Genomic DNA, 141349 nt, shown 5'->3' with positions numbered 1-141349 from the left:
GGGCACAAAATTTATATTCAGGAATCAAAAGCCTTCACATATACAAAAAATCCAGTTAGAAGACACAATGGAGGGAGAGGACCCCATTTACAAAAGCGACAATAATAAAGACATATAACATTACTAGGAATAAACTTAAGAAGTAAAGTTCAAGATTTACATAAAGAAAACTTCAAAATGCTCCTGAGAGACACAAAAGAAGACTTAACCAAATGGAAAGGTGGACTCAATAATACAAAGATATCAATTCTCCCCTAAGTTTACCCATAAAAATTATACAATCTCATTTAAAAATATCAACAGTTTTTTAGCTAGACAAGCTGATTAAAATTTTTGTAAGGACATATAACCAAGCAAAAAATAGCCAAAAATATTCAGAAAAGGAAGAGTAATGAGGAGGAACTATACCTATAAAGTGTATAATTAAAAGACTCGAGTACTATCATTTGGAAAAGATGGACTATTTAATATATGACGAGACAACTAGTTTGTGATCTAGGAAAAAGTTAATTTAAGTCTATTCCTGCATATATTACACCAGGATAAATTTCAAATGGGTCAAAGGTTTAAATGTAAAAAAATAAACCATATATATAATATAAGAAATGAAAGAATGTTTATAGGAATGAATAGACTTTCCTAAGTATAACATAAAACACAGAAGTCAAAAAAGAAAAGATTGACAAATCTGACTTTATTAAGAATTTTTGAAAAATCAATATGGTTAATATCACCCCCAAAAAAGTAAATGGACAAATGACAAACTGGGAAAAATATCTGTAACCCATATCTTAAAAGGACAATTTGCCTAATGTCGAAAGAGGTCCTATAAATCAATAAGAAAAAGTATAACAACCATATGAAAAACAATGGGCAAAATATAAGAACATACGAGAATACCCTCATCTTCACCCATAAGGAGATCAATGCAATTTAAAACTACATTAAGATATCATTTCCAGGGGCCAGCCTGGTGGCACAGCAGTTATGTTCACACATTCTGCTTTGGCAGCCCAGGGTTTGCTGGTTCGGATCCTGGGTGCAGACCTACACCCTGCTTGTCAAGCCATGCTGTGGCAGGCATCCCATATATAGAGTAGAGGAAGATGGGTGTGGACATTAGCTCTGGGCTAATCTTCCTCAAAAAGAATAAACATAAAAAATACATAAATTAATTAAAAAGTAAGATATCATTTCCACTTATTAAATTGACAAATATCAAAAAGTTTTATAACACATTGTGGGAAAATAGGCAGCGTAAAGTGAAATAACCTGCATAAGAAGCAATTTCATAATATCTATCAAAGTTACAAATACTTGCACCCTTTGACCGAGCAATTCCTCTCCTAGGAATTATCATTTAGATAATCTGGCACAAGGACATAGCTATGTATTTGATTATTAAATCCATCATTGGTTGTGAAAGCAACAGATCGAAAACAGCTTAAATATTAATCAATGAGGAAACAGCAAAATAAACTGTGGCCCTCCATCTGGAGGTTGTTAATAATCTGGAGTCATTGAAACAAGAAAAGGAAAAAGAGGGATCCCTTATGTGTAGATATGTAATGATCTGCAAGATATTTTTCCAGGTGTAGAACATGTATTTAATATACTGTCATTTGTACAAAAAAGAAAAATGTGTCTGTGTGCATTTGCTTATATATGTTTAAAATACCTCTACAAACATACACTAGAACATTGATAACATTGGTTGCCTTTAGGGGAGGGAAATCAGGTGGTGGGGGGACAGATAGACAGAAAAATGTTTCCAAGCGTTTTTTGAATTTTGAAGCACGTGACTATATCATGCTTTGATGCTTTGATATTTGAGCATGGTTATATCTTCCTCTGATATTTTGGTACTTAAAAAAAAAGGCCTGTATTTGGGATACTCTATAATCATTTTTCTCTAGATACGCTAATTTCTATCAATAGTAAGATCTTACCCATCCAAAATTCAACTATAGGACCCCTCCACTTTTCTAGAATCTGGCTTAGATCAGGAAATAGCAAAATAAGCCATCAAGCAAGCAAAAAGATGTCCCAAAGTCCATGTGTGAAAGAAAAGCTTAGGCCTTCACTCACGGGAAGTCTGTTAGGCATCTTTTAATCTATGTGATTAATTTATTGGAAACTATTATATCTTTACTCACAGAAAGTAGATAGGAAGGGGCAGGGCCTGCTGAAATCACTGAGCAGTATGTTAGCTCACAATCTGAGAGGCATGTTGGGGGAAAAATCTCTACAAGCCAATCCAAGGACTTTAGACCCCGAACCTTCTGAGCGATCGTATCTGAGTGACTGTCATGTCCTAATACTGATCTTGAGAGAGCAAAATCACATTCAGCTACGCTCAGTAGGATGTGTTGAGACTGGTTTTCATTCCCAATGTCTAGATGAAATAGAAAAACTTTTGATGATAAAGAGTATAAAACTTAGGCTCTCTGGGAAATAGAATAATATATTTCAGATAGGTGTTGTTTTAGAGTGTATTTTTTAAAATATTTAGCTGGAGACATCATCAAAATGGCAGACTAATTGGTCAGAGATTCCTTTTCTAAGTCACACAACGAAATTCCAACACAAAGCCACACAAATGAAAACATCAATATCTAAAATTGAGAGTAGGTCATGCAAAAATGAGGCAAGCAAAATATTCTAGCTCAATGAAACAATTTCCTAATACATAAATGCCCAGAAGAAATTTACAACTTCTCTGTAATGGAATGACTCCAAAAATCATGACTAAAATGGAAAGAATGTAAAATATCTATTAGCAAAGATATGAGAAGAATCTTAGCAGTCATTTATCTAGGACAGGTTAGAAAGAAAGAAATAGTAACACAATGATTAACTATAATAGAGCAATTAAGAATAGTGCTGGCATACTCTTTGAACCGGCTATTTCTAGAATTCTTCTAGATATACTTACGTAAGGTGAATAGATATTTACACAAGGATATATATACCCTTGTTGGAAACATGCATATCTTTTGCTTTGAAATAATGAAACTAGAAGCAACTTAAATGTCCACTAAAAAGAGAGTGGTTAAATAAATATGTTATATTTGTTCAATGGAATACTATGTAGTCATTAAGCAGAATGAGGGAATATTATATATATTGATATATAAAAGTGAATCCTTTAAAATAAATAAAAAAGTGAGTTGCAGAACATCATTTAAAGCATTATATATTTTATTTAAATAACTTCTGTGTATGTGTGTACTTGTGCATTTTTGTGTGAGGATGTGAATGGACAAAGGGTTAGAAAGATACACATCACGCTGTTCTATCAGTTGACTGGGTATTTGGGGGATGGGCAACAGGCCAGAAATTTTCACATTTTACTTTACACATAGCTGTATTACTTGATTTAAAAATATCTTTTTAAATGTTTAAAAAGAAGGATATTGTTGTTAACTCTGAAAAATCCAATTGATGGGCTAGAATAGGAAAACAAACACAAAGTATAATTGGATTAAAATAAAGTCATAAAAATGACTGAACTTGAGAATGATGTACAATAATCTCTCTTGGGTTTAAATGAAATTCCTAAATAATTGGTTTCAAATCAGTAAAATTTCTTATGATGAATAAGGATTGTTTTGTCTGCCTAAAACTCCTCCCTCCTTTCTCTGGGCCAGCACCCCTTGCCCTTGGGAAAGAAAGACTACTTTCCCTTTTGTGAACATTTGCTTTGAAGAATATGCAATTTCTTTCCAAGTCTATGCCCCTGAGCACAAGTGATAGGACAAAAGGCAAGCATCTAACCCAAACCGAGCCAACCATATAAATACCACCACGTCACCTCAATTATAATTGATGATGTAGGTACATACCTGACCCAGGCAAGACCAATCACAGCTCTATCTTGGTATTTTTCAAACTGGACATGGAGGAGAAGAAGACTTATTCTTTCTTTGATGGTGAGAATTAAAGAAAGTGCATCTCTGGAGCAGTAAACACCATGTGGAAGAGGCCGGTTTGCAGAGGATAATGAGCCAATATTTGAAAGAAGCTGCGGTGAGAGATGGAGAGCAAAATAGCCCAACTCTGAGCGCTGCCCTGCTTCCTTTCTGTGGTTAGATGAGAAAACAGTTCTCCTTTTTGACTAGTTTAGTTCAGGTTGAGTTTCTGTCCTTCAAAACCAGAAGCATACTGGCTAATAATGAAAAAAAAATGGTGAGCAGGCTAACACATTTATTTGCTTCCACCTTCATTTCAATGGCAGTTAACGATGATACATGAATCTAAAAAGGAAGTGATAATATTCCAAAGATTTAGATTAGAATGACTACAACTTTCAGAACTTAAACCATAAAGTCCTGTAACAGGGCAATATTTGTAAGTTCTTAAGGAAAACCTATTCCTCCAAAGACCATTTTTGTGGTTGAGTGATCAATCATTTGGGAAAAAAAAAGGTAGTATGATTTTTCACAGGTTCAAAGGCCATAGATTTTCTGGCCACATATCTCATCTCTAAATAACATTTAAAAGCTATTTTCGGTAGTTTACTGTGTGGGAAAATAATGTTGAAAAGACTTAATTGAAAACTCTAGCAGTTATTAGGTATCTAGATGTCCTAATCAGTATTATGCTGGATTCAAAACCATATATGAGATCAAAAAAGAGAATGAATGAAACACACATTAAGACATAGAGCAATTAGCACAAAACTTCATGTCGCAGAAAGGAGTCCAAAGTTTCTATTTTCAGTGTTTAACATAGAGATAAGACTGTCTTTGTCAGTTAACCTTGTAGAATTGAGTTTAGTAAAGCTATCTTCAACCTCTTTTAGAAAGTAGTACATGTAAATACAGTTTATGTATCAAAAGGCATAATTGTTAAAGCAAAACAGTAACAAGTATAGAAGGGAAAAAACAATTCAGTAGAGTGGATTTCAGAAACTACTATTTTTCAAAAGGATAAAATTCACCTCTCAAAAAAAAAATCCTATTCTATATTTAAAAGCAAAGCCAATTTATAAAGTTTAAAAATAGAAGATGAGCTAAGACACTACTAAATTATAGGGAAAGTATAAATAATATTCGATATAATAGAAATCAATGCATAAACTATTCATCATAATAGTCGCTATATAAGATAATGAAAAGGCACAATGAGAAAAGAACACTTTAACAATTTTACATTCAGTCAAACAATATAGCATTAAAACATATTAATAAAAACTTGCTTCAAATAGAGGAGAATATGGCAGCCATCAGAACTCTCCTTGCAAACCTCCAAGGACATTGAGAAGAGCTCCAGCTGCTGGGCTGTGAAACCCATCACTGGGGGAGACTATGCCACCCACAGGCTGCTCCCATGGGATCTAAGGCACACCCATTCCTGGAGACAAGGGATTCCTCTGACTGAAACTTCTCCTTGAGGATTCCTCAGTGATTTCCCAAGCCTCCTTAGACTGTGTGGCAGTCTAAAATGCTTCCACCCACCTTCTCTCCCTCTTTCCTTTACTCTGGGTCAGACTTGCATTGTGCTTGATGACTCTCCCAGCCTTCTCTGGCTCCCTGCGCATATTGTTTCCCAGGAATTTCCCTAACAAACACTTGCACAGTTAATCTGGTCTTGGCATCTAGTTCTCTGATAGCTCAGAGAGAGTGACAAAATAATGCATTTGTGGGGAGAGCTGCACAGTAGCAGAATGTGAGCTGTCTCAGCAAGTTCAGGTAGCAGGCATGCTAGAATCTTAACATTTCAGACATGGCATGAGAAGGAAGTCAGAATTAGACTTAATATAGTGACTTCCCAAGGTGGGTAGATCCCAGGGGCAAACATGGATTTCCTTTTGGCAGAATTCAGCACTTTGAGAAGATCCCAAATAGCAGAGGGCCTCAAATGCAGGAAGCATTAGCACCAGGCAGTAACCGGAGTGTGTAATTGTGGTTGGGTCGTCCATTCATCTAGTGCAGAGAGCTCAGGGAGCAGAATCAAGCTTCCCAGGCAAGAGCAATGGTTGGGGTAGAGCTGAAATCCAGTTCTAGTGGAGATTCCAACCAGAAATGGACACAGAAGTTCTATGGCATCAGTCAATGTAGAGGTGCTGGAGGGAAAGCAATGGCCCAAGAGGCCCCTCTTACCACCACAAAGAATCTGTTAGGAGCAACAACACTGATCACAAACTCCTCATACTCATAGTACTAAGACCTATAATGTGATTCTTGTCGGTCAGGATTACCTCAAAAAGAGTTGTGATTCTTAGGGTTGGGAAAGGCAGGGACTGACATCAACATGATAAAATGAACTAATAAAAATACCAAAGACTTGGATAATTCAATTATTCAGGCAATTTAAGAAATTATTGTAAAATTAGATGAGAAAAATGGAAAATGTAACTATGTATGGCTGTCATCAAAAAAAATCATAAATGGGCCATGGTGGTATTTTTAAAATACCAACCACCAACCTCCTAATAACAGGAATTGTGCCCAACACTTTCTCTAACGATAACACATTTGAAGAAGAAATGAATAATTAAAATATTAACAAATTGCTTAATTTCTTGGGATGTTAAGAATACTTTTTATAAGTAAAAATTGGCTTAGGAAAGAAATTAAGAATGCAATAGAAATCTATTTTAAAGTAATAATAAACACAGCTCTGCATATCAAAATGTGTTGGGATGTGGCCAAAACAGTGTTTAGAAGAAAATGTACTCACTTAAACGTCTTTAATAAGAAGAAATTTTAAAAAGAGATATTAATGAAAAAACTATTATATTGTAAATTCTATAATAGAACAAAGTATTAATTTAAAGCAAAACAGGAAAATAATATAAAAATGTAAATTAATAACATTGAAAATAAGTGGTATAAATCATACGTAAAATTAAGAGCTGATTATTTGAAGAGAAGAAGAAAATTGATAAACCTCTCAGAAATACAATTAAAAAGACAGAACAATTCTAGTTCATAAAGATATCTATGTGGATACCCATCCATCTCCATCATATCTCTTAGATTTCTGCAACATCTGTCAATTAAAAAAATCAATGTATACACACACACACACACATACACACATAGATGAAAAATCCTGACATTCCCCAAATTAACCTCTTTTACTGGCTTCTTCTCTTTCTGGCCATCAAATATTGGAGTGACCCATGCTCTGACCTCTTAAATTCATTCCTAGCTGATCTCCTCTGCTCCCTTGACTTTAAAGATAATCTACTTAAATTCAAACATTCAATTTATTGTCTTTAGCTTTGACCTTTCCCTTGAGCCCTAGACATTTACATTTAATTTCCTACTCAACATCTCTACTTCAATGTGTAATAAGATTTGCTTATTTAAACACCTAAAACAGAGCTCTCTGAATGCACCCACTCACAGTTCATTCTTCTCTCAATTTTCTTTCCCTTAGGAAATGGCTGTTCAGGTATCAAACCTAGGCATGATACTTGATACATCTCTCTCATTTCATCTCCCATGGAATCCATCAGCTAATCCTATTGGTGCTATCTTTGAATATACCTAGGTTTTGGCTGCTTCTTACCACCTTCATTGCTATCACTTTAATCCATATCTTCATCATCTCTTCCCTGGATCTTGCGATGATTCTAATAGTTTCCTCACCAGCCTTGCTGCTCCTATTCAACACCACCTCCCCCAGGAGACTGATGATCCTTTAAAAACTGTCCAATGATTTCCCACCAAACATAAAAAGAAAGCTCAAAGACTTCCCTCAGATCACGAGGTTGACTTCTTTACTCTTTCTGCTGAAATGCCATATCATGTTATCAAAAATGGTACTTCATTACCACCACCATCCATCTCTCTCCGCCCCCTTATCCTGTTTTATTTTTCCTCACAGCAGTTATCACTACCTACAATTGCAGTATTTATTTGTGTACTTGTTTACCATCCGCCTATCTCTCTCTCTGGGTGTCAGAACATTGCATACACCCTTGCCATGCCGACCTCTATTACATTAAAAAAAAAAAAAAATCTACGTAGAAATAGAAATTCCTGAAAATACCTAGGCAAGAAGGTGGAGTGGAGGCCTGGAGAAGGTAGTGCACTGTCCAGGCTGTGGGAGGCTCCCCTATGTCATGCTCAGAGCAGGTACAATGAACACAGTAGTTTCAACACATGCTGGGGATTGGAGTTTCCACACAAAGCTGAGAAGCTATGACCTCAGGAGAGAAGAACTGTACTAAGAATACATGCTAGAAATATAGACAAGGCCTGCAAGTGCTACCTGCCATCAGAAATATGAGAATGGGAGTTGATGGTCACTTTTCTTGGACTATCTTTCTAGTTCTGGGGTCGAGCTGGATGGATTTTTAATTTCTCTAAGTGAATCTCAAGGTAAAAACAAAGCACACTAGCTCCAATCCACTTCTAGTCACAGGGGAGAATCTTAAATCAAAGAAAGGATTAAAGGGTTATTTTATGGCTTCTCACTACTCCAGGCACGGCGTGTATGGAAGCGCTGGGAGAGAAGTTGGGGGGTTGTCTCAATAGTCTGTGGACTCTCAAGAAAATTGGCTGTACTCAGGTCAGTTAGTGGAGGAACAGCACTTTTAAGTGGGTTTCGGTAAGCTCAGGAGTCAGCCTGGACAGAGGTGCACATCCTGTAACTTCAGACATCCACAGAGAGACAGCCTCTGGATCGTATCTTTTTTGGAGAACTGCAAAGTGTGGTTTTGACACTTATCAAGAGCAGTTAGGCATTCCAGGCTCAAGTAACCCACCAGTCTTTTAAATATAGATAGTACAAATCCAATAACACTCATGTTTCAAACATAGCATTGGCACCAAAACACTAACTGCTATACTAAAATCAAGTTACATCCGCCAGTTCTATATTTATGGACCACAGGCTTTCGAAAACGGAGAGGACAATCTGGAAAGCAAAGTAGGAAAATTTCTTCTCAAAATAAAATTTGCTTGGGAGACTCCAGTCCTCGAAAGAGAGTTGTCCTGAAGACCCCCCCACCAAGACAGCCACATGGGTAGATTTAGAGCAGGGGTAGAGGCATGACACACATTTTCTTGTTGTCAAATGATAAATCTGGAAATCTTGTCTTAATTAAGAAGTGAAAACAACCTGGGACTGGAATTACGAGACTCTGGTGTTAGGAACTCAAATGATGGGATGAGCATGTAGTTTCTCTGTCTCCATTTTAACTCCTGGTCACGAATACAAGCTCTGCTTCCATACAGGCTTCCAGCAGCTCTGGGGCTAAAGGCTTTCTCTTTTACGCTAGCCAGGCCCGGACGGTGGTGGGGGACGAGAGTGTCTCTTCTAACAAACATGGATCTTGGGCTTCTTTAAAACTGGACCAGCTTAGGTCACTTGCCCGCTCTTGAACTAATCACTGTGGTCAGGAGGATGCCAGGCACTGATTGATTATATCTGAGCTAATCACAGTGAAAGGGAGGTGGGGGTGGGGGTGTGTATGCAATCACTCTGATTGCTTTAGGTCAAGTAGGGCCTGCTCCAAGTATGCTGGTGGAGTCCATCCACCTAAACTGCATTTACAATGGGATACAAGTAGATGGATATTGGGGAGCTCACTGGAGTTTTTACTGGGTCCTAGATTTCAAACGCTTTTTGTTTTCTTTTTTATGCTTTTGTGATTTTAAAATTTGCTATAATGAACCTGTATTTTGTAACAAAAAAGAAAATGGAATACAAAATAAAAGAAAATTAGAAATAAAGAGGATATATAGCACTGGAGAAAATGTTAAAACTAATTAAGAAATGTTAGGCAAAGTTAATAAAATCAAAAAAATAAGTGAAATATATGACTTTTCTATAAAAATAGGATATATCAATATTGAATCAAGAAATCGAGAGTAACAAGAACTGAAGAGGAAAATGGGTAAGTTACCAAAGAGGCGTGCTCCCTTCCTCTACCTACCCTATTTTCCAGGATTTGAAAATTTTCTTTAAATTTTCAAAAAATAAATAATCCCTTTTTTGCAAGACATGGCATTATACCTGTGGTGGGCATTTGTCATGTCTGTGGCTGACAAGCATCTTTTGAACATCTTCCTATGTTTGGGGATTTCCCATGTTATAAATGCTCTTCTCCAGGGTATAAGTCAGGCTATGCTCTCTCGGACTCTCCCTCAGTCAGACACAGGCCATGATCTAGGCTTCACCAATCAGAGAGAGATTCCTGCACCAGGCATCAATTGCAAAGTGAAAAATGAGAGAAAGAGATGTAGCGTGGATCAATTTGCGGCAAATGTAGCTCAAGACTCTGCTGTCTGTTCCCCAGCATCACTGGTGGGGGCCACAGGGTCTGGGCAGCAGTGGCAGCAGGAGGGTACCTCGGCCAGAACACGGTGTGGTTCTAGCATTGTTGCTGCATAGTCTCTGATTCTCTCTCTCTGCCAATCCCAGATATTGTGAACTTCCACATATCATTGAATAGATTTCTTTTCTGACTAAACTATCTAGAATAGATTCTGTTGCTTGCAGTAAAGAATCGGATTGATTCATTAACCAGTTCACTCTGCCAGACAATTATGGAAGCTTCCTTGCAACTTGACAATCACTTGTAAATTAAATTTTTTATTTTGAGATACTTGAAGATTCACAGGCAGTGGTAAGGAATAATATAGAGAGATTCACGTACCCTTTACTCAGTTCCCCACAGTGGTCATGTCTTGTGAAACTATAGTACAATTTCACAACCGGGACATTGATATTTACATGACATGGGTACAGTCAACATATAGAACATTTCCATCACCACAAGGATCCTTCGTGTCCCCATTTTACAGCCATGCCCTCTGCCATCCTACCCCTATTTCTCTTTGACCCCTCAAAACCACTAATTTGTTCTCCACTTCTATTATTTTGGCATGGAAAGTGTATTATATAAATGGAATCATATGCAATCTTTTGGGATTGACCTTTTTTTCACTCAGCATAATTGTTTGGACAGTCATCCAGAGTGTCGTGTGTATTGATAGGTTGTTCTTTTTAAATTGCTGAGTAATATTGCATGGTATGGGTTACCACAGTTTAACTACCCACCCACTGAAGGCCATCTGAGTTGTTTCCAGTTTGTCTTTTATGAATAAAGCTGCTACAATATTCGTGTACAGGTTTTGTGGAAATAGAAGTTTTTATTTCTTTGGGAGTCAGGCAAGAATTGCAGTCTCTGGGTCATACAGCAGTTGAAAATTTAGTTTTTGAGAAACTGCCAAACTGTTTTCTAGAAGGGCTATACCATTTTACATTCCTAGCAGCAATATAGAAGTGATCCAGTTTCTCTACCTATTAGCTCGTATTTGGCTCTCACTACTTATTTTAGACATTCTGATAAGTAATCGTGGTTTCTCATTGCAGCTTTAATTTGCATTAATTTCTCTAATGGCTAATGGTATTGAGCATCTTTCAGTGTACTTATTTGCTATCTTTATATCCTCTTTGGAGAACTGTCTATGTCTACTGCCCATTTTCTAATTGGCGCGCTTATTTTTCTGAACATTGAGTTTTGAGAGGTTTTTAAAAATGTGTACTTTAGATACTAGTTCTTTGTTGGATATTTAGTTTGCAAATAATTTTTCCCAGTCTGTAGTCTGTCTTTTCATCCTGTTAACATGGTTTGTTGCACAGTAAAAATTTTTAATTTTGGTGAAGTCTAATTTATTAATTCTTCCTTTTCTGGATTGTGCTTTTGGTTCAACGGCCTGAGAACCAGGAGCTCCAATGTCCAAGGACATGTTCCACCTCAAGCAAAGGTAGCAGATTTGCTCTTCCTCTGCCTTTTTGTTTCTTTTTGGCACCCAGCCTGTTGGATGATGCCCACCCACATTGGTGAGGGTGATCCTTTTTTTTTCCCCCAACTTCAATGAGATATAATTGATATATAACACTGTGTAAATTAAGGTGTACAATGTGATGATTTGACACACACACACACGCATATATATATGACTTGATACACACATATGTTATATATATATATATATATACACATATATATATATGAATGAAATGATTACCACAATAAGGTTAGCTAGAGCATCCATCACCTAATATAATTAACATTTTTTTTGTAGTGAGAACATTTAAGATCTATTCTCTTGGCAGTTTTCAAGTATATAATATACTATTGTTAACTCTAGTCACAGTGCTGTATATTAGATCCCCCAAATTTATTCATCTTATAACTGGAAGTTTGTACCTTTTGACCAGCATCTCCCCATTTCTCCAAACCCCTGTCCTTGGAAACCACCATTCTACTCACCGTTTCTGTCAATTCATCTTTTTTTCAGAATCCACATATATTGTGATATTATACAGTATTTGTATTTCTCTGTCTGACTTATTTCACTTAGCATAATACCCTCAAGGTTTATCCATGTTCTCACAAATGGCAGAATTTCCTTATTTTTATGGCTGAATAATATTCCTTATATATGATATATACATATATATATACACACACATATAATTTAGAATATGAAAACTAAACATTGGGGTGCAGACATCTCTTCAAGATCCTGATTTCGTTTCCTTCCAATATATATCCAGAAGTGAGATTGCTGGATCATATGGTAGTTCTGTTTTTGATTTTTGGGGGAGCCGCCATACTATTTTCCATAGTGGCTGCACCAATTTACATTCCTGCTAACAATCTACAAGGGTTCCCTTTGGTCCACATCCTCACCAACACTTATCTCTTATCTTTTCGGTAACAGCTATTCTAACAGATGTGAGGTGATATCTCATTGTGGTTTTGATTTGCATTTCCCTGATGATTAGTGATATTGAGTTTCTTTTCATATATCTATTGTCCTTTTGTATGTCTTCTTTGGAAAAATGTCTATTCAGTTCCTTTGCCCATTTTGTTTGTTTGTTCGAGGAAGAGTAGCCCTGAGCTAACATCCGTGCCAATCTTCCTCTACTTTTTGTATGTGGGATGCCTTCACAGCATGGCTGATGAGTGGAGTAGATCCACACCAGGGATCCAAACCCACGAACCCTGGGCCGCGGGAGTGGAGTGCACAGAACTTTAACCATTTGGCCAAGGGGCCAGCCCCTCTTCTGTCCATTTTTTAATCAGGTTATTTATTTATTTATTATTTAGTATTGAGTTATATGAGTTATACAGTTTGGATATTAACTGCCTATCTGATACATGGCTTACAAATATTTTCTCCCATTCTATGTGTTGTATTTTCATTTGGTTGTAAAGTTTCTTTCACTGGTCAGAAGCACTTTAGTTTGATGTAGTCCTACTTGCTTGTTTTTGCTTTTGTTGCCTATGCTTTTGGTGACGTATCCAAGAAATTGTTGCCAAGATCAATATCAGAAAGGTTTCCCCTATGTTTTCTTCTGGGAGTTCCACAGTTTCAGGTCTGACATTTAAGTTTTTAATCCAATTGAGTTGATTTTATTTATTTATTTATTTGTTTGTTTGTTTGTTTTTTGTTTTTGGGAAGATTGGCCCTGAGCTAACATCTGCTCCCAATCCTCCTCTTTTTGCTGAGGAAGACTGGCCCTGAACTAACATCCACGCCCATCTTCCTCCACTTTATATGTGGGATGCCTACCACAGCATGGCCTTCTGAGTGGTGCTGTGTCTGCACCCGGGATCTGAACCAGCGAACCCGGGGCTGCTGAAGTGGAACGTGTGCACTTAACCACTGTACCACCGGGCCCGCCCCTGAGTTGATTTCTATGTATGGTGTAAGATAAGGGTTCAGTTTCGTTCTTTTGCATGTGGATATCCAATTTTCCCAACACCATTTGTTAAACAGACTATCCTGTCCCCATTTTGTATTCTTGGCTCCTTGTCTATGATCAGTAGACTGGGTTTATTTCTGGGCTCTCTCTTCTGTTCCATTGGTCTGTATGTGCGGCTTTATAACAATACCACATTGTTCTTTTTTAAGACTTTGTTTTTTAGGCCAGTTTCAGGTTCACAGTAAAATTAACAGGAAGGTATAGAGATTTCCCATATATTGCCTATCCCCCAACATGTATAACCCCCCTCATTGTCAATATCCCTTACCAGAGTGGTACATTTGTTACAATTGATGAACCTACATTAACATGTCATAATCACCCAAAGTCTGCAGTTTACCTTAGGGTTCACTCTTGTTGTTGTATATTCTATGGGTCTGGACAAATGTCTAGTGACATGTATCCATTATTATGGTATCATACAGAGTAGTTTCACTGCCCTAAACTCCTCTGTGGTCCACCAATTAATCCCTGCCCCTCTCCCCCGACAACCCCTGGCAACCACTGATCTTTTTCAGAGTGGCTTCTTTCACATAGTAATATGCATTTAAGGTTCCTCTATGTCTTTTTATGGCTTCATAGTGCACTTCCTTTTGGCACTGGATAATGTTCCATTGTCTACATGTACCACAATTTATGTATTCATTTTTATACTAAAGGACATCTTGATTGCTTCCAAGTTTTGGTAATTATGAATAAAACTGTTATAAATATCTGTGTGTTTTTGTGTGGCCATAAGTTTCCAGCTCCTTTGGGTAAATACCAAAGAGCATGATTGCTGGATCATGTGGTAAGAGTATATTGTAAGAGACCACCAAACTGTCTTCTAAGGTGGTTGCACCATGTTGCATTCCCACCAGCAATCAATGAGAGTCCCTGTTGCTCCACATCCTCATCAGCATTTGGTGTTGTCAGTGTTCTGGATTTTGGCCATTCTAACAGGTGTGTGGTGGTATCTCATTGTTATTTTAATTTGCATTTCACTAATGACATATGATGTGGAGCATATTTTCATCTACTTATTCTCCATCTGTATATCTTCTTCGGTGAATTGTCTGTTAAGATCTTTGGACCGAGGCCAGCCCTGTGGCACAGCAGTTAAGTTCAAATGTTCTGCTTCAACAGCCCTGGGTTCACTGGTTTGGATGGCAAATGCTGACCTACATACTGCTTGTTAAGCCATGCTGTCACAGGCGTCACACGTATAAAGTAGAGGAAGATGGGCATGGATGTTAGCTCAGGGCTAATCTTCCTCAAAAAAAAAATAATAAAATAAAATAAAAAATATCTTTGGGCCATTTTTTAGTCAGATTGTTTTCTGATTGTTGGGTTTTAAGAGTTTTTGTATATTTTGGATAACATTTCTTTATCAGATAGGTCTTTTGCAAATATTTCTCCTATTCTACGGCTTCTCATTCTCTTTCTATTGTCTTTCATAGTGCAGAATTTTTTAATTTTAATGTTCAGCTTGTCAATTATTTCTTTCATGGATCATGCTTTTGGTGTTTTATCTAAAAAATCATCACCGTACCCAAGGTCATCTAGGTTTTCTCCTATGTTATATTTTAGGAGTTTTATAGTTTTGAGTTTTATATTTAGGTCTGTGGTCCATTTTGGGTTAACTTTTGTGAAGAGTGTAAGAACTCTGTCTAGATTCATTTTTTTGCTTATGAGTATCCAGTTGTTCCAGCAGCCTTTGTTGAAAAGACACTTTGCTCCGTTGTATTGCCTTTGCTCCTTTTTCAAAGATCAATTGCCTATATTTATGTGAATCTATTTCTGGGATCTTTATTCTGTTCCACTGATCTATATGTCCGGTCTTTTGGCAATACCACAGTGTCCTTTTTTTTTTTTTTTTTTTTTTAGTGAGGAAGATTGTCCCTGAGCTAACATCTTTACCAATATTCCACTGTTTTGTATGTGCGATGCTGCCACAGCATGGCTTGAGGAGCAACGTGTAGATACGCACCTGGGGTGCAAACCCACAAACCCTGGACTGCTGAAGCTGAGCATGCAAACTTAACCACTTTGTCACTTGGCCAGCCCCACCACACTGTCTTGATTACTGTAGCTTTATAGTAAGTCAAGTAGGTAACATGAAGTTGAGTAGTGTCAGTCCTCTAACTTTGTTCTTCTCCTTCAATACTGTGTTGCTTATTCTGGGTCTTTTGCCTCTCTACATAAACGTTAAAACCAGTTTGTCAATATCCAAAAGACAACTTGCTGGGATTTTTATTGGAATTGCATTGAATCTACAGATCAATTGGAAACAACTGACATCCTGACAATGTTGAGTTTTTCTATGCACAAATATGTAATATTTTTCAATTTATTTAGTTCTTTGATTTTGTTCATCACAGATTTGCAGTTTTCCTTATATAGCTCTTATACATATTTTTGTTAGATTTATGCCTAAGTATTTCATTTTGGGGGTGCTAACATAAATGTTATTGCATTTTTAATTCCAAATTCTACTTGGTCATTGATGGAGTACTGTTTTGGTTACCACAGCTTCGTAATATATTTTGAAGTCAGGAAGTATGATGCCTCCATCTTAGTTGTTCTTTTTCAAGATTTCTTTAGCTCTTCTGGGTCCTTTGTAGCTCCATATGAATTTTAGAATTGTTTTTTCTATTTATGTAAAAGATATCATTGGGATTTTGATAGGGATTGTAGTGAATCCATGGATGGCAGACTATCGTGAGAATAGCAATGCCAGTTCCAAGTATGCTGTTTCTAGATGATGAAAAACATCTAATTCTCAAGATACTGATGAGTTCTGCACAAGAGAAGATAGAGGTTTGTTTGTTTGTTTGTTTGTGCCCAGCTTTGAGTCACCCTTAATCATCTGGGCCTTGAAGCAGTAGTGCACGTGCCCAGAGCCTTACAAATGAGCCAAGTGCTCTTACAGTCATTTTCGTATTTGCAGATCAATTACCTGACTTCTTCTGCCTTGCTCTGTATCACAAGAAACTAAATTTCCCAAGGCCCCTTCCTCTCTGACTTCTTAGAAGATTCAACCAAGCAGAAGAGTGTGGAAGTAGAGATGAAGCCAGGGTGTTTTTCCTTCTCTTTCGCTGCTTTAGGTGGCACCTCTGGTGGCAGCTGTATCTCCTCTGTGGCTCCAGCTCTCACTGGACAGCTCTTTCTCGTAAGGTTCCAGCTTGCCGAGCAGGTTCAATGCGATTCCATTTTCTGCTGGGTGGCCCCAGGTCCAAGGCTCTGGTAACACTTCCTCCCCTTTGTTTCTCTAGCCTTAAGGGTTGTAGTAGCTTCTTTCTGTTAGTAATTTTGGGGTTGTCTCATTGTGCTCCCATACATAGTGCTTCTCAATTCTTCCATCATCTTTATATCCAGTTACATGTATTAAATTTTCTCTGTTAGAAACACCTAGAGAGGCTGGCCCTGTGGCCAAGTGGTTAAGTTGGTACACTCCGCCTTTGTGGCCTGGGGTTCATTGGTTCAGATACTGGGCTCGGACCTATACACCACTCATCAGGTCATTCTGTGGTGGTGTCCCACGTAGAAGAACTAGAATGACTTACAACTAGGATATACAACTACATACTGGGGCTTTGGGGAGAAAAAAAAATACCTAGAGTGGTTTCTGTTACCTTGGGAGGATTCTAACTGTTAAAGACTCTCACTAAAATAACGCCAAGTTTGAATGAGGACATCCAAGTCTCTGGGCAAACCAGCAAGCATTATAGGAATAACATAGCAGTATGAGATCTGCCTCCTCTTTTTGCATCATGCTAGTTGCTAGGTATAGTGTTGCCATATGGCACAACCAATTTACATGCTAGTTTGTGTAATTGGCAAACCTTAGAGTTGTGCAGTTCCCGTCACAGTCACCTGTATCTAACGAGTTTGGGTGGGTAGACTTTGTCCAAACCTCATTTGTATAGTGGTATCTGTTCATCAGTAAGACTAGAGTCAACTCTGAGAGGTGGGAAAAAACCTACAGCAGCCTAAAGAAAACAGTAATTTTCTCACAGAAAAAAGTCTGTAGGGACAAAATTCAGGGCTGATATGCCGCTCATCTCCACAAGGTCCACAGCCACCCAGACACTGGATTTCTTTCCACGCACCAGTCTGCCATCCCTTGAGTGTGAACTTCATTCTTATAATCCATGGAGCATGTGTCTTCCAGGTAGCAGAATGGCGGAAGGGACCAAAAAACAAAAAAAGGAGAGGCAATGGGAAAATGCGAAATATCTCCTGAGAAAGATTCTAAATAGTTACTGTGTGATACTTTCTGCTTACATCCCTTTGGCCAGAACTTTCAGGAGTGGGGATGAATGGGCTCAGATCATTCCTTCTCTGGTCTATGGTAATCTTTAATGGGGAGAGAGAAGCAGTTCCGACACATTGATGCTGATGCTCTGACTTTAGACCTAAAGGAACTTCTAAGGCCCTCAGAGAAAAAAGAAATTGAAATTAAATCAGAAACCTAGAATCATAAGCTTTGAGAACTAGATTTTACAGATCTCAAAAATTACGTAAAATTCACACCACTAGGTTATGAGAACTGTTGTATGCAAATCAGGTTTTCTGATTCTTAGTCCAGTGATCTCTTCATGACATGTTGCCTCAGAGGGAGGGCTGTCTTTCTCTTTGTGGCATACTAAATGTAGCTGCAAATTCTTTGCAGCTCTTCTCCTTAAGTAGGGGAGTTTACTTTTCTATTTTTCTATATTTTTATATTTCCTGTATTTGTATATATATATGTGTATATATACCATATGCATTATATATTTATATAATATTTTCTAGATGAGGCTCTATGTGTGTGTACATATGTAAATAGAAGTAAGGGAATTAAAGAACTGAATTTTTGGAGCATAAGAAAGGAAGGGAAGAAGGAGTAAAGGGAATAGCATCCCAGGTTGGAGATTCTCAACTTCAATTCACAGTAAGCTTCCTCTGTTGTGTGACAACACCATCAGTCAGTAGCTATTAAATGCTATTGATAGCATATGCTTTAATTAAGAATCAGGGCATGAAGCCAGGCAAAGGTGTAAATCTTTGGACTCCAAAGAGACAAGACATGGCTGATAGCTACCTATGCAAGTTTCTCCATGCTCTAATGTTATATATCTTCTTCCTGAGCCTAGTTTCCGTGTTAACCCTGATAGCTTCGTTCCATATCTAGCTCTTGAACTCTACTCATCTTACTGATGACTTAGGTTCTAAACTCAGCCTTTATTTTTGAGTTTTCTATTCATGGTGCCCAAATGATATCTGCCTTCTCTAATTCCCATTTCTGGTCCACCTGAGGAATTAGCAAGCTAGTGTTGGAGATTGAGAATAAAGGTCTGTGAGTATGGAACTGGATTATAGGACTTTACCCAAGTCTGCCAAAAGTTGAAGATCCAAGGTAAGAGTTAAAGCTAAAGTCCTTAGAGTATGTACAAGCCTAAATCTGTGTAAGCAAGCTCAGGTCTCAACTCTGAAGGATAAGCGCTAGGCCTCAAAGAGGTCCCAGGGCCAAGAATCAGAAGCAGAATCAGAAGAAATTAAGTGGTCAAGGTCAATTAAAATGATCAGAGTTTGCAAATTTTTTCTGCAAAAGTAGGGTTGTATAATGACCATTTGCATGAGTAGAAATGCCAGTTTAAAAGTTCGTAGATGAGGGAATGCCACATTGCCATGTTATCTGAGATGCCCTCCAGTACTTGAGGGTCATCATTTTGTGATGTAAGTATTTGTGGGCATTCCTCACGTAGAAGGCTGACCCAGTTGGGTTCCTGCCATCTTTTTCTGTGTAGATTTCTGCTGGTCTCACATAGGGTGCCAATATTTCTGCTGCCACACAGGTGGACCAAACTCCTGGCTAGAAAGTATGTGAGATTTTCAATAAACTGAGTGTGATGGTTTGGATTTATTATTCAGCAAATATTCACTATCCTTCTCCCACTATGAGCAAAAGATGTCTCCTGGTCCATTGATATTGTGACTTACTTTGGCCAATGGAATATTAGCAAACATGATGAAAACTGAGTCTTAAAATTACTTGTGAGGTTTGGTTTGAATCTTGTACTCTGGTGATCTTAAATGGGAAAACATGACTTGCTTAGCCTCTGCCCCTTTGGCCTGGGCCCCAGAACAATCACACATGTGGCAGAGCTACATGAACCTATGCCCTAGATTTAAGCTGATCCAAATACACCCTGAAGCACAAAAGAACACAGCCTACATCAGAGGAACAGCAGTCAACACACAGATATTTGAACATGAGAATAAATGCTTATTTTTGTAATCATTGAGTTTTGAACAGTTTGTTACAAAGCATTATTATGGTAGTAGCTGACTAAGACAGCAGGCTTAGCAAGATCTTATGCAAATTCTAAGGACACATACATTGAATTGACACCTGTGTCAATTAGAGTTTTCTGTGTTCAGAGTATTGCCCTGGACTCCTGTTGGATTGGGAAGAAGGGAGTGGTGGCATGGAAAAAAATACCAAGAAAAATAAAGGCTAGTAATCCTCCTTTTGAGACACGTCAAACCAGACATACAGAACATTCTGTGCACATTCAAAGTTCAGTCTTTGGAGCATGTTAATGCAAATAATCCATAACAAATCTATAAATCAAAATTGGGGTGAGTTTCTTATGAGCCAGATCTGAGGACTAGCCTGGGGCCTTCCTTCCAGGGCACCAAAGAAGTGTACAGAGTGGTTATATATTGTCAAAAAGCATGCATTACATATGATTGGAATGTCCCTTTTACAATAGTCACAAGATTGCCTAACTGGCACAGTGATTCATACAGAAGGTAGCCTGTCTGTTGTCTCAAGCTGGGTGGTCACAGGGTGAGCGCAGCAATTCCTAGTCTGGGGGGAGATGTTTATCCTTAAGGAAATGGCAATGTGGGGGGAGTTGCATCTTCATTTTAAAGACATTTATTCTTGTCTTTGGGACAAGCAAATGCTTAAAGTAGATATACAATGAGTGCTCAATGGCCACATCAGGCCCTTTTGGAAAAACAAGGTCAGGCAGAATTAGTTTCACACGAAATGGCTTCCTCATATGCTCCAATATATTCTATTGTTTGCCATTTATTTATCATTTTTCCCCTTTGGATCTATAATCTTTTGATTGAAAGCATTGATGATCAAAATATTGCCCCTTGGCTCCAGGGCAGTTGCTGCCTATGCTGGGTTCATCATGTCCCTCCGTGCTAGGCTTTTATCTCATTTATTTGCCCAGTTGTCTACATTGAGGGGAAATGGTCAGACAAGCATAAAGGTATATATATTAACAGAGGAAGCATTTCATAGGTTATACAATTTTCAATTAATTTTAGATTGTTGCACAAACATTATACATGTGCTTTTCTATGACCCCTTGTGTTTACATTGTTCACAATTATAGAACAAGTACAGTAACAGTGATAATAATTCAACATATTTAAAAACTTTAGTTTAAAACGAGTTCTTAGCAGAGTCTTTATCAGAAAAGGAATTTGCCCAGGACTATGAGATCTAATGAGCATCTCAAGTCACCGAGCAACCATTATTCAAGCTTATATGCCAGTTTTACAACACTAAGTAAAGAAAACAGCAATTACTTTGACTATTATGACTAGTACAAGAATTCCAAGAAGTAATAGAAATAGGAATTGCAATCTGGATTAAAGAAGGGAACCGTTACTGGAAGGGAGCCCGTCAAACATATCAAGACTGAGTGTAGGATTGCTTAAGGCATTCACCTGTTTTTTCATGTGCTTTAGCATAGATGACATATTGGAAGATTCATCACATATAAAAGCACAGCATTCAGTTTGATTACTGTATATGTACCACCTTGGGATGTAGTTAAAATACTAAAGCCATTCTATTTTGAAAGACAGCCTTTTTCATTAAAGATATTTAAATATTTAATAAGGCTATTCCTGCTTCACTATCATTAAGGGTTTGTTGAGTATATTTAGTCAGGGTTTCTCTATGTGATGATGACATCTCCTAGCCCCAAAGAAGGAACAAATATAGCTGCTTGGTGGCCATACCAGTGGAACACTGAATGAGCCCATCTGGCCTTAAAGAGAAGGGGATTGGTGACCGGTGTTAACTTGGGGTGAATCCATCCCTGCACCCAAGGGAAACTCAGGGTGCAATGTTTTAGCCATCTAGGCAGTAGCCAAGGCCAGATATTTGTTCCACATAACCATTGAGTTCCATTAGGAGCAACCAGATAAACACCTGGTCTTCAAGACCAGCCTGTTCCAAATCAATCGCTTTCTTTAAGTATGATGGTATTTTGAAACCTTAAACGGAACAATTATAAAATAGATATACTGTTTAAGCATAACAAAGGTTTAAATTAGAGGATATAAGGTTGGGAATACAGGGCTGGTCTGGAATCTTGGGACGGCTGTCTACAACAGATGCCATCTTCTTCTCAGCCTGGTATTGTCCTTTCCGACAGGGCTGCAAAGAGTCTTTTATTTGATGCCTCTTCTGATAAACAAATTCTCCAGGTTATAGTCCATGATCCTTGAGGTCTTGGAGCTCTCTGTGAAAATAATCAGCTACCAACCTTTCATTTCTTTTAAGCACATCCATGAGACCCTGACAACAATGCAATATATTTCCCTTAAGCAAAGCTGATTCATATATTTCCTCATCTAATTGCATAGGATGTCCTATTAGTATTTCAAAAGGAGACAGCAGATGTTTACCAAAAGGTGTAGATCTAAGATTAAGGAGCACTAACAGAAGAGCTTTTGGCCATGAGAGTAAATGCTTTGGAAAGCTTTGTTGATTGAGTTTTGATTGTCCTATTATTTCTTTCCACCAATCCTGAGGACCGGAGATGGTAAGCACCCTGGAAATACTGCATTATTGGCTAAATGTTACAAATAAATTTAATTATTTTTTAATTATTTGTCTGGTGAAATGAGTTCCTTGATCACTGTGTAACTCAGTAAGAATTCCTCAAACAGGAATTACCCTTTTCAATAATAATTTACCTAAAGCTGTTATTCTTCTGAAGGAAAGGTCTCAACCAAATGTCAGAACATACAGATTATTACAAGATACATTTATATCCTTGAGATGGTGGCATTTGGACAAAGTCCAATTCCATACCCCAAAAGGTCCCTTAGGAAGGGGAAAGTGGCCTTGTGATGCATGAAACAGTTCCTCTAGATTATATTTTGGGCATATTGCACAATGAGGATAGGCTGTATGGGCCACTATGGGAGAAAGTTTCCAAAAGTATTGTTTTCCCCCTTTTGTTGTCACTTTATTCCTTTCCTTCCATGGTGATTTCTTTAGCCTATGGAAGGACATCTTTTACTGGGTTAGCAGAGTTAATAAAAAGTAGAAGGCATTCTTGAGGCTGGACAGCATATCCAGCTTGATAACATCCTTGCTCATCTTTTAAATAAGACTCATCTGTAAACCAAGTTAAATAATAGAATGCAGTCCTGTTCATTTCCTTTTATGATGTTGGAAGCAAGGTACCACAGTTAAAATAGTGAATAATATTTACTTACATAATATAACCTAAGCAGATTTATCATCATTTACTTGATAATGCTTCCCATACAATTTAACATAGCAAACAAGCTAATCAGTATCTTCCTCTTTATAGGAAGAGAGAACAAATTTCTTTGAGAAGTCCCAGGGGCGCTCTGAAAATTCTCAAAGAAGAAAGTCAAAAGAAAGACTTTGTTTAGGATATGAATTATGGGGAGCTTGTCAAGAATATCAAAAGATTGTAAAACACTTTTTCAAACAAGATTAATAAAAAACCTTAATTTTTTGAGAAAACTAAGAAGTAAGAAATTATAAGCTTTCTTTTACATTAGCAGTCTGTGGCTTGGCAAATTTATAAATACCTTTCATAATTTCTAAAAACATGTTACTTCACAGTGCAATCTTTTAATAAAATATAAGACATTTACTAATACACCTAAACAACTTTTAGTTTTTCTATAATAAGAAGCCAACGTAAACTTATATATAATAATTAATATTTAATATTTTATCTTATTTAGATATGATCTAGATATTTAATGAATTTTTATCAGTTAAAATAACCTGGCAAAACTTCAAAGGTTCAAGTTATTAAAGAGATTTTGGAAGCTATTTTAAGTACATGCACCATAACACATAATTATTGTTAAAAGTTCACCCAACACTCATCTTTTTCACTTCCAGTTACTTGTTCCCAATAATTATTTAGATTGTCTACAAGACTTCACAAGACATTAGACAAAATTAGCCATCATTTTAAGTTATTATTTATGTTAACCAGTTTTGTAATAGTGATAACATCAGCTTATGTGACCAATAAATGTAGAATAAAGGCTGCATTTATTATCTGCATCACATCCAATGCTGATAATTTTGAGGACATATCTGTTTTAATCAAACCAACAAACTTAAACAAGCTTTTATTTACCAAAGATTATTTCATATCACGTTAACTCAAAAGACATTTGGGTTAGTTGCATTTAGAAAAAAACATTTGTAAGTGCTTACTTTAAGTCAATTGAATAGAGCTCTTTAGTAATTATACCATCTGGAGGTAAAATATCACACATTTATAACATACATATATAGATATACATAAATGACAGACAGATACAACAAAGATTTTCCTTAGATTTTTGGGCAAGGGTGACTTCACAGCAGACTATGTCTGCAAAAACTTCTTTCCCCATTTTTTTTCTTTCTTTCAGTCTGAAGAATCTGGGATGGGAATCTCCCTTTTCATTAAGCACGTGCAAGTCACCAGCATGAAGCCAACCAGGGTGTGGAGGGGAGGCCGCCATTAGGGAACTGACTGAGCTTTTTAACAAGCTCAATTTCCTGCTTTTGTCTTAGTTTTGTCTTGCTATAAAGTCTGAACAATTCATAAAGACACAGTAGTGGGTCAGAAGTGTCCAGCTTGTGACCACTACTCCCTAGAGAAAGGTTGTGAACACTCTCTTACGTGTCTCAGTTTCTCCCGCCAGCAGCCTAAAACCTCCATGAGGGCTTGGAGTGTGGGTGACCAGCTCTCATATGCGATTCCCTGGATGAACCTTTAATTAATTAACGTGAAAGATAGTGGAGTTCCCTATGGGACCACTACTCTTGATGAGGACTGTAACCCTCCAACACTGCCACTAAGGTTCTCAGTCAACTGAGAATGCCTTTTGGCCAAGAGGAGCAATGTCTCATTTCTTCAGAACTGAACCTGTTCAGCCTCTCATTGCTCTATCAAGCAGTTTGTTCAGACTTTATAAAAACAGTTCTTTCGAATTGTAGGGACCTGAAATTGGCCAGCCCAAGATATGTCTCTATGGCATCAGGATTATTTGAGGCTGATTGCTTTTGATAAACTGGGACAGGGAAGGAGGCTCTGAGGAATGGAACTTGCCCTTTGTTAGGACACATTTACGTTTGTAAGGTAAACCTCTATCTGTAAAGGTGCCTCCCTCTCTGTACCAGGAAGAAGAAAGGAGATGACCTTCTCTCTAGAAACTCTTAATCAATACCAAAGGCAGGGACTTAAATCTGCATTTTATTGTGCTTCTCTGGTAACCTCCTGTAACTAACTTCCCTGCCCCTCCCAAACCTGGCACTTCTTTAAGGATTAAGCACCTTTCCTTAGGCTAGGAACTGATTGCTGTGCTCACCTGTGACTGCCCAGCTCCAGACAACTGACTTGCCTCCTGCTACGCCCACCGAGATAGCAGACCCACTACCTGCTGTGTCCATCAAGTGCCAACAGGGCAATCTTGTGACTATTGTGGGAGGGACATTTCAACCATATGTGAAACACCCTCTTTGGGGGTATATAACCACTCTGTGCACCCCACTTCTTTGGTGCCCTTTCTTCCTTCGGGAAGAAAGGCCCTGGGCCATGGTTCCTCATAAAGCTTTGTTTAATTTTCTCTTGCTATTCTGTCTCATGTGAATTTAATTCGTTCTCCGGCCAGACGAACCTACATTTGGGAAGAGGAAATGTCTTCCTCCCCTACACAATTTAAAGCCAAATTTAAAAAGTCAGCCTGCCCCATTTCCTCCTAGGCTCCCCTGGCCTAGGAATTCCCCCTAGGTTCCTCTTTCCTTGGAATTTCCCTCCTATATTCTTCTTACATAGGGTGTGTACTGGTACTTCCCTAAGACACACAGACTTAAGGTTTGAAACAGCTTATATAAACTCTGGAGCATTGACTTAAAATAAGGAGGTCTGAGTTTCAGAAGAACTCACCAGGATCACCTGAAGAAGCAGTGATCTGGGAGAGCTCAATGCCAGTTCAGTGTAGATTCCAGGTGGTCTCTGGTGGGTTTCTCTGAAATCCTGCCATGACTACACCAAGAAATGTTGATGCAAATAATCCATAACCAATCTATAAATCAAAATTAGAGTGCGTTTATTATGAGCCAGATCTGAGGACTAACCAAAGAAGTGGAGTGTACAGAGTGGTTATGTACCATCAAAGAGCATGTATCACATATGATTGCCCCTTTTACAACAGTCACAAGATTGCCTAGCCAGCACAATTCACACGGCAGGTAGCCTGTCTATTGTCTCAAGCTGGGTGGTCACAGGGTGAGCACAGCAATCAATTCCTAGCCTAGGGAGAGATGCTTATCCTTAAGCAAATGCCAATGTGGGGGAAGTTGCGTCTTTATCTTAAGGGCATTTGTTCTTGTCTTTGGGATGTGGTAAACACTTAAAGCAGATATACAATGCTGGCTCAATGGCTGTGTCAGATCTTTTTGGAAAATCAAGGTCAGGCCACATTAGTTTTATACCAAATGGCTTCTTCATATACTCCAATATATCCTATTGCTTGCCATTTATTTATCAGGCATTACCTTCAAGTTTTTACCATATTCAAGCACCAACTCAACTATTATCTCTTTAATATATTTTTTATTGGCTTATTAATTTAATTAAACAGGGATTATGTATTCTAGTGTTGTTCTAGTCATATCTATGTAAGAAAAAATGCATGTGCAAATAAAAATATTAAAAGCAGTCCATCTACTTGTCACTTAAATTGTTTCAAAAACCGTAAATTCTCTTTCCCAAAGTTGATCCCCAACTCTTAATATGGCTTCCTTTGAAAAATCAATTTGAACATCCCCAAATCTACCCCAGTGATATGCTTCTCCCTCCTCGTGTCAAACTTCCCAGCATTACCTGGGACATCAAGGCTTACTCTGGTTCATTCAGAATGGGGTCTATTGTTCCGTAGGAGGTGGCTTCTCAGTTGTTGTCACTGAAATTGAGTGATCTTAGAAGTGAACTGTCAGATGCCACAATATGTAGGTCAATGTCCCATCTCTGATTTTGATACCTTAACCACTGTAGATAGTAGCTGATTATGGGTAGAAAACGAAGGCCACAGCCTTCAAAAGGTAGAATTGGATATTTGAGAGATCGGAGACTACCAGCCCCTAAGGCAGTCAAGCAGTGAAAGATAGTTTAGAGAGTTTAGACAAGAGAAGATTCTGGCTGAGAAGAGACTTCCAAAGACAGAATCACAATGACTGAGAGGCCCAGTGGTGAAGGCTTTTGTTCAATTCCCAGTTCTGATAATTGTTGAGTTTATAACTTTGTGCAAGTTTATTGTACTTCCATGTATCTCAGTTTTCTCATCTGTAAAATGGGGGAAGTAATAGCTCTTATCTCCCTCACAGAGTTACTGTGAAGACTGAAGAGAAAATATATATAAACAAAGCATTCATTCTAGTCCTGGCACATTGGAAGTGCTCAGTAAAAAGCAGATACTATTATTATTTTTTTGATATTCTCATGGTATCACACGAAAGATCCCGGAATTAGAATAGCCTGGACAGAACAATTAAAGCAACCAGAAGGCAGTGTCTGTAAAGATAAATGTGTGCCCGCTCTACAAGCCTGTGGCTGTTAACTGGAGCTCTCTTTGCTGCTAAGAGCTGAGTGATGACTGCTGCCCTGGAGGTGCGTGGTATGACTGGGCATGGCTGCTGTGATGACTCACTGCAGAGTAGGACATGGGAGATAAGGAGAGTTACGCTCCTGAGGCAGCTCCCAGAACAGAGGTTACTTTGCCTGCAGGAGGCAGCAGGGTAGGGAGGGGTGGACTGGCAGTCATGTCGCCATATCTCCATGGTTGGCTCAGCTTCTCCAGTAGGGAGAAAACATCAGCTCAGGCCATAGTGGCTGTTTATAAGGCTAATGTCACACAGCACACTTGTGCCTCAACTTGCTCTTATCTAATCTGAATTGGCCTTATTATCATTTCCCTAGAGAAACGTCAATCCAGAGGATTTGATTAGCAGAAAAGGAGTGGGAAGGGAAACAGATGTGAAGGAAGCTAGAAATTCATGGGTAGAATATCGGACTTTCTGGAAGGGACAGTAGTAGAGAAGGCGCAATCAGTTTCTATCTAAACAGACCCTAAACCTCCAAAATCCTGAATCACCTTTTTGCTCTCAAGGTGATCCCTATTCCAAACCCTTAACCAAAATTCCACTTTTTCTATCACTGGTATCACCATTCTCCTGGTCATCCAGAAATGAAACCTGAAACTCATCTGTGACTGTTATACCCACCTCTGCATCCCATCACTTTCCATGACTTTATTTTCCTCCATAAAATTTTTCTCTCCATGTATTTCCCTCCCCTCTACTGTCATCCTGGGCAAGGCCCTCACTTCGTCATTCCTGTACCCCTAATCTAGCCACTGTGTCTCTTGTCTTTTATCTAATCAATCCAGATGCCCAGGACCACACCAACCTTTTGTAGATATTATTTTCATCATGTCAAATTGTCACAGACTAATTGCCTGGGAGAACTCAGGGGAGATTTCAGAAGCATTTGAGAAAAAAACTGTTTTTCTCTCTTTGTTAGGTTAAGAGATGCAATTGACAACCACCCTGAACCAGACCAAGTCTCACCAAAAGAATGATGCCTTTGACATTTGCCTCATTTTTAATGCTAAGATCTTCCCTCAGGGAGGAGCTTAGGCCTTATTACCATAACATGCAGTTTATAAAGGAGCATGTTTTCCAGCTGAGCTTGTGCAAGCGAATACCCACCTTTCCCTTTTGAATATTCATTCTCCATCTGAAGTAAAATGCCCCTGCTGTCCTGTGCTCAGGGACAGTCACGAAGGTGGAAATGATTCTAGGTGGCCTCCTATTTGCTGCAAATATACTTTACTTTGTGTGACAACTACTACTGGTGGAGAGTCTGATTTTAACTCACCAGGAGACAAACCTACTTTGGTTCTGTAACAAAACCCTTCCTCAAAAGCCTTCAATTCCTTTTTTCCTAATGTGCGAAGTCCTGACTTTTCTTCATGACTTTCACGATACTCTATAATATGGCCCCCATCAACATAGTAGCTTATTCCACTTCTCCAACCATGGAGCCATCCTTACCCCCATCCTGACAATGCACCATAGCCTGGTGCTGATGTAATCAGGAAATATTGCCAAGATATCATTAATGTGACTATCCTAATAAATCCCATTTTGCCTGGGATGGGGAAACAAGGGAGAGAGGTGAAATACCTTCTATCAGGATGGTGTTCCTTGAGACCCCAGGTAAGGGCTCAGTATGACATGGGAAAGAAAGTTTCTGGCTTGGAATGCAACTCATTCCTACATATTAAGAAGCATCTGAGGTGAATGAGAAAGGAAAAAGGACATTATCTCTGCCGCTAAATAATCCACAATCAATAGGGAGATGAAGATGAAAGCCACCTGTGTAACAGAATACAGAATGGAAGAAAGAGAGGCTCAGAATTCCTCATTCCTTTGTAGAAGGTAGGCAAAGGCAAATAGTATTCTCATTTTCTAGGTGACAAAAGTAGCTTACCTGCCTGAGAGTTTAAGTGGCTTATTTACTGTCACAGGGCTAATAATTAGCAGATTAGAATCTCCTACTTTGTGGTCTTTTTCATGCACTGCTCTGCTTGCATCCATTGTGGCTATGACACATCCAGAGAAGTGATCAAGCATGCTGGTGGTAGGGGAGTGGGCACGGAGCTGTGAGACCTCCTGTGTAAGGTGGTATTTGACCTGAGAATAGAAGGACCCAAGAGGTTTCAATCATAGAACAAAGGAGAGAAGAAGGAATATTTCATAAATAAAAAACTCCATGAGCAAAGCCACAGAGCAGGGCAAGAAGAACCACCCAAAGGCAAGATTGTTTGGGGAGTGAAGACTCCCTCTCACCCCTGAGAAGTTGAGATAAAGGAGGAGGGCAGGCCTGGGTGTCTCTTGACTGATAAACAGGCTCCACCCAGAGGCTAATAGTGTGTATATGGGGACGGGGGTGTCTAGTGGCAGAAGTGCCCCTTCTCCAGGAAGAAGGAACTGGGGTTAGGGGTAGGAGGGAGGCCGTTTCCTGAATGCCACTCCTCAGACTCAGCACCTAGTGCAGAACCAGGAAGGATTCTGGGAGCCAGAGAGGACAGACAGAAGGCAAGTTCCCTGGAGAAAACCATTACCTTTTGGAGTCAGATGCCTAGGGTGGGGGTTGGGGGTGGCTGTCGTGTGCAAATGCCCTGCCCCCACCAGAGAGGAGGGAATGTGAGGCTTGGAGAGTAGAAACGGGAATGAAGGGAGTTGATGGGAGAGGAAGGGAAGTCATGATACATCCAGGGGAGAGGTTCATTCTGAAGCCCATCTGGGAACATGCACTGGGATGAAAATATGTGTGTGGTGGGGGGGGGAGGGTAAGGAGGGGGACGCGTCAAAATTACCTGACACAACTCTCTTTAATGGACTCCTGTCCCTGAATCAGCTTCTCTCTCCTCCATCCTCACTCAGTTCAGGAGGGTGGAGAGGCGGACTGAGACTGGTGCATGGAATGGCGACTCTCCGGAGGCAGGAGGTACGTGATCCCCTTGACGTGCATGGGGCAGATTTATGACATCTTTTCCAGCTCTAACATCCTACAGACACTCTCCCCCTCACAGCCTGCTTGATCCTTACCCAAGACAGGCAACAGCCCTGTTTTTTTATCTCCCAGAGTTTTGAAGAGGACTGGGTTTAGGGAGAATGAAGAGAGTTATTTTTGTCCAGAGGTGCCCTAGCACTAACTAATTCTCTCTTCTCTCCCCTTCCTTTTCCCCCACCTCTCCCTCTTCATCCCCTTCCTGTTGTGTTTTCACTTCCTGGTTCCCTTCACAGAGGCCTCCAGGAGAGGAGCCCCCCACTGAAAGGAGCAGAGTGTGGGGCATGGTCAGGAGGATGCTGGTGCTTGTCCTGATTTTGAGTCTGCTCCTTGGTTCTTCTGTGCTCTTGTTCTACATCTTCGGGAGCTGTGGCCCTCGTAAGCAAGATCCTGGAATCCCCCCAACCCTGTCAGCCCTCCCTCCGTCCTGGGCCCTATCCGTCTGTCTGTCTGTCATCCTGAGGCTCCAGGCTCACTGACTTACTCACCATTCGTCCTGACCCTCCTGCTCCCCCTATTCCCTACTTCTTCCTTCCTGAATTTCACCCCTGGCCACCAGTTAGATCTTTTCCCTCTCACCAGGGTCTCTCTCCTTTTTCCTCACCTGGCTTTCCTTTGCCTAGCCCCTTGGGGGAGCCATTGTCTCTCTCTCTTTCCCAGCTCTGAGGTTTCCCCACAGGTCCTTGTGAGACGCGTGTGTGTTGGGATCTCCTGGCTCGTTACCTGGCCTCTGGGAATACCAGTGTGGCTCCCTGTACCGACTTCTTCAGTTTTGCCTGTGGACAGGCCAAAGGGATCAGTAATTCTTTTCAGGCTCTTGCAGAGGAGAACAAGAACCGACTTCGGAGAATACTGGGTAAGGAATGCAGGGTGGAAATTCTCTGTGCCAGTGCGTGACTCTGAGTCTAGAACCCAGTGTGGTTGGGGGACAGCTGATTTGCACCATCCTCAACGGGCTCTCAGGGAACTGCCTCAGTTTGCTTCTCTGTCACTGTAACTTTCATCTTGGCACCAACACTCTTCAATCTCTTCTGGCCCCTCTCTTCATCTTTTCTTTACCTAATCCCTGTCCTTTTTCCTTTGCCGTTTATCCATGATTACTCTGTTCTCTCCAAGTTCTCCTTTTTACAAAGCTCTATCTTCTTTGTTATCTCCCCCAAATCTTCAGTTTCTATCCTATGCTGGTATCTTTCCCTACCAGCATCTCCTCAATACCTATTGCACTTCAGTTCTTGTATTACTCTCATTCTCTAGCATTCATACCCTTCTTGTCTTCTAATGTCACCTTGTCAGTGTAATCCTCTCCCTCCCATTGCTTCTAGCTCTCTTCTCTCACCATTATGTCCTGTTCTCCACTGAAACCTTGGACAATGGCATGTAAGTTGAACTGGAAGAGGTGGGACAATGGGGATGGATGATTGGAGATGATGGTTGGAGGAAAGAAGTGGGTTAGTGGAGTGAGAAGTTATGGAGAGGGCTTTATCTGGTTGCATGTAAGGGAGAGAATACAGATAAGTACAAAGCTATGCTGGAAGAAAAGGAGAGCCAAGTTAAAAACACAAGTTAAGGAAGATTCCTATAGATTGTGACTGTGGAGAAGAGAAAAGAACTGAGAAGAAAACTATGAGGGAGGAACTGAGGCCATCTAGAAGGTTGGAAGTGGGTCCCTAGAAGGTGGTGGATGGTGGTGAGGATATGGGAATACAAATATATATGATAGGCATGCATTTCCAGTGTAGGGGAACCCAGAGAACGTGTTGACAGTATCAGTTGGAATTTGAGAGAAATAAATATATCTCTCTGCCCTCCTTCCAGTGATGGAGAAAGAGTGGAAGTGGGCTCTTCCTTGGTGGAGGGTCATGCTTCCAGTTAAGGCACAGAGATGAAAAGAAAAAATACGTTTAGGACAAATTCTACTAGCCACAATAGAATGAAAAGACTTCAGGGTAACTAAGGGAGAGATGTTCAATATTAGAGTGTGGATGAGTCCAGTGGATACTTGTTTGGGTAATTGTCATGGGTCTGTTTGTTTCCTGGGATCAAAGATGAAGAGTCTGGACTAAGGGAGCCCGCCTTTGTTTCTTCTATGTGCTAAACCTTTCCTTATGAGTTTTCCTCTCTCCAATCCCTCAAACTTCTCTGGTTTCCTGAATCTTTCTAATTTCTTCATTCAGCTCCCTCCTGCCTTCCACTTCTATTCTTTCTCCTTTATCTTTATCTTACTTATTCTCATCTCTTCCTTTTCTTCCCTGTCTTTGCCTCTTTATTTTCTTTCTCATGTTTCCTTTATTTTCCTCATTGTCTTTTCCCCACTCCTTTTCCCTGCTCTTATTCTTACATCAGGTGGATCCAGTCCAATTTCCTATTTTCTCAATTTTCCTCATCCCTCTATTTCTCACCTTCCTCCCATTTCCCAGAGAGTCTTCACTTTCTTTCCTATAAGCTCTCTGTCTTTACCATCCCTGCTTGTCTCTGTGCCAGCCCCACTCATTTAATTCTCCCATATTTCCTTTCTAGAGGCCCCAGGTTCCTGGCACCCGGGCTCTGGGGAAGAGAAAGCCTTCCAATTCTACAGCTTCTGCATGGACACAGATGCCATTGAGGCTGCAGGGGCTGGTCCCCTCAGACAAATTATTGAGGAGGTGAAACCGGGGGCATCAACTTCTCCCACATACATAATGCATAGGACCAATGTATGCTCGAGACTGCCATTTTTTTTTTCCCTAGAGGATGGGTGTCTCTCTTAGGGATCCCCATGTTTCAGAATCTCCAAGTTTTAGGAAATGGCAATGCCTTGTGGAAGTATTAGGACCTCGGGTGGTGGTAGAGAAAAAAGGATAGAGGTGGAACCCTAGAGAAATCAAAAGACTCAAGAGTAGAATTCAATAAGCAGCAGCTATTTCAGGAATGGGGGATGCGTCTCAGAGACTATACCCCTATGCTGAGCCCTGTCTCTCTTCCCAGCTTGGAGGGTGGCGAATTTCTGGTAGTTGGACTTCCTTGGACTTTAACCGAACTCTGAGACTTCTGATGAGTCAGTATGATCACTTCCCATTCTTCAGAGCTGATCTGCAACCTCATCCCACCCCTCCACACTTGCCAGTAATCCAGGTGAGGGATGCACTGGCAAAAATACCGTGAGAACTGGGCCTGCCTTGAATTCTAGATTATCATCTCTTAGAAAGAGGTTGAAAGTTGGGTAAATAGGACAAATACATAATGTAGAGAAGAGATCTACCTTTAGGGAAAATTATTGATGTGAGAGTCAGGGACACTAGGTGAGATTAGGGAAGGGAGCAGGGCCAGTTCTGGGAAGACAGATGTAGTTCTGTTGTTCCATTTTACTGCTTATCTAGATTACCTCAAGAACCTCTTAACTAATCCCTTATCTCCAGTATTGCCCTCCTCTTATTTACTCTTCATTTTTGCCAGAAGGACCTTTCTAAACCAAGAGCTAATTATGTTATCGTCTCTGTTTAAATGCCTTCAGTGCTTCACCAGGTCATCACAATGCAGTTCCTAATTCTTAGCAAAGCCTTGCAAGTCCTTTTGCATTTGACCCCTACACACTTCTCCAGCTTTATCTCCCCCTTCCACCGCAAGCCATGTTCACTCACTGATAGCTCGTACAATATTCCTCAGTTCTTTGCATATATGACTCCCTTTGACTACAGCATTACTCCCCAAACCCCCACACTGAGCCTGGAAAACTTACATATTTTTCAAAGTTTGGCTTTGCTTATAATATCTCCCAGGAAATCTTCACTGACACCCTGGCTATGAGTTACGTAAACTGTTCTGTGCTCCCATTTTTCCACGCTCTCAGTGTTTAACACCATGTTGAAGACTGTGAATCTCTTAAGAACAGGACCACACCTTATTCACCTTTGTTCCTCAGGATCTAGCACAGGGCCAGGCATCCAGAGGCCCACATGAGGTGTTTGTTGAATGAGTAAATAAATAAAAACACAGGAGGCATCAGTATTGCGGTAGGCAATGCAATGCTATAAATTTGGCCCCTACTCTCAAAAATCCCACAAAATTACAAAAGGATGAATATACAAGAAGAACTATAATAAGTATGAGACATTCTAAACTTCAGCTCTAAAGGATGTACACAGGAGTTTAACTGATATGGCCTTTACAGATTGGTTAAGAGCTGAAATGATTAAGGAATGACTCAGAGAGGGGAGGATGTGAGCTGAGCCTTGAAGCATGGTGGTTGTGAATCAACCACCTCTGTGGGGTCAGTGAGGAGGTGGGTCTGTTGAACAGAGGATTTAGGTATAACAGTGTAGTGCAGTGGGAGGTAAAAGTAAAACTGAGGACATGAAGTTGGGCCTGATTATTCCAGGCCTAAAACATCAGACAAAGGTGATAACTTTTAGCATAATAGAAAAAAAAAAGAGCTACCAAGCCCTTGCAAATACGATGGTCATAATTTGAGCTTAAATAGAGTCACTGATTTGGGAGGTCAACCTGGAGATGTTGAGGAATCTAGATGAGCAATTTTGAGGTTCTGAACTAAGATGATTGTGGTAGAAATGGAAAGGAAAGGCCAGGCATGCGCATGTAGGCAACTTCATCCTAGTGGTAGTGGTCCATGGCGAGGACTTGATGACTGATTAAACATAAACAAAGGAGATGGAGGAATTGGAAAATGACGCCTCAGTTTTGATTTGGTGTGAAGAGGAGAAAGGTAGTTTCCATTAATTTGAGACTGGATGGACTCTACGGGGAAGAATAAGTAGAGAGAATGGACTACAGAGAGAGCACCCCAGTGAGGGGTGTGGGAGCAGAGAAGAGTAAGAACAGGTAGGGAGGTGGGAGTCAGACCAGTGCAGGTGACCCACAAAGACAAGGAGGAGCCAATTTAAGGAGGGAGGAGTCATCATTGATTCCAGAGATTTCCAAGCTCAGAAAATAAGGAATGAGAATTCAACATTGGAAACCTTCTAGAAGACAGTATCAAAACAGTTATAAAAATGGGCACAGATTGTACAGAGTTTAGGAGGAAGGTAAGGAAGTTGAAGCAGAGGCATAGATAACTTTCAGTTCTTTAAAGTTTGGACATAAAATGTGACAAAGGAAGCAAGTGAAAGTTTTTTCAAGATAGGGGAAAAGTATACAGCTCAAGGTGGGTGTGGGATATTATAGTTGGAGAAGAAAAAAGAAAAGCGTAAGAGCAAAGATCTTCAGAATAGAATCAAGGACACAACAGTGCCAGAACTAAAGTGAGGAAAGGAAGGTGAGTGAGCTACCTGCCTAGGGTGCAAAATTTAAGAGGGTACCCAAAACTCAGTAATCAAGCTAAATAATGCAAAATAATAAATGCAAATGAATAAATAAATGCAAAAATCCATGATGAACAAAATATCAAGTTTTTATTCATTGTAGATTTTTTGAAAAAATAACGTTTTTTCCAAAATGTATTAAAAATACACTATGCATAAAAAAGAATGAAATCTTGCCATTTGTGAGAACATGGATGAACCTAGAGCGTGTTATGTAAAGTGAAATAAATTGAACAGAGAAAGACAAATACTGTATGATTTCACTTATGTGTGGAACCTAAAAAACAAAGCCAGAAAAACAAAACAAAACAGAAACAAATTCACAGATACAAAGAACAAACTGGGTCCCCAGAGGGGAGAGGATGGGAGATGGGCAAAATGGATGGAGGGGGTTAAGAAGTACAAACTTGCAGTTATAAAATAAATAACGCACGAGGATGTAAGGTAGAGCATGGGGAATATAGTCAATAGTGTAATAACTTTGTACCGTGACAGATAGTTGTTAGATTTGTCAGGGTGCTCATTTCGTAATGTGTATAAATGTCAAATCACTATGTTGCACACCTGAAACTAATACAATACTGGATGTCAACTATACTTCCAGTTAAAAAAATACATTGTGGGTTGTCAGAAGAAAATCCACGATGAGCCAAGTTTTGCTATTTTATTCTACATGGATTTTTAGCATTCATTTTGATTTTAAAAAATATCAAGTAAGGTATTATTTATATTGATTACTGAGTTTTTAGTACCTCTTGAATTTTGCACTTGAGATGGATATCTCACTCCGCTAACCCTAGACCTGGCCCTAGAACAGGGAATGGTTCCCCTCAGGACATGGGCTATTATGCCTCTCTACCACTGAGCACCCCAAAACTGGCTGAAATACCCACCATCTCTCCACATTTCCATGTCTGGACTCTCCCCCACACCCCTTACCCGCCCCCCCCATCCCTCCCTCTCTTTGTACTCTCGCTCCTTCTCTAGTTCCTTTTTATACCTTCTCCTAAGGCCATCTTCCATGGTATACTCTCCATCTCCCTACATCTGCCATCTCCTTCCTCCACACTCCCCACTTCTCTCCAGTCTCTCTTGTGTCCAGATATACCAGCCAGAGTTTGACCTTCCTGTCAAGCAAGAGCAGGAACAGAAGAACTATGCTCAGGTAAGATGGCACTGTGGACAAAGGTCCTGACCTCTGATTCTAGGAGAAAGGTAGGGGCTGCTGGTGGCTGTGACTGACATTGTCCCTCCCCTAGATCGTGCGGGAATACCTGACTTACCTGAATCAGCTGGGAACCTTGCTGGGAGGAGACGCAAGAAAGGTGCAAGAACATGCTGCCATGTCCATCTCCATTACCTCGCAGCTGCTTCAATTCCTGAGACCCCCGGAACAGCGACGGGCACAGGGAAAGCTCTTCCAGATGGTCACTATTGATCAACTGCAGGTGCCTTAAACCAGGGACTGGAGGAGGATGAGCATGGGATTCTCCCTCCCAAACTTTCTTGACCTCCTTGTATTCTTTCTGCTCATTCCCTAATTCCTTGCCATCCATAAGTTTTCTGGCTCCATTCTTTCCCCATCCTCCCTCCTCCCCAGACCTTCTCAAACCCTGAAGGAGGGGAAGCCCGCTCTCCTGCCTCCAGTCCTCCTTCTTGGCTCCCTTCAGCCTTTGTATCTCTTCTCTAAGGAAATGGCCCCTGCCATTGACTGGTTGTCCTGCTTGCAAGCGATATTCACATCGATGTCCCTGAGCCCCTCCCAGCCCCTTGTGGTCCATGACCTGGAGTATTTGAAAAACATGTCATACCTGGTGGAAGAACAGCTGTCAAAGCACAGGTTTGCCCCAGGTGGGATTGGGGAAGTATGAGGGCAATGGAGAGACAATTTGAAGGCCCAGCAGTCTTACGAACAGAGGAGACTTTGGAGAATGCAGACTGGCAAAAGCTATGCAGGAAAATGGGAAGGACCCAGGTATATGTAGGGGCAGAGAAGGGGTTAGTTGGAGGGCCCAAGAGGGAATGGAGGAAACAGGAGGTATGAGAGGCTTGGGGGCATGGGAAATGGAAAACACACACGAAATGAGGGACATAGGTCCCAGTGAGACACGGGGTTTGCTGAGGATAGAACGAAGCCTGTGAAGAGCCTCTGAGCTGTAGGAGATGCTGGAAAGCTAGTCACTGGGGACAACTCCAGCATATATGTCTTGTCAGCAGCTGAGGGATGTAGGAGGGAAGAGGAGGCATATGAGATGGGTGGGTAGAGGAGGTGAAAGCTAGGGGTGCTCTTGGGGGACAAACTGAGGGAAAGCCTATTTCAGGTGTGGTGAGATCATTCTGGGGCCCTTGTGGGAAAGGTCTGGAAGCTGGGGACTGTGGGGGACATTAGAATGAGACTCTGTGTTGGGATCTCTGCCATCCTTGATACCTGTGTGGCCACCCCCTGAAGACGGTGGCTTCCTTCCAGGGGCTTGGGCTCAAGGCACTTTTTCACGGTAACTCAGTGACAGCAACACCTAGAAATTCTTTTTGAGGGAAGCAAACCACCATTCATTCCAGTGTGAGCAGGTTTATGTAAGGGTAAAAATCACACCTGGTGAGAGAGTTACCTTCAGGGCAAAGAAAGTCTTGGATTCCAGCTTTGTTGTGCTTAGAAAACACATTTTAAGATGAGCTGAGATTTCTTGATTGTGAAAGTAGATGAATCTGTTTTGTTTAATCTTTTAAGTCCAGTCTTCATCTAGTTCCTTCTATCATTCTCCAACCCACACCAAGAAAAGCTCTTCTTGACTTGTTCCCATGTCAGACAGTGATTTTCTATAAATACAGAGGAAAAGGTGCTTCCCCTGAGTATCAAGGTGGCTTATACAAGGAGAGGCTTTTCTTGAGGGATCCCCAGAGCCCTGGAGTATATGTGTGGGTCTCTTCTCTCCACAGGGACTTTCTGCAGAGCCACATGATCTTGGGGCTGGTGGGGTCCCTTTCTCCAGTCTTGGACAGTAAATTCCAGGAGGCGCATACTTTGCTGAACCAGAAACTACGGGAGCTGACAGAACGACCACCCTTGGTGAGCAGAGGAGGGGATGAATTCCTGTCTGAATGGGGGCTAGAAGAGTATCTGCCATTTTGAGGAATAAATATTAGCATATGTCTCGCAGGGAGGAAGCATGAAGGCAGATGCCCCTCACTGTGTGGGCTTTCCATGGAAGCAGACAGGTTGGGCATACAATACTTACGTTGAGAATTGAGGTGCCAGGTACTAGACCTTTAGGCTCACATCTGGCTACCTCTGTGGCCTTTTGCTGAGTATTAAAGTTTAAATATAAAACTCTAAAATTATCAAGAACTGCTTTTCTTTTGTCATGACCCCTCAACTATTTGCCTAGTTATCCTAAGCTCTGTGATCTGAGGACCTGGACCTAAAGCTTAGGATTCACTGAGATGAGACACAAGTGTTGCAAGTAATGGCCTGCCCTCTGTCTAGGTGATTCCAATGTTTGATGTCCAAATTTCCTTCACAAAGAGCTCATCTCTGAAAACCAGTGAGATCCGTTGGGCCACACTGTGGGCTTCGTGGTGCAGATCCTGCTATGTCTGAGGACAGGGCTATGTAGCAAATGCACTTAATTCACCAAAGCCTACTGTGTTACAGAAGATGTGGAGACACTCCTTTACTGAGGATTTTGAAATTCTAGGCTGGACACATCCAAATACATGTGGAGGCATCTGGAAGCTAGTTATGACCCAATCTCAATGAAGGCCTCAGTGTAGTCTTGAAAAATCACTGTTTTTTGTTTTGTTTTGTTTTCATAATTTGTGGGCCATTTCTCTGCCTTGGAGAAACTCACTGCTTTGGCAACCTGAAACATCTGTGGAATTCAAAGAGGGGAAATGTATGCACAGGGACTGGAATGTAGTTATTGCTTACTAAGACTTTATAACGTACTAGACATTTTTCTAAGCCCTTTTGATATATGAGCTGACTTAATCCTCACAACAAATTCCATGAGGCAGGCACACCATTTTGTCCTTGTTTAATAGATGGGGAGATCGAGGTAAAAAAGTGAAGGAACTTGCTCAAGGTAGTATAACTAGTGAGTTGATAGAGCTAGGATTAGAACTCCAGCAGTCTGGCTCCAGGGTCTGTGTGCTTAATCCTTGTGGGGTGGGGGCAAAGGGGACGCACTCATCCTTAGGACTTTCACTCAGAGGAGCTAATCCCCAACAAGCTTTTGTCCATCCTTCCTCTTGACTCCAGTGAAGCAGAACAGAGCCCCAAATCCTACTAGTTGGGATTGCGACAAAATTTTCTTGGTTGCTACAAAATCCCCGGCAACAACCAACTTCCTGTAAATCCCAGAACCACGGCGTGATGGTGCTTCTTGAAGACTGTAAGAGCGCTAACGTTAAAACTCACACTTAAAGAACTTAGAAGGCTAAAAATTGCTAGTCACCATGCTTTATATACTTACATATATCCTTTATATATATTATATACATCCTTATATATCTATTAGGATGTATAATTGTCCTTGGGCTTAAAAGCTGAATCAAGCTCTACCAACAAATAGTTGTGTGGCTTTGGGGAAGCCACTTGACCTTTCTGGAACAACAGTACCAAATATGACACATAATAATAATAGCTGTTATACATTGAGTACTCTATGTCAGGCATTGCAGGGAACAGCTAGCATGAAAGATTTTATTTCATCCTCCCAGAAACACTCTGAGGTCCTCGGAAAAGGCAAGTAACTTTTCTAAGACCACACAATTCGTAAGTGAAAGAATAGACTCCAAAACATATCTGTGTGGCTCATGAGGCCATGTTTTTAACCACCTACTGTGCAGGATTGAGAAATAAGTGGGTGGTACAGACAATGAGCTGGCAAATTCTTTCTATAAAGGTCAAGATAATAAATATTTTTATCTTTGTGTTCCATACAGTCTGTGCTGCAACTACTCAACTCTGTCCTTGTAACACAAAAGCAGCTGTACGCTAAGTAAATGAAAGGGTGTAGCTGCGTTCCAAGAGAACTCTGGTTTAGACAATAGATGCTCTTGGAGTTCCTAAGAGGGAGAGATCAGGGTGAGTTTGAATAACCAGTGAGACCTCTGTACGGGAGGTAGGATGGAAGCAAAGTCTAGAGAGTTGAAGGGATTTTCTGGCAAAGAAAGGGATATCATTTCATTGGGAAAAGGCCTAGAGCAGGCTGGGTAAAACTTAGTGCAATATGAAGAATCCGCCTAGTAGCTGAGAAGACATGATTAGGTTTGCATAGAAGGCTGTGTCTGTCGCTTCTGGAGTATGCCCCAGGTGTTAGGAATCAGCAAGAAAGCCAGTGCAACTGGAAGAGAGAAAGCAAATAGGATAACAGTAAGGAAAAAATCAGAGAAAGGAGGAGGGGACCATGCAGGGCCTGGGAGGGCACTGTAAGGACTTTGGCTTTTCTTTCCTTGAAATAGGGGCTCGTAGGACTTATCTATTTTATGTTTTAAAAGAATATATTTTGAAGGTAAGCAATCGGATTTCTGACAGATGTGTGGTGTGAGAGGGAGAGTGGAGTCAAAAACATTACCAAGATTTTGGCCTTGATTAGACCAAAATTTATGGTTCTATCCAATGTGTATCAATTACAGATTTCTAACCATATTCTTCTGGGTGAATTCTACTTTATAGTGCCCTTATTCAGAAAGGCTGCTAGGTCTCATTATCTGACCATATTTTTAAAATTAATTTGAATATATAGTCAATGAAAATAGCTGGTAAGACAGATCTTTCTCTTATTAAACTTGAGAAGCTGAGTTTTAGGCAGTAAAAGCAGGACTTCACATTGTGCTGGTTAGATGTGACATATTTATATGTATTGAGCCCAACATCTCAATTTATTTGGATAATTTTAACGTTTATTTCAATCATCCATTATACTACCTTTCCTTTTCTACCTGGGGTCACTTGGAGTTTTATTTAGTGTATCTTCATCTAGAGCATTGTTAAGATGCTGAAGAAGGAAGAGCATCAGGTCAGGTTATTGAAGACCTAGCTATAGATTCATCCATTCATTTATGCAACACACATTTATTGAGCAACTATTGTATGTCAGACACTTCTCTAGGCTCAGTGAATGAAACAAACAAAAATCTCTGCCCTCAGACTGCTTATGTTCTGTGGAGGAAGAAAGACAATAGACTAAATAAATACAGTATGTTAGGTGGTGATAAGAGTTGTGGAGAAACAAAACAGGAAAGAGAGAGAGCGTGTGCTCGGTGGGGAGGGAGTGTGTTACAATTTTCAGTAAGATGGTCAGGGAAGCTCATACTAACTTGGCGCCTTTAATCTTTGATGTTTCTTTATGCTTCAGTCAGCTGAGAATCTACTCAAATTACTCCATCGCCTGACATAGATTTCCCTATCTAATTCACAAGGACTTAATTTGTGGTTTTATCAAATGCCTTCTTGAAATCAAAATAATGCCAACAGAGTGGGGTAGCACTTTAGAATTTACAGAGTGCTTTCTGTGTATTTCTTCACCTGATCTTCCAAGCAACTGCGTGAGGAAGTTGGAACAGGCCTTAGTCTCGTTTTGTGGCTCATGTAACTGAAGGACAGGTGCTTAAGTTAATAATCCACGTGTCGCAAATGCTGAATTCTCTGTTCAGAGGTAATATTGAGGTGGTCCTTGAGGATGAGTCTGGCCTATGGATGTGTTTTGTTGGTTTTTAAAGCCTTTAGCAACTTTTAATTAGTCACCAACATTCAAGCTTTAGGAGATGGCATGCCGATAGTCAGATGTGAGCCTTGTGCAGCACCGGGCCAGCCTTCTCCAGGGCAGCAATTGACTGGAGCTAAGTGATGCAGCTGGGTTCAGACAGGGTGCATGCTCTCATTTGTCATGGCCTCTTCAGGTCCTGTGGTTCAGATAATGGACTCCTTCTCTCAGTTAGGCTACCTCATGGCCCCCATTGTAGTTTGTGACTCCTGGTCTATGGTATGTCTTAGTGTGGTAAACCATTTAACCAGAGAAATTATTATTTTGGCATTATTTGTGCTCAGTGATCCTACACTGGCCCTTAGCAGTTACACATTATTCTCCAAGTGTTCAAATACAATTGGTTTAATGATTCATTCTAGAATTTTGCTTAGAAATTAGCATTAAGGATTCCCGGCTGGCCTGTAATCTCTAAAATCTGATTTCCTCCTACTGAAAATTGGATAAACTTTTGCTTCTATCCAGACTCTTAGGATTTTCCCTGACTTCTATCATTTCTCATATATTATTCATGGTTCTAAGGTTATATCTTCAACTTTTTTTCTGTGTCCTAAAATTAATGTACTGAGCCTCATTATCTTGGGTTTGAAGCATTTCTTCCATCCTCTATATTTTGGTGATGATTTTTTCCCCTCCCTCTATTTCTCTCTTTCTTTCTCTGTTTTCAGTATGTATGGTATACTCTATTATTCTGTGTCTTGAGAGACAGCACAGATACTCACAACTCCCAGCAGATGAATATATAACCTGTCAACCTCCACCCCTGAGGCCTACATTTATTTATAGATTCTGGAAATTACTTTCCTGCTCACAGCATATGTGACCCAGCACAACTGTGACCAAAAAAATCCCAGAATTGCACAGGGGTGAGTAATGGGTAATCTGAGGTGGCATCTATGCTCTCCAGTAACCAGTTCAGGGCCTGCCACGGACCAGATTATGGGGACAGGCACAGAAAGGCTGTTGGAGAAATGGGCAGGCACCAACAAAAGGAATCAGGAAACAACTCAAGAACCAGGAGGTATGGAAAGGGAAGGCAGATCCATGCTACCAAGCTCAAGGCTGATGCTGTTTGCTGCTGCCCCAGGTACAGCCCCAAAGCCAAGCTCCTCGGGAGGCCTGTGGGGGACAGACACTGAAGACAGTCAGCAGAGCCTGAACTTGACCCAGTCATTGCTATCAGACCCAGGTTTCCTTTCAGTTCATGTTTGCTTTTCACATCTGTGTTTCAGAGCTCCGACTAGTGCACTATAGAAAGTGTCTGAGTCCCTTCTCCTCACAAGAGGAGAAAGCCCTTAACAGGCCTCATGGTGCAGGGACAGGAACACAAAATTGTGGCAAACAAGTCTGGAGCAACCTCCAAAATAATAAATGTCCTTATAGGCAGAACTGGGAGTTTCTTCAGCAATGACAATCGTGGCCTTCCCTTTCTAGTTCCTCTTTTGTGGGAAGTCCCATAAACTCTCTCTCCAATCTTGGGACCAGAGAGCTTAGTGGCAGCCTAACTACCTTCTCTGTGAGGAGATCTGTGAGGAGTAAGTAACTTACAGGAATGTAGTCTTGTGACTTCATTCACTTAACTCAAATTAGCACATGAGCTGGTCTTTCATAAATCCCAGCTCAGCTTTCCCTTAGGCCAGCTCCCTTATTCCTTGCCCCTGAATGTGTTTCTCTGTCTGCCCTGTGTCATCTCTGGGCCGACACTTTGGTCAACTCTTCAAAGCCATCCAAACCCACCCCCAAAACCTCCCCAGCATCCCTCTCTGGTGTTTCTTATTCTTTCCATCCTGCTGTTAAAAAAACGCCCTAGTTGCCAAGGCCTTCTCGAGTTTTTGTCTGTCTCTCTGCCTTTGAGGTGGAAGATATCTATTGTCTCATCCTATTTTTCCTTCCCTGATTTGGCTGAAAGTTTCTTAGCTCTCTGAATTCACAGATTTAGTATTTTGTCCTCTTCTCCTACCAAACAATATGGCATCTAGAACACAATTTCATTCTGATAATTTTCTCCTTTATTAGACAAGATTCTACCATATGATCCACAACCACCATTTAGAGAGTGAGGGAAGCTGGTGGAAGGCAGGGAGGAATTACCTTCTCCAATTTCCATTTTAAGCAAAGAAGCACTGGAGGGTGAGAGTTATTGCTGGGCTCCCAGGGCTGTGTGTGCGGCGGGTGGGGATGGGGTTGGCAACAGACTTGTTAAGGTAAGAGGTTTGGCATCTAGTCCTCTCCTTCCCAGGAGCCTTTCAGTTCTCCAGAAGGATGCTCCCCAGAGGCCTTGCTTTCAAATTCAATTGGCAATAAACAAGGATGATTTGCCCAACCGAGGCACATGAGACTAATCCTGGAGGAGAACGTAAGCCCTATTTTGCTGAGCAGCAATAACCCCATGTGTATCACCAAAGGGGATAATAGAGTCAAGTGAGACAAACTCAGAAAGTCCAGAAAAGAGAGCCTCCTCTGGAGGTGAGATCTAGACAAGACTGGCCTGGGAAAATGGAGGAGGAAGAACCCTTGATGGGAGCCACTCATTCTAGCTTTTATCTCTGTAGCCCACCCACCCTCGATGGATGAAGTGCGTGAAGGAGACAGGAGACTACTTCCAGCCTACCCTGGCAGCCTTGTTTGTTCGTGAGGCCTTCAGCCCGAGCACCCAAAGTGCTGTATGTGAGGGCTCTTCCCAGCCTATGTCCCTCCACCTCCTCCCACTCAACCATCCACTCCTAATTCTGTTGACTTTGTCCTTCTTGATGGTATGTGTGGTCAGGGAATCAGTCACAGAGAGAGGGTTCACTATGAGAGAGAACCCAAAGGAGGACATGCTGCATCTCGAGGGTCTGCACAGTTTAGCTATGGGACACAAAGTGTACACAATATAAACTAACTTGAACAAGTCACCCAACTTTCCTGCTCTGTCTCTTCAACCATAAAATGAGAAAACTGAACTCCATGACCTCTTATCTGTGATTTTTTAACAACACGTGAAACGACGTGAGAAAGGAATGACATAAGCTTAAGAAATGCAGATAAATACTGAACACTTTTTTGAGTGCCTACCATGTGTCCGGTACTCTTGTAAACACTCTGCATGAACTACTTTAATTCCTAGTATCATCCCCACTTTATAGAAGAGAGAACGGAAGCACAAAGAAGTTAAGTAACTTGCCCAAGGTCACAGAGCTACCAAATGCCAGAGTCGGGATTCAAACTCAGGTTCCTGGTATTGTCATCCATTTTTCTCCATCAAGAAAAGATATACACAAGATGGTAGATGTTTGGGAAAGCGGTAACTACACAGTCATCTTATGAAGCCGAGAAGACTTCAGCTTGCTTAAGATCCCAGGAAGATGCAGAGAGGATATGCATGACTTGATAAAGAGAGTGTGAGGACAAGGGCCCTCAAGAGCAGAGAAGGGAATAATGGTTCTCTTCTTCCCTCCACCTTCTGAGCCCATTGCCTGGCCAAGAGTCAGGAGGATGTCTCCCTCCTCTTGGAGGTTGCTATCTCCCCACAGAAAGGAACTGTTTCCCCTATTGACCCACATGCATGACCAGCTCCCACCTTCTCCTTCTGTGCTTGGCACTTCCTTTCTATCTCCACAGATCTTTGTACCCTGGGTTTTTGGTCAACTAGTAAATATTACTTTCCACTTTCTCTTTCTGAAATCTTCCCCCTTCTCTGCCAACTTCTCTGGGCCAAGGCCTCCTCCCAGAGGCCCAGTGGGCAGGACCCAAGACCGAGGCTGGCCTTGATCCTGTTTCTCTATTCCCATCCCCTCATGCCCACAGGCCATGGAATTATTCACTGAGATCAAGGATGCCCTCATCACTCGTCTCAGAAGTCTTCCCTGGATGGATGAGAGGACCCAGAAAGAGGCCCAGGACAAGGTAAGGCCAGGAGAAAGTGACTGTGGGAATGAGCAGGGGGTGGAATTAGGTATCAGATCAAGAGATCGCAGTGACTGGAGGAGAGTTCAACAGGCACAAGGGCACACAGCAAGTATAGATATCACTGTGTGGCACGCATACCCTAGGGACAATATAAAAGGCAGGGACAAGGGCAGTAAGCAGGAGAAATTCTGTCCGACAGACTCAAGGTAGCTAAGTTCCTTCTAACTTTTGTGTCTCTTGCCAGGTCACGCAACTTCAAGTAAAGATGGGGGCCCCAGAATGGGCCCTGGAGCCAGCACTGGCCAGACAGGAATACAACGATGTGAGTCCCTGCCCTTTCCAACTCCTCCTTAGTCCTCAACTTCTCACACCCCTGACCCACCTGAGTAGCAGACAATCCATTTTCCCTGGATGATCCTAACCCACCCCTTCCTTACCCTGGGGCTGGCTGGGCTTTATGGATGAAGATCCACACTGCGGGTCTTCCTGGCAGAAGAATGGAAAGTTTTAGGTCATGATGAGTGTGTGCACACAGGCACACAAGCATTCTTGTGACTTGCCTGAGTGTGTTTATCTGTGTGCTGATATGTGTGAAGCTTGTCTGTACCAATCTGTGGTGGTGTCATTGTGCTGGTCTCCTCTGTACTGGGGATATCTGTGTGTCAGAGTGTATCTGTTTGGGTTCAAATGTACCCCTCAGGGCATGTCAACGTGCATCTCTATCTGTCTCTGTGTGTCCGAGTCACCTCCTGCCTCCTCCAGATACAACTTGGATCCAGCTACCTGCAGTCCCACCTGAGCTGTGTCCGATCCCTCCGAGCTAGAATTATCCAGAGCTTCTTACAGCCTTCTCCTCACCACAGGTATGAGAGCGAGGGAGACACGGACACTGCATTCCACAGATATCCATCGAAAATTCACAGGAAAGCAAGCTGGGGTCTCAGGGAAACAAGAACAGAGATAGTAGGTGGGAGGGACTGCGTATGTCTGGTGAGGAGGGCAAGAAATGATGGAGCTGGTGTTCATTTGCCCTTCCCCCAGGTGGCAGGTGCTTCCCTGGGAGGTCAATGCTTACTACTCAATATCTGACCATGTTGTGGTCTTCCCTGCCGGACTCTTCCAACCCCCGTTCTTTCACCCTGGCTACCCCAGGTACGGGCCATTCTCTGAGGGTGGGGAGGAAGTTTCCCAAAAGTGATGAAAAAATATTATGATGGATGGCACTTGTTGTTGGAGAATTGGAGTCAAAAACTGAAGGATTCTGGAGGTAAGACACACCATTTTCTCTGCAGAGCTGTGAACTTTGGCGCTGCTGGCAGCATTATGGCCCATGAGCTGTTGCATGTCTTCTACAAGCTCTGTGGGTAACAGTGGGCCATTGGGAATGGGGCCATTGGGAATCCAGGTGAAGGCCCCAAAGGAGGCCGAGAGGAGGAGAAAGGGAGGTTATGCAAGGGCTCCAGGTGGGACAGTACTGAAACCTTTGCAATGCTCCTGGGAGCCAGCTCTGTCTGTGGTACCCCTATGCACTTACCCTTGCCACCATACCTCACCATTTCATTCCCCTGCCCCATTTTCAACAGTACTCCCTGGAGGCTGCCCAGCCTGTGACACCCGTGCCCTACAGGGGGCATTGCTGTGCCTGGAGCACCTCTATGCTGCCTTTCCATTACCCAGAGGAGTTTCCTTCAATGGCTCCCGCACACTCCTGGAGAATGCTGCAGACACAGGGGGGCTAGTTATTGCACTAAAGGTAACTCACATCCTAAGGGTTAGGATCTCTTTTTGCCTGCAGAATAAACACTCTGTCTCCAAGTTTTTGTTCTACCACTTCTCATGCAAACAATACAAAGCTTTCTGGCCTTCACATTGCCACTGAACAGATGGCAACTTGGGGATGCCCCTCCTACACAATAGATCCCTCTTTTCTAGGATATCCATAGTTCTTCTGGCAAGTACATTTTCACCAGGCTCACACCAGTGTGTCAGTGCAGAACTTGGGGAAAAGGGCCATGAGCTGGTTTCGGGTGTTGTGTGTAGGGCATCAGACTTGCAAATGGCCATGGGTCTGGAGCCTAAGGACTACTCTCCATTGCACCCCCATATCTAGGCATATAGAAAGAGGCTATTATGGCACCGCGGGGAGACTGTCCTACCCAACCTGAACCTCAGCCCCCAGCAACTCTTCTTCCGAAGCTATGCCCAGGTAGGCAGCTGCCAACTCTCACAGCGTGCTTCGTGTCAGATAAATACCCCATTGTTAATGCTCAAAGAATCTCTCTTCTATGTGACATCTTCTCCTAAATGCCCCCAGCCCTCTGATGCAGATGTGCCCACTGTCAGCCTTTCACACACACCCTCTCGGGACTTTGCTTTCATACTACTACAAATTCATCTACCAAATTCAGCACCTCCAAAAAAAAAATGAAAAAATTACTTCCAAATCCCTCCCTGAGATGAGCCCAACATTTTTCTTCTCTCATTTCTTCTCCTAGAAATCCAGACCCCATAAAAATGACCCTTAATAAACTGTCTATAGACCACATTCCTCCTCAGAGACCTTGCCCCCAGGTGTGGGCCCCACCTGACATAACCCCTTAAGTACCATGTGTCCCTCAACAGACACTGCTCCTAATTCCTCAGTGCACCTAAAGACCCCCTCACAGAGTTCTTTCAACACACCTCACCTCTCAGTTACTTACAAATGGTCTGATTACATGGCCAGGCCCTCCCCCAGACCCTACTGACAGATTAAATGACCTGCAAGTGGCAAATACTCTTCCTCTCTTTGCGAGACCCTTTGTTCCTATCCTTGCTCTCTTCTTTCTCTGATGTCCCTAGTCAGCTCCTAGTCTCCAGGTCTGCTTTGTCCTACTGACCCTGATCTACCCTGCTATTCTCCTTACCTGTGTGGACCTCTCTTCCTCCCCAGGTGATGTGTGGGGATCCCAGCACCCAGGATTCTCAGGACACTCACAGCCCTCCCACCCTTCGAATCCACGGGCCCCTCAGCAACATCCCAGACTTTGCCAGATATTTCCGCTGTCCACGTGGTGCCCTCATGAACCCTTCCAGCCACTGCCCACTCTGGTAACCTGGCTACCAAAGAGACCTCAATACAGATCTAACAGATTTGTCAACATCTCACCGTCCCTCCATGGAATCATGGAAATATCTCCTCTCACCTTTTGTTCCAAAAATAAAAGCTAGCGTTTGGCTTCTGCCTGTCTCTTAATGACTCTTTCCTGCTACATTTTATGCCTAGAAGTCAGAAAAGATAAGGGGAGAAAATGCTATGTAGAGTTTCATAGACACAGGAAAAGGAAAGAACCAATGACTGGTGAACTGGTGGGTCTAAAGGTCAGTGGGCCAAAGGTTGGGCGATTAAACGGACTAGTTGGACACAAAAGGGCTTTGGTGAAGCTCAGAAATCTGCCCCCGATTGTTGTCAAGATTTTATTGCTATTACTTTTACTGTTGTTGCCTCCTCCTCCTAATCTGCTGTTTTGAACAAAGCCAGGAGAAGTGTGGGAGAGAGGGCAGGGGTCTGGTGTCCCTGGCCCTGGGAGACGGAGCTCAGAGTGTGGGGAGGCAATCAGGCAGTGGCGATGGACAATTGAAAGGCCAGCTCCAGGATCTCTCTGATGCTGCATCCTGAGGTAAAGGACCACTGGCAAGGGGCAGTTAGCTGTGTGTAGGTCTCCCTCGGGAGTACTGACCTGGAGCCCAGTTGGGAGAGACGGTCAGTAAGCTATCATGAAGCGGAGGTAGACATCTAGGTCCTCATCCAGGAACCAGGCCACCACCTCAGCCTCAATGTCCCTCATAAAAAAACTATAATGCTGGCCAGATTAAAGCAGAAGGCTAGGTCAAATAGGTGGTCATGAACAGCTGCCGTCTCTGATGTCATGTCCTCCTCTTGCTGGGCCATGTCCACCAACTGCCACATCTCACCCACTGAGGAGGCCACAAAGTGCTCTTCGAACTGCTCTTGAACCTGGTCTGGAACAGGGGAGAGGGGAAAGCACTGAGAGGACTGACCCTACCCTGCCGCTACCCCACCGCTGGCCTGCACCAGAAAGGGAAAGTTGCAGAATATGGCGAGAGTTAGGGCCTGGGGCTTTTAGCTCAACCGCCTGTATCCTTATTCTTGATCAGAGAGGTGATGCTCCATGTGGAGTTCTCTTCTGGTCTGAGTGCAACCACCGCCCCAACTCAAGTGCACGCACACCTCATTTCCAACTCCGACTGCCTCCTCCAAAGTGCTAGACCATCTGGGGAGTGAAGGACCACCTTAGAAAAGGATGAAAACCAAGGACCCTCTTCTCAGAAAAATGCACCTGTGCTCATACACAGGAAAGCCACTTGCAATTTCAACTAGCCCATGGTGTGCCCCTGAATATGGCCATGGCTGACAGCCCCTGCTTTAGACCCCACATGATGCTTTCGTACTACAATAACAGGGGACTGGGATTATTTCCCATAACCCAAATCGATCTTAGATTTCATTCTGACCTGGTAAGTAATCTGGGCCTGACTGCAAAGAGGTCTGATTCCTAGCTCCCCATGTTGCCTCCCTTGTCTCTACCTACCTGTGGATGCTGTTTTCTCTTTCTGACTCCTCTCGTCGGGGCTTGGACTCCCTTTCTGAGGCCTCACCTCCTTCACCCGCAGCAGCAGCAGGATGGCTGCCAGGAATGCTGCCCTGCAGAGCTGGGAGCCCAGGGAAGTCATGGGCCTGCCCATCTGCGGCCTTCAGTCCTCCCTACTCCCTGGTGCACAGTGTGCACAGTGGGCTCCCCCCACCTCCCTCTCTTGTCCCCGTCCTGGCCCTTACCCCTTCCCAGCGCCGATTTCTTCCCTTCCTTTCCATAGGACCTCTGACTTCATGAGCTCTGTGACATCACAGCCATGGGCCTGACCCTTGTTCCAGCTCACTAGAGAGTTCCATGGCCAGGCAGGAGAGTGGAGAGTAGCCAGCTGGGGACAACAGAGGCTTCTAGGATGACCATAGTGGGTCATCTTGTGGAGAACAACAAAAATGACTTGAGTTTGTGAAATACTTTCACATCCATTATATCACTAGATCTTCATAGCAACCAGGACTCAAAGTAACAGTTTTATGATGCCAATTATAAAGATGAGGAAGTTGAGGTTCACAGAAGAAATGACTTTCCTACTCAAGATCACACAGAATATAAGGGGCAGAGCAGGATCCTCGATCAACTCTTGTGATTCTGAATATCACATCTTCCCACTCTTCCATGCAGCCTTCCTCGAAGGAAAGTGGCTTTCACAGGATGAAGCCCAAATCAGATGCAGAAATGAAGATCCTCAAGTCTTGGGCTGTGCATGATCCAAACAGGTGAGAGGGTGGCTGGGGAGTGGTACAGGAGGTCACTTGGCAGTGGGGGAGGAAAGATTCAAGTAAGCAGATGACCTTGCTCACCGCCACCTTGCACTCATTGACCTGTCTGTCGGCCCAGGGAATGATGCTTGGGTGAAAAAAAATCACTAATCTCCCCCGGGCTATTTCAGGGGAGGAGCCTCCTGGCTCCCAGCTAAAAGAGAAGCCATCTCCAGCTCTGGGGGTGTCGACGGGGAGGGTGCCTGGGAGTGGGGAGTGTCTTACAGGGCAGGCTGGTATGGAAAGAACCGGGTTGTACTGAGCACCATTACCTCCATTTCCATGCCTCCCACCTGCCCGACTCCCCTTGCTGAGAAAAGATAAATCCTTGCAGGAAACCAAGAATCCCTTTAAGTTTTTTGCCTCGTACAAAAATATTAAAAAATATATGAAAAACGAAAAAGCTAATAATTCCACCATCCAATGATAATCACTGTTAATGTTTTGAAGTATAGTATTCAAATCCTTTCCCTTTATGGCTCTGGCCATGTGGGGTGGGAGGATATTTCCTGAAAAATAATATGCAGCTACTATGTGTTTTCTTCCTCCTTATCACATCAGAATTAGAGGTCTGGCTGCTTTGGCACCTAGGGGTTCTGGGACCTGACAGCATAGTGAGATGCTCCCGACTGCTCCTCCTGGACACCTGGGAGGCATTACTGACTCATGCTGGACTCTGAGGCATCATTGGGCTGGGAAGCTGCTACCTGACAGAGATTGTAGGTGTCCTTGCCTGCAGAAGGCTGAAGGAGTATGGAGAAGAATGAGAGGAGAAAAGAGAAAAATAGGATGGTGATGTGGAATATGACAAAGGTGAAGGAGTAGTGGGCAGGAAAGCCAGAGGAGAGAAGAGAAGGGAACTCCTCAAAGATTAGGAAGGAGTTTCTAAAGCTCCAGCCACCAGCTGGGATAGGTGGTACAGCTGGGTCCCCCTTGGGCAACTCATACATGCCCCTCCCATTTGAGAGGACAGTGCAGGCAGAGAAGAGCAAGTGAGACGGTGAAGATCCAGAGGTGGGGGCCCACACACTGGGCCCTGCTTTCCTCCTCCCAGATTGGGAACCTTGCCCTTGATGGCGAAGCCCCAGTGCACCTGCTCTGTGCGGCTCTGACCAGGCCAGCCCCTCCCCGCCCCTACCCCCTCCAGGATTAGCTTAATGGGTTGAGTGTTTCCTCTGCCAGCCCCTGCTTATCAGGGCATCTACAACCCCTACCTTAACCTTATCGATCCCTCCATCTCCTTAGACTGGAAGTCGCAAGGCTTCAGAGGTCATTACCACCCCACACTGCCCCAACCCCCAACAATGCGGAAAAATGTCCCACAAGGTGACCCCCTCCGCCTTCCCAGCCAGCATCTCCCCACACCCTGGGTGACAGCATGCTTTCTCCTTGCCTAGGTATCTACTCTTTCTTTCCTTATTTATTTTCCTTTCAATTCTTGTCTTACACTAAAGGTTATTTTGTCCGTCCTTCAGTCTCTAGAGAAGCACTCTCATTCTTCCAGCAAAAGGGGAAGATCCCCTCTCCTGAAGATCCCAAGGGAGAGGGTCCACAGCCCATCTCAACCCATGTCTCTCACGTCTTTATAGGCAGAAGGCTCCCAAGAAGCAAAAAGGTCTGACAGGTGTTTTGAGCTAAGATTCCAACTTTAAACCCAGTCCCCATTTTGCATCTAGCTGTGGGTAATCACCCTCCTGCTCTGTGTTCTGTCTTCTCATTTTTGAAACAGAGACCCCTCAGCGTGTTCCCATGTACCTCATAGGTCTATTGAATGACCACAATTCAATCATATGTGTACAACTCTTTGAAAACAATCAGGAAGAGAAATAGAAACTATTATATCATTAACTAACATAACACTGTCTTGACTGTACTCATTCCTCCTGCTGTCTCGTTCCTGGAGAGTCCCAAACATGGAATCAAGATTTCTTCATCATCCACCTCCACTCAGTCCCTGCTGTTCAACCTCTGTGGAAACACAGGGCCCTCTGGGGGTCTCCTCTAACTGAGGGATCCACAAAGCTGCAGGGGAAGAGGAGTCACTTCTGGGCTTCTCATGGAGGGGGGTGACCTGGAAATTCCTGTGAGGTGAGGCTGCAGGGTTGACGACAGAGGTGACCACAACTCGGAGAAGCAGCCCCTGGGGGATTCTGAGACCATCCCTGAAGGAGAATCAATGGTGGTTGAGCTTGTAGGGAAGGAAGACATTTCCTCTTCCCAAATGGGGGTTCGTCTGGCCGGAGAATGAATTAAATTCACATGAGACAGAATAGCAAGAGAAAATTAAACAAAGCTTTATGAGGAACCATGGCCCAGGGCCTTTCTTCCCAAAGGAAGAAAGGGCACCGAAGAAGTGGGGTGCACAGAGTGGTTATATACCCCCAAACAGGGTGTTTCACATATGATGAAATGTCCCTCCCACAATAGTCACAAGATTGCCCTGTTGGCACAGCGCTTGATGGACACAGCAGGTAGTGGTCTGCTATCTCGGTGGGCGTAGCAGGAGGCAAGTCTATTGTCTGGAGCTGGGCGGTCACAGGTGAGCACAGCAATCAGTTCCTAGCCTAAGGAAAGATGCTTAATCCTTAAAGAAATGCCAACGTTGGGAGGGGGAGGGAAGTTAGTTACAGGAGGTTACCAGAGAAGCACAATAAAATGCAGATTTAAGTCCTTGCCTTTGGCATCGATTAAGAGTTTCTAGAGAGAAGGTCCTCTCCTTTCTTCTTCCTGGTACAGAGAGGGAGGCACCTTTTACAGATAGAGATTTACCTTCAAATGTAAATGTGTCCTAACAAAGGGCAAGTTCCATTCCTCAGAGCCTCCTTCCCTGTCCCAGTTTATCAAAAGCAATCAGCCTCAAATAATCCTGATGCCAAAGAAACATATCTTGGGGTGGCCATTTCCAGCTCCCTACAAGCTCTTACCATCACGCTTTACCAACACTTCCAGGAGAGTATGAGTATTATGCCGATTTTACAGATCAGCAGACAGAGGTGCAGAAAGCTTATTAACTGAGTTGTAATGGCCGACCGTCAGGATTCAAACCAGGACCTGACTGAGTAAGAGCTGGAAGGCTTTACTTCCCTCTCTCATGTGTCCCACTGACCACTCACCTTTCTTGACTCACTTTCAGGGTTCTATCCTTGCTGCCTGTCTGGATTCCTCAGCCCCACCCCTCGGTCTGGCCCCCTCAGACTACTGCCAGGAATTAAGTTCTCTCCCTCTTCCCTCGGGCTCTAGGGCAGGCCCTGTACCCCAGGGCCTTGCTCCAGAAAGAGCTCCTCCCCCTCCAGATGAAACTCCCCTCTGCTGGCAGGGCCTGCAGTCCCCTCAGTGCACACACACACAGCCTCACACTGCACGCTGCACAAGCAAGTCACACAGGAGAAATACTCGCTCTCAGTCCCAGCTCCAAACAGACCCCGCCTCCTCCTCAGTTGCTGCAGAGCCCTAAACCTGCTCCTTTTACCACATTCTCATAACCTGCCAGTACCTGAAAGGAGAAGACATGGGGGCTCCTCCAGCGGAGGCAAGAGGACCCTGGATCCAACTCCAGACATTTCTGACCTCCTGGCTGGTCAGAGAGCAAGACTGGGATCAGCAGGTGGACGAGGCCCATATGCTGCAGCAGAAGAGGTATGTCATGCCACATCCCACCTCTCACTGATCCTCAAACCCTCCAACCCACACGGGTCTGTCTCCCTGGTGGAGCGCCCCAGAATTCAGCACCAGGCACTTGGATATACCCTTCCCCCGCAGCCCACTCATTACAAAAACCCATCTGCCCTTCTCAGTGGTGGTGGGGGCTGTGGTGTCGAGCCACACAGGGGGATCTGGAATGCAGATTCAAAGGCAGGGGCACAGTGATAGCCAAGGCTCTAACCCTCCTGACCGGTGGAAGACTGGGGTGGACGACTGAAGGGGACTAGATGGAAGAAGCCAGGGTGTTGGGTTTGGGAGGACAGGCAGGTGTAGGCTGGTGGGGAGCAGGTTGTTGGGGAAGGGATGAGACCCTGTGGGCTTGAGAAGACTTGTTGGTTGAATAAAAAATGAAAAATTACCGTTAATGTGAATGAAAGTTGATTGTGTGGGAAAAGAGAGAGGAGAATTGTTTTGAAGGACACCTGGAGCTGTACAACTGAGGAGGGAAACCCGAGTGACATTGGAGAGTCCTTAGTTCAGTTCATCTACCTTTTATGAGTCTGCTGTGTGCAGTGGTGTGCTAGGAACTGAGGAATCAGAGACTGAATTCGCCCGTGCCTGCTCCTGGCGCGCTTTCAGTTCAGGCCGGGCTGATCTACCTGGGGGTAGATCATTTCATGGCTGGCCCTGAGATCCAGACCCTGGAAGAGCCGCCAGGGCAGGGACCCATCCTGCAGGGGGGGCTCTGCCTCAGAGTGTTGGGGGGACTTGTCTCCCATCAGAGAGCTGCCTGGGGGATGGGGTGAGCAGGCATTAGCAGATGTGGGGCTCTGCCAGGGCTGGTTTCATGGACAGGCGGCCTCTGCAGTTGCACAGGCCTCTGCACTTCAGAAGAGCTCTGCACTCTGTTCAATGCACTGCTGCCATCATCTTGAAATTCTTAATAATTTTTGAACAAGGGGGCCTGCATTTTCCTTTTGCCCCGGGCCTTGCAAATTGTGGAGGTCCCTGGGTACAGTCTGAGCCCTCATTCAGGAAAGGCTCTCTGCTTGCTCACCAACCCCCATCCCAGGCCCCGCAATGAAACCTTTGGCCTCCCCACCTCCCTCCTTGCTTTAGGGTGGGACTAAGGCAGGCTCAGAAAGAGATCTGGGTCCCAGACCTCTCCTCTGGAGAGCAGCTGACTGGAGGTCCAGAGTGCTGAGGCTGTGTGCAGTGCCCTCGGCACAGGGACGCACTCTGGAATCCTAGCTCTGGCCACCCTGAGCTGGGTGCATGCAGACTGAGCGTCTAGGTGGCATGGACAGGGGGCTGGCCCTCACTCTGCAGGTCCCTCCTGAGAATGCTTCCCTAATGCACAGACCTGAGCTCTGCCTTGAGATAAAAACTTCTTCTTTAAATAATACCTTCTTCCCCTGCTCACGGCTCACGGTGATATTGGAAAAGAGGAATTTGGGGCTGGGGGACATCATGGGAACCACAGTCAGTCTGTTTGTCTGCCTTTCATCTCTCCCACATGATCCTCAACCTGCCAGATCCTGTATTCACCTTCGGAGCCGATGTGTACTTACCCAGCAGGATCCGTTTTAGCTTTATCTCATCTTTGGTTCATCCAGGTAGGGGAGAGAAAAAGATTAACCGACAGAGGTACCATAAGGTAGACATCTCCATAGGGCTTCTCCTGCTCTGGGTTGGAGTCTCCTCAGAGAAGCCCAAGGTTACACTCCTCCTCAGTTATAAACATGGTGTTTAAGGGTGAAACACAGAAGGGATAGATCCTCCATACCCATATCAACCCCCTGCCCCACCTCCAGCCCCTGCCGCAGGGATATGCATCTGAACAGCCTGAAGGGGTAGTCAGAATGTTGATTGGCAACTCCCAAATCTCTAACAACCCGCCCATCCCTCCCTCTCAGCCCAGTTCTGGTCTCTCAAACTCTCCTCGGCTAAAGAGAGCCGGTTCAGCAGGCCTGGGAGCAAGGGTGAAACCCAGGTAGAAATTCCCACTTCTCCACCAGCACCAGCTTCCCAGGTTCCCAAAATATTTGCTCACTCAGGCCTGTTGTCCTCCTCTCAGGGCCACCAGGGTGACCCATTCCACAGCCCAGGCCCTCCTACCTCAGGTACTGCACCCCTCTGTTGAGTCTCCCACTCATCTGAGCTATGAGGCCCCCTACATGGGAAGAGCTAGCATGATGTAACCGCTCTACTTTTGGCCTCTCTGATTCTGTCTCTATCTGACTTATGTTCATCTTCTCCCAGGATTCGAGACTCTCCACTGCTTCAGGCAGCCAAGGAAAATGACCTGTGTGTCCTGAAGGAACTTCTGCTGGACCGAGCCTGTGCTTTTCGACAAAGAGGTGGGGCTGGAGTTTAATGTGATGGAGATGGAGGCAGAAGCACCTGCCCCTCCACCCCAGAACTCTGAGGGTTTCTGCAAAGGGGACTGGAGAGGGGCTCTGGACCCCAGAGCCCCTTCTTCGAGGGGCTCTGGGAAGAGTTTGACGTCTGTCTTCTCTGCTCCAGGAGCTCTGGGGGAGACAGCGCTACACATAGCTGCCCTCTATGACAATCTGGAGGCTGCCATGGTGCTGATGGAGGCTTCCCCGGAGTTGGTCAAGGAGCCTGTCATGTGTGAGCCATTTGTAGGTGAGGAGCCTGAACAGTTTTTCAAAGTGGAAACATGTAGAGGAGAGTCCGATGTCATCTCTTGAAATGGGCCTCCGAAGCTGCGTTGGGAATGGGTGATGTAGGATTCAGGAAGCAAGACTCCCTTAAGCTGGGAGGAATGCAAAGTTCCTGGTCCTGGCTTTCATCTTCCGTGACTTCCTTGAGCCATTTATAATTTCTTTTCAACTCCTCTGGTGTTCCCTGAGGCTAGAACTCCATTTCTTTCACAGCAACACTAAAGTCACTACATTAACACCCCACTCCTAATAGTCAACAGGTAAGTATAATGAAGTGGGCAACCTGAGGGACTAATTGCCCTCAATCTGAGGCCAAGGGCAGAAATTCATGCAAACATCTGTCAGGGACGTCCTGCAAGCTAGGGGTATGTGGTGTCCCTGAGAGAATTGAGGACAACCCCCTGACTGAGGGCTCTCTCTGGGCCAGGTCAGACTGCACTGCACATAGCTGTCATGAACCAGAACGTGAACTTGGTGAGAGCCCTGCTTGCCCACGGGGCCAGCGTTTCTGCCAGAGCTACAGGCACAGCTTTCCACCGCAGCCCCCATAACCTCATCTACTTTGGTGAGAGCCATGGCCAGGGCCGGCATAAATGGGAGGAGGAGAAAGGGGAGGGTGGGCTGAGGAGAATTCAATCCTGGGGAAGCTCAGAGGGGTCAGCCCATTCCCTCTACTGCCCTCTGACCATCCCTTCCTCTGGTTCTTCTGACAAATCTCCCCAAGCCCAGAGGTGAGATGAGGGGAAGGAGGCAGTCACTTAGGGAGACTGCCCCTCCCATCCCACACTCCTGCCATAGAGCCTTCTGTGTCCCCAGGGGAGCACCCTTTGTCCTTTGCTGCTTGTGTGGGCAGTGAAGAGATTGTAAGGCTGCTCATTGAGCACGGAGCCGACATCCGGGCCCAGGACTCCCTAGGTAAGAGCTGGGGTGCCGAGGACAGCTGGGGATGCTAGGGATGTGAGATGAGGGGCTGGGAGAGCCCTCAGGCCTACCCTGGGGGTGGGCACAAAGACCACCATGGACTTTGCTCCAGTGGTCATGTGACACCAGTGTCCTCCCCCAGGAAACACAGTGTTGCACATCCTCATCTTCCAGCCCAACAAAACCTTTGCCTGCCAGATGTACAACCTGCTGCTGTCCTATGATGGGCATGGGGACCACCTGCAGTCCCTGGACCTCGTGCCCAATCACCAAGGTCTCACCCCCTTCAAGCTGGCCGGAGTGGAGGGCAACACTGTGGTGAGGGACACTCCCCAACCCCACTTGTCCTTCTCATGGCCCTTCTTCCCACCTCCCCAAAAGGGTGGTTGTCCTTTGCCTCTGACTCAATCACTGAAATCGTCAGCCTCAGAAATTCCTGGCTCAGAGGATTGGAGAATCTTACTTTAGAATGTCTGCACAGTACCCAAAGCTCTGCTCCCCTTGCCTATTCTCTTCTTTTAGATCTTTATGGGGTTTGTGGGAAGGAAAAATAACTGGAAAGTAAAAAACAAGTTCATATAAACAGAGTCTTGCCAATTCCCAAATGTCTATCAGTCCTAAGGAGTGGTCAGGAGCCCTCTTCAATGGTGTTGCTCTCCTTGACCAGCTTCTCGCACATTAACCATCCAACTCACCACTGTGCTCTCTCAGATGTTCCAGCACCTGATACAGAAGCGGAAGCATATCCAGTGGACATGTGGGCCACTGACTTCCACTCTCTATGACCTCACAGAGATCGACTCCTGGGGAGAGGAGGTGTCCTTTCTAGAGCTTGTGGTCTCCTCCAAGAAGCGGGAGGTATGAATGCCATGGAGGATCAGGGACTGTCCTGTAGCCATGCAGAGCCCGTCCATTTACTAAGATCCTGGGCTCCAGACACTTCCCTGCCTTACAATAGGTGGAGATGAGACTCTTGGGACCTTTGGGAGAAGAGTCAAATCGATGCCCCTTTCCTGACTGCACTGTCCCTCTGCTTAGCTCTAGGCCCTTCTGCTTACCTTTCTCATACTGATATTTCAGATGAGGAGCTCTTCAAATGGAAATTGCTTCCTATCATTCATTCATTTATTCATTCAGCATATTAAGCACCTTTTCTTCCTCAGATGTTGTGCAAGGAAGTGAGAATGTGGAAATAAATAAAACACAGTTCCTATCAGTCAATGTCCTCAATTTCCAGTCCTTGTCTTCAATAACTGCAGTACAGTACAACAAGTACCATCATAGAGGTCTGTACTATGCACAGTCGTGGCAAAATTGATGTTGGGTTAACTTGGCTTGGATGGGCCAGGGAAAGTGTCACAGAGGAAGTGCTTGAGTAGGTCTTCAAAGAGGAGTTGTGAATCATCAGGAAGATGAGGAAAAAGAGAGCTTTCTAGAGAGGGGAAAACACATAGATAATTCCGACAGTACTGAATTGAGTGATATGAAGGAAAGGAAAACTTGTGGAAGGCTGGTAGGAGAAAATACCTTAAGCTTCTAGGAACCTCCAAGATATTGGCAAGATATAGTTTTCATTGTTTATCTGCCACTTGACAATTTCCTGGGAAGCCTTCCAGAGCCATAAAACTTGGAGGATTCTTAGTACCGATAAATAGGAGAAAACTTGAGTGGCCAGGTGGTGTGAACTTTCTCAGAGAATATGCCTGGAAATAGGTAAGCTTCGAACAGCATTTCTTAGGAATTAGAACCCTTATCCCTTCGGTGGATTGTGCCACTACAAATCCTTGGTCTCTGATTTCAGCTAGCTCTCAATGTTCTCCTCAGGTTTTAGTCTCGTCTTGGACAACTACTCTTCTATTCTCTTAAAATTCCTTTCTAGTTCTTTTTATATCTCTCACTGCCTTCACCCTTAGTTCCATCAGAAGATCCAGACTCTTACATTATGGCAAAAGTTGAGGTTCTCTGGCTGAAGGTCCTTCAACTTCTTGCTCTGTCCCACCAAGCATATCTGGAAACTTCCCACCGTCTCTCTCCTTCCTTCTAGGTTCAGTGAAAAAGATAACCGTTCTGCTAATGGTTAATCCCTCCATCAATGCTTTGAATTTGCCTTTTCTACTTTCTCAGATGCCTCATGCCATCCATTACCGTCTCTCATTTGTATCTTTAACCTCTCTCTGTCTGCTTACATTAACTCATCAACCCTCCTGGCTTAGATTATTGCCACATCCTAATACCTGTATCTTCATTGCTCCTCTCCAGTCCACAATACTTCTAGAACAAATCTGACTACTTCCTTATTTGAATCCCCAATTGCTTTCCGTTGCATTCAGAAAAAAAATTCAAACACCCTACCTTGACTTTCATGATGTAGGATGATATGACCCTAATCTGCTTCACCCAACTCCTGCCCACCACTTCCAACAGTTTCTCTCTTAGCCCCAACCACACCTCATCTGCAGATGTCTTCTTGTACCTTCCTGCCTGGACAACTGCTGTTACTCTATGTAATGATCTTCCCTAGCCCTTCCTTCACTCAGTTATCTACTACTCAACCTTGAAAGCCTCCATAGTGTTATAGTGCCTATGTTTACTTCTGTGGTAGTTTATCTGCAGCACTAGCACGAGGCCTAGCATAAGTAGAAATGTACTAGCTGTCTATGAAAGAAATGGCTGACTAGGTGGATGAATGATGCTGGTGCTATTCCTAACCTTCCCATCTGGGACCCAGTGGGAAACCCAGTACTCCTCACAATGTTGGTTACTCCAAGCTATACTCCTCTTCCATCGCAGGCTCGCCAGATCCTGGAACAGACCCCGGTAAGGCAGCTGGTGAGCTTCAAGTGGAAGAAATACGGGCGGCGGTACTTCTGCCTGCTGGGTGCCTTGTATGTGCTCTACATGACCTGCTTCACCATGTGCTGCGTCCACCGCCCCCTCAAGTTCCGTAGTGTCAACCGCACAAACTCCCGAGATAACACTATCCTCCAACAGAAACTACTACAGGTGACTCTCTTGGAAGGGGATGAAAGGGAATAGTTGCATGGGGTGATGGCGCTGAAGACTAGAATGATACTCCTCAGGAAAGACACCACTCACTGGACTCCAGCAGCTGCAGGCTCCTAATCCCCTAGACAGATATTAGGCTTGAGATAAGGGGACGAGAGAGGCACCTTAACGAGTAGAAGCACACGTGCCCATGGAGCTGTGGTTTTTCTCATTAACTTTGAAAGAATGCTTGGTATTACAAACACTGAGCATTTGTAAAATTCCTTATAATTTACAAGGAGGGCCAATCTTTAGTCATGTGAATTTTAAGAGAAACCCTGTTGTTCTAAATGGAGGATAATTGTGCTCCAAGTCCATTTCTGAGTCCGTTTCTCGTCTGTTAAGGCAACACTGACAGCTTTCTGGCCTGCATGCTCTTCTGTGTACCGTCAATATGAGCACATTGACAATCATGTGTCAGCTGTCTGACCACCTGTCGGACAGGCATCAGAAGGATACCTGGATGGCATAGTAGGTTGAACTAATCCATCTCTGAGGTTGCTTTACTCCTGTGGGCTTGCTGTTCTGTAGTGTCCTTTAGAGACCTGGGTGCTGAGGATTGCTGATAAGAGGTGTGGAGTACATGAAGAGTCTGCTGTGGAAGGGAGCGAATCCTCCTCTGTGTGTAACAGAATGAGTAGACTCTAATGAGCACTTCTGAGCATATCCATTCAACAAGCACAGTTACATTGGGTTGGCTTATTGTTTGTAGGTAACCAAAATTTTCGTCCCAGTGACCTGAAAATAGCTGAAAAGGGGTTCAGGCATGTGGGCAGAAAGCAAAAGACAGAGGAAGAAGAATTTTGCCAGGCAAGTAAGAGCTAGCTGACTGGAGATTTATGCTCTATGCAGGGTGGGTCAGCCACAGGGAGAGCTCAACCTAGACTAGGAAGAAGGGTAGTTTGGTTGAGAAAGAGAACATCAACTACTTGCCTACTCAAGGAGCAAAAACCTAAGTCAAATAAGACCAAAGAGAGTGGTCTACACAGAGAAAGAACAGAGCAAAGAGCCTCACTAAACACCAAAGTAGGACAAAACACTCCATCTCTCCTGCTTCTATAATTGCCTCTCAACATATAGACAGTGTGCTCATGTAACCAGAGCCACTGTCTCTCCCAAAGAAGGGTTTGCTGCCTGGAGAACACAAGCCTGAATGTGGTGGGGCTGCCTTGGTTAAGGGTGGGCACAGGGGCGCTCAGGGAAGTTGTGTTCCACACTTCTCAAACTGGGCCTGAAGGTTTCCCTGGCGTGGAGACTATACAAGGAGAAAGGACATTTAGGAGAAGGCCAACTGGAGTGGGGGAGTGATTAGAAACGGGGAAAATGTATAAACATGAACCAAGTGGGGTGGCTGGACTTCTTTTCCAATGTCCTTGGCCCAGTTTCCTCCCATGCTGTCTTTCCCAACCTTCCTTTGTCTCAAACTTACTTGGGGATTTTCTGGATTTAGAATGTAGATAGCATCCTGGCCTAAGAGTTAGGCGATGCTGAGCAATTGATTACCACTGAGTCTCCTCCCTATGTGTCTCTTTCTCTTCGGGGCAGGACTGATTATGTACAAACATTTCCTTTGACCCAGATAGTCTGGATTATATTTAAAAGATCCTCTTCCCTTGCCTCAGGTCTTGGTGAAGCATAATTCTAGCTGAGTACACCTCCCCATTCTTCTGTTTTTTCTCCCATTCCTTCCTTGTTCCTGGTTAACATTTTTACCCTTTTGCCTTCCATTTAGGAAAAGCCACTTTGGCCCAAATAGAAGACTCTTGACTTTCAAATATTCTTTTCTTGGTGGAAGAGGGGATTTAAGAATGCTGCCATAAGGGATTTGGATAGTGAAGAACACCAATGAAAGCTGCCTACTCTTACAGAAAATGCACATACAATGGCCCTTCTGCCTTGGTCCTGAGTTTACAGAACATCTGTGTTCCTCTCATTCAGTAATAAGTCAGTTTGGATTAAATCAGGGGCTCTCAGACTTAGCACCATGATTTGAAAGATTCTGCTTTCCTGATGCACCAGATTTATAAAATGTAGGAAATTCTTTGTTATCTACTTTTTATTACTTGAAAGTCTTAGAAAAATGAAAATGCATCAATATAGTGTCTTGACTCAATTAATGTAATTGTTGACATATTAGTTAGGCTGTAGTTCTTTTTCTTAGATAATGAATATTTTACTGTCCAATTATATTCACAAATCTGGATGCTCAGGGCTTTCAGTCACTATAGGATTTCCTCTGTGGATCTCATGGGATCTGGAGAAGTCACTCGGCTCAGTGAGAGCTGCCTGGTGGCATCATCTCTGGAGAATTGAAGTGAAAAAAAAAGTGGTTTATTTATATGAGGTGGCACAAACTACACAAAAGCAGACCTGTATGAGGATGGAGTTAGTTCACCTCTGTCCAGTTTTGGAGATATCTTAATGGGTGTTTTCAATTTAATACGCCTCATTGTTCAGCCATAAAAGTTATGCTTTTCCAGAGGGTCCCCAAAACTCTATTTATCAAGTAGAGTTAATTTCTTATCTCCATTTAATGTCTACTTGATTTAAGCAGAACAACATGCACTACAATACTAGTTCTTTAATGTTTCCAGGTGAGAAGAAAGCTCAAAGTCTGGGAGTCAGGAGGCTTGGGTTTTAGTCCAACTTAAAAACTAAATAGCTGTTTGACCTTGGGCAGATCCTATCTCTTGCTAAACCAGTGGTTTCTGACCAAGACTGCACATTAGAAACATGAGAAGATGTGAAAATACTGGTTCCTGAGCTTCACTACACCTAATAAATCAGAATGTCTGAAACTGAGGCCCTGGCAATGGTATTTTTAAGAAACTTTGAGCGATTCTAATATTCAGCTGGGGCTGAGAACTACTGGCTTCCATCTTTGAGATTTGCTCAGCTCCAACTTTCTAGTCTGAAGTCAGTCGCTCTGATCATTTGGATTCCTGATGCATTGTTCAGCGAGAGAGTAGTGATCTCTGTCAGATTTCCTTTTTGTGCCTTGAAGATTTCCTCACTCTCTCCTCTGCCCTTTTCCCAGAAACATTTCAGGAATTCATTCATTAGGCAAATAATCTTCGAGAGCCTAGTAGGGCCTAAACGTTTTTCTGGGTTTTGGAAATTCAACACCGACTGAGCAAAGCCCATGTGATTGCTGTCCTTTTGGAGTTTACAGGCAGGTTTAGATTAATTAAATGAATTGATGTTTCATTATGACCTGTGATTTGTACAATTCACATTTTTCTTCCTGTGATAAGAAAAAGGACAGGGTGCGAGGAGAGCTTATAACGGGGGCCTGAGCATTCTGGGAGGCCAGTGAAGGCTTCCCTGAGGAACAACTCAGCCAAGATCTGGGTATGAGGTAAAGGTGAAAAATGAGTTCTGGGCAGAAAGAATGAGTGTTCAAAGGCCCTGAGGCATGAAGAGCATCACCAACCTCTAGGAACTGAAAGAAGCCTGGCTAGGAAGTTGTGGTAGAGGCCTCCAGATGAGGCTGTCAAGGCAGATCTTTCCCAAATCATGCAGGGCCTTGCAGGCCACACTGAGGACTCTGCTCTTTATCCCAAAGGTAATGGGAAGCTCAGAAGCATTTTAAACAGGGGAAGGACTTGATATGACTTTATTTGTTTGTAGGTGGAGGACAGATTTGAGGGGGCCAGAGAAGATGTGAGGAGACCAGTTAAGAGCTATTACAGTTCTGCAAGCAAGAGACAATGGTGGATTGGCTGAGGGATGTGACAGGGAGACCGAAAGAAGGGGTTGGCATCAGGAAACTTGTTGAAGGTGAAAGCATCACTGTGATGTAATGGATGGACGTGGAGAATCAGGGAGAAGACCGTGGCAGGAACAACTCAGATTTCCATTCATTTTAAATCATCCACTACCTGTCACAGTCAATGGGGTTGGTTTGTCTACACATCGCTGTCCCTTGTAAGCTCTGAACAATCCAAAACACCACAGCTATTTGAAAACCAGTTGATGGCAGTTCTACACAACTTTGTTCAGGGGTCATAACCAACTCATCGTGGAACAAGCACAGCCAATGAAAAGCAGGGAAAGAGATGAGGAGAAGCAGGGAGCCCAGGAGGTAAAAATAACATCTACTGAGTGCTTGCTCTGTGAACTTGACATGTATTTACCTGTGCTTCTGCCATCTTGTTAAAATGCAGATTCTGCCAGCAAGGCTGGGGTAGGACCTGAGACTCTGCATTTCTAACTGCTGGGTGATGCTGATGTGGCGGTGATCATGTAGACCACATTTTGGATAACAAAGTATTTTATCATTTAATCCTCATTAGTATTCTAATAGGTAAATAAAATTATTATCACCATTTAAAAATGATGAATCAGGTCAGAAAATGTTAAGTACTGTGACAAAGACACTCAGCTAGTAAGAGCAGTTCTGGGATTGGGGTTCTGGTCTGCTTCACTTCAGAACCTTCTTCTTTAAATACCAAGCCAGGCCATTTCTCCCTCCAGAGTGATGTGCTGGACCCCAGCCTTCTTTCTTGGGGACCCACTGCATAAGAAATTCATGTCTCCAGGCTTTGAGAGCTAGCCAGGGCCTGCCACACTCACCTTTATCTGGCCACACCTAATATCTCCCTGTCAAGATGAGGGACTCTGGAGTGCAGGGGCAGGGGGTCAGTCATGGAAGTGCCTCCCATCCCTGGCTACCTGGCTACGGAGCTACTATCTATTCTCTAGTTTTGATAATAGACATCATTTTTTGATGTGGTTAACCTAATGGTGTATAAAGTAAGTCATACTTCTTTGGGAATGGGCGAGGACACCTCTGTAGAGAGTAGAAATTTCCCAAGTTAATCGTCCTGCGAAAATGCAGAGACTAGGACATGAAATAACCCTTAGAAGGTAGCCTTATATGGAAAGCAAGAGATCTTCCCTTTTTGACCCAGTGGTTCTTAACTTGGGGTACAGGTCAGAAACATCTACATCTAAAAAAGAAGATGCCAGGTCCTAGCTCCAAACTAATTGAATTAGAGACCCCAGGGTTGGCCTGAGCATGTGTGTTGTGACAAAAACTTCCCAGCTGATTTTGATGGGCAGGCTGGTTAGGAACCCCTGCACAGTTTAGAGGATTGGAGTAATTCTTCATTATAAGTCAGCAGGAATCTTTCTGAGCCTTCATTCCTTTGCAAGCCTGGGGCCTTGGAGAGGAAAAGAGGGTCCAGGACTGGGGTTTGACAACTGTTTCTGGTGTTCTCCCACTTCCTCAGGGTTGTCCATGCTTTCTGCCCTTCCCTGCAGTGGGACACAGGGCTCTGCTATGCCCATCCCCTCTGGGCATTTCCTTCAAGGCCATGAGCTCAGCCAGCTGGTAAGTGAGAGCAATCTCATTAGGCCAATTCTCAATGGAGTTGAATGCTCACCCTCTGCAGGGGCTTTGGCTATTGACAACTCCTGAAATTCCAAGTCATGTGATGATGTAAAGAATTCCAGTCCTCGTTAGAAGACATTTATTTGTAAAGGGGTGGGGTGGAGTATTTTTTCAGTGCATTATCAGGCAGGCCTGCTTGGATGATCTTGAGCTAAATGCCATTTAGTTGTCATCCTTGTCCCCATTTACCTCCCCAGTCCCACTTGCTGATATCCCCTTTCCCTCCTTCTTCAACTCTCAGATCATGCTCGGCTTGTACCTGCCTGCTTACCCGCTCCTTTCTCTCCTTCCTTCTTTCCTTTCTTAATAATGGAGAATGTAGTACTGCCTGTTGTGGATAAAAAGTAGGAATAAGACACGACTGCTCTCAAGGAGCTCTCAGATTACTGGGGAGACTTGAAGTATTAGACAACTGTGGTGTGCTGGGTAAGGCTGTAAGCAGAGAGTGGCACCACGTACCTACAGGAAAGACACCCGAGCTGGGTATGGGGTGGAGTGAGCAGAAAAGGAGGGAGACCCGGAAGGAGTGGTGTGACCTGAGTCTTGAGAGTTAAGTAAGGGTGAGCCAGGCAAACATGGTGGAGGAAGGCAATCCAAGAAAAGGGCACACAGTTTGTGTGAAGGCCTGGCTTCATCAAGAACCCTAATAGTGTGGCTGGAACTCACACAGAGTATGGGGCATGGGGCAGAGGCCACACCAGTGAGGGCTCTGTATGTCATGTTTGGTAGTCTGGGTCTTATTTTTTTATTCTTATCTCACAATGAACACTTCTAATGAAAATAATACATGCACACGATTTAAAAATCAAAAGGGCAGATGTAATGAAGAGCGACAGTGTCCTGCCTGCCCCTCCTTACCGGTGTCTTATTCCCTGAGGCAACCAGTTTTTTCCCCTTTTAGGTTCTTTATCTTTGTCAATACCACCGCATTGCTGAATAATATGCTTCTCTCTCTGTTCACTAATTAAATTTAGACATTATCTATTGAAGTTCTATTACGATAAGGATGTAGAGAATACCCATTATATGATAAAATAAGATTTACCAGTTTCTTAAGAGAGATAAACGTCAGAGAAGTTTACAGAACATCAGCTCTTTAAACAACAATAGTAAAGTAACTGAAGTCTAGCCACAAGTCGTTAGATCACATTGTTCACTGGGTACATAGACACCAACTCTTTTCCTGGTCTTTCATGGTCTCACATGATTTACCTGAAACATTTCCACCATCTGTTGGTAAGTCTGGTCCCGCTCTTCCATAAAGACTATATCCTTGGCTGCTTCTGAGCTGATATACACATTCTGAGAAGCCACGGGGTTCCTGGTAAGTGCCTTCTTTATACCATAGATCACCTACTACCACATAGCACCTCTTCCTATTTCAAAAGCTATGCCTCTCACTGGACCAGCGAAAACACTGCCGAAGTAGTCTGTAGAGAGACGCTTAGAGGTTCCAGTGTGTTAGCAGAGCAGAGATGATTAGTATTCCTTATGCCTAATGAGGAGTCACACCTGCCCCAGCTTAGATCCTCAACATTCCCGCTGACCCCAGGGCCTCTCAACTCCTTTCTTCGGTGCACTATTCAGAGATGTGACTTTGGAGAACAGTTTCCAAAAGCCTAAAGGGTACTTGAATGTGTTGAAATTATACAATTCCATGTGGGAATTAGTGGATATATGAACACAGTTTCCTAGAAAGAAGGTCCATAACCTTTATGATAGTCTCATGGGCTTACAACTTTAAAAAAGTTAAGGATTATTATTGTAGAATTCTATCACTGCATCTCTGTAATGCTGCCAACGTTTCCCTGTGAAGCAATTTACATAGAAGGAGGATGAGCTTCTTTCCATCTTGACCTTCCTTTGACCTACACCTACTGCTCAGGATGAGGCAGGAGCCATTCCTCAGAACTGAAACCCACTGTGTCTCTAGCCCATTTTCTGCCCTTTTCTGTTTTTCCAAATCATAATAAGACCACAGTGAACATCCCTATAGTGCTTTATGTTTTATAAAGTACATCCAAAGACGTCATCTAATTTGATCTTCACAATAAGCCCAGGAGATAAGCATTATAGTTTCCGTTTCACGGATGAAAAACCTCAAGCTCTGGGGGATTTAGTGACTAACTCAAAGTTTCTCTAGAGCTAGTAGGTTCTGGGTCCTTACTGGAACCTGAATTCTGTGACAGGTTTGTTGTTTCTTCTACCTGCCGGAAACCACAATGAGATTGGAAAAGCTGGACTTTCAGCATAGCTGAAACCGTCCCAAGCCACTAATACCTCTTCCTGTTGGTTTACTTTGTGCTCTAAAATGTGATCTCAGCTCTCAGTGTACATGTCCTAAATTATTGATCACAATAGATATATAAAAAATGAATTGCTTGGTGACAGCTCAAATCATTAGCACACACATTAGCATATATTAAACCTTGAATACATAGGCCAATGTTCTGGCCACAGAGTTAGCCACAGCGGCAAATACAATGATAGAGGGTGTTGATGGTGGTGTTAAGAGGAATTTTCCTTCATCTTGAATAGACCGTAGTTGCTTTAGATCACTTGTTCAAAAGGATTTGACTCAATCCATCAGAAAGCATTTCTTATCCTGAATTTCCCCTCACAGGAGGCCTATGAGACTCATCAGGATAAAATCCGGATGGTAGGGGAGCTGGTGACTGTCGTTGGTGCCGTGATCATCCTGCTCCTGGAGGTGAGGTGCAGGCAGGATCCAAGCTGAGGCCATCCACCTGAGGCCGCAGACTGAACTGCAGTCTACAGTGTCTTTTTGTTTTACCGGCCTCTTCTCAGATCCCAGACATCTTCAGGGTTGGCGTCTCTCGCTATTTTGGACAGACTGTCCTTGGGGGACCATTCCATGTCATCATGTGAGTGCCCTTTCCTTCCAGCCCCTGCCTGCCTTTGCCAGAATTGTTCCAGGCTTCCTGTTCACTCTCTGGGACCTATACCTGAGCTGACCCTCACCTCCAGGGATTTCTCTCTCGTGGGGTTGTATGTGTGACTGTATATCTGCTTTAGGTGTATAGTTTAAGCCTGAGTGTGTGGGCACCACCTGAGTTACCACCATGCTGGAGGGGACCTAGAATATTTCCAGTCCTCCCTGCTTACTGCTCCCTGCTCTCCCCGCAGCATCACCTATGCCTTCCTGGTGCTGGTGACCATGGTGATGCGCCTTTGCAACATGAATGGGGAGGTGGTGCCCATGTCCATTGCCCTGGTGCTGGGTTGGTGCAGTATTATGTACTTTGCTCGAGGATTCCAGATGCTGGGTCCCTTCACCATCATGATCCAGAAGGTCAGTGCTTTCCCCAAAGTTTCCTCTGGCTTTAGCCATAGGACCTTCCCAGACAAGGGAGGGAGTGAGAGGAAAAAGGAAAATGCTGTTCAGAATGGATCTGATGAAACTATGTGGACTTTCCGATCTGTTAGCACTACGGGCTGAGGGACAGGTGGAGAAAGGATCACTTCACCTTCCTTCTCTTTTTCTATTTCCTATAGATGATTTTTGGAGACTTAATGCGCTTCTGCTGGCTGATGGCTGTGGTTATTGTGGGATTTGCCTCAGGTAAGAGCACCAGTCCCTCCTCCGCTAGATTATTGGATCTGGTTCTTCAGAAAGTTCACTCTGGCTCTTGCTCTCAGTTCTCATTTGCACTCCATTTTGTGTTTTTGGTTTGTTTTCCTCGTGGAAAGTGAGTCAAAAAGCACTCTCCCAGCCATAGGATCAACGTCACCCAGGTTGGTCTAGGATGTAGACCCATGTGCTCTGAATTTCTGGGCCAATAACATTCATTTGACTAACTGCCCTACAAGATCTTTAAAGGAGAGATGGAGAAAGGCTTTGGAGAGAGACAGACATTAAACAGGAAAGACTGGCTGGTTGTGGATCTCGGAAAACTATGCAGGCAAACAGGGACGGTGCAAGATTTAACTCCCCTATGTTTACTCTTCAGACGAAGAAGCATAGAGCATTTAATAACACATCACGTGCTTTTTTTAAATGTGTGGTCAAAGTTGAGAGAAAAGTAAAGAATTCAAAAAAGGAGGTGCAGAAAAAGAGTTTGGAGAGTTTGAAGAATGAGAGAGGAAAACAGAAGAAGAGTTGTGAAGAGAGACTTGGAAAGAGAGGCCATCAAGGACTCAATCAAAGCCCAAGGCACAGTGAGAGAGTGCCAGGGAGGAGAGGAAGGGACAAGGCAAGAAAGTCAAAGGCAGAGCCAGAGCCAGAGGCACAGCCAGAGGGAGGGAGAGGGAAAGTGAATGAGTAGAAGAAAGTTCTTAGGGAAAGGCAGGAAGAGGAAGGGAGAGCGAAAGGCAGCAACTCTAATCCAGTCCTCAGTGTCTGCAACTGAATATCCGTAAGACAAGGAGATGTACTACACAGTATTTGAAGATCCCCGACTCTTAAAAGACCATGGCTCAGTACAAAGGACATCACCTCTGTCCTGGGAATTTCTCTGTTTAATGAAGGGTCCCACAAAACAGTAGGCCAAAAAATACACCAAGATCTGAACTACAAAAGGATGAAATGGAGGTTGGCTGCCTGTTTGAAGGATTCCCCATGTACACTTTCCCCCAACCCTCTACCCCATATGTGTCTACACATGTACAAAATGAGGGAATTCCATAGTCGTTTTCTGTTGTAGATGTAGATGTCCCATACCCAGAATCTCCTAAATTCTCTCTTCTTGGTTGTTGCACTTACTTTTTCTTATGTAAATAAAAAAGCAATGCTTTGTCATAGACCTTATTTCTGCTCTGGGGATCGCCTTGTTTATATTTCAGTTCCCCTTACAGAGAGGAGTCTTTTAAAGGTTCTAATGCTGTAACAAGGTTCTGAGATGCCTAGCACCATCCAGTAGGCTACACATGGAGCAGGGAAAACTTTTCCATGCGGGTCCAAGTTCACCCAGGGAATCTCATGGTAATGGATGGTTATCTGGAAGACAGTGAGATTTTCTTAAAAGATGCTTTTCTTTTAGCCTTTTTGTGTGTGCAGTTCTTTAAAACTGTTGGAGATTTCATGCATTCTTGTAACAACTTGTCTTTTAAATATTTGGTTTTCTAAAATGTAAAAATATTGTCAGTGACTTATTTTATATATACTTTTTTGCTACCTGGCTGAGTATAACCATTAACCAGAGTGATGAACTTGGTCATAGGACATTTCAGGGTAGCCAGGTCCACAAGGAAACTTACATTCACACATCTACATTGATGGGTAAGTGTGTGTGCATGCGTATGAATGTATGGGGATACATACTGGAGGTAAAATAAATGCTGACCATTCCCATGCTTATTGTGGTAACTCCCTATTTCCCCATCTCCATGCCTTCTTCCTGGGCGGAGCAGCGTTCTTTGTCATTTTCCAGACAGAAGACCCAAACAATCTGGGGCAATTCTATGACTACACCATGGCACTGTTCAGCACCTTTGAACTTTTCCTCACCCTCATTGATGGGCCCGCCAACTACGACGTGAACTTGCCCTTCATGTTTAGCATTGTCTACTTTGCCTTCGCCATCATTGCCACACTGCTGATGCTCAACCTGTTCATTGCCATGATGGGTGACACACACTGGCGAGTGGCCCATGAACAGGACGAGCTCTGGAGGGCCCAGGTGAGTTTATTAGTGTTGGTCTTACTAAGGGGCAGGGCATGGAGAGAAAAATCAAAGTTGAATATATTAGCTGACTCTTACGAGAGTCACAGAACAACTGAGTGGGGCTGTCACCTCAATGGAAGTACATTTGGATATGCAGAGGGAACAAAGGAAGCAAAATAGTAGAATAGGGCTAGGATCAACACCCAAGAGCTGGGGGTCTTGATCACAGGGGGAAAGTAGATCCAGGAGTCATCCTTGAGTCCAATGAGAACTAAGAACTGTCTTGTTCTGAAATATTCTAGTTTTCAATTTGAATTTTCTCTTTTATTTGCTTCTATAACTCCCTGTTTCTCTATGATCTTTTCTTTATATTGTCACTGGCTAATAAAATGTTAGTGTTGGAAGTACATTTAGTGGTCTTCTAGTTGAGTTTCTGTCCAACAAATAATCATCTGAAAAAAATTTATCAGAGGGTCGTTCAGTATCTTCTTTAATGCTAACTAAGGCCTTATTATCACATGGATTTGGGCAATGGTTGGGAAGAGGAGAGCTTTTTCATATTTCAAAAGTTTTTGTTATTAGAAAGGACCATGTTCCATTGAGCTGAAATCTATCTTTCTACAATTTTATTCTTTGGCTCCAGTCTTTTCTTCTCATATAACACAGAATGCACTCTTCCATGTGAGTACCACTCATATATTTGAATACAGCCATTATTTATACCCTTGGACTTTTCATTCATTTAACAATAATTATTTAGAGCCTGCTATGTGTTGGAAAATGTCTAGGATCTGAGGACACAAGTGTGGACACAACAGATACAGTCTATGCTCTCATGGAGCTTACAGCCTGGTTGGGAAGACAGAGAAACAAGTGACTTCACAGAAGGCTATACAATTATAGTTATAAAAGTGTCATAGGGAAGTAGAAGATGCTAAAAGCAGCATTCAACAAAAGAGACTGACTGGAAAGGTAGAAAATGGTTTCCTGATGGAGTGACATTTAAGATGAGCTCCTAAACATGGGTAAGAATTAGCCAGTTAAGAAGAATAAGGGGAAAGGATGGATGTTAGGGTTTTTATTAATCTGAAGTTTTGGCTACAGGGACAGAAAACCAAACTCAAATAGACTTTTTAAAAAGGCAGTGGGAGGAGGATGTGTTGCTCCTCATAACTTGAAAGTTTAAAGCATTAAACTCGCTTTAGCGTGTGTGGCCAGAACCCAGATCTCCATTTCACACATTACATCAGTTTCTCTGTTCTGCTCTCTTTTGTCCTTACTCTCTTCTAAGTCAGTCTCTCCCATCATGTTGGTGAGATAGTTTACAGAAGTCCTAAACTCCCAAGGAAAGGAGCAGGTATACTTCATTACTCAATTCTAAGGGCCCCATTCACATTGTATTCTGTGTGCCTCCTGATGTTGTGAAATATATAGCCTTTAAAAGTGTCTTTCCCCCAGTGAACCAAGTCTAGATTCCATTTCATTGCAATAAATTTGAGTCATAGATGCATCCTTGAATTTAAGGTTAAGGCCAAGGACTGGAGAGTGGTAGTCGTGGTGGTCGTGAATTTCTGGGGAAGAGTAGACTAATTGATTGTGTTCAGTCCAGTCTACTCTAACTGATGGACTGAGAGGAGCGAAGGAGTGATTCTCTAAATGAAAGATGGGTTCTGTTACCAGAAGAAAGTAGGGGCTGATTAAAGGTACACAGAGAAACAGTAACTGTCCTTTTCAAAGTAAAGAAGGAGAAAAGCTTTCTGGGGGAAGGGAAGAGAATGATTGAAAGTCCTGAGGTTGGAGGGAATTTGGTATAAGTAAGAAACTGAGAGAAGGCCGAGAGATGCGTGGAGTACTAAGAAAGTTGGGGAGTAGAAGCATAGGAAGTGAAGAATTAGGCTATTTTAAGGATTACTAGTTCCTTCAATTAATAAAGCTTCCTGGCCACAATCCATCCTGGCTGCACCCTTCTGTTCATGGCCTAATAGATCATGGTCCTTCTGAAACTAGAATGATCCCTGATATGATTAGAGGAATGCGTTTTAAAAGGGGCCATGCCTTTTCTTGCTTTGGATACTACACTATAAATAGCACTTAAAATTGAGTCAGGTGTTTCAGCAAATACACAATGGCCCTTATTAAGCTTATGATCGACTAGAACCCGTACATCTTTGTTACATGACTTACTTAGCTAAGTTCCTTTACCATTTTCCTGTACTTACACAGATACTATAGTCTTAAAAATAAATGTAGAATGTTACATTTGGTTTTCTTAAATTTCCTCTCATTGGTGGTTTGACTAGCATTCCAGTCTGGTGAGATCATTTTTATAATGCTTCTGTCACCTCACATATTACATTACAGTTTTGTGTCAAAGGCATATTTGATAAGCTTGTCTTCTGTGTTTCATCTAAGTAATTAATGTGGGCTGGGCAAAAGATGGAACATGTGACGTGCCACTAGAATTTTCCCCGCCAGGTTTGTGATCATTAACTCACCCTTTTCCTTTCTAGGATGTGGATATTTAATTTGCTGCAAATTCCCTGAACACCAGCAGCATCATTTCATCCCCAAGACCTTAGATATTCTGTTTAATCATTTTAATTAAATTAAGATAATTGTCCTGTGGCTTTCCTATGAAAAAGTAAATGAGATTAGTTTGGAATGACTCATTTTCCATGAATCTGAATCGTAATGTAGGGGTCATTGTTTTATTCAAAACACTCATAAAATATCCTCTTTCCTTTTATGATGAATGGTGGGGAAAGCAGGCAGCATGATGCCTGGCACAGACTAGGGGATGAATGAATGGCTGTCATCTCCACTGATCTCTGGTGTCCTCATCCCACAGGCTCCTTTTAGTTCCCTCTGTTGGTGGCTTCAGTGTTCTCTGAACCTCATGGCTCTTTCTGAGTTCTTCCTCTACCTCTCACCTCCTTCCAGGTCGTGGCCACCACGGTGATGTTGGAGCGGAAACTGCCTCGCTTCCTGTGGCCTCGCTCTGGGATCTGCGGGTGCAAGTATGGGCTGGGGGACCGCTGGTTCCTGCGGTGAGTAACAGTGTATATGTGTCAACTGCCAATATGTATGAGGCCATGGGAACAAGGGTGACCAGTCCCACATTTATCACCCCCCTCTTCAATCTTGAGTTCTTAAATTGGACCAAAAGGAGACGTCATCACTCTATAAATTGAGACTGCATTAACCTGTTTAGAGGAGGAGAGTGAAGCTGAAGTAGAGGGATAAAAAGAACGCTGATGGCCAATGCCTGGCTGTGAGTACATCAGGGCAGAAATGTGTGAAAGGCTACAGATATGTGTTCATGCTCCTCAGATGCAGGCATGCGTTACGTGTTCTAGTCTTGTTCCCACCTCACCCCCATTTTTAATATATTCTTGCCTCAAGACTAACATCCTCCATCCTAGTCTACCTTCGGCTCCTGACCTGGCTCTCCTCTCTCATTTATTTCCTTAACTGCATCTCCTCACCCTTGTAATACATTTATCTTTTAATTGGCTGGGTTTCCTCTTTCATATTTATGCATATCCCCCCAATCACGCGCATGCACAAGCCCTACCACCCTCCAAATCTTGATTGCTTACCTCTTTGGCCTCCATCCAGGTTATCCTCCGTTCCACTGCACTTCCCTTCACTTCATCCTACATGATCTTTTGGCTTCAATTCTGGTCCCTTCCTTTTCCTTTCCTCTTGATCCTGTCTCCTACATGTGCTTCACCTCTACTTCTCCCCATGGCCCATCTTTCCCCACCTCAACTGAGACCTTTCCCCTTTCCCCTCCTTAGAGTTGAGAACCACCATGATCAAAATCCTTTGCGAGTGCTTCGCTATGTGGAAGCTTTCAAGAGCTCAGACAAGGAGGATGGACAAGAGAATCTTTCTGAGAAACAGCCCTCTGTGGTTGAAAGTGGGACCCAAGCCAGAACCTCCCTCTTCCTCCCAACTCCCTCCCTGTCCCGGAACACATCCCGCAGCAGCAGCAGTCACCGGGGCTGGGAGATCCTTCGTCGCAACACCCTGGGGCACTTGAATCTTGGACTGGACCTTGGCGAGGAGGATGGAGAGGAAAATATCTATCGTTTATGACTAGGATCCTTGTTACTGTTGACCTGACTCCAGGGGGACCTGAGGTGGGGTGCAGAGAGGCAGACACTTGCTTATGCAACTTTCTAACTTTCATGCCTGTTAATCATGGGAAGGAGTAGACAGAATAATTCCTAAAAGCCATGTCTCACCTTGCACATCAGCATTTCTGGAGATGAGCAAACGGCATCTGTTGTCCCACACATCTTCTGGGTTCTTGAAAGTCCCATATCTTGGGAAAAGAAGGTGTCTTTTTGATCAAAGTTGTACTTGGCATCTAAAGACCCAAAGTAGGAATGCTAGACTAGTGTCTGGATCATCTCTCTTTCTGCCCCAAGTGGGCACTAGAAAGTGATAATCTGTGAAGACTGCCTGGTTCCACACGGCTTAATGTGGGAAGAGCCAGGCATGGCATTGTGGTCCTTTTCTTTTCCCTACACCCGTGTAGGACTCTGTTGCCACCTAGTAACCAAACCCCAGCTAGAAAACCACAAGAAGAAAGGTTCTTTGTATTTGCTTTATCTTTTCAAAGAAATTTATTGTGTTAAGATACACATAACATAAAATTACCATTTTAAGCACTTTTAGATATACAATTCAGTGGCATTAAGTACATTCACATTGTTGTCAAACCAGCACTATTAGTCATTTATAGAACTTTTCTATCATCCTAAATTGAAACTCTTGCACCCGTTAAACATTAACTCCCCACTCTCACCTTTCCACAACCCTTGATCACCAATATTCTACTTTGTGTCTATGAATTTGACTGCTCTAGGTACCTTACATAAGTGAAATCATACAACTTTAATCCTATTGTGTCTGACTTATTTCACTTAGCATAATATTTTCAAGATTCATCCATGTTTAGCATGTATCGGAATTTCATTCCTTTTTAAAGGCCAAATAATATCTCATTGAATGTATGTACCACATTTTGTTTATCCATTCATCCACTGATGAACATTTGTGTGTTTCCACCTTTTGGCTATTGTTAGCAATACGAGTATGAACACTAGTGTACAATTTTCTGTTCAAGTCCCTGTTTTGAATTCCTTTGGGTGTATACCTAGAAGTGGAATTGCTAGATCTTGTGGCGATTCTGTTTTCTGCTTTTTTTTTTTTTTTTAAATAAGAGGGCCCTAAGAGAGATGAATATTTTATTTACTTTTTTTTTTTTCTTTTTTGGTGAGAAAGATTGGCCTGAGCTAACGTCTCTTGCTAATTTTCCTCTTTTTGCTTGAGGAAGATTGTCCCTGAGCTAACATCTGTGCCAGTCTTCCTCTATTTGGTATGTGGGATGCCACCAAAGCATGGTTTGACCAGTGTGAGTCCATGTCTGGGATCCAAACCCCCAAAACCCAGGCTGCTGAAGCAGAGTGCATGAACTTAATCACTACACTACCAGACTAGCCGTCATATGGCAATTCTGTTTAATTTTTTTGGGAACTGCCATACTGTTTTCCACAGTGGCTACACTATTTTACATTTCCTCCAGCAATGCACAGGGCTTCCAATTTCTCTACATCCTCACCAACACTTGCTACTTTCTGGTTTTTTTGATACTAGCCATCCTAATAGGTATGAAGTGGTATCTCATTGAGGTTTTGATTTGCATTTCCCTAATGACTAATGACATTGAACATTTTTCATGTGCTTATTGGCCATTTGTATATCTTTTTTTTTTTTTTTTTGAGAAATGTCTATTCAAGTCCTTTGCCCATTTTTGAATCGTGTTGAGTTTTTTGTTGTCATTTTTGAGTTGCCTTATCCTTGCTTTTTGAGTCTTAGAGTCTAAAGTATTTATATCTCATTTGCATCCTGGTGTGTTTTTATGCATGTGTGGTAAATTATGCCTTTCTATGCTTGAATGGCCCAGTTATGGGACTGTCCGTGGTCTGTCCCTCAGGTGGCTCATTGGCAGCTAATCATCCTTGTGCCTGGAGGTAGCAGGCTACCACCTATGCCTCCAGCAGCAGATATCCTTCACCCCTATCTCCCTTTGCCCCTGTGCTGAGTTGTGGGGTGAACAGCAAAAACAGAGGATGGGCTATCCCTCTCCAGGAAGGAAACTGGGAGCTAAGTGTCCAGGGCACCCATTACAGGGGCTCTTGCACAGCCTCCCTCTTGTCTCCATCCCTCTACTTCTCATCCCAGCCTTATTATCACCCTCACTAAAAAGCCATAAAAGACTTTTAAGACCACTGTGGTCTGGAATAGCAAAGTGTTTAAGGGGGATTTGCGAAACTACAGGCAGGTTCATCCAGCTACTCATGGAAAGCACAGATGAGTGTGGAACAGTGAGGGACCACATGAATGTGCATGCACACACTCACATGCTGGTACACAGGAGGTATGGTGTCTAAAAATACTCAGTCACTGTGATTCCTCTTATTTGCTCAGTCACCTGGATTCTTCTTATTTTCTTTTGTAATGGAAGCACTTCCTTGCCTGTGTAAAGCTAAACTCCCATCTGTGTTCCAAATTCAGTTTTCTTTCTGTCTCTTCAGACAGCTGTGTCCATCGCTTGTCTCCTCTAACTCTTCTCATTTGTGTATCTTCAACCTCTCCCTCTCAGCTAGCTCTAAGGGTCAGCAAATAACCATGCTCTATTCTTTTCCATCTTCAAAGAAATTGCCTACGCCCTCCCTCAATCCCCACCTCTCCTTTCAGCTAGTGCCCTATCATTTTTTATTCCCTTTTCAGGGCCAAATTTCTTAAGAAAAGACTCCATTGTCTACTGCCCTCACACAGCATCCTCAGCCCATTGTGATTTGACCTTACCTCTTCATGCTATTGATAGCACTCCCACAAGGTTATCTAGCTGTGGCTAATCCCACCGAGTAGTCTCAATCTTGCTTGAATTCTCTGTAGCATTCAGATTTTAGTCAACCACTCATCACCTCTCAGCATGTCTAGTGCCACACACTCCCACCACTCTGTCTGCTTCTCTTCTGTCTACCAATCCCTTAAATATTTTTGGTCCACAAGGCTCTCTGTTTTCCTCACCACCTGGACAGTCCAACCTACTTCCATAGATTATATTAACATGCACAGGTTCACTATTCCCAACTCGCTATCTCCGTGTAGATTGTCTTGAGCTCCAGGCATGAACAGCTTGGACACCTATCTGTTGGACAGCTCTACCAGGATAATTTACACACACCTCAAACTCACTGTGTGCCAAACTGCACAGCTTTTCTTCCTCACCAAACCTGCTCCTCCACCAGTCTTCCCAACCAAATAGTAGGCCAGGTTGCCTAAGCTAGAATCCTAGGCATGGTCCTCAACACTGCTGTCTTTAATTCTTGAGATCGTATCCAGTAAATCTCAAGTCTTGTGAACTCTATTCCCTGTTATTTGAAAAATAATAAATTTGGTTAGATAATGCATCAAATGGTGAAAATTCAAAGAGCACACAAGATACACAGGGAAAAAATGCTTTCCTACCTCTGTCCTAGCCCTGGAGGTATTCTCCTCAGAGACATTCATGAATAAAAATTCGTTCTTCTCCTTCCAAAAATACTCTAAGCATATCCAAGCATATTTATGTATATACGCTTCTAACAACACATAGAAGAGTATAGGATATTAGAAAAATAATTCTTGCTTTTTTCATTTAGCATATTTTCAAGACAATTCCATACCAATATAACGTAAAAAAAAACTTTCACTATTCACTACCTCTGGTTCTCCGAGTCCTACTACCGTTATTCTAAAATGGGCCACCATCATCTCCCGCCTGCATTACAGGAGTAGGTTCGTTAACTGCTCTCCTTGCATGAAGCCTTGGACTTCTGCAGTCCACACTTGACACTACAGCCAAGCTGATCGTGTAAGATGCAACTCCTGCCTCAAACTGTGATCTTCTGGAAATTCTTCCTTGAAGCGACTCCCGGCAACCCCTCCAGGCTCCTCATACCTCACACCTCTTGCACTCTAGTTCACCTAGCTGAATTATTATGAGTTCCTGGATGGTGCTATATTCTCCTTCTTCTTGGCCTTCACAACTTCTGGGCCTTTCCACCTCTCTGCACCCACTCTCCCTTCCATCTTTGTAACTTCTATTTATCCTGCTGTTCTCAGCCTAACAGGATAATACATTGGCTGCGTGTTTGTGTGTGTGTTTGAGGGAGGTCCCTGACTCACAGGCTATGTTAGAGTCCACCTGTTCTGTGTTTCCAGGCCATCTATAGTTTCTTTTTTATTATACATCCTGCACTCTATTGTACTTATTTGTTTAATAAGTTAATGTCTGCCTTCATCAGTAGACTGTAGTTACACAGATTCAAAGATAGTGCCCACTTATTCATCATTGTGTTCTCAGTGCCTGGCATAATTCCTGGGACAATGTAGTGTGTAACAAATAGTCACTAACTGAATCTACGAATGATTCACCTGTTTTTATTCTAAGTTCTCCTACTGGCCATACTCCAGTTATTTTTACTTGTCAAATATGTGTGGAATTTTTCCACCTATATAATGTGTGCGGAAACACTTTGAAAAGAATAAACACCAATGCAAATGTAAGTGATTATAGGGAAATTTTCTCAGCTTAAATATACTTCTGTGTGTGTGAGAAAGACACAGAGAGACAGAGAGACAAGGAGAGAAGAAAGAAGGAGGAGGATAAGGAAGAGGAGATGTGGAATATTATGAAGAAGGGGAAAAGAGGGGAAGAACTCCAGCAGCAAGGCTCTGGGACAGAGCCTCCTGAACCATCTGGGATGTGGTGTCGTCTGAAAGAAGCAATCTACAAGATTCTACGGCTGCCCTCTGGAGCCCAAGTGGGAAAGGAGAAGAAGCACACACAGATGTTGCTGTACCCTGCGGCAGATGGGGTAAGTGAACCATGTGCTGAAGGGTTCAAACAGCTAGCAGATGTTCTTGTCCTGCCAGGAAGCTGCAAGGCTTATTTATGGGGCTTTGGAGACAGGCATGAGGAATAAAGTAAGAGAAAGACTGCTGTTCCTGCCTCAAGAATACTTCAGGTAACCCCAAATGATTACCGTTCTCCCCTCCTGCCTTTCCCCTTCCCAGTCACTTCAGAATACAGAACATAGAAAATTCTTGCTTCTGTGGGCTGCACAGGCCAGAGGCAAGGAGGCCATGGAAGGTCTTGTTCTCACAGGTGTCATTGGACTTTAAAAATATGTCCTCTCCCAACTGTTTGCAAAGTATTTTATTGACACGGTTCTGGTAAGAGTGGTTATGTCGCCCTTGAGGAATGGCTTTGCCTGTAGCCTCGGGAATGAAGGGCAGAGGTCAATGTCCCTCTCTTGTACTACACAGAAGAAATGAAAGATAAGAGCTAAAGCACTGAAGCTGAGGGAAGGGAGAAGGGAAGGGGAGATGAGTGAAGAAAGAGCTGACTTGTAGGTCCCTGTGGTGGGATGGCATGGCAAAGACAGGGCAAACTGTGGTGTCCAGAAGGTCCCTTCACACACCTGAGATCACTCAATGAAAAGCTGAGAAAGTGCCTTACGTGGGCTCAAGGATCACTTACTTTCCTGGGCCAGGCCCACTTGTTTGTTAAAGGCTAATGAGGAAAAAATGAGAAATGAGCAAGGAAAGAAATACTTTGATCAGGTAGCACTGAATGGTGTCACATCAAACGAGAAGGTTGGGTAAGTGGCCCCCTCTGTCTGCCTTGGGAGGGCAGCCAGGCAGAGCCACCCGGGGGAGGACTGGGCACACCCACTTCCCTTTGCTTGTACCTCTTCTTTGTTGTCCCCAACATGGAGGAGGCGGCACTTATGCCCATGGGGCCTGAGGGAGTGGGGGGCTTGTGCAAGGCCAGGCTGCAGCTGGAGGGACTGAGCACGCATGTCCCCACTTACCTATGCAGTGCCAGGCATCTGTGAGGGGGTCTGCTTGTGAGCGCATGTGCGAATGGTTCTTAATGGGCTGGTTTCTCAACGACACTTTTGCTTTTCTCCATCCTGCTGGAGTTGATTGCCTAACTCCTTCTATTTTTTTGAGGAAGATTAACCCTAAGCTAACATCTGCCACCAATCCTCCTCTTTTTTCTGAGGAAGATGGGCTCTGAGCTAACGTCTGTGCCCATCTTCCTCTATTTTATATATGTGATGCCTGTCACAGCATGGCTTGATAAGCGGTGCATAGGTCTGCGCCCAGCATCCAAACCAGCAAACCCTGGGCCACTGAAGTGGAGCATACTAACTCAACCGCTGTGCCACTGGGCCAGCCCACCTAACTCCTTCTTGATCAAGCTGTGGGATCAACCAAGGCATCGGGCACAAGGTTCTTCCAAGAGACACCATCACTGCCACTCTTCCTCTCCTCCCCACCGTACCCCCACCTCACCCCGACCATGGACTTCATTGGCCAGTGACTATCTTGAGTTCTGAGCTAACCTGAGGGCCACTCAGGTCGCCTCTGCCAACTTTCTCATGCCCATGAGCATCCCCACTGGAGAGCTAGGGCCCTTCAGGGATGAAATGTATAGGTGAAAACCCAATTTCAGTTACCTGCTCTGCCACGATGTTAGCTGATGATTCCTGACTTGCCTACCTACCATGGTTGTGACAATACAATAGCACAACATACAAGGGTCACTGAAACATCACTGACGTAAGGAGTTGTTATCGCAATGTCTTTGCCTTCCCCTAGTTCCCCTCTCTTACGCTCTCGTTCCCTCTGCTTTTCCTCATACCTCTCTGGGCACTGCCTTCTAATTCAGAGGAAGAAGGTAAGAGAGAGGGACAGATATACTAAAGACTGTGGTTCCATGAAGGCGACTTCTGACCCAGTCCTTAGAGATGCTCTCCTGCCCCTGGGTCATAGAGTACAACCCCAAAATGGATGGCTAGTCTCTTCTCCCAGGGACTCTGAGACCCCAACCCTGCCTCTCCCCACATAAACCAGGTCTAGAGAGGAGAGCTGCAAATTGGTCTTCCTTTTCCCAGGCAGAAGTCTTTGCCTCTTCGTCTTCTCTATCCCTCCATGGATAAACCTGGTGGGCAAATGGGAGACAGCTCTTAGACACTGTGGCCTCTAGCCTACACCCTCTAAACCTTAAGTCAGTGATAACTCCCTCCTCCTGGGTCCCAGGTCAGCCAGGAGCCAGGCTCAGAACAGGAGGGGGGATGGAGGGAGTGGCTGCAGCCACAGGTGCCTTTGCTACCTAGACACACCACACCCTCCCCTTCATCCCAGCGGCCGCTCACTTCCCACCTTCTGCAGGCCAATTAATCTTTCAAGAGCAGAAGTTATTTTCTCTGTGTGTGGGCTGGGGATTGACAAACACCCTCCTCCCTCCCAGGACATACACCATAAGCACACACACATACACAGTTCCCCGCCACCTTCCCTTGTTCCCTGTCACCTTGCACATTGGCCCACCTTTGCCTTTGAGGGCTAGGAAAGGAAATACATTTGCAATTGCTTGCAAATAGCTTGCAATTGCCTTGGCACAGATCATGGTCCATAAAACACAGTTCAACATCCACTTGATGCCAAGTGCCCGATGAGGAGGAGAAGATGATGATGTGATTTAGCCTCTTCCTCTAAGGTTCTGCAAGTAGGAGAGATGAGCATATAAAGGGACAATGCTAATGCAGTACTATTCTTTACATAAAGGGCATGAAGAAAGGGAGCTGGGAGCACAAAGGAGACTGGGACTAGCCCTGGCAGGGGGAGGATGGGTGCAGAGAAAAGAAAAGGGAGAATATGACATTTGAGTTGAGCTGCAAGGAATGAGCTGGAGTTTATAAACCAGATAATTAATGTAAAGCATCTCCTTGAACAGGGGCAGGACTGATGTGGTTACAGAGTCTGGTATAGGGGAAATGCCATACACCTGATTTCTTCCCTACTCAGTTCAACAATGAACAAGGAGTTAGATTTAAACAGTTTCTTTGGGAGGGATAGGGGGTGAGGTCCATGGGATGAATAACACAGAAACCCACCTTGTGCAAGTGGTAACAGTCTGAAGTTGCATCTGCTCTAGTCTCATGGGGGGGTTTGGCCCATGGGAGAGTAAGTTGCTCCCTGAAAAGTCTCTAAGACACAAAAAAAAGCAGCAGAAAAGTGAATGACAGACTAGAAACAAAGGCTATCACTGTGCATTTGCTGTGAGCCACGTGCCTCTGAGCCTGTAGCATCCAACTCTCACAATGAACCTGCTGCACCTTAGCTGTTGTTAGTCTCCTTTTACAACTGGGAACTAAAGCCCAGAGAGGGTGAGGGCCTTGCGCAAGCTCAAGTGACTACGACTGTGCTCATTTTGTAGACGGAAAAACTGAGGCTCAGAGAGGTGGACTAATTTGGCCAACATTACTCAACCAGTAATTAGCAGAGTGTGACTTTGAATCCAAATTTATCTGGCCCTAAGGTCTGTGCTCCTTCCACTACAAGATTCAGGATCCCTGAGACAAGGCAGCTCTAAGGTCTCTACCAGAAAGTTATTTCCTGGATGCGCTCAATTTCAAATACTCCCATCCAAGCAAAGATGAGAAAGCAATGAGTTGCCTTCATATGATACGGTACAGCATATAAAGTCTCTTCATTGCCATTATCTTCTTTAATAAAAACAACAACCCTGTAGAATAATAGGGAAGAATTCTTATCCTCATTTTACAGACAAGGAAGCTGATTCTCAGAGAGATTGTATGACTGAGGTCACAGACCAGTGCAGAGCAGGACAGTAACTGGGGCTCCTGGGCTCCTGGAGAGACCTGTCCTCACAACGACTCCCTTACCTACCTGTATGGACAGATGGAAAAATCCAGACCTGAGTGGATAGGGTCTACCCTCTATACCAAGGGTGCAGCAAGGGCCAACACAGTGGAGGGTCTCAGAGACAACTCAGTACAATGCTAGCTCACAGGCACTTGCATAACTCAGAGTAAATGTCTTAGGACATCCATCAGCCACCCTCGACGATGGGCACACAACCTCAGCCACAGAATCACCCACTGACACCTTCAATGTAGATTCCAACAGGCAGCCCTGGGCTCTGAGGTCTCCTGCACTCTGGTCTGTTCACAAGTATTTTAGGCCCAGCCCTTGATTACATAATGGTTTCTGGACTTCCCTGTAGCTAGGGGACACATCAAAGTCAGCTCTTGGAGTTGGGAACTTCAGCAAGGCCAGGAGAAGGAGGAGGGCTCAGGGAGGGGAGCCAGTGACCTGAGAAGTGCCCCCAGGGCACGGCATGTGGATGATGTGCCATTCCTCAGAGCCTGCGAACAGATCCCTATCAAGAGATCACTGTAGACTCCACAAATGCCCTCATGCATGTATCAGTGCTTACGTGTCGACACAAACCCCACAGCCACACTCCCACACGCACAGGGCCACCACCATGTCCGGGAAGCCTGTGGCTGGGGGCAGGAGAGGAGGGCGAGGTGCAGAATAGCTACCATCTTTTTCTTTCTTTCCTAGCTACTGTTATTGTAGTGGCTGACTAGACACTTCAGGCTCCTGGTGCTTAGGTAGGTCCAGAATTGCCCAACAGCCTTCTGGAGAACGTACTGCTTGGCTTGGGTTCCTTCCTGTATCCAGCTGGGACATCACCTCTTAGCCCCCTGGCTTCAGTCTCCCCACCCTCCTCTCAGTCTGCCACGGTGCCCTGCTCTGGTATCTGCCACAGTCTGCCCAGCCCCTCATGCCCTAGCTTGGCGCTGCCTCACAGTCCAGGGGGAGGCCCTCCCTCCCCTCCCTGCTGCTGCTCCATCAAGGTGAACTTATAGGCCCAGCTGCAGGAAGAGGAGGCCCAGAGCTTCCTCCCAGGCCTGCCTCTTAGTGTGCAGTCTCTTGGACCCCAGCGCATTTCCTTCTCTGTTCTGCTCCTTGATCCCTATACCTGACTCTCAGCCCCAGGCCTTGAGGAGGAAGTGCGCTTGCCTGTTCCTGCTGTTCCCTCCCATGGCTGGCACAGCGCTGTGCACATTCAAAAACTGCCCCTACTTTCAGAATGAGTCTGGAATTTTGCTTGGTTTTTATGACAGAGGTGCTGGGGTGTTTGAGTGAATGCTTGTGCTAAATAAATAGAATTTGAAAGAGTTCTTATCACAGCCCCGCTGCCCTTTCACTAAGTTTGCTGGGGTGGGGAGAGAAAACACATAAGAAGTGCAAATGGGGACAAACTGGAGGAAGATTACTGATAAAATGCTGCACTGCAGGGCTGCTGCTGGAAAAGGCTGTGGTTTCCAGTTTGAACACATGCTTTTGGAAAAGCGTCTTGCCTTTCTTTGGGGTTTTTGATAGCAATGATCTGATTTGGGATAATGGGTGGATCCCGTCTCCTGAGTCCCAAGCCAAGACTGTTTACTCTGGGCTTAGTGGCCCAGTGGCTTCCTTCTCACCTGCCCTGAGCCCAGTGTCTGGACACTGCCAGGAGTGGAATGAAGTGGAGTGGAGAGTTAACCCGCTCCTGCCTTGTCAGAATGACCACACACCTGGTCCCCAGCCCTGTCTCAGGCTGTCTCCCTGAGCTCTGGGAATCTCCCTGGTGAGGGAGCTTCTCCCTCTCCTCACCCAGAATGACCGGGGTCACGGGATCTTGCCATTTATCAGGCTAGAGGATGATCAGAAGCCATGTGTCCCCATGTTCTGCCGGCCTACCTTCTCTCTCTCCCCCTGCCACTTGGAGCCTCTGCCCCTGTGTTTCAGAGACAAAGAGAGACAGATTTAGCCCGAGAAATAAGAGCCCTTTCTGAAATGAGGCTGCTTTTGAGCTCTACCTTTTCTGCATGTAGAAGTTGAGGGGGGCTACCTGGGGGAGTGGACAATGTTGAAAGGAACAGTGAATCTTAAGAACCTAAGAATCCTTATTTTTGCAGACCAGGAAACTGAAAAAGGTAAGTGACTTGGCCAAGGTCCCACAGTGATTTCTGGTCAAACTGGGGTTGGAATGCAGCTGTCCTGATTACATATCAGTTGTTCTCTGTTTTGCCTCTTCCAGAAGCCAGCCTCATGGCACATTTGGCATATTGGGAAAGCTATTTGGGGGCTGCACACATTTCACCAGCTTCACTCCTGGTTGATTTCAGAGCCTGAACGAAATGACACTAGGGCCAGGTAAGGTGGGATGAAAGAGGATAGGGGGAGATGGCAGAACAGAGGGGTTGGCTTTGGAAGGGAGAAACACTCAGGGTCTCAAGAGGAAGAGAGAAAAAAAGGAGAAAGGAAAAAGAGGCTTGGGGAAGCCTGGCCAGCTGGAAGGCTGTGGACTATGACACCATCCTGCACACTGCCCTATCTCCAGAGGGGCCACTCTGGGGCCATGAATCATGACTCCAGCCTGCAGAGGGCTCAAGAGAGAGGGTGAGGTCAGAGCTCTTGATGAGGCTCCTTCTAAAGCTTCAGGCCTCCTCTCACAAACCAGGAGACCCAGCACCCCCACTTCTCCCCCAAGCAGCACTCAGTGACCTTTGAGATGGGGGACCTAGGAAACAAGAAGCTCAAAATCATTGAGAGGCAAAAGGGGCCACAAACCTAGCAAGGCTGGATCAGACGATCTCCCATGCAGAGGTGGGGAAGGAGGGGAACTGGCCGAGAGTGGAGGGAAATGGACAAGGGAAGGGGAAGATGCTTACATCCATATGCCCATCTATGCCCTTTGGGCACATTCTGCAAAGGGGTAGGGGTCCAGGGGGACCAATGCCTATGAATTTAAAAATCTACAGACTTAGAAGGACACCAGACACATACGCACACACACACAACTGTTCTAAAACATTGCTACAACATATTGATTCATTTGACATAAAATATACCCTACATAAATATATGTCAAATACAGTGCACATCCATATCTGAGAAGGTGGAACTAGCCACACAGTGAGGTTTGTCACGGCCTCTTCCCTCTCCCCTAAGCCCTGTTTCCACCACCAACTGAGCTCTCCAACCACCTTCTTTGCCTGCCCCAGATCTTTCCAAGAAAGCACACAGAGTCTGAAGCTCCTTTCCAATGTCACCATGGCGTGAGGGCTTAGGTGGCTTGAGGATGGAGAGGTTGCAGGAGAGGAGGGCAAAGGGATGGAGCTACAATAAATAACTGGGATGAGAACAACTGGGATGGGACTGGGGACAAAGATCACATTTTAGGGAAAAGTACATGATGGTTCTGCATGAATTTAGACCTTTTGACCTGTGAAAGCTAAAGTGCCTTTATCTTTCCTTCGGTATACGTGGAACCACATGACATATTTCTTCAGGATCACAGAAGGTTTGAGTTGAAAAGGACTTTAGAGGGCTTCTTGCACAAACTGCCACCTAGGTAGCCACAGATCCAGCACTAGAGCCCAGCTCACCTGGCTCCCAGGCAGACATTTTAGCAGTACACCAACCTGCTTGACCCCTGGGCGGTACTTATGACACGTGTGTATGTGTGTGTGTTTACCTGCTGATCAGTCATCTACTCCTTGAACGGCCTCACGGGCGGGCAAACAAGGGCTTGTGAACTCAGTGACTGGAACAAACTCCAAGCTGAGGGAGCGGCGATTTAGACCTTGTTGCCCTGTGCTGGCTCCATCCTTCCAGCCCCTTGGCCTGCCTAGTCAACCCTGCTCATGACAACAGAGCTAAAGAGATACCCTCTAAGAGGGCGTAGGGAGCAGGGATGGGGTGACGCACTTAGCAACAAGGAAAAAAACAAAGGGGTAGAGAGCAAGAGAAAGAAGAAAAAGAAAGCTAGGGTTCACAAAGAAACCACAGAGTCGTGGTCAGATACACACACACCCCATATCATACACCACAACCACACACACAGGATACACCACACACCATATCCCCCATATACCACACACACACGCCTCACATACACACATGCACACAAGCCCCATACACACCGGCATAGAGACTAAGACCAAGGGAGCAGATACAACTTCAGAGAGACAGAGCCAGGGAGGGAGGAGAAACGGAAATAGAAAGACAGAGAGTAAACAAAAGAGGTACAAAACCAGAAGAAAAATACTTATACATAATTTTTTGCCTTAAAGCAGCAGTTCTCAATGGAGAGTGATTTTACCTGTCAGGGGACAACAGGTAATGTCAAAAGACATTTTTGGTTGTCACAACTGAGCAAAGGGGGAACACTACTGTCACCCAGTGAGGGGTGGCTAACCATCTGACAATGCGGAGGACAGCCCCACACTGAAGAATTATTTGTTTCAAAATATCAATGGTGCCCAGGTTGAGAAACTGTGCCCGAAATGCAGAAATCAGCATCAAGCAGCTCCCCCACCCCCAATCAGGGCTGGGCCCCAGTCCTACACATACTGACACATGCACACACACATCACCTCCCTGACCACCTCCAACCCCTGCCAATGTGGCCCCCAGAGGAGGCCAGTCATACTCGTGTTGACAAACTAGTGGTCCTGGCCCCACCGTTGAATTCTGAGAACCTAACTTTTGCTTGGAGTTCGAGCTCAGCCTGAGGCAGGAAGAACTGGCTAGACGCCTTCTGCGCATTCTCGGCCTGTTCCAGACGCAGTCCAGCTTGATCCTCTAGTCCTTCCTTCCCCATGGGCTCTGACCCCTTCAGTCCTCCCAAGGGTATATCAGAGACTGACCACCATGAGGTGAGGGGCAGACTGGACGTCAGCCATTCCAAGTCCATACACTTGTCATTACAGATGGGACCATTGGGAGGGACAATGACTTGCCTAGAGTCATAAAAGTCTTCTTAAATTTGGATTCTGGGCAAGGGGAGAGGGTATGATGGCAAGTCTCACTACGTGAGGCTGGTAACTGTGACCATCCTCCTATGAGTTCCAATCTCCGTCTTGCTCCCTCACCCCCTTCACCTACAGCCTCCTATATTTGGACGCTCGAGTCCTGGATTCTGGGTTGCAGAACCAACCGAGTCCTTCCATCTCAGGAAGTGCTGCCCAAGCACCGAATAGCACAGGCCTTGGAGCGGGCCAGGGAGCCATGCAACACTCCTCAAGAGAGGAGGAGCACCAGGGCATCCTTCCTGTCCCCTTGGAGCCAGTAATCCTGGAGAGGTATAGGGAGTGTGGCTTTAAGATGTGAGAGAACCCATGTGGATAGTGTCACCCACCCCCTGGCCCACCTTCCCTCACGTCCAAGCACGTGATGTTGAGTTCAAGAACTGAGAGGGCACTGTCGGCAGAAGCTTGTATCCAGCACACTGCCTCCTTCCCTCCCAGCCCTCCCTGCCCATTTTGAATCTCAATTTCCCATCTGTCATGGTGACCCATGCAAAGTCAGCACTAGGTGGAAGAAGCCAAGGAAGGAAAGGAAAGTTGGGAATGACAGAGTCCTCCTGTAGCCTCCCTCCCTACGTGGCAAATACCTCATCGGCTAATCTCCTCCCCAACCAGGCACTGAAATGGGGTCTTTGCCTGGAACCCAATAGGACAGAGAAAGTGGGTGGGTCAGCAGACAGAAAAACAGTGGCTTAATGGGCACAAAGGTCCTGGGTTCAAGGTTTGGGTTCCAGAAGCTTCCCCCCACCCAGCTCGCACCCACTGACCCCTGGGTGGGTGGGGAAGGCAGCTAATTGAACTGCACTGTTTACTCAGGGTGCTATAGCCTGGCCTTGGGCCCAACAATAGGAACAGAATCGCTGCTTTCCCTTTAGGTTTGAGGGTGGGCCTCCTACACCCACCCACAGAGACACCCCACCCCTGGACCTACCTTTCCCTCTCCCCTACATACACATGCACATAGGTACACACATGCATATACCACACACACATATATCCATATGCACATGCCACACATTACGCACATGCACAAACCACACACACAAACACACAGACACTCTCCTCGCTGTGGCCTCCAGCTCTCTGAATCAGAGACAAGTAGTGGAAAACAGACTCTGAAGCTAGGGAGTGACACACACACACCTGTGACTCTAAATGCCCAGACACCCATGCCCCAGGCCATCTGGTCCCTGGCTTGCCCTGGGACTTTGCATAAGCTGGGGTCTCAGTTTCTTTCCAAGGAGAAGGTTGAACTAAAAGATGTTCATGATGGCTCCCAGTTTGCTCATGTCAGAGTTCTACGCAGTGGGACTAGGATGGGCTGTGCTTTCTGTCATCATTCTTCAATGTCTGCACAAGTGCCTTCACCTCTCTAGAACTTTCTTTGCCAGTTGGAATGAAGGGGTGTGGTAGGGCAGAAAGACGGTGGGCTGTGGCATCAGGGGAGTGGCTCTGAATCCAGTCTGTCGCTAACTGACTATATGACTTGGGGTGATTTACTTTACCACTTTGAGCTTTGGGGTTTTATTTCTTTTCCATCAGTAAAATGCGGATAATCATACCTGCCTCGAAGGTTTGTGTGAGTTACATGGGAACACTCCACCAAGGGCCCAGTAAGCAGCAGCGGGCAAGTCCATGATGCCTCCACGGGAGGATGCCAGGGAAAATATTCACAATGTTTGGGAAATATTTATACTAAAAAAAGTCTTCATTGTTTATCTGAAATTCAAACTGAACTGGGCAGATATGTTGTGTTGGGGGGGGGGGCAACGTCTCTCCAGATCCATAGTAGGGGGCTGTGAACTCTGTCCAGGGGGCCAAATCCTGCCCGCAGCTCCCTTTTGTGCCCTAGCCCATGAGATAAGAATGGACTTTACATCTTTAAAGGGCTGTGAAAAAAACCCCAACCAAACAAAGAAGACTATGTGTCAGATACTGTATACCTGTATGTGGCTTACAAAGCCTAAAATATTTACACTTACTATCTGGCCCTTTACAGAAAGAGTTTGCTGACCCATAGTTGGTAAGGAGACTAAGAGTTTTCAATATTCATACGCCTATTCTGGGTCAGGCAAGAGATTAAAGTGGAAGAGTCAAGAAAAGCTCAGGAGGGGGAGGCACAAAACAAGGAGGGGGAGGAAGATAGAAAGGTCCTGTGAGAACGGTGAGGGCTCACCAGCAACTTGCTCTCCGGGGTGCCCCTCAATCCCCAGTGGCCTGCTGACTCCGCCCCCTCCTCCCTCACTGCCTGGAGTCTCTCAGCCTCCTCTGACCTGTCCAGGCCTTTCTATAAAAGGTCACCGAGTGTTCCAAAGTCCAAGGGAGGACTCTCCAGGCTCTTTGAAGACCTCTCCTCTGTGGACTCGCCTGGGGGCAGGGAGAGAGACTCAGGTGGAGAAGGAGTTAGGAAAGTCCCAGATGGCAGGCTGTCTGTCTCTTTAAATCTCAGGTAATTTGGGAGGAGGGAGGGAGTGTCTGCAAGGCTCGCCCTCACTCCCAGGAGGAGCTCCTGACAGAGGAGCCTGGCGGAGGGAGTCCCACTTCTGCCAAGCACAACAAACTTGGAGCTCTCCCCAGTCTGGCTGGTGTGCCTCAGGGAGACTCCTGCCAGGACCAGGGAGGTAGGAGACGGAGGGACCTCTACTGGGAGAGGGCAGGCCAGCTCCGGAGGGGGGCCCATGTGGCCCCAAGGCTGAGTCCTGTCAGGGTCTGGGCTTGGCCTCAGCCCTCCAAGGAGCCGGCCCTACACTCCATGGGTTTGCCGTTCCCCAAGGAAAAGGGGCTCATTCTCTGCCTGTGGAGAAAGTTCTGTAGATGGTTCCAGAGACAGGAGTCCTGGGCTCAGAGCCAAGATGAGCAGTACCTGCTGCAGCAGAAGAGGTAAGCCTCAATCTGCTCCTCACCCCTCCTCTCCCTCTGCCTCCCTCTTTCCCCCTCTCCATCTTTTGGCACCTTTGTCTGGACAGACTGCCCTTCCAATCCTGGCTCCTCTGGAGCATTTTGTCTCAAGAGTCTTGGTCTGTGGGGCTAGCACCCCAGAATGCCAGGTGGAAGCTGTGGGGGCTGGCATGGACACAGGTGTTCACCATCTTTAAGATCCAATTAAATTATGCAAACCTCTTCTGAGTACTTCCCTAAAGGCCAAGCACCTTTCTGGGCCTTGACAGGATTGTGGTATCATTGAACCTCTACCACAGAGGTGCTGGCGGGTCGAGACAATGCCTTATATATCTCTACTCCCTGCCCCTGGAACAATCTCTCTGGCAGAAATACATAGCACATGTATGTATGTATGTGGGAATGAATGAATGAATGATTGAATGAACAGAGCAGAGGGGAACTGTAGACACTGGTAACCAGCACAAAATAAGACAAACTGTGGTAATGGTCAGCATTCCTCTGCATTTATCGCATCAGCCATTGACCAAGGCCTGAATGCCGGACACTGCAGATGGGGTGGTATGAAGATGAACAAAGCTGGGACCCCCCGGAATTTATTACTGTCTATTGTGTGGAGAGGGGCATGCGTGACTGGCCAAAATACCAGATGTGTTTATGACCAATGCTCATCCATTCTTTCATCCAGGTTGAGGAATTTAAGAGGTTCTAGAGTTGGAGCCCTAAGTAAATCTCATTGGTTGCTTCTAGCCCCCTGAAAACTTCCCTGAACTCATTTGATGTCCCCCCACCCTGCTAGCGGCTTAGAGTTGAGAGCTGGGGAGGAGGGGAGATGGCAAAGCTTGAGCCCATTCCTGTGTGTGGTTTTTTCTCCAAAGTCTCTGTGGCGGTGGCACGCTAGAAGGATGTCCTCCTATTGAGGCTTTCCCTGGCCCCTAAGAAGGCAGATAATAGGCTGTTCATAGGGGAAAGCCCAAAGGTTTTGCGTCTGAGGCTCTTCCTCTACCTCCAAGATTAGGGGCCTGCTAGAGCCGGACAAGGAGGTTAGAGGCTGCCTGGAGCCCCTGGGGTTTTTCTTCTTCTGCTCGAGGATTCTGGACTGGGGATGTGCTCATTTTTTGAGTTTTGGCTTCCTGTCTCTCTCATCAGCCACCCACCTCTCTCCTCCCCAGGCTGGGAGAGTGGGGGCTGAGTACATGTTTGGCTGATGACATCTTGAGGCAACAGAATGGCACTGTTGTTGTAGAAGAGGTCATCACTGGTTCCACTCACCCCTTCCCACTCAGGACCCTGGGGCTGGGGGAGCCAGGCACAGAGAACAGAAAGGCCTAGGGCTTGGAAGGGGTGGCGGAGGTTCCCTGTGTGACGTGAGGCAGAGACAGAGTGAAAGACAGTCTGGCTGGGAGTGGGCTGCTTCCACTTGTTTTTTCTGACCCTATTTTTCCTTAAGACCAATTGGTGCTTCTCTTCTTATACCTTGGGCTAAGAAAGCCTGATGTCACCACTTTAAGGTGTTCCCCCTACATTCCTGATATCCCCACCTGACTCTACAGTTTCTTGGCTCTCTTCTTACTAGATGCCAGGAGCCTAGAGTACTGATTCCCCTCTGAATGAGTACACCCTAGAAGGACACTGAAAGTGCTGGGAAAGGGAGTGTCCTCGGCTGTGCAGTGAACCAGGCTACGGGAAGTCTTGTGGGCAACTAGATAAATATGAGATAACCACGTAAGCGAGGACAATGTGCCAGGTGAGGAGGTGAACTGATGGACGAAAGCAGCCAACAATGTTACCGGCGCCTCTTTATCTCATATAATACCCAAACCAGCCTTGGGAGGTAGGGCCTGTTCTCCCCCTGTGAAGGAGACAGGCCCAGAATGAGCAAGTGGTGAAGTCAGGATTTGTGACAAGAGCTTAGAGGGGGACTATGAGTGGGGTTGAGAGGATTCCAGGAGGTGGAGCATGGTCCAATGAAAAGGGAAGGTTTTATGGTCTCTCAGGATGATTGAGAACCCAACGTTCCTCTCTGTCTGGTAGACTTGTCTTGGGTCTCAGTCACGCTGCCCCCTCTGCTTAAATTCACGTCATTAGGATCCAAGCTGAACTCTTACTTTTCTCCCATTTCTTCTGCATCCTCTCTCCCGGGGCCTTGAATTGTCTTATTTCCTGAGACCCAATATACTAAACATTTATTGAGCATAAAGTTCTACGCTAGGTTTGCAGAAAATTAACATGACACATTCCCTGCTCTCAAGGAGCTCACATTCTCATCAGTAACACGCACTGATATGCATCTACTTGGGTTAAAAGTGAGCTTGATGAGTGTCCTAAGAAGGATGCAAACAAGTGTTGTGGGAGCATAGAGGAAGATAGCGTAGTATCTGATTTCAGCTGGTGTGGGGTAGGCTGGGCAGCTTCCAGGGGCTGCCAACAGACCCTCAAACCTGACCATCTTGCTGGCACATCCTCCTTTCCACTAGTTGGCCGGGGAAGGAGGGAACCCTGGAGGCTCTCCTCTGTTTAGACAGATATCTGTGTAAATACATGTGAACTGACTTGTCTGTGGAAAGTAAGCTCTGGGACTCTCCATCCAGCATAGTAGGACTCCTTACCTCAGTAAATACACACGCACACATGCATACTTGCAGGCACAGGTGACGGAGTTGTGGCAGTTAGAAAGGAGGCCGGACTCCAAGTCTGGAAATAGCCACTTTCCCTGGAGCTTTGGCTTCCTCATCCCATTGCCAAGAACCTGAGCTGGAGGGAGGTGGCCAACATGTGGCCGGTGCATGCCTCTTCCCCGCACATGACTGCTCTTTCTTTCATCTATGGTCACTGCTCCGGGCTGGCCGAGAAAAATCAAGAAAAGCCGTAAAACTAGAAGAACCACATAATTTAGTGGTGAGAGCCTGAGTCTAGGTTCTTGGCCAAGCATTCTGCCTTTAACTCTGTGATATTCTGGCAATGATTTGGCTATGCTGCCTCACTTTCCTTTTCTGGAAAATGAGAGACTGATTCAGCCTGTGTTACAGGGCTGTAAGGAACAAAGGTGGCAATAGTGAGGTGCTGCTTTGGACGCTGAAAAGCGCATTTAACAAATGGGACTATTGTGATGAAAAGTGTTAGAGGGGTTGTGCGCTTGCTCCTATCAGAACTGTATCCACCCTGGAAACCCGTACTCTGAGCTACATATTGCGTGCGCCCTCCTTCCCAGTTGGCATACTCATCTGAGACGTGCTTGTGGGACCCGTGCGTGTGGATACAGTCCTCTGCACCTCCTGTAACCCCTCTTCAACCCTGGTTAACACAGATAACAGGGACAGAGAAATGGCCAGTGGGAAACTAGTTGAACTCTGCCTCTGACTTGTTTGGACAAGTCGCTTCAGGACTCCAGGCCACTTTCTTCATCTGTTACAGTGAACAGACTAGATGAATTTTCTAGAGACTTTCTTGCTCTAAAATTCTGATTTGAATTTTCCTGCAGGCACTCTTGGTCCTGTCTTGTTTCCCCAGCAACTAAATACAAAACTTCACTTGTGCACACTGCACACATAAGTGTGTGCACACAGAGTCCTATACACATCTGCAAGAATGGAGGAGGGGAGGACAGGGTGGCGGGAACAGAGAGAGGGATATGGGAGATCCCCACTTGATGGCCCAGAGGGAACCCTGAGGGGTAAACCAAGTATGTGTTTATTCTGCAAAATATGTGCTAGGGTTTAGGCCAGGAATCCTAGAGTGGGTTTTCCACCAGTCTAATATTGAACCAGACCGTTCAATTTTATAATTAATTGTCCATCAAAACAAAACATTCTAAATCCTGAAAACACCTTTCATATTGTTATAATTTCAGATTTGCTCTATAATTTCTTTTGTCTACTTAATCACTGGGTGCTTAAAAGGCTTCACCTTTTTACCTCTCTTTTAGTTAAGTACCTAATTGTAAGAAAACATGTATAGCGGATTTCTCATTCTTTTTAATGTGAAGAAATCCATTTTTAAAAAATGGATTATCGGGGCTGGCCGTGTGGCTGAGTGGTTAAGTTCGTGTGCTCCTCTTTGGTGGCCCAGGGTTTCATCTGTTTGGATCCTAGGCGCGGACCTAGCACCGCTCATCAAGCCATGCTGAGGCGGCGTCCCACATAGCAGACTAGAAGGACTTACAACTAGAATATGCAACTATGTACTGGGAGCCTTTGGGAAGAAGAAGAAAAAGAAAAAAAAGATTGGCAACAGATGTTAGCTCAGGGCCAATCTTTTTTTTAAAAAAAAGGATTATGAATAATTGTACTTCTAAGTCAGAATTCGTCTACCTTGGCACTACGGACACATTGGGCAAGAAAATTCTTTGTTACAGGACGCTGCCCTGTATAAGATGCTTAATGGCATCCTTGCCTTCTACCCACTAGATGCCAGTAGCACCTCCTCCCCCAGTCATGACAACCAAAAATGTCTCCAGATATCGCCAAATTCCTTGGGGAGGGGGCAAGTGCTCACTCCTGGTGGAGAACCACTGCTCCAAAGCACTGTAAATAAGAGTTTCTGGTAGTAATGTGAACTATTCTATCAAATAAAGTGAAATTTTCCCCTGGAAGAGAGTGAGTATAATTTAACCATCCAAACTGGAAGATATTTTATCAGGATCTCCCCCTCTTCCTGCACTAAGGAGGAGTATAGCAAAGACCAGATTTAAACTTCTGTGCTGGGTTGTTGTGGAAGAAACTATTTGTGCCTCAGGCACAAGAATCTTTGGATAGGTCTGCTCTTATGCCCTTTCTATGGGGCCCAAGGGCAGTCAGGTGTTTTGAGGGGTCTGCCTTACTGCCAAGAACTGTGAGCAAGGGCTTTCTCTGCTGTCCCCTTGTGGCCCTATGATTCTATTGCAAGTGATGGCTTTGATTTATGACCTGATCCCCTCAGAACCATGCATATACTGCCTTCCTTTTTGCTGGATTCTGGAGTTTGCTACCAGAGGAGGCCACTTCTCTACAAACCTTGCTGGGTTGGGTCATAAGCTGGTTTTTGTGCAGAGTGTGGTCTGAATGGGGTTGCCAGATAAAATAGAGGATACTGAGTTAAATTTGAATTTCAAATAAACAACGAATAAGTGGTTAGTATAAGTATGTCCCAAATATTGCATGAGACATACTTATATAGTGAGCATACCTATAGTCTAGACAGAAGCTGAATTATAAGGTTGTACGCCTGAAACTTATGTTATAAATCAAAGTGACGTCAATTAACAAAAGGAAAAAAAGTGCTTTATTAAAAAAATTATTTGTTGTATATTTAAAATTCAAATCTAACTGAGCATCTTGTATTTTTATTTGGTAAATCTGGCAAGCCCAGGCTGGACAGTGGCTCCTTGTGCTTCCCAGGCCCACTGGGGCAGTCAGCAGAGGCAAGAAAAGAAACACATAGGAATGGAGGTTTGTGGAGGACATTTACGGACTTCAGAGATGTGTAGGGACCAAAAGGAATATCTTTGAGCCTGCCACTGACTAACCTCCCCACTTATATCTTAGGGAGCAGTGAGATATGACAAATCTGGAACTTGGGTAATGACCCCCCTTGGATCCACTAACCTGTCATACATTTAGTCAAAATGGGGCACAAAACTAGAAGCTAATTGGAGAAGAGCTGGGAAAGGATGCAAAGATAAGAAAGTTGTTGCTCTCTGTCACTAGGATAGAGTAGGGTTTTGGGCAAATGGTCAGAAAGGTGGTGGTGAAGAGGATGTAGAAAACTTGTTTGGCGGCTGCCTTTGTGTACCAAGCATACTATTTTTTACGTAGATGATATATTTGCCTAAGGTTGGCTTAGGAAGTGGCCAGTGGGGATAATAAGTAAAGCCAAACGACCTTCTGGCTCTGCTATAGATTTATCTGTTCCACAGATAGTGGTGGGTGTTTACCAGAGGCTGGGCACATCCCTAGGCATCCGGAGCAAAGTCTATACAATGAAGGGTGGGTGGGGAGCTGGATTCCAGTGGAAGGAGAGTTTTTGCAGTGCAGGCATCAGGAGAGTGGTGTGCTGTGGGGAAGTGAGGCGGAAATGCTGGGTGTGAGGAGTGAGTGGGAGGAGGAGAGCATGGAAAAGTAGTTGCACAAAGACTGTAAAGGACCTCTGGGTTCCCTCTCCTTGAGCATTTCAGGACCCATCAGACTTTTGTAAGCTGTGATTACACTTGCCATCTAGAAAGAGCATCTTGGCAGCATCAAGAAGGATGGATTCGGGTGTCAGGAAACTAATTAGGAGGATATTTTGCTAATCTTGGGCTGGAGAGTGAGGACATGAATTAATGAGAGTCAGTAGGGACGAGGAGGTGGGGACTGAATGGAGAGAGAATTTTAGATGTTGAACTGGCAGGGCCTGGTGGTTGCCTAGGTGGCATAGGAGGGGCTGGAGCCAACTCTTATGGAGATGTGCGTCTCCTGCTCATTCCTCCTCTCCTGATCTGCCCCCTACCCCGACTCTTGGAGTTGATTTCCTGCCACTGCCAGTGTTTCATTGTGTGAGCTTCTGTCTGTGTCTTTTTATATGCCACATATTTGGCCATCTATGTGTTACCTCATTTGCTTCCATTGAAAAGCCAAATGGCTCTAGGCCAAGAGAGAAAATTCAGTAAAAGGGGCCCATGTATCTTAGTTGGAGTAAGTTTTGACTTAAAAAACGTTTTTAGTTCATTGTAGGAATAAAACTCAAGAGAGGATTTGGAGACCAAATCATCAGAGAAGATGAACTTTTCCTGAGACAAGTGAGCAGCAGATAGGAAGTAGGAAGAGACAATAATCTGACTTAAGAGCCAGAAGAAAAAAGAATCCACTGTTGCTTTTTGATTGAGCCCTGAAGATGCTGTTGTAGAGAGGAGAGTGCCAGGATCAAGGGGCTTTGCTGAAAAGGTCTAGAAAGAAGGGCATCGTGCAACAGGAGAAAATCTGCTAGCCTCTACATGTTGACTTCCTCCACAAATATGAAGCAGGAATTCCCTGTATCCCTAGTCCACGAAAACAAGGCTTATCTTGAAGGGTAATCTCAGGGCACTTAGTGAAGCTAAAACAGGGTTGCTCCAGAAGTCAATGGGTCAGGTCAACAAGTGTTTAAGTAAAACTCCTCTCCTCCATACCTAATATGCACAGATAACACATTCACAACATTCTGGCCCCAGCACCCAGGGGATAGGAACTGAATCACTGAGGCTCCCCCATTCAAGCCAAAAGGGGAAAAGTTGGTTTGGGTTAACTAACTGATCATGCAAAAAGAGATAAGGCAACCCCTTGTACCCTAATAGCCTCACTTCTCTGGATCAGGGACCTTGGGGTTCATTACCACTGAGGTACACACATTTGTGTAAGATGGACCAAAGTCATTGCTGCTTGCTCCACAGTTGGGCATACTCACTATTGCCACCTTTCTGATCCCATTCCCTTGTAGGATCTGGGAGTACCCTCTCCTTCTAGCTGCCAAAGAGAATGATGTAAAGGCTCTCAACAAGCTGCTCAAGAATGGGGCCTGTGAGGTGCTCCAGAGAGGTAAGGAGCAGAGCCCTCAGCATGGCTCTCCTCCTGGATCAACCCAGTATAGCCCAGGACCTTCTGCTGTGGGCCCCTGAATCTCTATTGTCCCCATTGCCCTGCCCAATAGAAACCATATGACTCTCCTTTCTGTCAATGCCAGGAGCCATGGGGGAGACAGCACTGCACATAGCTGCTCTCTCTGACAACTTGGAGGCGGCCTTGGTGCTGATGGAGGCTGCCCCGGAACTTGTCTTTGAGCCCATGACATCTGAGCTCTTTGAGGGTGAGGAGGCAAGGGACCCAGGATGGAGGGAAGGGGTGATCTGTTGGATATTTCAGGTCAGTCTCTGTGGTGGATTATTTGGGGACACCAAGGAGGGGATCTGAGCCCCCTACTCCTTATTCCCCCCTGCAACTCCCTTCTTCCTTATCGTCCTCACTGCACAACATCAGAGCACCCAACCTCTGAAATGGGAAGACCTAGAGAGTGGGAAGAGATGAGCAGCAGCTGGACCCCCTGGGAACCCTGCCAACCCCAGGGCTCCCCATCCTCCCCCACCCCAGGGCTCTCCATCCTCCTCCAACCCCAGCCTGCTCTGGTGAAGAGGACCAGGTATAGATATGGGAAGGACCCCCTGCAGCATCCCGAGGACAGACCCCCTGACTGAGGACTCTTTCTGGGCCAGGTCAAACTGCATTGCATGTAGCCATTATGAATCAGAATGTGAACTTGGTGAGAGCCCTGCTTGCCCATGGGGCCAGTGTTTCTGCCAGAGCTACAGGCACAGCTTTCCACCGCAGCCCCCATAACCGTATCTACTTTGGTGAGAGCCATGGCCACGGCTGGCATGAAGGGGAGGTGGAGAGGTGGGCAGGAGTAGGGGGGGTGGGCTGAGGAGGGTTCCACCCTGGGGAAGCTGGGAGTGGTCAGCCCATTCCCTCCACTGCCCTTTGCACCATCCCTTCCTCTGGTTCTGCTGACAAATCTCCCCAAGCCCAGAGGTGAGATGAGGGGAAGGAGGCAGTCACTTGGGGAGACTGCCCATCCCATCAGACACTCCTGCCATGGAGCCCTCTGTGTCCCCAGGGGAGCACCCTTTGTCCTTTGCTGCCTGTGTGGGCAGTGAAGAGATTGTGAGGCTGCTTATTGAGCACGGAGCTGACATCCGGGCCCAGGACTCCCTAGGTAAGAGCTGGGGAGGACAGCTGGGGAGCTAGGGGTGTGAGGGGAGGGGCTGGGAGAGCCCTCAGGCCTACCCTGAGGGTGGGCACAGGGAACATCATGGACTTTGCTCCAGTGGTCTTGTGACACCAGTGTCCTCCCCCAGGAAACACAGTGTTGCACATCCTCATCCTCCAGCCCAACAAAACCTTTGCCTGCCAGATGTACAACCTGCTGCTGTCCTATGATGGGCGCGGGAACCACCTGCAGTCCCTGGACCTTGTGCCCAATCTCCAAGGTCTCACCCCCTTCAAGCTGGCCGGAGTGGAGGGCAACACTGTGGTGAGGGACACTCCCCAACCCCACATGTCTTTCTAAAGAACTTCATCCTTCACTTCTGGCCCTTTGAGGAAATAGATATGAACACTCATCTCTGATGCTCAGTCCTACTTACAGCTCAGATTGGAATTTCTTTCTCAGCCCCTGTCTCTCTTGTCCCGTCCCATGTCTTGCCCACTTCCTCTCCCCTGAGGTGTTGGGTGCTTATAGAGTCTAGATGCCACCCGAGGGGGGTAGTAATGCCCATGTCCACCCCCCTTTCAGCCTACAGAGCAGCAGCCCTCCAGCCTCTCCCCTCCTCTTCCTAAGCTCTAGACGGAGTTCTAGCGGAAGGAGAGGAATGTAGGAGGTCAGCATGAAGACAGTTTCTTCTGCCCAAAAGGCTATGGTCATTGAGTGAAGAGCAACCACCCTCCTGGACAAGCTTCCCACTCACACCGTGACCATCCCCTTTGCTTGCCCCTCCTCATGCATCTCCCCCTCTCTTAGATGTTCCAGCACCTGATGCAGAAGCGGAAGCATATCCAGTGGACATGTGGGCCGCTGACCTCCACTATCTATGACATCACGGAGATTGACTCCTCGGGGGATGAGCAATCTCTGCTGGAACTTATTGTTACCACCAAGAAGCGGGAGGTATGGGGTCTTCAGGTTAGAGAGTAGCTGGGGAGAGAAGTCAGGATCTCTGAGCTGCTTGCTCTATTCTTTCTGCACAGGCTCGCCAGATCCTGGACCAGACGCCGGTGAAGGAGCTGGTGAGCCTCAAGTGGAAAAGATATGGGCAGCCATACTTCTGCATGCTGGGTGCCATTTACCTGCTGTACATGATCTGCTTCACCATGTGCTGCATCTACCGCCCCCTCAAGCCCATCACCAGTAACTGCACTGGCGCCGAGGACATCATTATCCTACAGCAGAAGCTGCTCCAGGTGATACCCTAGGAGCAGCAGAGCTTTGGAGCAGGATTTGGGTCAACTTTCTGCCCTTTCTCTTCTATCCCTTTTCTGTCCTACAACTCACATTTCTCCCCTCACTCAGGTCTCAAATATATAGGCACAAACTCAAACTACGTCCACACAGAAACACACATAGGCTCTAGGAAGAGAGCTTGAGATAACCAAATCTAACAAGTTAAAAAGAATCTGATGATGCTGGTGACCCTTACAAGGGACATTGACTTCTGGCCAGGGGCAGGCAGGGCAGATGCATGGAAGCCCTGAGTTCTCTGACCATGTTCCCCGCCCATCCCCCCAACCCCCACCTTAGGAGGCCTACTTGACCCCTAAGGATGGCATCCGACTGGTGGGGGAGCTGGTGAGTGTCGTTGGAGCTGTGATCCTTCTGCTTGCAGAGGTGAGGTATGGACAGGATCCAGGGTGAGGCTGTTTGTCTCAGGGATCCAAACCAAGCCCGTCTATAAGCGCCTATGTTTCCTCCTGGCCTCTTTCCAGATTCCAGACATCTTGAGAGTGGGGTTCACTTGCTTCTTTGGACAGACCATCCTTGGAGGACCGTTCCATGTCATCACGTGAGTCTCCTTCCTCTCATTCCCATCCCTTCCCTCCCTAGGATTCCATTTTCACTCTCTGGATTCCTGACCCCTGGAGAACTGTAACTCCAGAGGTCCCTCCCCAGTGACGTGTGTGTGACCCTGTGTACTGAACTTGCAAAGGCTGAATCTGAGTGTGTGGGTACTGTCTCAGTCACACTCTTGCTCTTGGGTCCCCAGGATAATCCCAGTCTCCCTCTCATCACCCCCCTCCCTGCTCTCTTTCCAGGATCACCTATTCCTGCATGGTGCTGGTGACCATGGTGATGCGGCTCACTAACACCGAAGGAGAGGCAGTGCCCATGTCCTTTGCCCTGGTACTGGGCTGGTGCAACGTCATGTACTTTGCCCGAGGATTCCAGATGCTGGGCCCCTTCACCATCATGATCCAGAAGGTCAGTGCCTCCCCCCATGCTTCCTAGATAAAGGTCCCAAAGCAGGACTACAAACATTTCTGTAAAGGGCCAGATAATAGATATCTCAGGTTTTGTGAGCCACATATTGTTGCATGTTCTTCTTTTTTTTCTTTCTCCTTTTTCTTTTCTTAAAAATTTTTAACAATCCTTTAAAAATGTTAAAACCGTTCTTGGTTCAAGGGCCATACCAAAACAGGCCAAGTAGATTTGGCCTGCAGGTCATAGTTTGTCAACCCTGTCTTAGAGGTGTGCTCTGGACGAGTCTGGACTTCTCAGAGTTAGTCTGCTGGAGGCTGGAAGGGGTAGTTGCTCAAGCGACAGGGCTGGAGACGGTCTCCCTCCCTCCTCTCTCTAGATGATTTTTGGTGACCTGATGCGATTCTGCTGGCTGATGGCAGTGGTAATCCTGGGCTTTGCCTCAGGTAAGTCTTCTGTCCAGGATGGGGGGGCCATGGGAAGGAGAGGAGAGACATCCAGAGAGCACAGAATGCCTCTGATAAACTTGGGGAAACAAGGGAGGCAAGGCAGAGGTAAGAGGTGCTATAGTGTCTGAAGATGGGACATCCCTCACAGGTGAGGGAAAGCTGGGAGTGTTAGGAAGAGGTGTCTCTTGGGATCAGGAGGACGAGCCATATGGAAAATAAGAGAACGTAAAAAACCAAAGTATGGAGTGATGGAGGGCTGAGATGGTGATACTAGAGATGGGGGAAACAGGACTGAAATGGGCAGCAAACAGCTGGCTGTAATCCAGTCACATGCATGGTTGCCATGGTAACGCTCACCCCCTTGGGTGGGCAGCCTTCTATATCATCTTCCAGACAGAGTCCCCCAAAGAGCTGGGCCATTTCCACGATTACCCCATGGCACTGTTCAGCACCTTTGAGCTCTTCCTCACCGTCATCGATGGCCCTGCCAACTATGACGTGAATCTGCCCTTCATGTACAGCCTCACTTATGCTGCCTTCGCCATCATCGCCACGCTGCTCATGCTCAACCTCCTTATCGCCATGATGGGTGACACTCACTGGAGGGTGGCCCATGAGCGGGATGAGCTCTGGAGGGCCCAGGTGAGCCCTCTGGTGGCTGGGAGGGTTAGCGCAAGTCACTCCCTCCCTGCCAAGGAACTGGCAGAGCTCAGAGAGAAGCAGGATATTTTGACCCCAAATATGTTTGGACGGGTATTAGATAGTACACAAAGTAATGGAAAGTGTACAGAAGAATTGGATTGGCAATACAACCGAGCAATATTGGAATAGCTGAAAAAAATACTTGACAGTTTTCTCAAAAGCTAAAACCTCAGTCTTTTCCAGAATAATCAACAAGAAATAAAGTTAATAGTGGCCAAAAGGGCACTCAGTAAGTTTTGCTACTGGATAAAAACTGGTGTATCACATCTTGGAAATATTTAAGTCTGCAAAATTCGACCCAGAAAAATTGAACATGTTAAAAATGCCACAAAAACTCCCTATAATAGCAGAAGCTATCTTCAGTCAGATCATCATCATGGGGACAAAAGACCATTAAACAAATCAAATCATCATTTAAAAATACACTTACAAAATAATTTATCTCAACAAAAATAATTTCAGCAAAATGGAAATCCTGAAAATTGGATGGCATTTAACTGTGCTGTATAGAAAATGGAGTTAAAACCCTAAAGTGGCTAAATGGGGTTTGCTCAGGAAGATATTTTTCCATGCAAATGTATTGATATTAGATTTCTCAGTGGGACTTTGCATTTATAAATGAGCTTTACGTCTGTAGGGTCAAAATACCCTGTAGCACTGAGGCCCCCTTTCTATTTGCTTTGCTCTCTTTCCTGTCACCTTGGAGTGAGGTCTCAACCTCCTGCAGGACCAGCCTGGCATTGGCATGGATGTCAGGTCACTGGCCGGAGAATTCTGGGGCTCATGTCCCGTTGACTCTCTTCCAAAGAAGTGGGTCCACAAAGCTGACACCACCATCCTCAGCTTAGGGCTGTTGTCTGTCACCTCTGGGAAACCATGAGCTCCTGAGATTCCTAGCTGTTGCTAAACTGCCGTCCCTCTGCCTGATGTTCTCTCTTGTCCTCTGCCCTTCTTCTCAGTCTGTATTTCTCAGTCTGCACCCAGCTTCTGATGTCCCCTTTTGTCCCAACATGCAGGTCGTGGCCACCACAGTGATGCTGGAGCGGAAGATGCCTCGCTGCCTGTGGCCTCGGTCCGGGATCTGCGGGCGAGAGTATGGACTGGGGGACCGCTGGTTCCTGCGGTGAGTGACAGTGTGGGGCTGGGTTCCTCTGCGCAGACACCCTCCTGCTTCCAGAGGCCCTGTGTGGGTCTGTGCACTCCTGAGGCTCTATGCCTGCAGACTGAAGTTGCTGCTAAGGGAAGGGGCTCACTGGGTGCTTGGGCCCCTGAAAGTATGCACAGAGCCGCTAGGCCAGGAGGCGCAACTTCCCGAGAGGCCTGGCTGCTGAGAGGCTGGTGTCCACTGTGTGCACACCAGCCACAGACAAGGAAAAAGGCCAATCATGGTGGGGATGGGGTATGGATAGGAGACAAACACTGGCCCGAGATCAGCACTTCTATCCCTGGCTGCCTCTCAAGCCATCCGTTCTTCACAGGGTGGAAGACAAACAGGATCTCAACCAGCAGCGACTCCGGCGCTATGCACAGATCTTCCATAACCCGGGCTCCGACGATGAGGCGGACAAGGCATCGGCGCTGGGCAAAGAATCGGCGCTGGACAAAGATGCTGAAAGACTGCAGCTGGGCCTCCCCTTCAGCCCCTACCTGTCCCTTGCTACCCCCTCGGTGTCTCGGAGTACCTCCCGTAGCAGCACCAACTGGGAGAGGCTTCGGCAGGGGACCCTAGGGAGAGAAGTGAAGGGAGTGCTCAACAGGGGTTTGGAAGATGGGGAGGGCTGGGAATATCAGATCTGAGAGCTGCAGATGCCCTCATTTTCCTGGGAGCATCACAAACACGAAAACAAAACCCCAAATACTTAAAAGTCTAATCTCTCAGGTCAGAGGGGAAAGGAAAGTAGAATGCACTAGGAATGGGAATAACTGTGCCCACGTCTCCACTACTCCTTCAGCTCTGGGGCAAATGGCACTCAAGGAAGTGGCCCATGCCTCACCCTGAGCACAGGCTGAGTGCGAAAGCCAATGAGGCCCCGGCCTGTGCCCGCTCTTGGGCCTTACTGAAGTACTCTGCACTGTCGAAGCCAAGCACTTTAAGGACAGGCATCCAGTCTCCACCTCAGTGTCCGAGGGGGTGGGGAGAGCCCAGACATTTGTGGGGAGGCTTGCGGAAAGTGTGTGAGCGAGGAAAGAGGTACCACTTTGAGGGTGGGGTGAAGCTGGCTGTGTCTTGCTAACTTCTACTTTCCAATAAAGTTGTTCTCTGCTCTGCTCCTCTCGTGCATTCTGTTCTGCGGCGTGGCCATCCCGGCCCTGCCCTCTGCTTCTGCTCAAAGCCTCCCTAGCCCCTCCTTGCAGACTGAGGCCTCACCACACCTCCAACTTGCAAAATCCCTTCTTTCCCTTTAATGTGGGGAGGGCGGTGGAGGGGTGGAGAATTGGGGAATGAAGCATCCACAGGAAGGTTGGGTTTAGTGTGCTGGGCGCCTCTCATGGAGGCCAAGATGGAGACTGGCTTGCGTCTCCCATATCCCTCCTTGGACCTGTGTCCAGGGCTGGGTCGTAGGCAGTGTCAGTTCACAGCTTCCCGCCTGGGCCTCAGACCTCCACTGAGCCCGGCTGCCTCAGGTGCTGCTGGAGGAGCTGGATGTTGTGCAGCAGTTTCTTCTGGTGACCGGCCAGGGTGATGCCCAGGGCAGGCAGGTCTCTGGTGGGGAAGGAGCGGATCAAGTCTGGGCCAGCTTCTCCAAGATCCCAGGCATGACCCCTGGCCTAGGGCCCAGAGGCTCCCCCCACCCCACCTCTCCCTGCTTACTCCAGGCTGAGCTGAGCCACATCACTGAAGGTGCAGAGGCCAAACTTGGAGAAGTTGTCCTGATAGCACTCCAGTCCAATGGCCGAAAGCCAGGCCTGGGGTGAGTCCAGAGAAGGAAAGTCCAGGGCCACAGGGTTCAGGAGGGCCTGGGAAGGTCTAAGGGGGGAGGGGCAAGCAGGTCAAAGTCCCCTCTTCATCCTAGCCCCCTCTCCTCATTTTTCTTTTTGGTTTGCATCTACCCTCCCTGGCTTTCCCAGGCTGCAGCCCCAAGCTCCAGACCTGTCCCCGGGGCCCCCGCCAGCCTGCAGAGTGTCTGGCTTGCGGATCATCTTGTCAAATGCAGACACCAGCTGGTCAAAGTGAGGTCGCTGGGTACGGTCCTTCTGCCAAGTGTCCAGCATAAGCAGATGTAGTGCAGGAGGACAGCCTGGAGGTGGCGGCAGCCGGAACTCCTGCTCTATTGCATTTAGCACCTGGGGGTTACAGGCAGCCTATGGTGAGGGGAAGCTATTGCAGGTGGAAGGCAGTGTATTGTTAGGGGTGAGGTGGTGGGCTGGGAGCAGGAGGAGCATGAGGCTGGTGTGGGGAAAGAACTTAAAAATATGGAAAACAAGAGCCATGAGATCTCAGAATGTGAGGGGATTAGAGAATAGAGGTCTTAGAATGTGTGAATCTGTGAGGTTTGGAGGGTTGTAGGGATCCGGGTGGGGAATCAGCAACGTCTAGGTCAAGAGCTCACCTCCTGGTCACTCATGTCCCAGTAGGGCCGTTCTCCATAACTCATCACTTCCCACATCACTATCCCGAAGCTCCAGACATCGCTGGATGTTGTGTATTTTCCGTGTGCAATGACCTCTGGGGCTGCCCAGCGAAGCATCCCATTTGGGCCCTGAAGGGTTGGTTAAAAGTAACAACAATAATCAAAACAGGAGTCAAGTTTATTGAGCAACTACTACATGTGTGGATGTGTGTTAAGGGTTTTCTATCAATATCTTATTTAATCCTCACAAGAATGCTGTAGGGTGGATGATATTATCTCCATTTTACAGATGCAGAGGGTGAGGCACAGAGAAATATGAACTTGTGCAAAGTCACAGAGCTTAGGGTGGAGTGCTCAGGATTTGTACCCGGCTGCTCTGACTCTAGAGTCTGTGGGCACCCGGGAAAGGGCAGGAGGTGCTTCTAGGTTTTCGCAGGTCTCCTGCCTTCCCCAGTGGTCTTGGTCCCTGAAAGTCCTCCATGCCCTCCTTGCCCAGGCTTCTATCCTGGATGGAGCACAGGTGAGTGCCATCCCTTCAGACACTATGATGCCACTGAGGGACCCACCCCATGTTCCAGCTCATCCTCCAGCACCCGCTGAGGATGCAGAAGCCCCAAGGTTGTGCTCTCACCTGAAGACTGTGGCCAAGACCAGCCACTTTGCACACCAGGTGGCTATTCACCAGTACACTGTGGGCAGAGAGGGTGCGGTGGACGAAGGCGAAGCTGGACAGGTACTGCATGGCGGCGGCCACCCCTCGCTGCATGGCCACCAGCTGCAGGCTGCTGAACTGGCCCTCCCGCTGCTGAAGGGCAGAGGGCAGAGGTCAGCACCTGGGTGGGGAACCTCAACACAGCACAGCAGACATCACAGGAGAGGGCGAGGGCATTTGGGAATCAGAAAATGGCCTGGGAATGAAGGATGAAGAGCACCAAGGGAGATGGGACGGGAGGGAGCAAAGATACAGCGTTCAGTCTCTGGGAGAGTTGAGAATTGCAAACTTTCCCAGAGCCAAGGGCCCTCTTCCTTCCCCCAGGCCCAACTGACCCTGAGGAAGCTGTCCAGGGGTCCCAGCTCCATAAGCTCCGTCAGCACCATGAGAGGCCGGCTCTTGGTGACCACGCCCTCCAGCCTCAGGATGTTGGGGTGCTGGAACTGGCCCAGCACTGCGGCCTGGCCTAGAAATGTCATCTGTAGGCTCTCAGTCCCTCCAGCCCATAGGGCCTGGATGGCCACTGCCTGCTCCCGCCGTCCCCGGGGCTGCAGCCGGCCCCGGCGCACTTCTCCAAAGGAGCCTGGAAGCACAGGTATAGGTTGGGAGGGTGGTCAAGGAAGAACCATGGGCTCATGGCTTCCTGATATGTTTAGAAGGGATCCTGCATGGAGGCCCATGGTGGTGGGTGGGACAAGCGAGTCCATCCCATGCCCTCCCTCTGCCCCTGCAGTACCTGCCCCAATGACCTCCTCGATCTTGACATACGCAGGGTCCACCTCCCGGGCAAATTCTCGGACAGCCTGGCAGGGGTCCTCATATGTGGAGGGGTCAATGTAGTACTTTACCCCAAGGCCTATAGGCATATGGAGTTTGTTGTGAGGGTGGTGCAAGGCCTCACTGCCCACACACCCCAGGCAGGCCCTCCCACTTCCAAAAAAGGTGCCAAGGGGCACCCCTCAACCTCGGGGGAATGCAGCCATGCCTGGTGTGCTCCCGGCCAGAGCCCCCAGCTCTTCGTCTGTGCATCCCTCAATTGACCCCCTCACCTGGGCTGCTGTACTGCTGCAGTTGCTCTGTGTAGCCTGTCCCACGCCGCTTCCTGAGGGACAAATCAGAGTTCTGGAGTGACACTCACTCCCATTTCCTCCCTCTTCTAGCCTCACTCAGGCTGCTGATCAACTAGGGATCTATGGAGTGAGGGATGCCTGGTCCCCGCTTCCCACCTCCACATGGGCCCAGAGAGGGGGCCTGGATGGTGGGAGAGGGTGTCGGTGTGGGTTTCTGCAGTGGGCTTTGGGGCTGTTAGGACCTGGGGTTGCGCTGCGAAATGAGTGGTGTGGCAGGAGAGGCTCACCTCTGGAAGACAATAGCCAGCACAGTGATGGCTGCCAGCAAGAGGAAGGCCAAGGCCCCCAGGATGGACCCAATTACCAAGGAGAGTCTCTCTGGAAGCTGGGCAGACAGCTCACCTGAGGAACCAGTCACCCAGGATCACAGATGGGCAAGGCTGCACAAGAGCATGCACCCATATACACCCCCACCCACATACCCCTCACGCACCCACATACCCCCCATGTACCTCCCCACACACCCACGCAAAGACCTGAAGGTCAGCTGCTCAGCCACGAGCACTCTCCTCACAGCCTCTGGTCTGGAGGGTGGTAGGCGATGGCCCCTGGGCCTCTTCTCACTACCCTCAGTGCCTCCTTCCCCATCCAGGCTTCCTCTCACCTTGAGGCAGTGTCTGGAAATAGACCTTGCCCCCGTAGGGGCCGTGGCCTGCAGCAGTCCGCGCCCGCACCTGGAAGCCATAGATGTGGCCGGGGCTCAGCTGTGTCACAGTGGCCATGTTGGTCTCGCTGGTCAGGGTGAAGGAGTGGGATTCATCTTCTGCCTGGGGGTGACAGCCACTCACTCCCTGCCGGCCCCCTCCCCACCCCCCATCCCTGCCTCTCCCACAATCCCTGTACCCCCTGCTACAGGGCTCCTTGGCACCTTTCCTGCCCTCCCCACCTCTAGCCCCATGGTGGGGCACTGAGAGTTCCCATCAGCCCTGCTGGGCACCCCTTTCCTCCCGACCTGGTCACAGTAGCGGAGCTGATAGTCCAGGATATTCCCGTTGGTCTGGTCTGGCTGTGGCCAGGACACTGTGATGCTGTTGGATGCTCGGCTCACCTGGTGCACAGCAGGGACTGCAGAGGGAACTGGGGGGGGGGGGGGGCGGGGGGTGAGAAGGGGGGCTTTCCATGGGCTGGGGAGCAGGAGTGGGGGAGGGGGTTCCAAGGAGGCTAGGGAAGGTGTTAGGCAGGTAAGGCCTTAGGTGGAAGGTGAGGCTCACCTGCATGGCTGGTGCTGACATTGATGGCTGCAGCCTGGGGAGGGTCGGGGCTAAGTTCTGACACCCCGTTGACAGCCTGCACCTCCAAGATGTAAGGAACATGTGCCCGGAGACCCCCGACTAACACTCGGCTCTCAGTCAGGCCCCTCTGACGGGGGTCAAAATGCACCTCATCCCTGCAGCGGCGACAAGCGGCGGTCCCACTGCTCGGCTCCTGGTGGCCTCCACACTCCTTGCATACGACGTTGAAGAGCAGGTCCCCTCGCCCCCCAAGTTCCTGGGGCAGGCGCCAGTGCAACATGAGTGCTGAGCCTTGCACCTCGAACCAAAGCTCCCGGGGGGCTGACGGAGGGCCTGTGAAGGCAGCAGGTGCAGCCAGGGAAGGGCCACGATGGGAGGCAGTTGTGGGGTGGGGAAGATTGAGGAAGGAAGGAGGCAGGGGAGGAGACAGAGAGCATGGGTTGGGGACCAGAAAGCAGAGAAGGTAGGTGGGAGGAGACACAGGAGGTGGGCCAGGTTGGGAGTGAGGGTAGAGAGGGAAGGGTAGGGCAACATGGAGGAAACCAAGAACACAGGAGGAAAAGAAGTCACTCAGATGCAACCAGCCCCCCGTGTTGCCCTCAGGTCCCCCTCTTCTAGCCCCACTCCAGTCCTGTTCCCACCCCTGTGGAAGGTGGGGGACTCACCAGTGCAGGGGGCCTCTGGGGGGTCAGAACTGGCCCTGTAGAAGCCCGAGAGGCAGGGGCAAACAGGGGCTGCAGGGTCGGGGGCATGGCTGCGGGCAGGGCACGGTGAGCAGGCAGCATTCCCAGCCAAGGCCTTGTAGGAGCCCCCGGGGCAGGCTGAGGAGTAGAGGAGGGTGTAGGCGTCAGGCTCACTGTCTACCCTCTCCTGAGCCCCACACAGCTGCACAGAGGCGGCTTCCCAGACTTCCATTCCATTCCCCAGGGTCGCTTCCTCCTTTCCTCCTGAGATCTAACCCCAACCCCTCTCTCCCCTCTTTCCCTCCCTCTCACAGAGATTACTTCTGCCATTTCGCTAGGTGGAATTGCATTTCTACTGATGGAAAAAATGAGGTGGGTGGGGCCTATGGGCAGGCCAAGCACTAGATGTAGGTGTCTGACTTGATTGCATAATCCCTCTGCTGAGGCCTCCTGCATCCTCCACCTAGCAGCAGAATCATTCTCCTTAGCCGGCATCCACTGCCTTCTCCCACCTGCATCCTAGTCACCCAGCCCTGGGATGATTCCTCCCTAATTAGATGGCAAAAGTGGACAAAGGACCCCATCCCATGATAACCCAGGAGTTTAACTCCTCTTGATCCCCATCACTTCTCAGGCCTGCAGCCCTAGGATCCTCAGGAATGGCTGCAGAAGTCTCCAGGAGGTTCTGGAAATTTCCGATGAGCAAATGAGAGCAAGTCTGTGTGTTTTAGGAAATAGATCTGGAGAAAACAGGAGTCCTTTCCTAAAATAGCTTATTCCTGAACTTTTGAGGACAAAACGTAGTTTGGAGTGTCTAGGAGAGGAACCTGAAGATTGGAGGCATATGGCGGCATCTGGGGCAAGCGTAAGGCAGCAGGGTCTCACCTTGGCAGGCCTTGTCTCCACGCATGGGCTGGTGCCCCGGCTGGCAGCGGCAGCCCCCAACAGCTACCATCCACTTGCCCTCCCCGTTGCAGTGCAGCCTGGGGGTGCTGACCCCTGCCTGGCCACCCCCTCCATCCTCCTCTGGCTCTGCATGCGCCACACAAGTGCCCACGGCTGCCACCAGGGAGGCCCCCCCGGCCCCACTGGCCTGCGTCTCAGGAAAAGAGGCGAAGGCACGGAGCACGGAGGGGCAGGCGTAGGAGAAGAGTTTGACCGCCACGAGGGCCAGGCAGGCCCCGGTGTCCTGGAAGGCCACGTAGAAGCCGCGCTGGGTGAGGGGGCCGAAGCTCCGCTCTTTGACGTTCAATTGCAGCCCAGCCCGCTGCCCGGAGCCACGAGGCCCCACAGTCCACGCGGAGGAGGCAGGGAAGCTCTCATCTGCTGCAATTGTGTCCACCTTGGTCCAGCGTTTGTGGTGCCAGGTGGCAATGCCATCGGAGCTATCGGGCTCCTCGGCCTGGCGGTAGTAGAGCGTGAAGGTCTCCCGGCAGGTGCCTCCGGCCACGCCCAGGCTGGAGCAGGCCCGCACAGAGAAGTGGAGTCGGATGTGTGCCCTCTGGGCCCCTCGCCGCTCCACAAAGTGGGTTTGCAGCCAGTTGTCCTGCCCAGTGCCTGGACGGGCCCCTGCCACGTGGCATGCCTCGAAGGTCCGAGTCAGGCGTCGCTGGTCGTCCAGAACGCTCACTTCATCCCACTGCAGGGAGGGGGGGCGAGGACAGTGTTAGCTGCTCAGAGATTGGATGGTGCACGGCGGTGGTGGGCATAGCTGAGACTTAAAATTAACGACATACAAAGCAGGGTGAGGCTATCCCAAGCCCTGTTCCTCCAGAGGGAAGAGGGAAGGAGTCTTAGCCCATCAATCTCTACCCAGGGTTTCCTTCCTGAATTCTGCACTCTAGCAAGCAGGGAGGAGGAGGGGTGATGGGTTCAGAATGAAAGAGTGACACTCACTCCACCTGGCGGGTAGGTGAGCCAGCCAATCTCAGATGTCTCTCCAGTGGTGTCCAGCAATACCTCTGCCCAGAGATAAGAAGGGGCACGCAGTGGCCAAGCCTCTAGCCAGCACTGCTAACCCCCTCCCCATTCCTATGAGGAAAAAGGGATTTCCCTCCCTGGTCCATTTAATTAACCAGCAGGAGTACAGCTGTCTGTCAGGAGACTTTCTCTGAAACTCTCCCCATTCTCTTCTCCCATTTGATATCTTCACTCTTTTCTGCCTTTTCTGAATCTTTCCCATTTCCCACCTGAGCTGGGTCTCTACTGGCAATTGGGGGTTCTCTGGTCTCCACTTCCTCTTACCTTCCAGCGCCAGAACTGAGGACACCAGGACCAGGCTGCACAGGCTGCACACCATGCCCACCACTCCACTTCCTGACCAGGCAGCCCCCTCAGCAGCCATGGGACATCTTCAGGGCTCTCACCATTGCCCAGGCCACCACCCTGCTCCCAGGCGGGGCTGCTGCTTTGCAAGACTGGGGTCTGCAGCCAAGCTTGCTTCCTAGGAACAGAAGAGGGAGGTAACTGCATTGCTTCTCGGATGGCCCAGGCTCCAAAACCTGATGCTGTATCTCCTCCTACATTCTCAAACTGCCCCAGCAGCAACCACAGGGTGAGAGCTGGCAGAGCCCTGCCTTTCTCCTGATCTGTGCAAAGTCCACCATCTTGGACGGCCATGTGCAGAGTTGCTCCCTCCCTACTCCCTGTAGGTGACCCCATCTCTGAGCATTCATTTCTCATGGCCCTCCCTCTTATAACTCAGGGTAGTTAGTTCTGGGCCAATCTTACCCTTTTCTTCTGGGAGGAGCTATTCCAGTTCTCTCTCTTCATTTACTCTCTTCTCTTCCTCCTGACCTGTATTGGAAGCCAGAAGTTCTTCTTATTAAAAACAGGGGTTTAAAAGCTACTCCTTCCCTAGGGACACACAGATTCCCCCCCCCAACACTTCCTGACCCCCATCAGACTTGGACACTCTAGACATTTCAGAGGCAGTGAAGCGAGAGGGACCACAGAAGGAGAGCTGTGGGGTATGATGGGAGGGAGCGTGTGAGAACAGATGCAGAAAGAACAGAGGCATAAAGATTCTGTCTGATAAATGAGCCAGTATAGAGAAGGGATGGACCTATGTAGGTTGGCATACCTACATTTTGTGAACAAAGATCCTCTCTGCATAACCAGCACATTTTTTCCGTGGCTTACAGAAAAATAAATGTACGTCTTAAATACATGAAAAGATGCTTCAAATCTGCTCATAATGAACAAAAGGCATGTTGAAACAGCAATGACATGCCATTCTGTCCTATGAGATTAGCAATGCACTGGGTTACAGAAGGTAGAGGAAATAGGCTCTCTTATATTCACTGCGCTGAGGAGTTCAAATTGGAATCTCCTCGGCAATGTCTCTTCAGCAGCTTCACTTCTAAGAATTTGTCCTTCAGGTACCGTATACTTGGATCCGTTTCCACAGATGAGTGAACAAGAATATTCATTGCAGAATTGTTTGCAAGGGGAAAGACTGTAAACTAGCTGCTCATCCATAGGAAGAGGTTAAACAATTATGGCACAACGTTAAAAAGGAATATGGGCTACTGTGCCGATGTGAAAATACTTTCCAAGTGAAAGTAGTCCAGTGTAGAACAGTAGAAAGGATGCTCCTGACTGGTAACTCGAGAAGGACATACACATACAAATACATATGTATGTAAGGATTTTTATAAAGGATAGACAAACCTGGGGAGAAAGGGAGAGGGCCAGGACAGGGCTAGTACAAGGGAGACTTATGCTCACTGCATTCTCTTTGATTTTTGTATTTTTAAAATCTTGTATATACATTATCTTTTCAATTAAATCATTAATTAAGGTTTCCTTTAAATCTGTACATAATAACTGGTTAGTAAAATGAATCAAAATAGTGTTAATGCTTTCCGGGACTATGGAGTAAGCTACCCTCTTATATAAAACGTTCCCAAGCCCTTATAAACACACACTACAGCTCACACGCACATGGCCTGGAGGCACGGCCGCCTCCACTGTCGCAGGGAAGACAAACGGCTCAGGCCTTCCTTCGCTTGTGGGTCTAGAGATTGGTGGTGACCTATCTCTCTCCTGTGACTGAGTCTCAAAAATCTGTGAGTTGCATGGATAAGAGCAGTAGATTCCATTTATTTCCCTTGAGAAGAAAACAAGAAGCATATTGCTCAAAAGACAGGAAATTGAGAATTAAAAAGAAGCCAGTCGGAGGTTAGAACCTGGTTCCTCCTGGATATTTGTGGCCATGTGATGCACAGTGCTATCCAAAACTACATATTTCACAGTGAAGCTGAAATCGATTAAACTATATTTAACTTTGATGAATATGAAAATCATAATTTGATTCCTACTAATCTAATTTTTTCTGGTAATGCTAGCTATACTGTAAGATGAAGCCTTCAGTGTTATGTCTATGTGGTTATTGTGGAAGGACACTGTTTCTACACCTTTATGGGCTGCTGTGTAGTGGGTATCTGCCAGCTAGCCACTGAAATTTACCCTTCATGCCTCTGGAACCCTATTTGTGAAAGAGAATTCAACATATAGCATATGGAGGCAAGTAAGAAGCATTTCCAAATCATCACGTTGTGTATCTTAAACTTGCACAATGTTATATCTTAATTGTATCTCAATAAAGCTGGGGGAAAAAAAGAAGCATTTCCATTTGGCAAATTATTCCTAACAAACAGAGGTTGTTTGCAAATACTACCTCAAATGCTACTAGAATCATTTGCAGATTGAATAAATGCTTCAAAAAAGTACAGGGAGATTATGAAGTAAAAAGCACGGCCCCGTCACCAATGGCTATTTAAAAAGTATCCTGACATGCCAGCCCTGATGGCCTACTGGTTAAAGTTCACTGCTGTTACCACTTTAGTGGCCTGGATTTGTTTCCCAGTCGCAGAACCACACCACCCATCTATCAGTTGCCATGTTGTGGTTCTCACATAGAAGAACTAGAAGGACTTACAACTAGAATATACAATCATGCACTGAGGCTTTGGGGAGAAAGAAAAAAAAGAAAAAGAGGAAGACTGGCAACAGATGTTAGCTCAGGGCAAATCTTTCCAAAAAAAAAAAAAAAGAATTAAAAAAAATCCTGAAATAATTCATATTGTAGGTACACCCCAAATTCTCAATGGCTTAAAGAGGAGACACAGTTGTCACACCAAAGCAGATCAGATTCTGTCCAGGGCTGGAGAATCTTTAGGAATGCTGTTATCAAGATCTAAAATGCCAGCAGAAAATCTTTAAACAATGAAGGCTATTATACCATTTGCCCAGCAGATATTCTTTAAAATAGCTTCTTTCAGTCAGAACATGGATGGATTCTGGAATCTGTACAAAGAAGAAACTATAAGAACTGTGTCTTCCTAAACTTACAGCTAGACAGCTAGTCATGGAGAGGGAAGAATAAATACTTTGGATACATCTCATTGAATTTTTTTGAAAAACAGCAAAACATGAGAAAGAGATGCACTGCAGATAATATCAGCTGTGCAATATGGAACATTCTAGAAGAGGACGAATGGAAAAGCATTTGCTCTGATGACCCACACTACAAGTAACACAGTGACTTGTAGCTGCAGTGGAGTGTGCATACTCAGCCTTAGCATGCATCTTAGTGACAACATGAAGCTGGCCTCTCTCCAGAAAATCCAGAAAAAAACAAAAACAGTTATGACACATGTTAAAGCCACTCAGCCTCTGTCATCAAGAGGAATCAGAAAGAAAAGAATAAAATGGAGACTGCCTATGGATTGCCACTTCAGTAATTTTTTGAAATTTCACTAACAAAGATATTCACTAACAAGAAATGCTTGAGGACCTTCAAGTACCCAGAAGTGTACTCTTCTTATTTGATGAGGACAGCTTTTAGATTCGAATTCAGAAGATCGAAGGTTATAAACAAGTTTCCTCAGGAAAAAATTGTGGCTGAGCGAGACTAAGAAGTTAGGTCAGTTCTTGCTTATCAAACAAACCAGATCAATCCAACTTTTATTTTTTAATACATGAAGAGAATCTGAGTGTATCTCTATGGCTAGAATAAAAATAAAGAGGGAACTTTATGAAGATATGGAATAAATTGCTGTGAACTAATTCCTACTGCTGCAGATTCTTTTGAAACAAGTTTCAAAGGCAGAAATGTAAGTGACAAGAACACGGCTGTTCCATCCACATGCCTGGAATACGAAACAATCAGGACTTAGAACTTGATTTTCAAAGGTGCCTTCAATGGCTGAGGACTAGGACATCTTTCCACATTTGGTCCAGGGGAGCACTCTGGGAGCAGCCTCCCACTGTCACACGGAGGGGGACAGCAAGGCCAGGCCCCTGCTCTTCTTCCTCGTGGTCTGCTTCAGAATCCTCAAACTTCTCCAGCTCATGAAAGGAACTGGTCAGTGTTTAGAAATCCTCCAACCCACAAAAGAGCAGAAAATTTCTCTCAATCAGGAAAACATTCAAATTTCAGATGTGTATATGGTTTTAAAAATGTAAAACACCAGAAGCAGCAGAAATGTGGATGTGAAATGATAGCTCAGAAAATGAGACTGATTACACAAAGTTTCCTGTAACAAAAATTGCATTCTATGACTTCACATTTTTTTTTCTCAGCTCCTTTTCTGGATATATCACTTTATGTCTTTTTGATACTGTAGCGACACCACATCCACAAGTCTGCTACATTTCTTTGCTTTACAAAAATATAACAGTTTTGTAGGCATCGTCCCGATGTATTTTGTTTTCAGAAACTGGCATAGATTAAAGATTTGTGGAATCTTACCCTCTAAATCATAGCTTATGAGTTCCGTTATGTATAAAAATGAAAGATTTAAAAATAAATTAAATGAGTAAATCTGTAAGAATTTAAAAAATTAACCGTGCTCAAATTAAAGTGTTAAACATGATAATCTTATGAACAAACCAAGCTGACAATATAGCTTTTGCGCCTCAATCCACAAAGTGAATTTTAAAAAATTTAAAAATGTAAGCCAAATAAGCTTGGAGGAAGACAGGCTGGGAGATATATCGGGCATTAAAATTGGTTCCTGTAGGAGGTAGAAGTGGAGGATGGTAGGTGGGGGGAATATTAAGTTTGTCTTACACATTCTTGATTGTTTTTCTTGTTACAATGAGCATATCCTAGTTTATAATTAAAATAAAATCCCATAATTAAAATCTAAACAAAAAATAGGAAAATATTTTCAAAACCTAGACCAGTAGAGCATATGTTTAAATTTTATCCCCCCTTCCCTTTTTCCCTCTAGGTTTCGAAATACCTAGAAATTTTCATGTATAAGAAGACAGCAGAGATGGAGAGAAAGTAGGAGCTGGGAATGAATGAGCAAAATAACTTTTTTTCCTTTGATTTTGTTTAAGCTTCGCTCCCCAAGAAGTTCAAATTGTCCCACTGACAATATCGTGCTACCCTTACATGGTGTCCAGCAAAGGACGGTGACTTCAAAGGGAAAAAGGGACCAGAGGAGGCTGTACATTCAGATCACACGACGAGTGGCATTGCTACAAACTGAGCCCAGACAGGAACATTCATTGAGGCAGAGCAGGCTGCAGGGGCCAGCGGGGCGAGGGAAAGTCTCAAAGGCAGAAGGTCAATGGTTTGATGTCTGGGGTGGTTGTTGAGCTGGTCCTCACACCTGTTAGCCACAGGGTCAGCGTGGGAGGGGTCAGCACCACAGGCTCAGTCCTCTGTCCTGTTCTGCAGCTGTTCAACACCCAGGAAATTCCTGTATAATCCTTGATCAGCTTAATGCTGCAGCCTCCACCCTTTAATCTCCACCTTGGATATGGTTTTGGGACCACTCTCTTCTAGCTCTGGCTGCCCGCCTTGAAAAGGATCCCATTGGCCTTTACAGTGGCTTCCAAAGCAGACAGTGAAGAGGCAGCTGTCCTCCAGTGCTTCTAGCCCCTTCTGCCCTGGCTGGAGAAGCCAATTTGTGGATAACCTAGCAGAGAACAGTCCTGTGTCCCCTGAGGCCTCCAGTCTCCGAGAATGTCCCCCAGAGCACGCAGATGCAGACAAATGAATATGCCTCCCACTCCCAGGCTGTGGAGCTGGGGGAGGCTTTTAAGATGCAGGCAGTGTCTGGGTCTAGCCAGACAGCCACTTAGAACGAGCTGCTCTGGCTGTGCCCTGACCGGGGACGTGTGTGGCTCTGGAAAAGGACATAAGGAAGGGCAGTGGGGCGGTCGGTAAATGTGCACGGGATGAGTAAGTGGATGATTGTGGAAGAAAGCCCACGAGTGCCAGGACCAGAGCCTATGAGAGCAAGTGTGAGACTGAGTAAGGGAGTGTGCATGAGGTGAGATAGGTGTGGAGCAGGATGGTGCACGCTGGGAGGTATGTGTGTGTGAGAGCATGCAGAGCAGTGCCCATCCAGAGTGGTCCTCATGCTGGTGGCAGACACCCATGAGCCCTTCCCCTCCTCCCTCATCCTGGGTCTGTCTCTACCTCACCCTGAGTCAGGCTGTGAACTGCTCTCTGCCCTAGGAGTTGCTTCTGCAAAAACACCTGGGCTGGGAGAGGGAGGTAACAGGAAGTAGAGAAAGGGAAACCTGAGGCTTCCAGAACCCCTGGAACCCTTCCAGCTAGAGGTAGAGTGGTGGGGACAAGGGGCCCAGGGCCCAGCTCAGGAGATGGTGATGAGCTCGGAGCGCAGCTGGGCCAGAGGCGGAAGGGTCCTGCCCTTCTCATGCTCAGCCCATCACTGCCTGTTGCTCCCCAGCATTCTGGTGACAACAACGGTCATTGCCATCCATCTTCTTGCACCCTGTATGAACCAATAGAATCCAAAGGAGTCCTCCTCCCCAGGCCACTAGGTAGGTACATAGGAGACCCCACCCTAACCTTCCCGGGACAAAAAAGGCCCAGTGCCCTGAAAGAGCCAAGTGGCCCCCCTGAACAGCACCCAGCAATTCTCCATCTCCCAGTGTCTTATTACTTGGACAGCTTCCATGGACTGCCAACAGTCCCACAGCTCCTTTCCCACTGAAGCAGCATGTCCCCTTCCAGAGCCTGAGTCAAGTTCCCCTGGCGGGGAGGGCCCAGGTTAACTGATTGGGAACAGGCCCAGCCGCTTCTCTCCGTGGGCAGTGCCAGGGACATTACAACATCGGCTATGCTGGGTCTATGCCAGGTCCCCCAGGGATGGGAGGAGAGAGAGTGCCAGACAGCCAAGATTGGTGGGTGGGGTTGTGGGACAGGCAGGGCCAAGCACCCAGATGTACAAAGACGACGAGCTGGGGCCGCAGCAAGCAGTAGACTTCGGTTGCAACTTGGGGGTTGTGGCTGGGGAGCACGAGCCAAGCCTTCACTCCACACCAAGGCTTACGTGTGGTGATGGCCGTGGGGGAGCAGGATAGGCTGCAGGGAGCTGGGGGGAGGTGTGGGATGGACCTCTTAGCTCCTCCCAGCTCCACCGGGATTGGAGAGATGCCACTGGGTCAGAGGGGTGGGCAACCTCTTCAGAAGGCTGGTAGCCCAGCCTCTGCGAGGACCCCTGTATTAGGACTCCCTACCTATATCAGTGCCAGACGAGTGCCTCAGCAAACACAGTGGGGGATCGCAGCAGCAAGGGTAACGGGGGTGTCAATGACGGCCAGTCAAGGGGGTGGGGTGGGGGAGCCAGGTGGGCCAGTTCCTCGCCCCTCAGGAACCCCGCTCTCGCCTTGGGGAGGGATACTGAGGATGTGCAAAGGCCCGGTCTGGAGGGCTCCTCTACTTTGGCAAACCTAATCCTTCCGTCCCCAGGCACACCGCCCCCATCCTTCAACACCGCCTGCGACCCCGCGGCTCACCTTCCCGCCGGCCGCAGGCTCCGCAGGTCTCGCCCCCCGAGGCCCCGCGCTCGCCCAGCGCCGCCCGCGTCTCCGTTCGGGTGCGGGGACTCAGCTCCCCGCGGCCCGTCCGCTGGGCGCCGTGCGTCTCTGGCGTTCCGGGGCGGCCGGGGGGCGGTGGCTGGCGGCAGGGGCTGCTCCGGAGGCGGGGCGCCGGGGGATCGCGCGGGGCCCGCGTCGCGCTCGCAGTCGCCGCGCTCGGTCGCGGGGCCCGCAGCCCGCTGCTCTGCTCCGGGGAGGCGGCTGGAGCGAGCGCAGCCCGGCCCGCCCCCTCCGCGTCCCTCCCAGCCCGGCCCGGCCCGCCCCTCTCCGGGCCCCGTGGCCGCCCTCCCTCTCCCCTCTTCTGGGGAGCCGAGCCCGCCCTCCCGGCCTGGGCGGCGATGCGCGGCGCCCGCTCTGCGGCCCCGGCGCGCGGGGGAGAGCGAAGTGGGGGCGCGGGGCTCGCCCTGGGCCCGCCTGTGCGCTGGGCCGGGGGCGGAGGGACGTGGGCAGGGAGGCTGGCACGCGTGAGGGGCCCGGAGGAGGCGGGAATCCGAACGCCAGGAGACTTCTTTAAAACCCCCGGGGCGGGCGCGGGCTCGGGCCCCCGGGAGGGAAGCGCACCTGGCTGGCGGGCGGCCGATGCCCAGGGCAGGGCAGGGCAGGGCAGCAGCCGGCCCAAACACCCGCGCCCTCTCGCCGTCCTGCTTTTCTGCTTCAACTCTAGGAACTAAAACAGTGGGTTTTAGTTCCTACTCAGGTTTGAATTAAGGTGGGCGTGAGCTGAGGAAAAGAGAAAGAAGCAAAAGAAGGGGGCGGAGGGGAAGACAAACTGAGAGATCTCGGAGGGTACGGGGGTGGTGGAAGTGGTTAGAAAGCACGGGAGGGGGGCGTCTGGGTATCTGAGTACCTCTGATCTAGCCTTAAACTCCTCTCTGGCTTCGTGACCCTGGATCTTGGTCAGCGTTGGGGCTTCTGACTCCACCCTCCCAAAGGGCATGGAAGCCTGGGTCTGAACGGGGAGGCCTGATGTCCGTGTCTGGCTTTTGCATGGCCTCGGCTACTCGCTGCACCTCTGGGTGCCTTCTCCCTTGGCCCCTTCCCAGAGAGAACTTCCCACAGGGATGAGAGGCGATGGAGGGTACTCGCAGCGGGTGCTTGGAAGGAGGGGCTGAGGAAAGGAGGGGGCGCTCCGCGGAAAGATGTTTCCGCCCACCCCTAGCCTCTTTTCAAACCGAGGGCAGGATTTGGGGTCTATTGTTCAGGGCCTGCAGCGCCGATGGGGGCCTTCCCACAAAGTGTTGCTACCACCTGCTGGTTCTTACAAGAATACAGGCATCTGGTGGAATTCCCTCTGGCCCTTTGCCCCCTCCCCATATCACCCTGTCCCATAGTATTCTACTTTCTTCTTTTATCCAAGACATGTTTATTAAAGCACTAGCTGCAAATGAGCTGATAAAACTGGTACTTAAGGAGCTTTCAGAAACCAAGGAAAATTGTGAAAGAGATCTATGAGCCAACAAGCACGCTAACCAAAACAATGAAACTCATTAGGAGGCACCTGGGAGAAACAAACAGGCTTTAATGAATTGGCTGCATGAGTGATAGAAGCAAAGAAAAGGGAGGCTGAACTAGTTCCCACTTGGCGAGGGGGTTGTTCACGTCCAATATCTGGAGTCAGTTAATAAGCCTAATGATGTTGAATGAGTCTGCACTGGGACGTAATAAATCCGCTTGCACTGGTGAGTCTAGCTATATATTGTTTCTTCCTGTTGTTGTGAAACTCGAAAATTGGAAGTGTTTCAGAATGAGTAAATAAAAAGTAATAGTATTTAAATTTGTTTGGTGCTAAAGAGCAGGACCTAGTAAAGTTGGTGGCTCACAGAATTCATTATCTTGGGGCACAGCCATCTAAATGTAAATTTGGAGCCAAAAGTTGCTCCTGAGTAGAAAAGTCCAGGTGGTTTGGGATGGTTCTTTGATTCGATCTGCCTCTTTTTTTTTTCCCCCTGTTTTTGCCTCCTGCTTGGGCTTTCTTCTCTTCAGCATCTATCACTCCCCAAGGGTGTGCAGTTTTCTTCTGCCTTATTTCCCTTTAGAATGGCTAGTGCAAGATGATGTTATTATAAACAAAGAGCTTTACAAGTAATTTCAGTGATAAGACTTCTAGTAAAAACCAATAAAGGAATTGGCTGAGCCCCCAGATCTCTGATTCAAGACATTAGTTATAGCTCCAGATGTACAACCTGACGGGGTCCAAGGCCCTTCTCTGAACTGTCTGCAGGGCCTGTGGCCTCTGGGTGCATCTTACTTCCCCAAAACTGGAGTCTGGTCTCCAAATAGTTTAACCAATAAAAGTGTCAAATGCCCATGTATACAATGAAACTTTTTCATTTTTTCTTTCTGTTCAGAAACTTCTAGAGTGTGCCAGGGTTCTCCTATAATACTGGTTTATTTAAAAGACAAAATTAGTTTGCAACTGATTTGTAGCCCAGTGGTGATTGGTAGCATGGATGGTCCCTGAGTGATCTTCAGTTTCCCCAGGAGAGTCTTACACTTGGACATTACTGTAACCAAGCAATAATAAAAAGACATTCCAAGGTATTAGTGCACGGAGAGAAAGAGGAGGGCTCTTCTCTCATAACAGAATGTTTTGTCAGTTAGAGATTAACTTCAGCTGCTTGTACCAGAAAAGTTGGACAGCAGTGGTGTAAACAAATTGAGCAATCCGGGAATGCCATGGAAGCCCCAGGTCAATAAGACTTGGGTTTCTGCCCTGCCTCTTTAGGGTGAAGACTTGTTCTCAGGTTCTCAGCATGTCAGCCAGAGCACCAGTTATAATGTCCATTAGTTTCAGCCAAGAAAAAGAAGATGGACATGGAATAAAGGGCATAGCTTCAGCTGAGTTAGCACCCTTTAAGAACTTTCTGGAAGCCCCATCCAGAGATTTCTTATATATTATAAGCCAAGACTGTGTCACATGACCACCTTTACCTGGAAGGGATGGGGAAATGCATGCTGCACAAATAAAATTGAAGTTCTGCTGGTGAGAGAAGACAAAGAATATTAGACCAGCAACCAGCAGCCTCCACCCCAAAGGAGCCAAGATGATCACGATTATCTACATCTTTTCCTGCAATTTACAAAGATAGAGGCTTTTCATAGGACATCCTTGCCAGTATTTCCCCCCCAGACCATAATCTTTAATACATATTTTTAATGTTTAAAGATGAGTCCTAGGAAGTTAGTGGAGTGAATGGAAGTGCTAGAAGCCTCCTCTCACTAACACAACTATGACACCACCTCAAAAGAACAATAAACAAATGCTCTACAGTTACTCATGTAAACAATAAGAGTTGAAAACGTTCTAGATTTTAATAAGAATTTGAGCAGTCCCCATGTGCAGGACAGGACGCCACAGTTCTCTTTCCCTTGTCTGAGCTGTGTCCTCCTTCCACTTCAGATCCAGACAGGAGATGTGGTGATCTATATCATGGAGCAGAGGATCTCAGTCTGCTCTTCCTGTCAAATGCAGTCTTGTCCTCTTGCTCTGGTCCCACACGGTGTTCTCTGAAAACATCCACATCCCCTGAAACAGGAAGGGTAACCTGCATTGCTGCAAGATGTGCCTGCAGCTCTAGATGTGGCTGTAGCATTTCCTGGTTCTCAGGCTGCTGGATGTTCCCCTCCCCTAGATTATATCTTTCTTGCTACTTTCATGCGGGATTCTGGAATCTCTCCCATCAGACCTTCAAGCACCAATAACAAACAAACAAGTCAATATCAAAAATGGGGAAAGAACAGCAACAAAACCAGAGACCTTTTAAAAATCGAAGGCAAAGTGGAAAAGCAGTGACGATATAAGAGTGTAAAGAAAAAGTCTTCACTTTATATTCTTAGTGAGTCAAAAGCAGATACAGAATCTATTTTTGAAGCTTGGGATAAAAAGGGAGTGGGAAAAAAAAGCACAATAGCCAAAATAAAACCTCAGTCATGCAGAAAGAAAAAAAAGGACAAAAGTCTGGGAAAAACAAACCAGTGAAATATAGCATGAACCTGGGAACACATTCAAGATGTGAGACATAAATAGATTATTTTTTAAATAACAGAGAAGTTAAAAGGTCTGGAAAATACAATAGGGAGTTCTAAACTTAAAATGACAATAATTCCAGAATGAGAAGACAGATCAAATACACAAGAGAGGGGGCGAAAAAAAAGACAAAATTCAAGAAATTTATTTTAGCATCTGGCACATATCAAGTACTTAACAAATATTTATTAAATAGTTGAATTAACTAAAAAGAGTCATGAGACTGAAAATTTAGAGATTTTGCTATCTTCTAAGCAAAACTGATAAGCAGAAATCAATGCCAAGATATATTCTGGTAAGAGTTTTCCAGTCAGTACCTTATAGGTTCACACATACACACAGAGTTTACTTTTAATAAGAGTTAAAATCAAGATACATTCATATTTCTTATACGGGCATTGATTAATGAGAAGTGATGGAATAAGACTTTCAGAGTTTTCAGAAGAAAAGGATAAAACACTATTGATCAACCTCTGAAAAGTCATTCCCAACTCTTCTTCTAATCTACCTAAAACATTGAGGCTCGGAAGCTGAATGATTGCCCTCCTAGCCTTCCTCACAGTCAGGAGTGGATAACAGACCTAATCTGGTTCAGGAGAAGAGAACTGAATTCTGCTGGGGGTACTTCTGAGAAAGCTTTTCGTTTCTGATAAAAAAGACACAGATTTGACAAATGCGGCCCTTTTTCCTTTGTCTTGCTTTGAAATCATCCTTTAGACATTGTACTGGTTTCCTATCATTGCCACAAACAACCCAGTGGCTGAAAACTACACAAACGTATTATCTTACAGTTCTGGAGGTCTGAAGTCCAAAATGAATCTAATTCAGTTAAAAAACAAAATGGAGGCAGGTCTGTGTTCCTTCTGGAGGCTCTAGGGAGAATCTGTTTCCTTGCCTTTTCTAGTGTGACTTCTAGAGACTCCTGTGTTCCTTAACTCATGGCCTTCTGTGTTTTCAAAACCCAGAATGTTGGCCTTGCTCCTTCTCATGCTGTCTTCTGTCTCCATCCTCCACTTGTAAAGACCCTTGTGTTTATACTGGGCCCACCTCCCGATAGTCCAAGATAATCTCTCCATCTCTCGGTCAATTGATTAGCAATCTTAATTCCCCTTTATCATGTAATCTAACATAACAGATTCCGAGGACTAGGATGTGAATATCTTTGGGGACCATTATTCTGCCTACCATAGACATGATGGCTGGATCTGCAGCAGCCATGTTAGCAGCTGAGCCAAAGCCGGCAAGCACGTACACTTCTCATGGCATGAGAAAAATAAGCACCTGTAATTGTGATTTTTGTTACATGCAGCTTTATACATATCTATTGGATATAGACTCAAGTATTAGATTCCCAGCCAAGACCTTATTCTTTTCAAAAGGCAAGATAAGATTATTCTCAGATCTGCAAATTCTTAGAACATTTACCACTCAGGTATGTTTTCCGGCAAGATACAATTGTACTCTCAACAATTAAGAGATGAATAAGCAATTGCATTCTTCTTTAGGGAAGTTGTGATTGAGAAAAAGTGGTTATAATCACTGAAACTATCTAAAATTATAAGATAAATAAATACAAACGTGCAAATCATTAGCCAGTAATAAGAGGAAAATTAGGTATTTGAGGGTAATTATAGCAACAAAAGTAAAATATTCAATGTAAATATAAAAAGAAAGTCTTTTTTTTAAAGGAGATTTTAAACTCCAGATTAGTATAATGCAAAACATGAAAGGGAAATAGCAAAGATGGGGATGTCATCAGCATTAACTTCCTTGACATCCATCAAAGGAAGTCGGTAGTTATTGTTGGCATAATTAGGTTAGAAGAATTTTAATGTTTTAAGATTATCATGTAAGATTATCTTTAAAATAGGGTGTTAACTTTGCAAATCATAGATAGAAGATAAAAGCCAATGATATAGTTCACTTATCTAAAGGTAAATAGATAGAAGCTAACAAGGAAGCATTCAGATATAGAAAGCATAATTAAAGTGGCAGATGTCAAACCAAGTACAATTCCTAATAAGCATAATATTCTAGAACAATTTCTACGGTAAATCAATGGAATAAGAACACTGTGAAATTTCTTCATTGTAGCAAGTAACAAAAAGTCTCTTCCACATTTTGTGATGTACTTAAATGAACTGTTGTCTTTTGCATTTCCAGAAATATTCATATAAGAGGGATATATTTTGGGGGCACTTGACTCTTTAATTTCTCAAATAGAAATGGAACCATCAGTGACAGTGCAAAATAATACTGTTAAAATTAAATAAATAATTTTGTAACATTTAAACCATGGAGTTTAAATACGCACATACAACACACACACACAATTGGAAGGACAAAATTGCCATTCTTCCCTGTTTTCCACCTCTTCTCCTCTCCCTCTCCCACCTTTCTCTGCATGTTCACAGCCCAAAGAGAGATGGAAGAAGATGTTGACCTGTCTTAAAATTGATTAGGCTCTTACAAACAGTCATTTCAAGGCTTCATCTGAGTCTTTGTGTAGCTAAAGCAGCAATAGTGAAAAGGGATAAAACTTAGAAATGAGCTCACTTTTTATTTATTATAAACCCAGAAGGATGCAGTGTAGAACTGGGAGATGATTAAGAAAAATCATGGTATAGTTACATTTAAATTCAACAAAAATATAGGCTTAAAGACTTTAATCACTTTAAATGAAAACATGAAATGGTTTATTTCCATATTGGAAAATAGATCAAATTTCTTAACTGTATCGTATTCATTCGTTCCATTCACACCTGGAAGGGATGGGGAAATGAATGCTGCACAAATAAAATTGAAGTTCTGCTGGTGACAGGAGACAAAGAGTTAGATTAGATTAATTAGAATTAGAATTAGATTAATGAAGTAGAGACATGTCACAGATAATGTAAATAGTTAAATAAAACTAGTGTAAATTACAGAAATTTCCCATGTTAATTCTCATTAAATCTCTACTGACAAAAACAATCCCCATTTTCTTCCCTCCTTCAAATCCTTTAATAGCCTAGGAGGAGCTTTTCTAACGCTGCTCTTCATAATAGTGCGATTACTAATTTTATTATGGTCAAGGTGGACTTCACTAATTGTTAGATAATTAGGTCTTTCCTCCTTGTAATTTTGTTCTCTACTATCTATGAGAATTAATGTTTGACCTTGTGAGTGGTGCTTTTCTGAATCACTGCTACCTGTTGGATACTAGAAGAAGAAAAGTGGCACATTTATGACCACGTTGGTTGAAAGATGAAGGAGAATGGATTTAGTGTCGCCCTGTACCATTCTGCTGGAGACCCCAGAGTAGAGTAAATAACTCAGAATCTTCTCCAAAAGAGATTTTAAATACCACATTAATTTAATGCAGTATGTGTAAAAGGAATAGAAAAGTGAGATATCAAAGCTACATTCCTTGAAAAGAAAGTCAATACCTACTGTTGCTCAATTTAGAGGGATCTTTTTCTGTTTTGTCATCTAGTTAACTCCTGTTCATTCTTAAAATCTCAGCTCACAGCCCAGAAATAAACCCTCGCATATATTGTCAGTTGATTTTCAATGAGTGTTCCAAGACCATTGAATGGAGAAAGGACAATCTTTTCAACAAATGGTACTGAAAAAACTAGATACCTACATGTCAATGACTGAAGTTGGACCCTTCCCTTACACTATATACAAAAATTAATTCAAAATGGATCAGAGACCTAAACTTAAAAGGTTAAAACTATAAAACTCTTAGAAGAAAACATTGGAGAAAATCTTCATGACATTGGATTTACCGATGATTTCATGGAGATGACACCAAAAGCACAGAGACCAAACAAAAGATAGAGAAATTGGACTTCATCAAAATTAAGAACTTTTGTACATCAGAAGGATACTATCGAAAAACCAAAAAGACAACATACAGAACGGGAGAAAATATTTGCATGTTGTGTATCTGTTGAGTGATTAATATCCAGAATATATAAAGAACTCCTAAAACTCAACAACAAGAAAACCAAACAACTCAATTCAAAAATGGGCAAAGGGCTTGAATAGACATTTATCCAAAGAAAATATACAGATTTCCAATAAGCACATAAAAAGATGCTCAACATCATTCATCATTAAGAAAATGCAAATCCAAACCACTATGAGATACCACTTCACACTTACTAGGATGGCTATCATTTAAAAAATGGAAAATAACAAGTGTTGGTGAGGATGAGGGGAAATTTGAACTCTCGTATATCGCTAGTGGGAGCGTAAAATGGTGCAGCTGCTGTGGAAAACAGTTTGACTGTTTTCTAAAGTTAGGCATAGTAAACCCAGCAATTTCACTCCTGGATATATATCCAAAAGAATTGAAAACATGGACTAGAACAGATATTTGTATACCAATGTTCATAGTAGCATTAATCACAATAGCTAAAAAGTGGGAACAACTCAAATGTCCATCAAGGGATGAACGGATAAACAAAAGCTGATATATACATATAATGGAAAATTATTCAACCAGAAAAAGGAATGACATTTTATAATATGTTACATGGATGGACCTTGAAAACATTATGCTTAGTGAAATATGCTAAATATAGAAGGACAAATATTGTACAATTCTAGTTTTATGAGGTATCTAGAATAGGCAGATTCATAGAGACAGAAAATAGAATAGAGGCTACTGGGGCTGGGGAGGGAGGGAGGGTCATTGTTGGATAGGAACAGAGTTTTTTGGGAGAAGATGAAAAAGTTTTGGGTATAGATAGTGGTTCTTAGCATTGTGAATATATTTAATGCCACTGAATTGTGGTTAAAATGACAAATATTATCATGTATATTTTACCAAAATAAAAAGAACTCAGCTCACAGATTACTGTTTCAGGGAAAGCTTCTGAAATCCTATTATACTCACTCACAGAAGACTGTGCTTTTCCTTTCATCATATTTATCCTACTTTGTAAATATGTATTTATTTGTGCAGTTTTTGAGGAATGTTTTCTCTTCCCCAGAACTCTGTCCTCCATGAGGATTTCCATGTCATGTTCCCAACAGGGTCTAGCCTATTGAAATAATTTGGTATAAAGTTTTTATTGAATTAATTTTTCTAATATTAAGGAAGGAAACTAAATACAATCTTGAGTACCACATACATTGCAATTATCTACATCTTTTCCAGGCATGCATTTATAGAGTTGACTAATTTTAATAGGTCATTGAAAAATGTAATTTAGCAAATATGGCATGACTAAGCCACACACAAACACAAATAGAGAAACAAGTCTAATTATTCTATTGTTACATCACATAATTATCCATGATCAAATTATAGATTGTAGAAGGGATAATTATTCCTAATGGTCTCCAAGAACCATCATTTTCTTTAATTTGAATTTGGTAGGAATTGAGTGAGGTGTCTGATTAGGAAGGGGCATGGCAACACATTCTGATTTTAGGTAATTCGCTCTGAAGACTGATAATCAGGATGAGCAGACAGAGTTTCCTACGAGAATCTACATATCTTGTAGCGGGCTTCAAATAAATTAACAGGGAAGAAGGATGGGGTTTTATGTCTAATAATTTGCAATAACTTTTCATGCCATCGCTAATAGTTCAAAGGGCAAACAAAAGAAAAGTGAGGTTTGTTCTCGTTCTTCTTTTCTCATTTGACTAGAAAATTTAAGATTTTAGAACAGCTTCTTTGGTGAATGCTTTCGATTCTGAATACTCAGAAGAATATTGACAAAACTTTATTCTGTAAGCATATTTAAAAAGCAATTCTCCTTCTAGTCAAACATCTTTTCTTTTTTCAGTAGTAATGATAGTGATGGTGAGAATTGTGGATTTAATGCTACTCAAAATGGAGAATTTCTGTAGTTTACATAAATTATATTGAAGTTATTTGACTATGTGTTAAATCTGCTTTGTTAGTCATAAGTGTGTTCTCCAGTTATGTCACTTAGTCTATTTTTCTAAATGGAAACAATTTCACGTTTTTGTAAATAAATGATTAAGGCCCTTAAGATTGTTTTTGTTGGGCCTCCGACGAGTTTGTGTATGATTATGACGCGTGCCTTCTCTGTGATCTAAGGTTTTTCCATCTGCTAAATGCAATTGAATAACTTCAAAAGAAGGCTGCTAAGAAACTGGTTGGCAGAGAGACAACATTCAAGCATTAGAAGTTAGTATAAGATGATAGAGAATGTTTTTGTTTTTTTCCTCTTAGCAGCTGGTTTGAAAATTCTCTGGGGGGAAAGTTGTTTTGTTTTGTTGTGTTTGGAGGAAATGTGTTAATAAGCAATTGGGGGCAAAGGAGGGGGATTGCGATGCGCATGCTCAGGTCCTGCATGACGCTCCCAAGCTGCCCTCTAAATCCAGTGCTTAAGCCAGGTTGACTGTCACCCCATCCTTTTGGACTGGGGATGGTAGGCATATGTAAATTTGGATATAGGGGCGTGAGCAAGGCTGAATTGCTTTACATAATAAAGGGGTGAGTGTTTAGGGGTTTGTGTTTAATTATTTTTTAAATAGCAATTAGATGGAAATTTCAGGATATCAAAGAAAAAAGGGTCAAAGGGAAGCACCCTTTCTTTCTTCTCCATCAAATGTGCTGGTCAGAGGAGGTGCAGCCATCAGCCACAGTACCTCACTTCTGGGGCTTCATGTGGCTCTGGTGGGGGCGGGGCAGGTAATGACAGCAGGAGGTGGTGGTGGCCTCAGAGCTGGATCTCCTCAGGCTCCTGTTCTACCAAAAATAGAGAATGTATCATAGTCATAAACGTTACTCTCCCTGGGGCAGGACCCTTACGTTTGCTTCCCAGAAGTCTTGTGGGAAAGTCCATTAACAATTATTTTTGTCTTATTTGCAATATTCAAGGATAACTTTCTTTCTAATCTACTAATGAAGCAAAAGTGTAAGCAAATAAGATTCCTAAAGAAAGTACTGGTGGATATGGCTCATTTCCCTCCTTACAGACAGGCATGGAGCTTTAACGAAAGGATACAATGTTCCCGAGTTACCTTTCTTTAGATAATGGTCATAATCTCTTAGTACCTCTGTTCCTTTTCCCCTAAAACGTAAAAATCAGCATATAACTTTGCCTGGAGGGCCACACAGAGATTTTCATATGGAATCTGAGACAGAAGAAGGAGGGTCTGGGGAAATAGAAAAGATGCGGTAAAGCTGGAGGGAGAGGATCCAGGGGGTCACGTGACTAGTTCCTCCAGGGCAGGTGGGGAACCGTAGTCACCACCACGAACCACCGAGAACCGTGACCACCACGAGGTCAAGAAGCTTAACAGACAGGTGCACTTTATCTGTGTTTTCTTTTCTTTTTACTGACTTGATATTGATGATTAGAAGGACCTTGAAAGTTTCATTTTTAAAAAGACAGACTAGAAAAACAACAAATCCTCAGTCTCTGAATTCCTCCTTGGAGAGGTGACTTCCGTCAACCAGGAACACCCATTTAAGACTTTACATGAGCATGAAATAAAACTTCTACCATGGTTGTGCCATTAGGAAGTTAATGTTACCCTAACTAATACACTTGGTGTATGGAGAAAACAGAGATTGTTCACATGGGTGCAGGAGTCAAAGGATCAGAGAAAACAGTTGGTTATCTGAGTTGTATTAAGAAGCCAGGAGGAACAATGGTTTGAGTGGGACCCATTTGAAACCTAAATGTTAGCGACTCTTCCAGGGCTCCTCCCATAATGCATATGTTTCAGAGAAGGGAGGCAAAGAAAGCATTAAATAACACAAAATGTGGCTGCCTCAGTCCTTGTTTCTCTAGCTGGTCATGAGGTCTAAGATAATCGTTATTGCGACCTTCTTCCACCTCCCATGCCACTTTCCCTCTACCCTCTACTAGCACCTTAGCAGGGCAGAGCTCTTTTTTTGGTAGGATGAAGCACACCTCCATTCCAAGAGGAGGTGAGACTGTGGGGTCCTGGCTTCTTTGGGCTCCAGCAGTTTTCATTATCCAGGAATTTTGGACAGTATCTAGGAACATTTCCACTAAGAAGCATCCCAGGGACGTCCCTGGGTTCCAGACATAGTTCTGCTAGTCACTGTTATGCAACAGTCACCAAATTTCCCTTTGGTCATGGGAATCATTCATTCAAGCTAGTATTGTGACCACTTTAAAAAAATATGTCAAAAATATTTAGCTATTATTGCTTAACTTTTCCCTCATGTTTTCCATCTTTTTTTGATATATGTTTGTTTGTGGTCTGTAATCTTCCAGCTATTCTCCTGAAATTTTCATTTAAGCAATAATTTTTAACTTCTATCAGCTCTCTCTTCTTTTTTTTTTTTTTTTTTTTTTTGATGAGGAAGGTTGGCCCTGAGCTAACATCTATGCCAATCTTCCTCTGTTTTGTATGTGAGACATTGCCACAGCAGGACTTGATGAGTGATGTGTAAATCTGTGGCCAGGATCCTAACTTGCAAACCCCTGGCTACAGAAGTGGAGCACATGAACATAATCACTATGCCACTGGGCTGGCCCCAATTTGTTTTGTTTTGTTTTGACTTTATCCTTTTCTTTCTTTCTTTCTTTCTTTTTTGTTGAGGAAGATTAGCCCTGAGTTTACATCTGTGCCAGTCTTCCTCTATGTTGTATGTGGGTCACCACCACAGCATGGTTGATGGGTGGTGTAGGTCCTCACGCAGAATCTGAACACTTCCTGGGTGCTGAAGCTGAGTGTACCAAACCCAACCACTACACCACGGGGCTGGCCCCCTATCCTTTTCTTAACAAGTACAACATATCCTCAAACTTTTCTGAAAAGAAAAAAGAGACATAATTCCATTGAAGTCTTTGTCTTTTCCTTGGATTATCTCTGTTTCCTCTGGAGTCAATATCTGTTTGACTACCTTGGTATTTTCTTTTTATGCTACTATATAAATAAGAATATTTAATGATACCTGTTATAACAAACGGTCTCCCAATTCTTAGAGCCTTAACCCAAAAGAAGTTGTTTTGCTTTGTTTTCTCTTCACATTAAGGCCAAGGCATAACTTCCTGGTCAGGAAGCTCACCTGGCAGCTCTCCCATGAGAGATGACTCAGAGATCCAGGAAAGGTGAGAGAGAGGAGGATTGTATGTGAGAGATTTGGTGTTTGGGCCAAGCCTGGAAGTGGCATATTCTTCTGCTCACATCCCTCTGGTATTCAGAACTGGTCCTTTGGCCCCATCTAGATGCCAAGGGACTGGGAAACATAATTTGCCTGGAATTCCAGGAGGATAATAAAATTGTTGGACAAATCTATAGCATTGTCTTTTCCACCGCCGTCTTTTTTTTTGTTTTTATTTATTTATTTATTTAGGGAAGATTAGCCCTGAGCTAACATCTGCTGCCAATCCTCCTCTTTTTGCTGAGGAAGACTGGCCCTGAGCTAACATCCATGCTGATTTTCCTCTACTTTATATGTTGGACACCTGTCACAGCATGGCTTGCCAAGTGGTGTCATATCCACACCCGGGATCTGAATCGGCGAACCCTGGGCTGCTGAGAAACGGAACGTGCGCACTTAACCATTGAGACACCAGGCCTGCCCAGCCACCGCTTCTTTTTAAAAATCAAATGTCTGCTGGTGCTTGGTTGTCCATGTTTATGAATTTTATTTATTTATTTATTTATTGAGGAAGATTAGCCCTAAGCTAACTACTGCCAATCCTCCTCTTTTTGCTGAGGAAGACTGGCCCTGAGCTAACATCTGTGCCCATCTTCCTCTACTTTATACATGGGACGCCTACCCCAGCATGGCTTTTACCAAGCAGTGCCATGTCCACATATGGGATCCAAACTGGCGAACCCTGGGCCGCAGAGAAGCAGAACGTGTACACTCAAGTGCTGCGCCACCGGGCCAGCCCCATGTTTATGAATTTTAAAAAGTTGGTTATTCCCTGTAACTGACTAGCATTTCCTCTGATAGTAACGGCCTCTTCCCTGCATGAGGAGCCTGCATGCTCTCTGTTTGTGGGTATGGTGTGTAAGATAAGCAAGCTGACAACCTCTTTTCTGGAAGTCATTGTACCCCTTAGACTAACAGTTTAATTCCTTTGAAAGGTGTTGTTCCAGGTTTGTGTTATAGACATTTTCCTGAAACATATTCATACTTGTGGAGGTCAGGAAGGAGGCTCTGACTCAGCAGCCCTTGAACCTATAGTTCTTCCATCAATTGTCTTGCATTAAGCTCCTTCTCATGCTCAGACTGCATCCCTGTGGACTTAAGGAACTCTGTAAAATGGCCCGGCCTCACCTGCTGCTTTCTCGGTTGCTTGTACTGAGCTCTGGCCCTCTCTGCTCTGATTTATATGACACTTTGGGCATAGCCATCTTTGATCTTTCAGAAACTCATACAATCTTGTTCTGCTAATGTTTTCCATCCAGTATTCAGTAATCACATTAATTTCTTCTATTTTATACTTCTTTACCAAAACTTTTATTTCAATAGTTCATTGCTTTTATTTGGAGCGAGGGGAAGTAAATGATTTTCTTCAGTCTATTATCTTGAACTAAAACCTGTATGCTTTTCAATTAGCAACAAATGATTTTTCATGCCAATATTACTATTTTCTGTACTGTTAAATAATCTCCTAAAACAAATTTTGGAATATGAAAAATATTCTATTTCATAGTATACGGTAAATTACCAGTTAACTTCTTCTATTTGAACATTTGGCTTATTTTGGTTATTGTTTTTGAAAATTATAAACAACTCTGCAATGGATATTCTTATACCTGTGGTGTTAAATATCTGATGGTTTTCTTTGATCAAATTCCTTGAGGTGGAATTGCTGACTCAAAGGGTATTTGCTTGACTTCGTATATATATATAGTAAATTGCCCTCCAGAAATACCATACTGTCTTATAAGCACATCAGCAGTAGGTATTATCACTAAAAAAAGTCTTTACCAACTTATTTATACCAGTAGCACTTACTAACTAGGTACCTTGGTTTCCTCAACTGTAAAATATGGTCTAAGTATTGGAATCTTGTAAAGATTAAATACGTATCTCCTACATGCCTATCACAAACTAAATGTAGAGTAAATTTTGTTTAAAAATGATAAATTATTTAAAAAATGAAAGAACACAGCTGGCTGTCTCTCAGAGTTTTTGGGAGGGTGAAATGAGATGATATATGTAAACATGCACAGAAGTGGTTCTATGTAATATGTACATGTTCTCTCTCCTTTTAATCCAGGCCTCTTGAATGCCAGAGTAATCTAAATCTCAAGTCCCTAGTTAGGACACAGGGACAGCAAGCAGGTCATGTGGACAGCATCGGAGCTCGGGGGCAGGTGGTATGATTGACCCATTACTGAAGAAGATCAGGGACCAACAAAAGATTAACCTTAGGGAATTTACTTCCCCTTGGCCAAGCATTCAGATTTCCTTTTGATTACAGATTTATTTGAGCATCTGCGAGTGAGCAATTTATCCACAAGACTGCCATCATCTCCTCCCTGTGCACCATCCCTGTGGCTAAGTGACTCTCTGCTCGCCCCGCTCCCACTGAGTCTTCATATGAGTATGACCCAGGTACAGAGAGCACACATTTCAGGTTCACTCAAGAGCTTTGATAATAAGTTACAGGAAGGAAGGAGTAGAGTTTTCAAAAGAATAAAGAGAAAAGAATTAGCGTAATAAACCTTGTGGGTATTTAAAGGGATAACCACGGCTCTGGAAAGGTTAATATAAAATTATTGGAAAGTTAGGTCTAGAAATTATAGGACAAAGAGAACTTGGGTTGAATTAGTGGAATTATTGTCCAGATGTGCCACTGCTTGACCTTTTCTGTAAATTTAGCATCTTTAGGATGAAAAGCCGGCTGCATGGAGCATTTTACATTAGGAGCCTTATTTTCTTCTTCCTCTTTTCTTCCTTTTCCCTCTGCTTTTCTCGTCCCAGAGTATACCCTAGTCCATAAATGAAGCATTGGTTTACATCAGTGTTAAGCTCTAAAACACATTTGATTAGGAAGAAGTGTCGCTAGACGCACTCACGCAGTCCTTGTGTCCTGCTTTGTTTCTTTCCTATGTCTGTGCCCTGAAATCAACCCTGAGCGTCTTTTACGAGTTGCCTTATGAAGTAAATGAGCCAGGCGGGTGTCAAAAACAAGGACGTCCTGTTTGAGTTTGTAACAGTTAGCTTATGCATTCTTCTGCTGGTAAGAGATTAAATAATCATAGTTGAAACAAACAAACAAGAAACGTTTTGGTCTTTTTCATTTACATAAAAGGAGCCCAGAGTGAGGCAGTCTAGAGCCAGTAAAAAGGCTGCAGGGTGGTTTTGGCAAGACGGACGTTCATTTCTCATTCATGCAAAAGTCTGAATGTGAGTAGTTGAGGGCAGTTGTAGAAGCTGCACAATGACCAGGACCTGGAACAACTCCCTGCTTTGCGCTCCCTAGAGTACTAACAGTCCAAGACTGGGTGAAAGGCATCCAGTCAGGTACCAGGAGCAGAGAGAGGAAGGGAGAAGAATGAACACATCAACTTCCTTTTAGGACTTTTAGTGAAGTTGCACATTACACCAGATCTTATAACCCATGGCTAGAACTAAGTCACATTGCTGTGCCTAGCTAAAAGTCAATCTGGAAAAAGTGTATTTTTAATTTCCAAATTTCCATGCACCTCACTAAATTTAATTTTCATTTATTAGAGTAGAAGAAACGGAGAACCAATACTGGGGAACAATTAACATTTTCTGCCACAAAGGAATAGTTTACTTTGTAGGGAGTGTGGAAAAATAAATTGAGGATATGATAAAGTCAACTGCTTTAAGGAAAACAGAATTTTAACTTCAGGAAAATCAATACAAGTTATACCAGAGAGTTATCTGTAATTATACCTGTATGACTCTGCAGTAAATTATTTATGAAGTCATAATAATATAAACACCATTTTAATTTTTGAGCCTTTAGAGTCAACTTATAGACAAGGTTCAAAATGCTTGATTATGCGGCAGTAGAGTGTAAATGATATCAGCCTTCGTTCAGGCAGTATTTTATCTCATTGTGTCTCAGAGGTTACTAACGTATTTATCTGTACTTAGCACTTCTTATGAATGCCACCAATGTCTCACAAGCTACTTGCCTCTACACTTAGTTTCTTTACCCTTTCTTTGCTTTCTTGTCTCTATGACAGATTCTAACCTTCTCAAATAACATGTCATATGCACATTACAAATATCTTTTAATTCCTTCTCTCTTGGTTTTTCATCACATTGAAATTTTTGAAATGTAGGCCAGTTGTCCTGTACCAGCTTCTTTCTTTAATTCTTGTCTTCTTATCCTTTACTTTCCTGGGACTTGAGATATTATTAGGAAGAAACATGGGAGTTCATTTGACCTAGACAAACCTCTGCTATTCGTGAAAATACCACAATAGGGGCTCCATCTTCTTAATGTTTTTTTTTTTTCGTTCCCTAATTATAGCTTCATTAAACCTATAGGTAGTGGCCACGCCTAGGGCTTTTATGAAACGTGCAGACGCCAACTCTGTCTTACTCTCTCAGTGTGTGTGTGTGTGTGTGTGTGTGTGTGTTTTCCACATGGTGCACAGCCTTCTACTATAGAGCTTGCCTCAGCTGTTTCACCAAGTACGTGAGGGGTGGTTTAGAGGAGAGCTAAAGGAGGGAGACCTTATGGCTGGTATCTTATTGATTACCTTGTCCACCCAGTAGGGGGACCTCACCTCACCTTGACTCTGCCCACCTTTCAAAATCCTTAGGAAAGGCTGGAGCATTCCTCCTCCAAAGACCACACCCTAGCTGTGCATGAGCTCCTAGCTTACTCTAATTGTTCTTCATTTTGCTTCCACCAAGCATTGGGTCATATTAAATGTAATATTTGTGTCTTTATGAGTAGAGAGCTATTACTTTTAAATATACTTCAAACATAGATATTTTCATGACAGGCCTTCACAGACATACTTAGATACTATATTTATTGTTTTTTACCACTGTGATCAAATGAAGTAATGGTATCTTTAGGAGGCCTCTAGAT

General features: G+C 45.1%; 5 protein-coding genes across 19 annotated transcripts; 3 read left to right on the top strand and 2 right to left on the bottom strand.

The window, feature by feature from the left end:
• Nucleotides 1-29990: 29990 nt before the first annotated feature.
• Nucleotides 29991-49820, top strand: KEL (Kell metallo-endopeptidase). Of its 6 annotated transcripts, none has more exons than XM_070265114.1 (19): nucleotides 29991-30172; nucleotides 30521-30584; nucleotides 30884-31025; nucleotides 31327-31503; nucleotides 33165-33289; nucleotides 33612-33758; nucleotides 37044-37106; nucleotides 37201-37389; nucleotides 37633-37781; nucleotides 38879-39008; nucleotides 45261-45371; nucleotides 46498-46596; nucleotides 46844-46921; nucleotides 47362-47462; nucleotides 47641-47751; nucleotides 47892-47959; nucleotides 48183-48352; nucleotides 48710-48805; nucleotides 49532-49820. In XM_070265114.1, exons 2-19 carry the CDS (start codon nucleotides 30561-30563, stop codon nucleotides 49691-49693), a joined length of 2142 nt encoding a protein of 713 aa, XP_070121215.1. In that variant the 5' UTR covers nucleotides 29991-30172; nucleotides 30521-30560; the 3' UTR covers nucleotides 49694-49820. The 6 variants fall into 6 exon arrangements, 5 of the variants coding, with proteins under 5 accessions (XP_070121215.1, XP_070121217.1, XP_070121216.1 ...); XM_070265115.1 differs by having other exon boundaries at nucleotides 30037-30172; nucleotides 30526-30584; XM_001489702.5 differs by having other exon boundaries at nucleotides 30043-30172; nucleotides 30495-30584.
• LLCFC1 (LLLL and CFNLAS motif containing 1) lies at nucleotides 38495-51572 on the bottom strand. 3 transcript variants are annotated; one of them, XR_002807648.2, is made up of 5 exons: nucleotides 51437-51572; nucleotides 51192-51312; nucleotides 50319-50601; nucleotides 49785-49860; nucleotides 38495-38758 (listed from the first exon to the last, which is right to left on the bottom strand). XR_002807648.2 is itself a non-coding variant. In XM_023639865.2 (3 exons), exons 1-3 carry the CDS (start codon nucleotides 51470-51472, stop codon nucleotides 50423-50425), a joined length of 336 nt encoding a protein of 111 aa, XP_023495633.1. In that variant the 5' UTR covers nucleotides 51473-51572; the 3' UTR covers nucleotides 50031-50422. The 3 variants fall into 3 exon arrangements, 1 of the variants encoding a protein (XP_023495633.1); XR_002807647.2 differs by lacking the exon at nucleotides 49785-49860; XM_023639865.2 differs by lacking the exons at nucleotides 38495-38758; nucleotides 49785-49860 and having other exon boundaries at nucleotides 50031-50601.
• Nucleotides 51526-81948, top strand: TRPV5 (transient receptor potential cation channel subfamily V member 5). Of its 4 annotated transcripts, XM_070264147.1 has the most exons (17): nucleotides 51526-51964; nucleotides 55497-55642; nucleotides 57184-57264; nucleotides 57911-58008; nucleotides 58175-58297; nucleotides 58763-58900; nucleotides 59152-59250; nucleotides 59399-59574; nucleotides 59968-60114; nucleotides 62047-62259; nucleotides 70320-70406; nucleotides 70505-70581; nucleotides 70844-71009; nucleotides 71213-71279; nucleotides 73067-73335; nucleotides 76261-76367; nucleotides 77121-81948. In XM_070264147.1, the coding sequence occupies exons 5-17, from the start codon at nucleotides 58234-58236 to the stop codon at nucleotides 77419-77421; spliced, it is 1911 nt and encodes a 636-aa protein (XP_070120248.1). In that variant the 5' UTR covers nucleotides 51526-51964; nucleotides 55497-55642; nucleotides 57184-57264; nucleotides 57911-58008; nucleotides 58175-58233; the 3' UTR covers nucleotides 77422-81948. The 4 variants fall into 4 exon arrangements, with proteins under 4 accessions (XP_070120248.1, XP_070120246.1, XP_070120247.1 ...); XM_070264145.1 differs by lacking the exon at nucleotides 57184-57264 and having other exon boundaries at nucleotides 51542-51964; XM_070264146.1 differs by lacking the exons at nucleotides 57184-57264; nucleotides 59968-60114 and having other exon boundaries at nucleotides 51542-51964.
• Nucleotides 81949-81996: 48 nt separating this feature from the next.
• TRPV6 (transient receptor potential cation channel subfamily V member 6) lies at nucleotides 81997-108395 on the top strand. Of its 3 annotated transcripts, XM_070265110.1 has the most exons (16): nucleotides 81997-82259; nucleotides 88349-88464; nucleotides 101451-101548; nucleotides 101694-101816; nucleotides 102220-102357; nucleotides 102621-102719; nucleotides 102862-103037; nucleotides 103524-103670; nucleotides 103751-103963; nucleotides 104301-104387; nucleotides 104486-104562; nucleotides 104813-104978; nucleotides 105355-105421; nucleotides 105798-106066; nucleotides 107143-107249; nucleotides 107605-108395. In XM_070265110.1, exons 1-16 carry the CDS (start codon nucleotides 82062-82064, stop codon nucleotides 107921-107923), a joined length of 2400 nt encoding a protein of 799 aa, XP_070121211.1. In that variant the 5' UTR covers nucleotides 81997-82061; the 3' UTR covers nucleotides 107924-108395. The 3 variants fall into 3 exon arrangements, with proteins under 3 accessions (XP_070121211.1, XP_070121214.1, XP_001490955.3); XM_070265113.1 differs by lacking the exon at nucleotides 88349-88464 and having other exon boundaries at nucleotides 82003-82259; XM_001490905.5 differs by lacking the exons at nucleotides 81997-82259; nucleotides 88349-88464 and adding an exon at nucleotides 93440-94001.
• Nucleotides 108396-108506: 111 nt separating this feature from the next.
• On the bottom strand, nucleotides 108507-117419 carry EPHB6 (EPH receptor B6). 3 transcript variants are annotated; one of them, XM_070265108.1, is made up of 18 exons: nucleotides 117401-117419; nucleotides 116186-116251; nucleotides 115700-115898; nucleotides 115352-115416; nucleotides 114341-115094; nucleotides 113438-113593; nucleotides 112752-113105; nucleotides 112493-112617; nucleotides 112145-112214; nucleotides 111768-111882; nucleotides 111460-111512; nucleotides 111147-111266; nucleotides 110746-110993; nucleotides 110330-110503; nucleotides 109678-109827; nucleotides 109218-109411; nucleotides 108939-109094; nucleotides 108507-108830 (listed from the first exon to the last, which is right to left on the bottom strand). In XM_070265108.1, the coding sequence occupies exons 3-18, from the start codon at nucleotides 115797-115799 to the stop codon at nucleotides 108722-108724; spliced, it is 2943 nt and encodes a 980-aa protein (XP_070121209.1). In that variant the 5' UTR covers nucleotides 115800-115898; nucleotides 116186-116251; nucleotides 117401-117419; the 3' UTR covers nucleotides 108507-108721. The 3 variants fall into 3 exon arrangements, with proteins under 3 accessions (XP_070121209.1, XP_001915568.1, XP_070121210.1); XM_001915533.5 differs by lacking the exon at nucleotides 117401-117419 and having other exon boundaries at nucleotides 112145-112307; XM_070265109.1 differs by lacking the exons at nucleotides 115352-115416; nucleotides 117401-117419 and having other exon boundaries at nucleotides 112145-112307.
• Nucleotides 117420-141349: the final 23930 nt, after the last annotated feature.

The sequence above is a fragment of the Equus caballus genome, chromosome 4 (genome assembly GCF_041296265.1).
Source record: "Equus caballus isolate H_3958 breed thoroughbred chromosome 4, TB-T2T, whole genome shotgun sequence".
NCBI lineage: Eukaryota > Metazoa > Chordata > Mammalia > Perissodactyla > Equidae > Equus > Equus caballus.
This window is presented reverse-complemented; position numbering and strand designations above follow the sequence as displayed.

Bases quoted from the DNA above. Each gene is read 5' to 3' on its own strand.
- KEL (XM_070265114.1), top strand. From the start codon at position 30,561: ATGGCGACTCTCCGGAGGCAGGAG. The intron at 33,759-37,043 runs GTGAGGGATGCA...TCTTGTGTCCAG, and splicing joins CACACTTGCCAGTAATCCAG to ATATACCAGCCAGAGTTTGA. The intron at 46,597-46,843 runs GTAAGGCCAGGA...GTCTCTTGCCAG, and splicing joins AGAAAGAGGCCCAGGACAAG to GTCACGCAACTTCAAGTAAA.
- LLCFC1 (XM_023639865.2), bottom strand. From the start codon at position 51,472: ATGGAAAGGAAGGGAAGAAATCGGCGCTGGGAAGGG. The intron at 51,313-51,436 runs GTAAGGGCCAGG...CTGGGCTCCCAG, and splicing joins GAAATCGGCGCTGGGAAGGG to CTCTGCAGGGCAGCATTCCT. The intron at 50,602-51,191 runs GTAGGTAGAGAC...CCCCTGTTCCAG, and splicing joins AGAGAAAACAGCATCCACAG to ACCAGGTTCAAGAGCAGTTC.
- TRPV5 (XM_070264145.1), top strand. From the start codon at position 55,515: ATGGGGGCTCCTCCAGCGGAGGCAAGAGGACCCTGGATCCAACTCCAG. The intron at 58,009-58,174 runs GTGGGGCTGGAG...TCTCTGCTCCAG, and splicing joins CTGTGCTTTTCGACAAAGAG to GAGCTCTGGGGGAGACAGCG. The intron at 70,582-70,843 runs GTGAGTGCCCTT...CTCTCCCCGCAG, and splicing joins GGACCATTCCATGTCATCAT to CATCACCTATGCCTTCCTGG.
- TRPV6 (XM_070265110.1), top strand. From the start codon at position 82,062: ATGTGGAATATTATGAAGAAGGGGAAAAGAGGGGAAGAACTCCAGCAG. The intron at 101,817-102,219 runs GTGAGGAGGCAA...TTTCTGGGCCAG, and splicing joins GACATCTGAGCTCTTTGAGG to GTCAAACTGCATTGCATGTA. The intron at 107,250-107,604 runs GTGAGTGACAGT...CGTTCTTCACAG, and splicing joins GGGGACCGCTGGTTCCTGCG to GGTGGAAGACAAACAGGATC.
- EPHB6 (XM_001915533.5), bottom strand. From the start codon at position 115,799: ATGGCTGCTGAGGGGGCTGCCTGGTCAGGAAGTGGAGTGGTGGGCATG. The intron at 110,504-110,745 runs GTCAGTTGGGCC...TCTGCCCTTCAG, and splicing joins CCCTGGACAGCTTCCTCAGG to CAGCGGGAGGGCCAGTTCAG. The intron at 109,412-109,677 runs GTGAGCTCTTGA...TGTAACCCCCAG, and splicing joins GGGACATGAGTGACCAGGAG to GTGCTAAATGCAATAGAGCA.